The sequence below is a fragment of the Bufo bufo genome, chromosome 5 (genome assembly GCF_905171765.1).
Source record: "Bufo bufo chromosome 5, aBufBuf1.1, whole genome shotgun sequence".
Lineage (NCBI taxonomy): Eukaryota > Metazoa > Chordata > Amphibia > Anura > Bufonidae > Bufo > Bufo bufo.
In genome coordinates, this window is record NC_053393.1 from 382,776,182 (window position 1) to 382,920,360 (window position 144,179).

At 43.3% G+C, this 144,179-nt stretch overlaps 1 protein-coding gene across 1 annotated transcript; it reads left to right on the top strand.

The window, feature by feature from the left end:
- Nucleotides 1-19,927: 19,927 nt before the first annotated feature.
- HIVEP1 (HIVEP zinc finger 1) lies at nt 19,928-80,677 on the top strand. The gene is made up of 8 exons (XM_040433979.1): nt 19,928-19,937; nt 22,186-22,239; nt 37,155-42,844; nt 43,985-44,109; nt 44,509-44,684; nt 54,703-54,804; nt 70,993-71,468; nt 79,227-80,677. Exons 1-8 carry the CDS (start codon nt 19,928-19,930, stop codon nt 80,358-80,360), a joined length of 7,767 nt encoding a protein of 2,588 aa, XP_040289913.1. The 3' UTR covers nt 80,361-80,677.
- Nucleotides 80,678-144,179: the final 63,502 nt, after the last annotated feature.

Here is a 144,179-nt window from a genome sequence, read left to right on the forward strand (position 1 = left end):
AAACATTTATTCTACTTTTGATGCTGGATCAGGCAGCAGAATCTGACCACTTACGGTCAGCATAATAAGGGTTTTCCCACAAATGGCACAATTGCTGGGGACCCTATATACTAGACACTAGAAGGCCTGTTTCACACTGCCGACACATCCTTCTTGCAGGCTCTTCCGGGAATGGTCAGGACAAAAGCTGTGGCCAGATCACCGCCAGACGCTGTTATAGTTAATGGGGCCAGATTCGGCAGCCTCTTTCCGGCTGGATCGGTAAATGCTAATGGGTGTCTTGAGATCCCCCCCACATTCCTTCTGCCTGCACCTCTGCAGTGAGGAGGAATGTCAATGGAGTGTCTGCTGTACTTGTCTCCCTCTCAGTCCCATAGGTTTTCAGAGGAGAGTCTTTGCGCGTGCTCGACCACTGCTGCACTCAAATTCCTTCTCACTGTGGTGATGTATGTGAAAAACAGAAGGTTCAGGGACCACCTTCTAGTGATCAGTGGGGTCCCCTCGTTCCCGACCGCTTTTGGGTCCCAGCACCAAGATGTGTCGTCCTTGATGACATCACATGAGTTAGTGCTGGTCACTGATATTTTGTCCATATTGCAGCAGTATTGCATTGTAATCACTCCACCATGTATCGTTTTTCTTCTTTATATATGTTGTTTTACTTCTACAGTTTTTTTTTTTTTTTTTCATTATTTTTTATAGAGGTGTTTGCCTTTTTTTTCTTTCTTTTCTAGAGTTTTTCTGTCCACATATTTTTTGTCTGCTTTCTATTGATTGACCCTGATACCAACATGATCTTGAGATCGTCTATAAATAGTATTAGCAATAACTGGAAAGAAAAGGATATTCCAAGACGGCAGACATTTAAAGGAAATCATATTTACCTCCCAGCGAGACCTGTAGTCTTATTACAGTGTAAGCTGTGACAACTACTGAAGTGCTTTAAATTGCACATTTGATTGAAAGGTCGGGGTGTATTGACGCCACTTAATGTGAAGTCTCCAAATACAGGGATAAACATAATTAATATCCCAGTATTCATATTATTATTGGAGTAGATTTATATTCGACATTGGCGTATATAAAAGTCATAGTGGGAAGACCCCCATTCTTTAGCAAGCTGAAAAATGTGTCATGCTCTTATCTTTGCGCAGAATCGGCGCAGCAAATCCTATTCAGTTGGTGGGAATCAGAAAAAAAAAGTCATTAGCATCAAAATCTGCATCAAAAACATTTAAAAAAAAATCTGCCTCCAAAATCGGCTTAGAAAAACAAGGGAGCAGTCACATGACCGTATTTTTCGGTCCGCAGATTGCATGCCGACCCATTTTATTTCTACGGGGCGGCAAATAATGCAGCCAGCATACGAGTGTCATCCATGTGCGGTCCACAATTTTTTGAACATGTTCTATTCTCGTCTGTTTGGTGGACGAGAATAGACATTTGTTTCAACTGAGCCTGTAAAAAGAGCAGGATGCACGCAGACCGCATCCGTTTTTTCGGATCTGCGATTTGTGGACCACAAAACTGATACGGCCGTATGAATGCTCCCTAAGTCTGAGGCAGATTCAGCTCCTGATTTTTATTTTTTATTTTTTTTAAAATATCAAAATCAACTACAAAAAGCTGTGTGAACATACCTGTATATTTCCTGCCCAGAGCTTTCCCTGGTGACTAGCTGTTTCCATAACTCCCCATAGGCTATAATAGAGAGCGCCACACGACTGATTCTCCTCCTCTACTTGTGGTCGGGTTCTGATCATAGCGATGACTTTGAAAAGAAATAACCTTTGTAGGACTTGCCAAATAGCAACTGTAGTAATGAAAAGCCAGCTACAGTGATTTACTTCCAGTTTTATAGCAAGTGTTATGAATTAATGTAGAATAATAAAGGCAAGAAATAGATTTCAGATCTGAACCAGGCCTAGAATGTTCTCAGGAGAATTGGTGTAATTGTGGCATGTAAATAAGTCCACCCCAGAAGCCACAATTTGAGAATGAAAACCTCCATACAATAGAGCCTGAGAAGTCAGATCAGTAAATTTCTAGTTGAATCGGCTGAAACAAGCAGTGTATAATGCGATGGGAAAAATGATACGTGACACTTGTTGAAGTGAGACAACCCCTTTAAGTTCCTGCTCATTCTGGGCTTTGAAGTCAAGGAGGCGGTCCTATCAGTGTCACTGTATACACCAGGGATCAGCAACCTGCGGCACTCCAGATGTTGTGAAACTACAATTCCCAGCATGCTTCATTCATTTCTATGAGAGTTCTTAGAAGAGCAGAGCAAGTATGCATGCTGGGAGTTGTAGTTTCACAACAGCTGGAGTGCCGGAGGTTGCCTACCCCCGGTATACACAGTCATAGAGGGAAGGCTGTCAATTACTGACAGGACCGCCTCCTTGAGCGCCCATATACATGAATAAAGGACAGGTTTTACGGAATCTTTTTCCTGTAAATGTATATATATCAGTCCACTCAGCTCCTCGTGCTCTATATACACCGGCTTCAGCTCAGAAGTTAAGTTTAACATGACAGATTCCCTTTAAGATATGACAAAGTTGCACTTAAAGGGAACCTGTCACCGGGATTTTGTGCAGAGCTGAGGACATGGGTTGCTAGATGGCCACTAGCCCATCCGCAATATCCAGTCCCCATAGCTCTGTGTGCTTTTATTGTGTAAAAAAAAAACGATTTGATACATATGCAAATTAACCTGAGATGAGTCAGAGCTTGAAAAATATGACTCTTCTCTGGTCACACAAGTAAGATTTGACTCTTATGTTAATTTGCATAAAAGGCAGGAAGTACAAAAACGCATAATACTTATTGAATTTGTCTGCAAATGAAATTAAAAGTGTAAGGCCCCTTTCACACGAGCGAGTATTCCGCGCGGATGTGATGCGGGAGGTGAACGCATTGCACCCGCACTGAATACTGACCCATTCATTTCTATGGGGCTGTGCACACGAGCGGTGATTTTCACGCATCACTTGTGCGTTGCGTGAAAATCGCAGCATGCTCCTCTTTGCGTTTTTCACGCAACGCAGGCCCCATAGAAGTGAATGGGGTTGCGTGAAAATCGCAAGCATCCGCAAGCAAGTGCGGATGCGGTGCGATTTTCACGCACGGTTGCTAGGAGACGATCGGGATGGAGCCCCGATCATTATTATTTTCCCTTATAACATGGTTATAAGGGAAAATAATAGCATTCTGAATACAGAATGCATAGTAAAACAGCGCTGGAGGGGTTAAATTTTTTTTTTTTTTAACTCACCTTAATCCACTTGATTGCGGAGCCCGGCATCTCCTTGTGTCTCCTTTGTTGAATAGGACCTGTGGTGAGCATTAAATACAGTTACAGGACCTTTGATGATGTCACTCCGGTCATCACATGATCCATCACCATGGTAAAAGATCATGTGACGTACCATGTGATGACCGGAGTGACGTCATCAAAGGTCCTTTACCCAGGTCCTAAAGAAAGAATACAGAAGCAGATGCCGGCTGCGCTATCAAGTGGACTAAGGTGAGTTAAACATTTTTTTTTTTTTTTTTTAACCCCTCCAGCGATGTTTTACTTTGCATTCTGTATTCAGAATGCTATTATTTTCCCTTATAACCATGTTATAAGGGAAAATAATACAATCTACAGAACATTGATCCCAAGCCCGAACTTCTGTGAAGAAGTTCGGGTTTGGGTACCAAACATGCGCGATTTTTCTCACGCGCGTGCAAAACGCATTACAATGTTTTGCACTCGCGCGGAAAAATCGCGGGTGTTCCCGCAGCGCACCCGCACATTTTCCCGCAACGCCCGTGTGAAAGAGGCCTAAGGGTACTTTCACACTTGCGTTTTTCTTTTCCAGCATAGAGTTCCGTCACAGGGGCTCTATACCGGAAAAGAACTTATCAGGTATATCCCCATGCATTCTGAATGGAGAGCAATCCGTTCAGGATGCATCAGGATATCTTCAGTTCAGTTGTTTTGACTGATCAGGCAAAAGAGAAAACCGTAGCATGCTGCGGTTTTATCTCCGGCGGAAAAAACTGAAGACTTGCCTGAATTTTTTCCCATAGGAATGTATTAGTGTTGGATCCGGCATTCAAAATGCCGGATCCGTCCTTCCGGCCTGCGCAGACCGGTAAAAATGTGAAAAAAGATACAAGACTGATCCGTCTGTCCGCATGACAAGCGGAGAGACGGATCCGTCCTTGCAATGCATTTGTGAGACGGATCCGGATCCGTCTCACAAATGCTTTCTGGCGGATCACGCGGCCGCAAGTGTGAAAGTAGCCTAATTTATATGTTTAGGGTAACACAATGAACATTTATAAACACTCAGTGAGGGTAGCATAGTAGACCTGACCGGTTCCCTTTAAATTGTGGCAGGGTGGATTTGATTTAAATCAAACTGATTTAAATCACTAGTCAGTAAGGCTTGATTTAAATCATAGTTTTCTACATAAGGGCTCTTTCACACCTGCGTTCTTTTCTTCCGGCATAGAGTTCCGCCGTCGGGGCTCTATGCCGGAAGAATCCTGATCAGGATTATCCTAATGCATTCTGAATGGAGTGAAATCCGTTCAGGATGCATCAGGATGTCTTCAGTTCCGGAACGTTTTTTGGCCGGAGAAAATACTGCAGCATGCTGCGCTTTTTGCTCCGTCCAAAAATCCTGAAGACTTGCCGCAAGGCCGGATCCGGAATTAATGCCCATTGAAAGGCATTAATCCGGATCCGGCCTTAAGCTAAACGTCGTTTCAGCGCATTGCCGGATCCGACGTTTACCTTTTTCTGAATGGTTACCATGGCTGCCGGGACGCTAAAGTCCTGGCAGCCATGGTAAAGTGTAGTGGGGAGCGGGGGAGCAGCATACTTACCGTCCGTGCGGCTCCAGGGGCGCTCCAGAGTGACGTTTAGGGCGCCCCAAGCGCATGGATCACGTGATCGAATGGCACGTCATACATGCGTATGGGGAGCTCTGACGTCATTCTGGAGCGCCCCGGGAGCCGCGCGGACTGTAAGTATACCGCTCCCCAGCTCCCCGCTCCTACTATGGCAACCAGGACTTTAATAGCGTCCTGACTGCCATAGTAACACTGAAAGCATTTTGAAGACTGATCCGTCTTCAAATGCTTTCAGTACACTTGCGTTTTTCCGGATCCGGCGTGTAATTCCGGCAAGTGGAGTACACGCCGGATCCGGACAACGCAAGTGTGAAAGAGGCCTAAGACAAATTCTTGCTGGTATAACTTATAATATGCAAGTAGATGAAGATTTTTAGAATAACAACTTTTAATATTTGTTTGATTAGGTTGATTCTGCATTCATAGGTTTGTAGAAGTTAGGATTAGGCCTCATGCACACGACCGTTGTTTTATTCCGTGTCCGTTGTGCCGTTTTTCGTGATTTTCTGCGGACCCATTGATTTTCAATGGGTCCGTTGAAAACTCTGCTAATGCACCGTTTGCCATCCGCGTCCGTGATCCATGGTTCCAGTCCGTCGAAAAAATATAACCTGTCCTATTATTTTCGTGGAAAACGGTTCGCGGACCCATTCAAGTCAATGGGACCGCTAAAAAACGCGGAGGCACACAAGATTGTTGTCCGCTTCTTTTTTTCCCCTATAATTTGCATGGCAAACCGGTCTTAGGCCCCTTTCACACGGGCGAGATTTCTGCGCGGGTGCAATGCGTGAGGTGAACGCATTGCACCCGCACTGAATCCGGACCCATTCATTTCTATGGGGCTGTGCACATGAGTGGTGATTTTCACGCATCACTTGTGCGTTGCATGAAAATCGCAGCATGCTCCTCTTTGTGCGTTTTTGCACGTAACGCTGGCCCCATAGAAATGAATGGGGTTGCGTGAAAATCGCAAGCATCCGCAAACAAGTGCGAATGCGGTGGGATTTTCACGCACAGTTGCTAAGTGACGATCGGGATGGGGACCCGATCATTATTTTCCCTTATAACATGGTTATAAGGGAAAATAATAGCATTCTGAATACAGAATGCATAGTAAAATAGGGCTGGAGGGGTTAAAAAATAAATAAATATATTTTAACTCCCCTTAATCCACTTGTTCGCGCAGCCGGCATCTCTTCTGTCTTCTTTCTTCAGGACCTGGGTAAAGGACCTGTGGTGATGTCACTACGCTCATCACATGATCCATCACCATGGTGATGGATCATGTGAATGACCATGTGATGAGCGTAGTGACGTCATCAAAGGTCCTTTTCCTCACAGATGAAGACAGAAGAGATGCCGGCTGCGCGAACAAGTGGATTAAGGGGAGTTAAAAAAAAATTATAATTTTTTTTTAACCCCTCTAGCCCTATTTTACTATGCATTCTGTATTCAGAATGCTATTATTTTCCCTTATAACCATGTTATAAGGGAAAATAATACAATCTACACAACCTTGAACCCAAACCTGAACTTCTGTGAAGAAGTTCGGGTCTGGGTGCCACAGTTGGTTTTTTATCACGCGCGTGCAAAACACATTGCGCCCGCGCGATAAAAACTGAACAACGGAACGCAATCGCAGTCAAAACTGACTGCAATTGCGTACCTACTCGCTCGGGTTTGCCGCAATGCATCGGGACGCATCCGGACCTAAACCGGACACGCTCGTGTGAAAGAGGCCTTAGACTTTTTTTTACATTCCTTTATGTCTGGTGGTCCTCCGAAAATAAAGGAAGACACACAGAAACAAAAACGGATCACGGAACAACGGAACCCCGTTTTGCGGAACGAAACACAACAACGGTCGTGTGCCTGAGGCCTTAAGGTCTTTTTCTCAACTCTGTTCATGTTATAACATTTTTGCTGTGAAGAAGAGGCATGTGATCTCTGCTGAGTCAAATTCAGTTTTGAGAACTGCAAAGGTAAACCAAGCATCTGTGATAATATCTTGTAGGCAGAGAAACTGCCCAATAATCTTACAAAAACCTCTGGAAGAGCATGACATTGTGAATGGATTAATGGAATTTATTTACCAAAAAAATTAAACATATGCAGCCTTATTCTACATAATTAAAAAGCTAATCTTTATTTTATGATGGAATAACCTTTGGATGGTAATATATTTTCCTCAAAAAGCATTTTATATTTAAAAAAAAATCCGATTTAAATAAAAAAAATCCTTTTTTTAATTTTTTTAAGAAAACATTTATTTTTATCCACCCTGAATTGTGGTGCAAAGTAAGGCAGCTAATAGGTGGTATAAGGTTAGACCAGTGATGGCTAACCTCTGGCACTCGAGCTGTGGTGAAACTACGACTCCCAGCATGCTCCATTCATTTCTATGGAGTTCTGAGAACAGCCAGACAAGTGTGCATCGTGGGAGTGCCGGAGGCTAGCCATCCCATAAAGGTGCTTCAGATGGATCATCCGGCACATATTTTTCTGTCTAGACTCGGTTTACACTGCCAGAATCCTGGCCGGTGTACTTGTGTGTAGAGAAAAGGAGAGAGGACCCGTCTCCACACTATGCTGCCTGTACAAAGAACAGACCCACGTTAGCGGTAATCGACTCTTGTTCTCTGATCAGGATATTTCTGATCGGAATATTACAGTTATACGATTTATTTTCTTTTTGCAGTGTGGGAATAGTGAGAAGGTCCCCGTCCATATCCTTTTTGGATTTTACTATCTTGTTATCGCTGTTGCTATAATATATGGACTAATAAACTGGGAGATGTAGATTTAGGAGGATGACTCATTTGGATTTCCTAGAATCCGGCGCCCTCTCTCTCTGTCAGCTACAAGAGCTGCTCGGAGAAAGAAAAAAGCATTAAGTGGCTGTCTGGGCTTTGCCATAAGATTAGCATCAGCGTGACCGCTAGCGGTATATTCAGTACTAATCTGCAGCACACAGGGTGACCTCACATTAGCATTGCCGCACCGGCCTTTAACAGGTGTGGAGGCACAATACAGCACCGTCAGGCCGGACTTGCTACAGTTCTGCTCCTTTGTTTGGTGCCATGCTGTACGGGCCAGACATTTCCAGCAATGCCAGTTTACGGATTTGCCTTCTCAGATTGTCCAGCAGGGAAAAGTACATCCACCTGCGTGATGCTCACTCCTGCTCCCATGTATTTATGATCTGATTTTAATTCTGTAGACCACACTGTGCCGAACTGCTTCCCAGCACAGCTTTGGCTTTGGCCCACAGGGACATTGCCCAGAGTTACTTAACATGAGTGCACCTAGACTTTGGTACATCAAAGTTTAGAGAAATTATCTCTAGCCTGAAAGGGGGCGTGGCTTAACAAGAAAGGGGTGTGGTTTCACTAGAAGAGGTTCATGATCTAATATGCCAAATATTGCACCAAACCAAAATTGCTCTAAAATTCTAGTGCAAAATTCTGTTTCAAAGTAAGACAACCAGTAGTTAGTACAAAGTTAGATGAACCATCCAGCCATACATCCTGTGTGAGCCTCTGTGATCAGTCTGGTGCAGGTCTAGAGCGCCATCTAGAGAATTAGTAAATCTGCTCATTGTGGGTCAAATGATGACCATTAGTGCAGAATAACGCGCACTCAAAATTTCTTGCGCTTTTCTGAAGTTTACCTTGCACTTTCATATATTGGTAATGCAATGTCACGTAGCCAATTTGGTCAATAGACTACAAGCGAGAGGTTCTATCAGGCATCCATTTTTCTCCTTCACATAAAAAGGTTTTCGTGATTTCTCTTAATTTGTTTGATAAAATATATGTGAAAAACAGCAGACAGATGATGTTCATAGGCTGTCCATTTTTCTTCTTCTCCCTCCTAGACTTTAATTGTAGAGTCTGGTCCACAAAAAAACAGAACAGAATAGAAAATTGTTCTGTTCTTAGGTCGGCACAGGGCAGTGAGTTTCTCGAAGAACTGTCAACGGAACTGCCTGCCGGATCCGGACGTAAATTGATGCATCTGACAAATGCATTGCAATACCGGATCCGTATTTCTGGTTGTCATCCGGGAAAAACGAATCCAATATTTATTTATTTTTCTCATTTTTAAAGGTCTGCGCAGATCGGGAAACTGGATCCGGTTTCCCGAAACACTTAGTATCGGATCCGGCATTAATACATTTCAATAGAAATTAATGCCGGATCCGGCATTCCGGCAAGTGTTCAGGATTTTTGGCCGGAGAAAAAAACTGCAGCATGCTGCGGTATTTTCTCCGGCCAAAAAACGTAAGAGGGACTGAACTGATGCATATTGAATGGATTGCTCTCCATTTTGAATGCATTAGGATAAAACTGATCAGTTCTTTTCCGGTATTGAGCCCCTAGGACGGAACTTTATGCCGGAAAAGAAAAACGCTAGTGTGAAAGTACCCTAAAAGAAAAAGGATGTGTGAATAGCCACTAGGCCTGCACAATAGATCGCCAAAGCAATCGCAATAAATCGCCATATCGCAATCGCCAATTGGCCGACCCAAAAATGCTGCAATTGTATTACCATATTTTTCGCTTTATAAGACAAACTTTTTCCCCCAAAAAGCGATGGTTGACTTTATACATGGCTGACACAGATGTATCGCCGGCCGCTATGCTGCACAGCGCGGCCGGCGATACATCAGTTACTGTGCAGGGAGGGAGGAGGGGCTGGAGGCAAGTCGTTATTTTAATGAACAACTGTTCTTCTATTTATTCTGTTTATCTGTTCTGTGCAGTGCTATTAAGAAAATGGCAAGGTTTGTATTTTGTACTTTTGCAGTAATGCAAATATGTTATTTAATTTAGTAAAAGATGTTTTATTTTGAAAAACACTGTGCATTTCAGTTCTGGAGTTAAAGGGAGTCTGTCACCAGATTTGAGCATATTAGACTGATCAAATAGCGTTATATGTGCCACCCAGAACTTAAAAACGGTACCTTTGTTGTATCTAATGGAGTTTTCTTTCAGCCAAAAATGAACTTTTAAGAATCTGTAAATGCGCCCTCTCAAGTGCCCAGGGCGGCGTCTCAATCGTCTAAGCCCCAGGCAGCACCTCCTCAACGGCTCATAACCCCGCCCTCCGTGTGCCTCTGCCCGCCCGTTTACTCTCCTCCTCTCTCCTTTTCCACTGCGCTACGAATTTGACCGCGCAGCCGTCATAACTGCATTTCAGCATCATCAGTAATTTGTGTGTGCTTTTGCCTTGAAAATCCAAGCAAATAGACCTCTAGCACAATTCCCTTAAAATATCGTATCGCATATTGTTATCGCAATTTTTAGGGCCCTAATCGCAATCGCACAAAATTCCCATATCGTGCAGCCCTAATAGCCACTTTGACTCGTATGGGGCCGTGTCCCGTCTGTTATTAAAACTGACAGCAAGCAGACGTGAAAAATGCGTTAGTAAGAAGGCAACATCACAACAGGTACCACGGACACAAAACCTAGCAGTCTATGGGATTAGTTGTCTCAATCATTTCCCTCCGACATTGTTGTACTAGACTGGAGGAAGTCATGACCAGAGAGCCGGATACACTGTATGTGAAAGAGTCCTTATAGGGGAGCTGCGCCTTATCAAATAATGGAATTTGCTATTTATTATTCAATAAGTTTTTATTGTTTTTAGAAATATAAGTTGCATAACATGTCAGCGCTCTACATAGCCACATCGGCAGCACCGACAAGATGTCATACAGTAACATAGGGAAGATGAAACCAGCAAGAAGAACCAAATAATAACAAAGTTATCGAGGGATTGAATTGCCAGTGTAGATTTTTCCCAGGAGTTCCACAATACTGCAAATTTAGAGGAGGAATTCCTGGCTTTAGGGATGATTTTTTTCGTATATATAGGTAGTATTTAGTTTGAGAAGGACCTCCGATAGACAGGGGATTTTTGGAGACTTCCAATTTTGAGTGATTGCCAGTTTGGCTGATAAAAATAAATGTGCTATGACTAGGCGGAGGTTACGGGGTATAGTATCTATATCAATGAAAAGTAGAGCTATCTCCGGCCCAGGAGTCAATGTACAGTACAGACCAAAAATTTGGACACACCTTCTCATTCAAAGAGTTTTCTTTATTTTCAGGACTATGAAGGCATCAAAACTATGAATTAACACATGTGGAATGATATACATAACAAACAAGTGTGAAACAACTGAAAATATGTCATATTCTAGGTTCTTCAAAGTAGCCACCTTTTGCTTTGATTACTGCTTTGCACACTCTTGACATTCTCTTGATGAGCTTCAAGAGGTAGTCCCCTGAAATGGTCTTCCAACAGTCTTGAAGGAGTTCCCAGAGATGCTTAGCACTTGTTGGCCCTTTTGCCTTCACTCTGCGGTCCAGCTCACCCCAAACCATCTCGATTGGGTTCAGGTCCAGTGACTGTGGAGGCCAGGTCATCTGGCGCAGCACCCCATCACTCTCCTTCATGGTCAAATAGCCCTTACTTTCAAAGTTTTCCCAATTTTTCGGCTGACTGACTGACCTCCATTTCTTAAAGTAATGATGGCCACTAGTTTTTCTTTACTTAGCTGCTTTTTTCTTGCCATAATACAAATTCTAACAGTCTATTCAGTAGGACTATCAGCTGTGTATCCACCTGACTTCTCCTCAACGCAACTGATGGTCCCAACCCCATTTATAAGGCAAGAAATCCCACTTATTAAACCTGACAGGGCACACCTGTGAAGTGAAGACCATTTCAGGGGACTACCTCTTGAAGCTCCTCAAGAGAATGCCAAGAGTGTGCAAAGCAGTAATCAAAGCAAAAGGTGGCTACTTTGAAGAACCTAGAATATGACATATTTTCAGTTGTTTCACACTTGTTTGTTATGTATATAATTCCACATGTGTTAATTCATAATTTTGATGCCTTCAGTGTGAATCTACAATTTTCATAGTCATGAAAATAAAGAAAACTCTTTGAATGAGAAGGTGTGTCCAAACTTTTGGTCTGTACTGTATATCCTAGTAGGTCGGATGCTAAGGAAAATACCTCATTCCAAATACCTTGCAGTGAAGGACAAGACCAGAGGAAGTGGCACAGTGTGCCCTTCTGGCCGTAGCCCCTCCAACACAGGTGTGGGGCTCCTGGGAAAATATAACTTGAGCGTTCTGGCGTGTAATACCATCTCAATACAGTTCTCATCAATGATTCGTAATGAAGAGCACATTTCAGGTTCCTAGATATGAAGGTTAGGGGATTTATCCATTGTTCCTCTGAAAATGTTTTTTCCCATGAGCTTATTGGTGTGCCGTTTTAGTGAACGACTCTTTATCCCTCAAAGCCAAATATAGTGGGTGGAGATGCGTGGAAATTGGAGGGGGGAGCGCCCATACCTTTAAATATCTCCGGATTAGCCAGAATTTGAAGAGGGGAGTTTGTGTGTAGGAAGTGTCTGATGCGGAGATACTTATAAAACTCAGTGTAGGGTATTTGATAACTATTAGGCAGGTGTTCAAAGGAGTGTAGACGATCTGCCTCATAAAAAAACAACGTAGGGAATTTGCTATTTAAAGCTGTGGCTGTTGCATTTTTTTTCTATACGGATTTGAACTCTGCGTCAAGAAGGGACATATCACTTTTTGACACAAACACCTCAGATTCACCACACAGATTATTGAATGGGGCTAATCTGCATGCCGACCCTTGACTGTTAAAATTGCAAATCCACAACAGAAACGGATATTTCCACTCAACAGAATTAGAGTTCACACTTCAGTTATTTGGTCAGTAATTCTCATCAGTTCCTGTGAGCCAAAACCAGGTGCGGGTCAAAAACACAGAACACATACAACTCTTTCATTATACCTTATTTCGGAGTCTGCTTCACTACTGGTTTTGGCTCACAATCACTGATGGAAATCATTGACGTGTGAACTCACACAACCGTAGGAATGGGTCCGCATCTATGACCGTAATCCATAGATTAGAGGCAACACTAATACACTACAATAAACACATCAGGAATATATATTCAACTCTGCATTGTATTGGGTGCTGCGAACAGCATACCTGCAAGGTTAAAATATATCCAAACTGACATAATGTCAGGGATGATGTTGCAGATAGCTGGAACTTCTAAATAAACATCCGACTGGCTTGATCCCAAACTAAGGAGCATATGGGTGAGCCCTATAAAACCCTAAGAGCTCTCCCTGACTGCTATGCCCATGCAAGGGTCTGAATGGTAGACTATTGCATGCCCACGTACCTAAGACTGTGTGACACCTGAAGACCCTATAATAGTGAGGGGACACGACCACCAGCTCCCTGCACTTAATACGGACGGAGTCAGGGTCACCTAGAATCAAGCCAGCAAGGAAACACAAATAAAGAAAAAGACTTATCTTAGCAAGCAGCAGCCTCCAGCAGTGAACACCTCATCCAGGAAGTAGTATAAACCGCAAAGTGAGGCAGTATGAGAGGGAATATAAAGGGAGACAATTAGTCTAAATAGGTGACACCTGGGAGAAGGAAAGGAGATGACAAAGTGAAACCAAAACAAAGAACGTCATGCAAGAGGTAGAAAAGAACGTCTGCCAGACCTTCTCACAGAACTGGCGGTGACACATAATAATGGAAAAGACATAACAGATACAGACCGATCGTCCAGGGGGTTCGACCACCCTGACGTACGTTTAGCCCAGCTTCCTCCTGGGGGCTACACGCCCCCAGGTATTGCGCTGAGCCCTATTCGTTACTGCGAGCTCACAAAGCTGATCAGCGAAGGTGTCTGATCCTCACTGATCAAATACTGATTACCTATACAGAGAATAGATCACCAGTTAAAAGATCTCAAAAAGCCAGTAAGGTACATAGTTTAAGAAGGGCAATATCGTCCTTGTATTACTATTAACAATTTGTGTACTATGGGAGTTTACATGTAGTATTATGTGGGAGTACGTTTTAGGAAACGTGACTGCTCGACCAATAACTGGCCACACTGGTGGCCTACCTCGAGAGGGACCAAAGAGACCGGTGTGGGCTGGGAAGTGTCTGAATGGGAATTGGTGAGGTATCTCTTATTTTGTTTTTGGTTTATGTATAAGAAGTATGTGTGTTATTCGCTGGAATTAAACTGTGTGAAGATCAATAATAACTGCAAATATTATTCTAAAATGTGTGTGTGTGTGTATATACAGTTGCAAGAAAAAGTATGTGAACCCTTTGGAATGATATGGATTTCTGCACAAATTGGTCATAAAATGTGATCTGATCTTCATCTAAGTCACAACAATAGACAATCACAGTCTGCTTAAACTAATAACACACAAATAATTAAATATTACCATGTTTTTATTGAACACACCATGTAAACATTCACGGTGCAGGTGGAAAAAGTATGTGAACCCCTAGACTAATGACATCTCCAAGAGCTAATTAGAGTGAGGTGTCAGCCAACCGGAGTCCAATCAATAAGATGAGATTGGAGGTGTTGGTTACAGCTGCCCTGCCTTATAAAAAACACACACCAGTTCTGGGTTTGCTTTTCACAAGAAGCATTGCCTGATGTGAATGATGCCTCGCACAAAAGAGCTCTCAGAAGACCTACGATTAAGAATTGTTGACTTGCATAAAGCTGTAAAGGGTTATAAAGGTATCTCCAAAAGCCTTGCTGTTCATCAGTCCACGGTAAGACAAATTGTCTATAAATGGAGAAAGTTCAGCACTGCTGCTACTCTCCCTAGGAGTGGCCGTCCTGTAAAGATGACTGCAAGAGCACAGCGCAGACTGCTCAATGAGGTGAAGAAGAATCCTAGAGTGTCAGCTAAAGACTTAAAAAAGTCTCTGGCATATGCTAATATCCCTGTTAGCGAATCTACGATACGTAAAACACTAAACAAGAATGGATTTCATGAGAGGATACCATAGAGGAAGCCACTGCTGTCCAAAAAAAATATTGCTGCACGTTTACAGTTTGCACAAGAGCACCTGGATGTTCCACAGCAGTAGTGGCAAAATATTCTGTGGACAGATGAATCCAAAGTTGAGTTGTTTGGAAGAAACACACAACACTATGTGTGGAGAAAAAGAGGCACAGCACACCAACATCAAAACCTCATCCCAACTGTGAAGTATGGTGGTGCGGGCATCATGGTTTGGGGCTGCTTTGCTGCGTCAGGACCTGGACGGATTGCTATCATCGAAGGAAAAATGAATTTCCAATTTATCAAGACATTTTGCAGGAGAACTTAAGGCCATCTGTCCACCAGCTGAAGATCAACAGAAGATGGGTGTTGCAACAGGACAATGACCCAAAGCATAGAAGTAAATCAACAACAGAATGGCTTAAACAGAAGAAAATACGCCTTCTGGAGTGGCCCAGTCAGAGTCCTGACCTCAACCCGATTGAGATGCTGTGGCATGACCTTAATAAAGCGATTCACACCAGACATCTCAAGAATATTGCTGAACTGAAACAGTTCTGTAAAGAGGAATGGTCAAGAATTACTCCTGACCGTTGTGCACGTCTGATCTGCAACTACAGGAAACGTTTGGTTGAAGTTATTGCTGCCAAAGGAGGTTCAACCAGTTATTAAATCCAAGGGTTCACATACTTTTTCCACCTGCACTGTGAATGTTTACATGGTGTGTTCAATAAAAACATGGTAACATTCAATTCTTTGTGTGTTATTAGTTTAAGCAGACTGTGATTGTCTATTGTTGTGACTTAGATGAAGATCAGATCACATTTTATGACCAATTTGTGCAGAAATCCATATAATTCCAAAGGGTTCACATACTTTTTCTTGCAACTGTATATATATATATATATACATTCTGACACCTTTAAAAAAAATGACTATCTTTGAAATTACCAGGCATGGCTAGGACTGGTGGCTACATGGCCATTCTTTGAGTAGTTTCAACCTAAATAACCAGTATCGTCTTCCCTTTAATTCAGTTTCTCTCAGCATTCATCTAGACAGAACAGACACGTTGCGCACATATTGCTCTTTACGCAGCCTTATTAAATCTTCCTGTATATATGACTTATCTCCCTGTGCAGTGAATCATTGTGTACCAGGTGAAGAGCCTGGAGATGTGAGCGAGCTGTGTAGGAGTAAAAGATCTAATGAAAAAATGGGGAATGCCGGATCTAATATTTTTTTCCAGTAAACTCAAATATGCTGCTTGGTTTCTATGCAAATTTCCGATGATTGTCCCAGAGCTGTATATTTGGTTCCACCCAATCTTCTTTAGATGAAACTACTCTCTGCAGTTGGAATCGTGTCATAGTGTAACCCTATTTACATAGGCACCACATTTAGGGTGCATTCACACCACTGTTAGTGTTTTGCGGTCTTTAAAACATGGATACCAGCCGTGTGCACGCTGGTGCAGAACCATTGACTTCAGCGGGTCCATGGTACGCATGTTGCAGTGTAGGACATGTCCTATCTTTTGTGCCGCAGCCACACGGATGTGGAAGCACACAGAATCGTATTACAGTGCCAGCAAAGTCGATGAGATTTAGCAAAATTGCATCCACATGCTGCAGGTGAAAATGAGCAGCATTTAGGCTAGGGCTACACAACGACATGTGTCGTTCGACTACGGCTGCGGCAAGTGATTCTTTTAGTAATCGAGTATCCTATCGATTATTTTTTACGATTAATCGAGTATGGGTACTTTCACACTTGCGGCACAGGATTCCGGCAGGCAGTTCCGTCTCCGGAACTGCCTGCCGGATCCTTCAAAACGTATGGAAACTGATGGCATTTGTCAGACGGATCAGGATCCTGATCCGTATGACAAATGCATTGAAGTGCCGGATCCGTCTCTCCGGTGTCATCTGGAAAACGGATCCGGCATTTATTTATTTTTCACTTTTTTTGCGGTCTGAGCATGTGCAGACCGCAATGCTGAATCCGTTTTGCCGGAACACTTAATGCATGTCAATGGGAAAAAATGCCGGATCCTGCATTCCGGCAAGTGTTCCGGAATTTTGGACGGAGATAAAACCGTTTATTATCTCTGAAGACTGAAGACATCCTGATGCATCCTGAACGGATTGCTCTCCATTCAGAATGCATTAGGATAAAACTGATCAGTTCTTTTCCGGTATTAAGCCCCTAGGACGGAACTCAATGCCGGAAAAGAATAACGCTAGTGTGAAAGTGCCCTAATCTAATAAGAAAAACCTTCATAAAATAACATATTGCTTTTATTTCTTAGTGGTATAGCAAATATTTGTTCAGGGCTCTCACAAGCGGTCCAAAATAGATCAGTTTTGCTCTAATGTATTCTGAATGGAAAAGGATCCGCTCAGAATGCATCAGTTTGCATCAGCGCTTTGGTGTCCGTCTGACGAAACTGAGCCAAACGGATCCGTCCTGGCACACAATGTAAGTCCATGGGGACGGATCCGTTTTCCCTGACACAATCTGGCACAATAGAAAACGGATCCGTCCTCTATTGACTTTCAATGGTGTTCAAGACGGATCTGTCTTGGCTCTGTTAAAGATAATACAAACGGATCCGTTCAGAACGGATGCAGACAGTTGCATTATCTGAACTGATCCGTCCACGACGGATCCACACAAAACGTGAGTGTGAAAGTAGCCTTAGACTGCAGGCAAGTATGAATCCCGTGTGGACATACCCTCGCACTGTTTCCCTGCCCAGCAGCACTGCCACATATTGCAGCCTGCCCCGTTCACTTGAATGGAGATGTGCTGCATTTCCCTGCATGGCGGGTGGCTGGGGCACCACTATGCAGGGAAACACTGTGACGGGTGCAGCATGAATCAGTGTTGCAGCCCCTTAAGCTCTTCTGATCACAAGAATGGGGGGGGGTCTATACCCCCAAAATGAATATAGCGCTGGTCAAGCATGCACACTGCAGCTCCATTCATCTTTATGGGACTGTCCTATATAACCGGGCGCGGTACTCAGCTATCTCTGACAGTTCCATAGAAAATGAATGCCGCAACGGTGTTCATGCTTGACCAGCCCTCTATTCATTCCAGGGTATAGGGGTCCCCATTCTTATGATCAGTGGGGTCCCCAGCACTCAGACCCACACTGATCTCATAGTAATGTCCTGTGGATAGAGAATAACGTTTTACCAGAATACCCCATTAAAGGGATCCTTCTCTCAGATCAGCCTCTGTCCATATGAAGACATGGGTGTCACAGAGAGGGAGAGCTCTGATACCCATATCAGAGACACGGCTGGGGTATTATGTCAGACCACCATATGGAGCCCATACAGTAAGTGATAGAGGATGGGGAGGCAGCAGAGGACGCTGGGACAGAAGTACATGTGGTGCCTAGCAAACAGCGGCCATGCTGAGTGCCGGTCCCGCAGGATGAAACCGTCACTCACCTCTCCACCCGGCTCCCGTCTCTGGTTCCAGGAGAAATAAACTGGACCGGAAACCAGAAAAAGCGTTACTGGTTGCTATAGGAACTGCCGGAAGTGTATGAGCTGGGCTCCATGGCGACTCGTAAGGGTCAGGTGACACGCTGGCTCTGCCCACGGTCTGCTGTTCAGTCAGGTTTGGCAGGATGGCGGCGGCCATTTTGGTTTACCTCAGCGGCCTCTGAAGTAGTTATAGGACCCGCTGTTCATTGCGGTGCCTTGTGGGGAGGCCACAGAGTGGTGAGTGAGAGGCTTCTCTTCACTCAAGCTCTGTGGTCATGTGATTTAAATGAATCAGGATTTTTTTTGCCTCGATTAAATCAATGAATTGTTTCAGCCCTACGTTCGGCAATAAGTCGCGTGACACATAGGGCACAACTACACTGCAACTTGTGACAATTTTTATAATAATAGTCTATGGTGTCGCACTGCGACATGCAACATGCTGCGACTGCGATGCTATAGTCGCCGAAAAATCCATCATGGATGAATTTTTTACTACTGTCGTGTCGCAGTCGCAGCATGTCTCATTGCGACACCATAAACTATCATTATAAAAATTTGTCACGTGACACATGTCGTTGTGTAGCCCTAGCCTTAGATGTATTTACTTTTTGCAAAGTACAGGGTGAAACCTATATCCAAAACGTATCTGCATTTAAACGCCTTGGATAGGTTGTGGACGCTGGTGCATGTTTACATTGCTATCTGTGGGCACCACAGGGCAATTATATGCCGGCTAACGTAAGCTGGAGGTGATTTAGCAGTTTCTTATGACTTAAACACTAGTGTATGGCATAGGGCTGCAGTAAACGATTATTTGAGAAATCAAGTATTCTACCAATTATTTTTACGATTTATCGAGTACTCTAATAAGAGAAATGAATTAATAGACAGTTTTCCTTTATAAAAACTTATCAGACCCCCTGCCATCAGTCCCCAACACCCTTCATTCCCCCCTGTGCAATCAGCCCAAGTGCATCAGCTCCACTATCCCCCAGTGCCATCAGCTTCCCCCCGTACCATCAGCTCCACTCCCCTGGTGCCATCAGCCCCTCCATGCCATCCATTGCCATGTCCCCCACTCCCCCAGTGCCTCCATGCCATCAATTGCCATGTGATGTCCCCCACTGCCATCAGATCAGCCCCTCCATGCCATGTCCCCCACTACCTCAGTGCCATATGCCCCTCCATGCCATCCATTGCCATGTCCTCCTCTCACAGTGCCTCCATGTAATCCATTGCCATGTCCCCCACCCCTAGTGCCTCCATGCCATCCAGTGCCATCTTCCCCCTCCCCCAGTGCCTCCATGCCATCCACCATGTCCCAGACTCCCCCAGTGCCATCAGATCAGCACCTTCATGCCATGTCCCCCAGCGCCATTAGCTCCTCCATGCCATTTCGATCCATGTCCCCCAGCGCCATCAGCCCCTTCAAATCACAGATGCCCCCCAACCCCTTCCCCCCGCCAGATTCGGGCCCCTGCTAACTTATACTTACCTTTCCTGGCAGTGCGCTGACATGGAGTCGGCAGGAGACGGACTGCATCTTCTTCCCACTTCCCGACATGCACTGGGTGGGACCTGACTTCAGCCAGCGGGCTGACGATGCGTGCACGTAAGGCCCTGGCAGCGCGGTGCGGACGGGAGGCCACGGAGCGGTGAGTGAGAGAGTTTTCTTCACTCACGCCCTGTGGTCACATGATTTAAACGAATGCTCAATGCAGGGAAACTGCATCAAGGATTTTTTTGCATCGATTACATCTATTACATTGATGAATCGTTGCAGCCCTAGTATGGCATAGGTCATCAATATCAGATCGGCACCTCAGCCGATCAGCTGTATGAGGAGACGGCGCGAGCAGTGTGCAGATGCCGTTTTCCTTCTCTCTTCCTGTTCACCACTGCAGTCTATGGCAAAGCAGCAGTGAACAGGTAGAGAGACTGGAGACAGCACATGCACACTGCGCACGCCGTCTCCTCATACAGCTGAACGGTGGGGGTGCCAGACGCTGGACCCCCGCCGATCTGATATTGGTGACCTATCCTGAGGAACGGCCAACAATATGAAAAGCCCATACAACCCCTTTAGTATAAAGGAAGAATGCATCATAATCCTGTCACTTGAAGGGAATGTCCGGCTCCTGAATCCATATTGGCTATGAACGAGGATGGCTATTTACCGCCACTCTGCTCCAGCTCTGAGACCCCTCCATGCTGTGGTCACGTGCTCTGCTGCAACCATTTACTGGCTTCAGCAGTGACTTGTCCCCCAACCAGCTGGTGCCCACAGAACCTGTATATATTCGCTCTAGGGAGAATGTCTGTAAGGTATCTAAGAATACAGAATTGATCTGTTGCACAGTATACTTACACCCCAGTCCTGAGATTCAGAGCACTGACTCCTAGCAGCATTTACGTCTTATACGGCACCTATCTTTTCCTATCCATAAGTATTTAGAACATTCATTATGACCGCGAGTAAACTTCGCAGCAACCAGTAGGCTGGCAGCCACCGAAGGACATTTTGCTTTTGCCAAATCTGAAAGTTTTTGTTTTGCTCAGTGCTGATGCCAGATGGGTTTGTGCAAGGTGCGATTGCTTTTTGGCAGTTTTATAGTTTTGTATATATGCAGAATCTCTCTCAGTCCTGACATGAACCCAGCAATGTTCGGAGGTTTATCAGACAACTTTTCTTTCTGTAGTTAGCTGAATGAAATGAAAGAAGCCACTTTTTCTGACACGGTAGCGATGTGAGTTTTATATAGAAGATGCTTTAGTGATTGCACGGAAAGACAGAAGAGGGGGAGGCCAGCTTCATCAGCTACACACTGGCGATACAAGGACCATAAATTGATATGACTGCCACCTACTGGACACTAAGAGACACATTAGTCATCCTCCTTATGCAGGTTATTTTAGGCTTGGTTTTCATGGTTAACCTTTTGCTAGAAATAAATTACTACAATAGGTAAAAAAAAAAACTTTGTAGGTACGGTAATAGTTTGTTGATTGAACCACACAGTTGAAAGTAATTGTGGTGTGTGTATGTATGTATGTATGTATATATGTGTATATATATATGTGTGTGTGTGTGTGTGTGTGTGTATATGTATGTGTGTATATATGTGTATATATATGTGTGTGTGTGTATATATATATATATATATATATATATATATATATATATATATATATAAAAACTTTTTTGTAGCATATGTTAATGTTTGTCTATTTATTATACACTAATGTGGTCATTTATCAAACTGGTTTAAAGTAGAACTGGCTTAGTTGCCCATAGCAACCAATCAGATTCCAAAGGAGCTGTGCAAAATGAAAGGTGGAATCGGATTCGTTGCTATGAGCAACTAAGCCAGTTCTACTTTACACCAGTTTGATAAATGACCCCATAAAAGTTAATTTTTTTGTAACATTCTCTGTAGCCAGCAGGACCTGTGGAGAGTAACCTACTTACCTACTCCCGGGGCTGTCTGCACTGAACTTCTGTCAACATGCACATAGACTGGGTCATGCATGCTGCTGCTGCCGGTGATGCATCTCATCACGTGCTGCTTGGGTACACGTCACTGCTGAGGCCATTCATTGGCTGCCGTGGCACACGTGACGTCGCGGAAATGCAGTGCAGAAAGTCCGGGAGCCAAAACCACCTCTCAGGGAGCAGGTAAAGGTAAATGTGTCTCTCCAGAGATCCGTCTGGCTGAGGGGGTTTTAACTAACAAAAAAATTAATCCTGGAAACCCCTTTAATGATCTCCATGAAAGATAAAATCATATGTTTTCATGTTTGACTGTATATTGTACTTTTGAATATACTGTAACATAAGATTTTTTTGGGATTTATTTTAGAAAAAATAGAAGAAGCACAAAAAAAGCTGCACAGTCCTGAGGAACCCCAAAAAGGTAATACATCTCTTCTTTCTATTTCTACTTTGTTTCTTGAAGGGGTTGTGCAGGGGTTTTATATTGATGACCTTTCTTAGGATAGGTCCTCATTATCTGATCTGCAGGGGTCCGACACTCTGCACCCCCACCAATAAGATTTTTGAAGAGGAGGCGGAGCTCCATGCGAGCGCTGCTTCCTCTTCATTACACTGCCCATCTCTGGAGCGCAGTGTATACAAGTACCTGCTCCGTTCACTTGAATAGAGTGAGTACTTGTAATTACACTACGCCACCACTGCAAAGGAGACGACGCACAGTGTAATGAAGAGGAAGCCGTGCTCGCATGGAGTCTCGCCTTCTCTTCAAACAGCTGATCGGAGGGGGTGTTGGACCTGTCAGATATTGATGAGCTATCCTGAGAATATATTTCCAATGTTTAGGTCAGTGGGACTGGGGAATCTGAAAACTAACAGAATTGGTTCAAAATAGATAAAATAATCATTACTTACCTAACCGATGCCCCACAGCTGCTATTCCGACATTGTGCTCCACTTCGTGGCTCTGGGGTTGACACACAAAAATGGCTTGGACTGCCAACTGAGCCAGTCAATGGCCCCAAGGATTGTCCACTTCAGCAAGTGATTTTTGCCATTGCCTGTGTGTTGAGCCTAGGTCGAGGAGGTAGAGAGCAGCGGGAACTGGGGAGGGATCGGTGTGACTATTGATTATTTTTAACTCTTTCCTACCTTTTTTAATATGCCCCTGGAAAACCTCAATAAATGGTTGCAGTATGTTGGCCAGAGAGGGAGCCCCTCTTACTACTAGGCTTCCATTCTGGATAATAGAATAGGTTTCGGTGCAGAGTACCTCCCTCTATGATGTTTGTGTCTTTAAATTGTGGACAGGGATTTCCACTTGGGACAATACATTTTTCCCTTTAAAGGGAGCCTGTCACTGGAATTTTGTATAGAGCTGAGGACATGGGTTGCTAGATGGCCGCTAGCCCATCCGCAATACCCAGTCTCCATAAGTCTGTGTGCTTTTATTGTGTAAAAAAAAAAAAAATTTGATACATATGAAAATTACCCTGAGATGAGTCCTGTATGTGAGATGAGTAAGGGACAGGACTCATCTCGGGTTAATTTGCATATGTATCAAATCGTTGTTTTTTTTTTACACAATAAAAGCACACAGAGCTATGGGGACTAGGTATTGCGGATGTGCTAGTGGCCATCTAGCAACCCATGTCCTCAGCTCTGCACAAAATGCCGGTGACAGGTTGCCTTTAATGATTTATTTATAATCACAAATAGGTGACGTTTACTATGTTAATTAGACAATAATGCCACTCCTATAATACCTTGATCATTACTTAATCTTTTGTCGGTAGGGTTAGCAGTGTAGATGAAATATAACTTTCTGGATAATGCGCAGCCTTGTAATATTGTGCATGATAGAAAGTATAATGTCTAAAGCATCCGTGATAATCCTGTGTATTACCGCAGCGCTCCACTTCCTTTTGAGGAGTGCTGCTGCCTCAGGTCTGCACCTACTCTACTGCCTCACTTGTCAACTTCATACTCTGGCTCCCTTTACATTAATTCTGAAATGTAAATCAGTATATTTGACATATGCAAATAGCCCATTCTGTTTGTAGTGCAGGGAACACCATTTGCATGATGGCTTCTTTAGTCTGTGTTTTGCTTACAGGGTATATAACGCAATAAACAAGTCAAATAACCATAATTTATAAAGTACCCACAATACCTGGATGCCCACCTAACAAGTCATTGACCTAATGCTTGCCAAATTGCACCATGATGTAAATGTTAGAGGTTGTTCTCTGCTGGGGACCTTTTCTACAGACCCACTAGTGTGGCCGGACCACCCGTGGTAAACATCCTTGGGCTACTTTCACTCTTTCACCGTTACCTGATTTCCCCCCCCGCTGTCCTCTGCAGGTCCTGGGTCTCGCCACATCAACATCCCGTTTAACTGCTGCAGCCGATGACTGGTCACAGCAGTGACGTGTCACCCATGTGTCATGTCATGTGATGCATGGGTGACACATCACTGCTGCAGCAGTGTTAAAGGGGATATTAATTATTGATATTTATATCAATAATTCTAGTGATGACTCCGCCTATTTATGCCTAAATCAAATATATATACACCTAGCTAGGTTAACTAGCTAACTACCTCTGTTACCTATACACTGTGACTCCACTGAACTACACTACGTGCGACTTACTACTATACTACGGCAGCGACTACTAAAAACACTATACTCTGTATATGAATAATAAAGTATTTATTATACAATACAATAATACAATTATACGCTATATCTATATATATTTATAGATCAATGGTTATAAATATATATACATATAGACGCACACACCACAGTACAGCAATATAAGTAAACACACTATAACAACACACTAATACGGTTCTAACTACACTAACACAGTCCCAAGTCCTCCCCAGGATCTAACTACAATTACAATACTACACTTACATTCGCACAAATATCAGTAACCCACCCGCCTGGCTACTCACTGTCCCTACGGGGTAACAAGGGGTTAAACACACAATTGTGGCACTGCAGGGGTTAATACATGCAGGCCAAGGAACACTGGGTATGGTGCAGCAGTGAAGGGGTTACTGCTGCAGGGTTCACAGGGAGGGATAAGGGCAGTGAAGGGGTTACTGCTGAGTTCAGCAGCCAGGGTTAGGGGATGGTATGTGGTGGCAATGAACCCAGGGACAGGGCAGCTGGCAGTGAAGGGGTTAATGGTCAGATACCAGGGGTACAGGGCAATACAAAGGATCAGGGGAAGGAGGCAGGGATACTTAGTCAATCCATGTCTCGGTCAGCGATGAGCACTGTCTGCTACAATTGTGTGTCACGTAACCCAGTGTCAAACCGAATGTTGATGCTGGGAACCTGCAGAACCAATGGGGCATCACTGGAGCCAGAATCCAGTGTGGGGAAATCATGTAAGTATGATTACCACAGCGGGTTCCGCCATAGTCTGTAGAAAAGGTGAACACCCCCTTTAATACTTCATCAATGCCTCCTATGAAGCACATCTTTTTTTTTTACAAAATGCTTTGCCATCTTCCCTCTTAAGTAAATAAAATATTTTATTTTTTTAGTGCTATTATCTTTTCAATCTGCAGGCAATATGTTGTAGAACAGAAGGAGCTGAGCAGATTGATGTATAGTTTTGTGGGAAAAGATTCAGTGTTAGGCTTCTGTGTTTCTTTCCGTACATCTGTCATAGGGCCACAAACAAATTGAGCAAGCCAAAGACATATGTGTGTCATGATGGACACCAATGGCATCCAACAGACTCTATTGACTATAGTGAGGACAACCTCAGTCCAACAGCAAACTTGAAAATGACCACTAAGAGCTCATTCAGATGAGCGGTGTGCACGTCTTGGTGCTGTCTAAATATATAGAACAGACAGCACACAGATTATGCACTGAGCCATTATAGTCAATGGACCAACTCGCATGTACAGAGAAAGTCACAGCATACACCATTTAGGTACATTTATGTGCAAGGCTTGCCCATTCAAGTGAATGGGTGCCTGAGAAAAACTAACCGCATACAAACAACACCCACGTTTTACACCGTTCATCTGAAAGAACCCTTACATTTCCACACTACTGCACTAGTTGGATCTATGAAGCAAAACTCCTAAAATCAACAAATTAAAATCAACATTTAGCTTCTATCCACAGTACAGTTCATACATGTCTGATCACTTGGGGTCCAACTGCTGGAACCAGCACCAGTCACAAGAATGGGGGTCCTCTGCCCCCCTTTCCCTTCGGAGTTCCTGTCACGCATGCCGCTTTTCTGTTTAAAGTGTACGAGACTAAGTAGCATACCTGATTTTTCAAAAAACTGGGAATAGGTCTTTTTTGGACTTTCCTAATGTCTCTTTTAGCCATATTATTCCCAGTTTCAGCTGCACAGCTAGATGCATTTCTCTCACAAGCAGGGGGTGTCTCCCTTCTGTAGAGTCTGCGAGCCCTGTACTGCTGTGAGGTCCTTTCCCTTACTTTTCCACTATGATCATACTTAAGCCTCATTCACACATCAGTATTTTGCGGACGTGTGCTCTACGTGTTCTCCACGGACAGTACACGTCCCCATTCATTTTAATGTGTGTAGTCAGACATCAGTGTTTTACACTGTCCATGGGTCCGTGTTTTTAGCACGGATGCATGCTCTATTTTGTCCGTGTTCACGGATCCATCGCGTCCATTATAGTCTATGGGTCCGTGTTGCGTCAGTGTTTCACGGATCATTAATCGGTTGCTTTGAAAATTATTTTTCAGTGTCAGTGAAACACGGATTTAATATGGACAGCAAAAAATTGGAGACACGGACCCAACACGGATCCTTCACGGACAGCTTCACGGATGCATCACTGACCACCTCGTCACGGATTTGAGCACTAACACGGACGTGTGAATGAGGCTTTACACACACACACACACACACACACGATGCTCCTATAATCTTCAAAAGTAGTTAATCAGGCTCAGAAGCACAGCTAGCTGACGCACCTTCATTTCCTGTGAGCCGTCCTCTGTCTCTTACTAGGGATGGATCTTGGCTTACAACAGGCAGTGAACTACAAATTAAGTGAAAGTGAGACCCCTAGTGGCCATGACTTTACAGCTTTTTTCAGGTGGATACAGGCAGATTTTTTAAATGGAATGATTTAGAAATTTGCTAGTTGCACCCTTCTCTCTGAGAGTACAGTGAAACTTTAAACTGGGCCTGCCCCTCCATTCTAATGGAATAACAGGACCCCCATTCTTTTGATCATTACAGCGCTCAACATTTGCCACCCCCTATTGATCTGAACCATCCTGTGGATCGGAGATAATGGAAGCTGTCACATGCAGTCCTAGTGGCAGGAAGCCGATTATAGAGCAGGAGGAGCCGAGCAGACCTAGTTTCTTGGGAAGAGATTCAATACAGCGTGTAAAGTGTGAAATTGTGTCCCTGACTCTGTTCTCAACTTGTCTGATGAAATGTCTCAAGCAGTTTTCAAATGAACAGTTTCTTTTTTGTTGTTGAAAGCCATTCAACATGTTAAGTGTTATCAGGTCTTCAGTTTTTATACGATGCAGTACGCCGTGGCATACAGTCTCCAGTTGCCCTATGTTTTTAGAGATGAAGTGTATACTGCTTCCTTTACATACAGAGCCGTGTGGGGACGCTTTTGTTCTAGTATTTGTCCATGTTACCTTGAATTTGCTGCATTTTTTTATACTTCGGTTGCTTGGTCTCTTTGTACTCCGTGCATAGCTTCATTTAAAAAGATACTAGTGAGCGAGAGCAGGATAGCAAGAGATGGGAGCGCTGGGAAGGAGGAAGGTAGGTGTTCTAATAGTGCGTGGGCTTGAGTAGGCTAGAACTGGCTGCAGAGAACGACTACTGTAAGAGCATAGGACTAGGATGTGTGAAGACATCTGAGCAGAACAGGTACTTTTTCTCTATTACATATCATATACAAAAGCCTTTACACATGTATGTATAATGTGTTCATAACAAATAGAAATGATGCGTATGGAACTGTGCACATAATGAGGAGACACATTTATTTACGTCCTTTTTATCTATTTTCCATGGAAATTTTCATCTTCCATTTTCCGTTTTTTGCTTGTATAGTTGTGCAGTGCAGAACTTCTGTGTTATACTGTATCATACTGCGTGTGTAGCATTATACAATTCTGAGTGTAGTTATATATATATTTGTGTTAGGTGCTTACGGTAGTACAGAGAAGAGCCCTGGGAAGCAGGGAAAGAAATGCAGTCGGTTGTGGTGTGCCGAAACCGAGGACGAGGTAGGCCTAATAAAGAAGAGGGCCCACCCAAGGAAAAGACATAAAAGAAATGAGTTTGTAAATGAGTGGAGTGGTGGGAGGGACAAAGCTCAGACCTCAGACGGTGCAGGAGCCAGGTAAGGGGGGTGCCCTAAATAGGCTGGAGGCGGACCTCAGCCCCTCCCACAAATCCAGGCAAATGCCTTAATACTTGTGTTAGGTGCTTACGGTAGTACAGAGAAGAGCCCTGGGAAGCAGGGAAAGAAATGCAGTCGGTTGTGGTGTGCCGAAACCGAGGACGAGGTAGGCCTAAGAAAGAAGAGGGCAAAAATGGAAATAAACCAGTTTATTTGTAACCAATAAAACATGTAAACAGCTCAACCCGACATGCTTTGGAAAGCCACCCTTAACTCTTGCGCTGGATTGGGAATGTATCGTGCGTAAGCGGACGACTTCCAGCGTCCCAATTTCTTGATAACATGGGCAGGGATGTTGGCACTGGAGGCCGTGGATGCAGCTCCGATGCGAAAGGAGTGCCCCGAGTAGTTGGCCGCGTCCAGGCCCAGTTGGGTGAGAAATGATCTGACATGGATCATGAAGGTGGTCGTGGTGAGCACCGATCCATGAAGTTGAAGTAGCGGTTGAGAGGGTAGGAACCTGTGAAGCTGACTGTATGTGTCCAGCACCCTCACCGGACACCATTTGTTGTGCGTGGGGTAATATGAGATGTTGACAGGTGAACGCTGACTACTCTTGGAGTGAGGTAAGGTCAGGACGTAGTGATCCAGGTGTTTAGATAAGTGGGAGACAAGAAGACAAGATGAGGTTTGGGATGCGGAGGTGGTAGTGAATTCCCCGGGCCTCAGGAACCCGTAGAAGGCCAAGTAAATAGCAGCTTTGATGACCGCGTTGGTATTCGTATCAAAAGGCGTGGCGTCCAGCAGGTCGGATAATGCCTTGAAAACATGACTGTTGATGGGCAGCCTTTGGGCTGGACGTGCGGGTTCCGTCTTCTGAATGCCTCTGAGTATTGTTTTGATTTGGTGGGAGGCCATGAAGCTGGTGTAGTTAGGGTGCAAGATTAGCATATGATGTTGAATGCCAGTAAGATACAGTTTGATGGTGTTGTATGACATTTTTAGTTTGAGGTGGCAAAAGGAAGCAAATCCCAAAACAGACGTCATGATGAAAGGGTGCGTGATGTTGTGTTCTACCAGGAATCTGTTGAACAGCGTGAATGCTCTGTTGTATGCTCTATGTGTATTGACTGATAGTGAAAAGTGGGACAAAGACTGGCTATGCCGCATGATGGCCTCTAGTCCAGAATGAGTTGCTGAAATGACGGGGTGCTGGAGGCAGTGGGTGATGCTGATGGGAGATCCTGATGAAAAGCCTGAAATTTGAAGCGAGATAAATTGTCAGCAGCTGAATTGCACACCCCTGGGACATGGAAACAATGCAGGAAAAAATTGTTGCAGGCGGCCAGCCAAGTAAGTCTTCGCATGAACCTCATGATTGTGAGGGATTTGGAACGACCTTTATTTATAATCTGGCAGGTTGCTTGGTTGTCCGAGTAGCAGCGGACCGCCAGATTTGCCCATAAATGACCCCACGCCACGGCAGCCGCTACGATGGGATAGATCTCAAAAAGCGCTGAGGTAGTGGAGAATCCTTCCAGACCCTGGACCTCAGGAGGCCAGCTGCCCCACAGCCAATCGTCCCCAAATATGGCCGCAAAGCCTGTGGTAGATGCCGCATCTGACCAGATAGAGGGGGAAGAGTCCGACAGCTGAGGGAGAAACAAGCTCCTACCATTCCAGGTGGACAGAAATCTCCTCCACATACCCAGATCCGCCGCAGCGTGGGCATCCAGGGACAATCTGTGCGAGTCGTGTAGGAACAAGGGGAAGAGGTGCAGAAGCCGTGAAATAAACGAGCGACCCTGGGGTATGATGCGCATGGCAAAGTTCAGGGAGCCCAGCAGGGACTGTAGTTCTCTGCGGTTGCAGGTGCCGAGTTGAAGATAGCCGTCTATGTGGGTGAGGATGTCCTGGATCTTCCCGGACGGCAAACTGGCTTGCATCGAAGCTGAATCCAACTGGATACCCAGGAAGGTGATGATCGTGTCCGGCCCCTCTGTCTTCTTGGTGGAGAGGGGGACCCCCAGTTCCTTGAACAGCTTGATGGTGGCTCTGAGGCTGGAAGGAGGGGAAGTGTTTTCTTCCACCAATAGGAAGTCATCAAGGTAATGTAAAACCAGCGGGCACCTTGCTATATTCAATAGCAACCAGCATAATGCTTCCGCAAACACGTCGAAGATGGCCGGGCTGCTTTTGGACCCGAAGGTCAATCGGGAGAAAAAATAATAATCCCCAGACCACTTGATGCCATGCAGGTGCCACAGTGTAGGGTGAATCGGAAGTAATTTGAAGGCGTTGGCGATGTCGGTTTTGCTGAGCCATGCCCCCACCCCTGCTTGACTGATGGCCGTGATGGCGTGATCTATGGTGGTATACTGCAGAGAGAATTCCTCCGAGGGAATGAGGGAGTTGAGACTGGGGTTGCCCGTCCCGTGAGGTGCCGATAGGTCAATGATGAGCCTCTGTTTCTGGGAAGATTTCCCAGTGACGACGCCAATGGGGTTGGTGCGCCATGTGGCGAATGGGGGAGTTTTGAAAGGACCTAGCACAAAACCCTCTGTTACCTCTTGGGCTATGAGGGCGTCAATGGCGGTGGGGTTGTGTAGAGCGGATAAAAGATTGGGACATTCCAGGGTGCCTGTTGGCATATACAGGATGCCCGTGTGAAATCCTTCTGTCAATCCTGAAACGAGGAAATCTGACAGATGCCTGGAGGGGTGTTGCGACATGAGCGCGGTAAAAACTGGCATGTTGATGGTCGTTAGATACGGTTTGGTAAACATTTTATTTGGACACATGGACTTGGCATGTGCCCGGAAACATTTGGTGCATATGTGTAACAATTTACATCCGTTATAATTACAGGACCCCTCATTGAAATTATTGCAAATCATCGATTTGCCTAGAAATTTGATCGGCCGACCCAGTTTGTCCCGGGCCAGTCTCTCCGGGACCCCGGAGGGACCAGCTGCCTGGGAGGGGCCCTGTCTGACCGACGTGTTCGGGCAGAAATTGGTGGTGTGGGCCGTGGAGGAGCAGTGCGCACAGGCTGGGGTCCTAAGGCCTGCGAAGTGGCGACAAAAAATGACCGTGTCGATCCTCGCCCAGTTGGAGCGGACTCCGTACTGGGAGAAAGCCCCTGCCACCTTTGCCGAAAAAGACCTGTGATAGTCATAAAACGCTGACCCTCCGTATTTGTTGCCCAAATCCACCAGTTTGTGTAAGTAGAGGTCGAATTCCTCCCTTCTGTTGGGGTAGACCGCACAGATGACCTCTCTGTAGATTCCGAAGGCCAGCACGAATTCGGGAATGGTCAATTTCCTGTTGAGCCGGGCATCCCTGGACTTGACCACAACTGACACCTCGTCATAGGCGTACGTCGTGTTTTCGACCACGTCCTGGGAGGCAATCAGAAGGGAGGCCAGGTTTATATCCTTACCTTCCAGGATATCCCGTTTCAAGTGCTCAGGAATCATATGCGCCGGGTTGACTTCCCGGTCCTCCACGTTAGTGGATGGTGTGACCACCGGCAAACCGACCGGTGCCGGTGATGCCGCCGGTGGCGGACCCGCCAAGGAGAGGGTCGTGGTGACCGTTTCCAGCCTCTCCAGCCTGGCGTTGATTGTTGACATGGATGTCATCAGAGAGGCCAGCATGGCATGGATGTCCCCGGTGCCGGACTGGCTGGGTCCTTGCCCCGCATCGCTAGTATCGGTTGAAGCGCGTAACAGCCGGAACAGCTCCGCTTTCCTAGCCGTGGCGGGGAAGGGAACATGCCGTTTCCTCAACTCCGCCGTGATGCGAGGAATTGTCCAGGACCGGATGGACGCTGGACTGGCTAGATCGTCTCCCGAAGTGGCAGTGACAGATCTAGCAGGGGTGCCAGGTAGGGAGAAGTTTCCCAACCCATCCAGTGACATACTATAATAAAAAAAAGTTGATTAATTTGAGGCCATGCAGGATCGTGCTGGCTAGCTAGGCCAAATGGCGAAAAAATTACACTTGCATGGTGACAGATGAGGCCCTGCTAATTGCCAAGCGGCTTTGAGAGGCTCTACCTATGATTTGGCGCGAGGGGGTAATGAGGCCACTCGTGGTAGTGGCAGGAGCGTTGGCCTCTCGGTGACTGTAAGACAGGACTAGGGGAAGGGAGTGACAGGTGAGGCCCTCTCTATGCAACATGCGAGGCGGCTTACTAACGAGGTGGCGCGTTGGGCAGGTGCCTCCGTACGTTTGAGGCGGGGTGTCGGCCTCGCGGGACCACTAACTGTCGGCGAAGCCAAGAAAGGGGGGGGGGTTACCTAGTGGGATGATCGTGCCCCTAAAGCCAGCACGCTGACCCTAACGGGACCATCCGAAATGTAAGGAAGATTTTGGTAAATGAGCAGGTGAACGTACCTGGTACCAAGAAAAATTCTCCGGATACACGGTAGTGTAAAACAGTATAGGTTGACCGCCTAAAAAATAAGGGGGAGGGTAAACATGACATAGCGTGATGAAAAGCGTAAATGCATGTGGTACATATGTATGACCGGGAGGATCATGGCGGTTACACATGAAATGATAGCTTGCGCCTGATGTGAACGAGACCAGTGCGTGCCGTGGCCATGGGCTGGCGGAAAGTGTGCGCCTGCAAAATATTTTTCTCTTTTTTTTTTTTTTTTTTTGGAACATTCTGGACCGTGCCCCCGCAATTCCCACATGTTTATTGAATATGAAGCAAAATATATATTATTATTTTTTTTTTTTTTTTTGAACATGGTTGTGAAAAAGGTGACGACCCCGTTGGAGACAGTCACTTGTAGCTGAATGCGGATGGGAAGTCTATGCCCCTCCGGCGATCAGCATGGTGAGATCATGTACGATTTTGGCCAAGAGGGGCCTGCTCATGATTCCCTGTTTGTTTATTTCATGGGTGTGATGTGTTTCCCTGTCTTTATTGGGGCTCCTGGGGAATGTGTAACAAGGGGGGCATGCTGTGGCCTCCCCTGCCGCCCGGCGGCGGCCCCCCCGGACACAGATGCCGCGCGCACGGCCGCCGGGACACCGCGCATGCGCCGACATGCCGTCGCGCATGCGCAGAACCCCGGCCGCGCACGCGCAGAACAGGCCCCAGGACGCGGGCGGCCGCGCGGCAGGGGGAGCGGCAACCAGGCAGCAGGTGGTGAGGGGACGTTACGGCCATGGTGAGCCCAGTGCAGGTAATGAATGGAAGAGGGGGGGGGGGGGGGAGATTGTGTGGTTGTACTGCTGCTGGCCCCCACGACTGCGCACATGAATGACCGGGGGGGGGTGTGACTGAGGAGTGACATGTGGGGGCTGGGAAGAATCAGTGCTGCCCGACGGCGGCCCCCCGAACACAAGCGCCGCGCGCACGGCCGCCGGGACACCGCGCATGCGCCGACGGAATAGCCGCGCATGCGCAGAACCCCGGCCGCGCACGCGCAGACCACGCACCAAGGATGCGGCCGGCAGGGGGAGCGGTACCAGCCAGGAGGTGGTGAGGGGATGTTTCGGCCGCGGTGAGCCCAGTGCATGGTAAATAAATGGGAGGAGAGGGGGGGGGGGGTGGGGGTGTGCGGTATCACCGCCTCTGGCCCCCGCGACTGCGCCCGTGATTGACCGGGGGGGGGGGGTGACATGGAGCCAGGGAAATCCATGTATTTGAACATATGTGTCCGGAGTCGTCGGGACACTGCGCATGCGCCGACGAAATCGCCGCGCATGCGCAGAACCCCGGCCGCGCATGCGCAGACCAGGCCCCAGGACGCGGTCGGGCGCCATCGGCCGCGCGGCAGGCGGAGCGGCAACAGGCAGGAGGCGACGGGGAGGGGACGATCGCTAGAGAAAGTGAAGTGAATGGGGGGGGGGGGTGCACCGCAGCTGCCCTTGTGATGTACATGATGAATGTTCGTTTGGGGTGAACCAGACCGGGTAGTGGGCTGAGATTAGCAGGTTGCTGGCCGGCGTAACGGTCCTGTGGGGAGATGACAGAGGGCCTGAGAAATGAGCTGCTGGTGACTGGGCAGCCGTGACATGAATGCAGCGTGTGAAAGAACATCAGAAAAAAGAGGGGGTTTTAAACCAGGAACCATTGCCGCATGCTGCCAGAGTGTGACCAGAATGATGGTGCAAATCGTGGATGAGAACGTATGAACAGGTGTGACAGAAATGAATGATGGTGACTTGTATGAACCATGACATTAGTGCGCCTTGATGAAATGAGATAAACCGGTACTGGGGCAACCGTGAGGCCCTGCTGACCCGTACGAAATAACTCACAGTTTGACGGGCAAACGCGACCCACAGTGAACCGAGTGAAGCTGGGAAAAGAACAGCAATGCTCCAAAACCAGAACCAGACGGCGACGAAAAAAGGCTCTCAGAAAATCAGCGGCTCGTAGGTAAATTCCTCAGAACTCCAACAAGCGACTTCCTCTCACAAAGCTCAGACCTCAGACGGTGCAGGAGCCAGGTAAGGGGGGTGCCCTAAATAGGCTGGAGGCGGACCTCAGCCCCTCCCACAAATCCAGGCAAATGCCTTAATACATATATATATATATATATATATATATATATATATATATATATATATTTTTTTTTAATGTTTATATAATAAATATATACTGCATTCAGTACAATGTGCTGCAGTGTTCTAGTAAATATAAGGTCAGTAATATAGTAATATTGTGATCAGTGCCATGGTCCCATGTTTATATTCTCACTTCTCTTTTGAAGACATTTTTGGGGAAAGTGGTCCCCAACATTTACTTTTTTTGTTATTATGAAATCCAGAAACCCACAATGTACAATATCCATGTAGTGAAAGCCATAGGGAAGGGAGGTAGACGGCTGTTGTGTCCCCAGTCAAGCAATACATTCAAATGCTATTGATTTAGTCGTTGATATTTACAAGAATTAATACTTCTGCTTCTCGTTTTACTAAAAATCAAAAGAATTTGGACTGTACAAATGCTGTCCGTCCCAGCCTATACAGTCTTGGCTAGTACATGTTGTAATGCAGAAATGGTTATATACCACAGTTAGCTGGATGGTTTGTGGCTTTTATCAGCTGCACTCTTTTATATATTATATATATTTTATAATTTATATATATAAATTATATATATATATATATATATATATATATATATATATATATATATAGATAGATAGATAGATAGATAGATAGATAGATATATAATTTTTTTTCCCTTTCTCTGTAGTGTCCTGTTTAAAAAAAAAAATTGTTGTCTCCATGAACATGACATTATACAAATACACACACGCGCATTATACACACAGCTCTGCAGCACGCGCATTATACACACAGCTCTGCAGCACGCGCATTATACACACAGCTCTGCAGCACGCGCATTATACACACAGCTCTGCAGCACGCGCATTATACACACAGCTCTGCAGCACGCGCATTATGCACACAGCTCTGCAGCACGCGCATTATACACACACAGCTCTGCAGCACGCGCATTATACACACACAGCTCTGCAGCACGCGCATTATACACACACAGCTCTGCAGCACGCGCATTATACACACACAGCTCTGCAGCACGCGCATTATACACACACAGCTCTGCAGCACGCCCATTATACACACACAGCTCTGCAGCACGCGCATTATACACACACAGCTCTGCAGCGTGCGCATTGTACACACACAGCTCTGCAGCACGCGCATTATACACACACAGCTCTGCAGCATGCGCATTATACACACAGTTCTGCAGTACTCACATTATACACACACACACAGCTCTGCTGCATACATAGACAGCCTTGATACACACGCACACAGCTCTGGAGTATGCATATTATACACACACAGCAGTCCAGTACCTACATTATAGACACACAGCTTTGCTGCATCCATACACCACTCTGCTACATACACATATAGCTCTGCCGTACACATAATATACACAGACACAGCTCTACTGTACACTTATTATACACATACAGCCTGCTGCATACATACACACACACACGTACGTTTAATAGGAAGACTCCATTCTAGTTTCACATTTCTTCTCCTCCTGGTTCTGGCCTATTCTACTGATGACATCATCAAAGGTCCTGCAGTGCTCTTACTTGGAGTTTTCATCTCCTTTTAGTGCAGCTGATAGTTCTCCTCCTCTCCTGCATATGCTGATCACACAGATTGATGTCGAGCAGGGAGAGAGAGGTGTGAAGATGCATGCCCCTATCATTGATCTTGAAAAGTGTTGTATGAGAGCTCTACTGGATCATTAAGGAAACGGGGCGGTCTGGCACTGCTGGACCACCCTGACTGTGCACTATAAGACATAGGCACTTTTTAGCAAGATTGTCTCTTACTAAAAAAAAAAGTGTGTCTTACAGTCCAAATAATGCAGTACTACTTTAGTAGTGTTCCCTTGCTGCCACTGTTCACCCTGCTGCATTTCTGTGTACACTCCGGTGCCCATCATGGCCCACTGTATTTACACCATCATGCAGGAGTTTGACAAGCTGTGGCGGCAGATGTGAGCTTCACTGTGAAGTATCCTCTGCATTGAGCTGCTTCACAGCCCTGCCATTTTGAGTGACAGTTGTATCATCCAACCAGGAGACCACTACAGCTGTCAATCAGAGCAAAGGGGAAGGGATGTGAATCAGCACTTCAGTGAACCTCCACCTTCATGAGCACAGCTTAGCACAATAAAAGTTCATACTCACAGTACTCCTGATAGTAAATCTTTGCAGAAAGTACTATATATTCACTCTGCTCTCTGTGCCCCTATCCTACCTTTGCACGGTCAGACTCCCTTTAATTATGCCTGGAATTGTGTAGTGGCTTTGTGCTTTTTATATTTGGTATTCACTTTCTTACTTTTAACAACTATTGCTGGCGACCTCTTCTAACAAACCATTTTTTTTTCTCTCACATTGCAGAAATAATTGCTGTTGGTTCCCGAAGTTGTTTTGATACTGTTAAAGGTGTCAAAAGGAAAAAAATAGTCACAGAAAATCATTTGAAGAAAATACCGAAATCTCCACTAAGGAATATTTCTAAGGAGAAGCAGAAGCATGATATAGAAGTTTGCACATCACAAAGTGCTGCTCCATCAGGATCTAGTCATTCAAAAGGCAAAGAACCCATTCTGCACAATCAAAACACCAAGGAAGGCAAAGGGACAAGTGCTGGGCTTAACAATCGGCCTGTAAAGTCTGGCATTTCAATGCAGGCTAGAAAACTCTCTATTCCGCCAGACTTATGTAACGGAAGAAGTGAAAACTTTAACTTTGGTAGCAAAATGACTTTAATAAAGGAAAGCTCTACTGCCAGTTCAATACCAGTAAATATGAAAAGTGCAAATATCACCTCTGAGAATATGAATAAGCAGTACTTGAGTGAAAATTCCGCTTTTGATGTCTTATTAAAGGCCATGGAGCCTGATCTCAACTCGTTGAATCAGTCCCGGGCTCCTTGTGGTACCCAGACTGAAAAACAAGGTCATAAGAGTGAAGCACCTTTAGTAACGCATTCATCTTCCACTCCATCTTCTTCTGAAAGGGAGACAAGTGCTAGATATTTCCATCATCATCGAACTGCTGAACTTGATCAGTCTTGTACATCAGCCAAGAGCTCCCCACACACCCAGGTTCATTCAGGTGGTGAGGAAGAATTTCAAAAGCAGCAACCTCCTACCTGTCACAACTACTCTAGTGTGGTAGACGTTACCAAGCGTCAGGTTTACCATATAGCTGTAACTTCTTCAGTAGTAAATACTTCTCCAGTAACTCAGGTTCTTTCATTGCCAGGAAGTTCTTCTATAGCTAATTCTTCAAATATTTCGTTAAATAACACATATAGTGTAACTCAAGTAGCTTCACGTATCACAGGGGAGCAAATGTGCAATATTGTTTTGAAGGATCAAAAACCTAAAAAACAAGGTAAATATATATGTGAATATTGTAACAGAGCTTGTGCAAAACCCAGTGTCCTCCTTAAACACATTCGTTCGCATACTGGAGAACGCCCATACCCTTGTGTGACATGTGGATTTTCATTCAAGACGAAAAGCAATCTGTACAAGCACAAAAAGTCTCATGCACATGCCATTAAGCTTGGGCTAGGCGTGCGTACAGAAACAGGAGGTATGCTCCTTTCACAAGATTCTGAAAAAGCACTTTTTATTAGTTCAGATGTAGATGATAGTGGCGAAAGTGATGAAGAGTATACATCAGAAGAAAGGCAAGAAGATCAAAATCTTCCTGGTGTAGAGTTCCCAGAAAGTGTAAAAATGTCATCAGAGTGTCAAAAAGAAGGACGGTCTTCCTCAAATAGCCCTGTAGCAATGTTACAAGACAATATTTTGCAAGAGAAGCAAACTGAAGTAAAACCAGCAGAATTACCAAAAGTTGTTGTTTATCCTGTTAGTGTTTCTCCGTTAAGAGCCGACAGTCCTAAAGTTTTAGAGTGTACTACCGAACAGTTCATAGCACAAATGCCAGACCTAAAAATACAAAATAAGACTCCAAATGTTTTGCAAATGTGCTCATTAAGTGAAGTAGAGCAATCATCTCATAAAATGTGCAAACTAATTCAAGACGAAAGTAAGCAGCCAACTAGCATAAATGCTCATGCACAGCTGCAGAGACAGCAAGCCACAGATTGCTCCCAAGATCAACAGAGCAAATGTCTTTTGAGCCCAAGAAGCTTGGGGAGCACTGACTCTGGTTATTTCTCCCGGTCAGGGTCAGAGAGTGCAGATCAAGCAATGATCTCTCCTTCCCCTTTTATAAAACGTCTGCCCTCATCTGAGAAAGATTTTTCAAAAAATGTAAGCACCATGACACACACACATGTCACAGGAGCAGTATTGGTACAACCATGTATTGAGAATCCACCTGTTGTCACTGGAATAATGAGGCCACCAATGGGAACAAAAACTCTTGAAGAGCGTATTTCAAAATTAATATCGGACAATGAGGCTGTAGTTGATGACAAACAGTTAGACAGTGTAAAGCCAAGGAGAACATCTTTGTCCAGAAGAGGCAGCATAGATTCACCAAAGTCTTATATATTTAAAGATTCCTTCCAGTTTGATCTAAAACCTGCAGGAAGACGCACTAGCTCAAGTTCAGATATACCAAAGTCCCCATTCACTCCAACTGAAAAATCAAAGCAAGTTTTTTTTCTTTCTGTTCCATCACAATATCCTTCTATTGACTGTTTGCCAATTACAAGAAGCAATTCTATGCCCACAACTGGGTACTCAGCTATTCCTCCAGTAATACCAGCCTCTCATCCTCTTAGAGGTAGTCAGTCATTTGATGACAAAATAGGTTCTCTTTGCGATGATGTGTTTGTTTCAGGACCTTCTACACCTCAACATACAGTCCACCCTCGTACACTTGTTAGACAGGCTGCTGTGGAAGACTCGGCCACTGAACACTGTGGCTTGGGACCTGCGCGGTCTGTTGATGAAAGTTATCCTACAAGCAAATCTATACAGGATGTTATGCTACCTAGAAGTAAGTCTTTTGTTCAAGGCACCAGTCTAGACAAAATAAAAAAATCCCATCAGGGTCGGGGTACGATGTTTGAATGCGAGACATGCAGAAACAGATATAGAAAATTAGAAAATTTTGAAAATCATAAGAAGTTTTACTGCTCTGAATTACATGGACCAAAGAGCAAAACAGCTGCCCGAGAAACGGATCATAGCGTATCATCAAACTATTCCCAGTCTCAAATGTTTCATTATAGAGTTGCTAATAATACAGGTACTTTGGAGCAGCCACTCCTTATCCGTAAACGTAGAAAGATGAAAAGTGTGGGGGATGATGACGATCCCCAGCCAAGTGAATGTCGTTCTGTCCCTGAAAATATGGAAGCCCCAAGCTTACCCAGTGTCAAAGCCTCATCCACAATTACCATATTGGGCTCACAGTCCTGTTCTATATCAATGCTAAATCAACAAATACAGTTAGTATCACGATGCACAGAACCCAAAACTGATGTCCAGGTGTCTGCCATGGAAAAAAAAACAAATTTAGTTCTAAAGGAAAATGTTGAACTGAAATGTCAAGGAACTGGTATTTCCGTAATTCAACACACAAATTCATTGAGCAGGCCGAGTTCATTTGAGAAATCAGAGTCTGTTGAGCGTGTTTCACCTGGGCCGTTAAGTGAAATTAAAAAAAGTAATGTAAAAAGCCCCGTAAATGCAGTTGGCATCATTCAAGAAGAGAGAAATACTGTTACTTCTCAGATCAGTACTAGTGGATCACTTGACGTAAGTAAGCCTGACGACACCAATGATCATCATGCTGTGCTTGCAGAAAGAACTGGCGCCTCTCAATCACGTCTTGTTCGTCAGCATAACATTCAGGTTCCAGAGATCTTGGTTACAGAAGAACCAGATAAAGATCCAGAAACTCAAGCTAATGATCCAGAACTCCAAGAAAAATTTACATGGCCACAACGGAGTGGGAGTCTTTCCAGTTTGCCGACAGAAAAGCTCCCTCCAAAAAAGAAACGAATTCGGCTTGCTGATCTAGATAACTCATCTGCTGAATCAAGTTTTGAGTCAACTATTTCAAGAAGTTTAAGTCGTGAGAGCAGCTTATCTCGCACTTCGAGTTTTTCAGCTTCATTTGAAAAAGATGAATCTTCAAAATCAGAAAGTTTCTCAAAAACAGAGAGCATAAATAAATCATCAGAATTTCTTACAATTCCAACTGGCTTAAATGCATTTGGTACTCCAAGGGAAATGAGAAGAGCCGCCTCAGAGCAAATAAACTGTACACAATCATCTATGGAAGTCACGGACTATAGAAGTAAATCCTTTGACTGTGGAAGTATGTCCCGTTCACGGTCTATGTCTCCAATAAACATTATGACTTCCAGATCTTCTCTCGTATGTAGCGCAAGTAGTGGGCACGTTCCTCTGTTAGAAAGGAGGAGGGGACCACTTATAAAACAGATATCTTTAAATATCTCAGAAAGAAGTGTTTCTCCAGGTAAATCCAATGTTACCCTGTCAGAAAATCCTGCATTAACACAACAAAATGTACATAATATAAACCGAACTTTAACAGAAGTAAGTGTATGCTTTAAAGAAAACAGTAGACATACACACGTAATTGACCAACACTTAGCTGATAAGTCAAAGCTTGCCAAAGTTCAACTTTCTGACAGCAGGTGCTCTGTAAGTTCATTGAAAACAGATTTTCCAACTGGTATGCAAAATACAACTAAAGGAGACAATAAAGAGAAGAATGTGCTACCGCATAAGAAATATGAATGTAAGCCAAATTTTACTCCAAAATATCAACTAGAATGTCCAAAACCTCAGGAGAGCCAATTCTGTTCCATCAAGCCGGTTACCATAATTTTGCCAAATAGTCCTTCTAGAGAGAGTGGCATTGCGTCTCAGAATTTAAAGGCTGCTGTTACAGATGGTTTGTCCAATATTTGTCCCACTGTTCAAAAACAAAATAAATTGTATTGTAATTATCAGTCTAGTCAGTCAGTAGTTGTGCCAGTCCATAACTATAGCAGTTCTTTATATTATGGGTTTTCTGCGGTTACATCTGTTCCTGAGATTTTAGTCACTCAAGATCAAGGAAATCCCATTGTTTGCAAAGTGAGTTCAACTCCTGTAGCAGAGGCAGTAGACCTAATGTACATGCCAAAGTATCCAGAAGAGCACAGCAGGGCATTGGCTGGATCTGTTAGAAATTTTGAAAATTGTCTTCCACAATCTGTGCCACAAAAAGTGCCACTAGCTGGTCTTGTTCCCCAGCAAGAGACCTCAGCTTCAAGTAAGCGAATGCTCTCACCTGCAAACAGTCTGGACATTGCAATGGAAAAACAGCAAAAACGTGTAAAAGATGAAAGTGGGGCTGCATGCAATACGAATAGCCAACCGGTGCATTTGTTGAGTATGAAGGCAGCTGAACCTGTCAAGCCAAGAAAACCAACGCTTGTTAGACAATTCTGCACTACAGATCCTGGTGAAAGCTTAGACAGCGATATTTCCCAAATGAGATCTAGTCCTGAGAATCATTCTCCTGGCGGACAGCTGACCAAATTCTATTCATCGCCAAAATCGGTCTCTGATGGGAAAGAGATAGAAGAGCATGAGCAAGTTAAATCTATAGAAGCAGTTCCAACTGTACGAATGTCACCAGAGCCTTCTCCTCTCAGTACACAGACAAGTTCTTTAAAGTCTTCATATAGTAGTCAAGAGCGGAGATCACCTGTTACTTCTAAAGCAATTCATATTCAAGGCCAGGTAAAACTCACTGCTGCAATTTCTGTTGTCAATGCTGGTGATATGCACCGTCTGTCCTTTCCAAGTCTCAAAACATCAACAAGTTTTACTTGGTGTTACCTTTTGAAGCGAAAGCCAATACACCTTTCTCAAACTGACCAAAAGACTTCTGCCTATGCTTCCTGGACTATTAGTTCCAATAACCCCAATCCACTTGGTTTACCCACCAAGGTGGCACTTTCTCTGCTTAATTCAAAGCAAAAGGGTGAAAAGTTCATCTTCACCTTGGTGAAAAACTCCCATCAAAAACACGACATCTTGGTATATTCAAGCAAATGGAAAAGCAATTCAAAAAAGGTAACTGTCCCCCTGTGACAATATATGTATATATTGTCTGACTTAGTTCATTTATATGCACCATTGTAATAAACCATAAATATCTGTGTTCTGGGTACATCTCTTTATTATTAATTTTTATTTATTTTTCCCCGATTTTCATTTGGCTTGTTAAATATATCCTTTGCATGAGACCAGGACCACTTCGTATGTGCAGGGGTTACATTATATATTTTTTCAATGTCGCCATTGCTCCAAGCTCCCTTCTTCTTTGCTTTTGGTCCCCAATTCACCGTAAGTGTGATGTGATGTGCTGTGTACAGAAATGGGCACTTGGGCAATAGAGTTGAAGGAGTGACTTGTGTGTAGACAGCACTTCACATTTTCATTCTAGCGGACCATGGAGGAGAAGGGAGCTTGGTGCTGGAACTGGAGAGGCAGTTGGAAAGGGTCTATCACTCCAATTTTCGCTATTAAACAGGCTGACATTATAGATGTTAAAATGTCACCTGAATTTAACTCTGTCGTGTAAATCTCGCGCCTGCGCCATCCCGTTTAGTATTCAGCGCAGGCGGCCAGCTTTCTCACTGCGCCGAATACTGAACAGGACGGCACAGGCGCGAGATTTACAAGGCAGACTGGGCCAGCAGTAGAACCAACGCTGGCCTGGCCCTGTCAATCAAGACAGAAGGGCGTGGAAATGAGGTGGGCGAACGGAGCCTCTAGGAGCAGGTGCAACACCCCCCCTGCTCCTAGAGGCTCATTTGCATATAATAAAAGTTAAAATTACAGAAAACGGGGGCATACTTAAATAAAAGAAATGCAGAGGTAAATTCAGGTGACATTTTCACATCTATAATGTCAACCTGTTTAATAGCGAAAATTGGGGTGACAGAAACCCTTTAACTGCTCTACTCTGCTGCACATATGGAAAGCGGTTCCCATTCTCTGAGAACCCCATTAAGAATTGGATATGTTGATTTATTATATTGCTGTTTGCAGAGCGCATTGGCTCTATATCCGTAAATAAGTTTCGTATCTACAGTATGTTTTGCAGAGATCTTTGTATTTTCCTGTTCCCTTCAATGACCATATCTAACTAAGTTACAATTTGTAATAGTATGTTGCCTCCATAATCATTATTCTAAATTTCTTTTATAGTCCCCTCACCACAAGCCTTGCAATCTGCTGGATGGTCAAAAAAGTGTCGATACGAGTACAGACCAAGATAAAGAACCTTTCCAAAATCGAAGTGAGCCAAGAAGAGTGAAGATTTTTGATGGCGGGCAAGTCTTTATTTTTGTGCATGCTGTACATGTGTGTAGTCTCAGATATTGGTTTCTGAGCATAGATTTCATTTCTTTGCTCCGGTTAAGGATGGAGTTCTTAAAAAAAACAAACACCTCAAATGTTTCCTGATTTGTCCGATTTCCTTCACTCACATAGAGTTTTAATGGAGTGGCCACAAGCCCGCTCAACTGCTGTTTCATTCAAACTCTTCCTTGCCGCAGTTATGTGGCCAGAGGAACGGGGGACTGGGTCCCTGCTCTAGCAGTCAGTTTGTGGATAAGTAATGATTGTGTTCTGTTGTAATACCCTTTTAAGTATAATCTATGTAAGATTTTACTCTCCTCTTGTTGTTAATCTTTCACCTTTATGTTAATGGAGATATCATGTCACACTAGGTACAAGTCAAATGAAGAATATGTTTACGTGCGTGGCAGAGGGAGAGGAAAGTATATTTGTGAAGAGTGCGGGATAAGGTGCAAAAAGCCTAGCATGTTGAAGAAGCATATTCGTACGCACACAGATGTCCGGCCATACCACTGCAACTACTGTAACTTCTCCTTCAAGACAAAAGGTGTGCTAATTCACATTTTATTTGCTTCACTTTCTGTGGTAGCAGATTTGTTTTCTGTATCTATTTTTAAAGGAGTTCTCGAAGACCAGGAACCCCTTTTCATGTGGGCAGTGAGCAGGGATTAAAAAATAAAAAATCACCTGTCACCTGTTCGGTTCCTCTGCTTCCAGACCCTGGTGACCTCAGCAGTGGCAGCGGTCACGTGCCGTACCTGCATACATCACCACTGAAGCCATTGATTGGCTGGTAGTGGTCAAAGGTGTACAGGCGATATGCCAGACTTCTGGTCCCTGCACCCTGCCTGGCCATATCAAAAGGGAACCCCTTTAAATAAAAGATAATATGCTATAACTAATATTACAGACCTAAAGGCCAGGTTGTCTCTTTATTATTTATTTGACCTCTTTCTCCTGGCTGGCAGTATCTCCTATAACAGCTGCCAGTTACTCCTAGGGCTCTCACACCATCACATCAGAATTATCTTATTACTTCTAATAATGATGGTAGTTCACAGAAAAGTGGCAAACCACTGATGGTGACAGAAGTAAACCAAGGAAATATGGGGCACCTTTAGTAATCCTATTCTGGAGATGGCATAACCTGGGACAGGCTGTCTAGACACGCACCAAATTTATAACAGGGGCTTGGGTTGAATGATAAAACTGGTACATGGCCAGACAATTTTTTTGTCTTAACTTTTATGCCATCTATTTACTTTGAGACAGAATTTTATGCCCGAATTGTGGCTAAAAATGTTGCTTATTAGGTCATACGCGGTTTCCTGTAAGGAATGTCCCTCTTGTCGGGCTAGATGCAGATAATTTCTTTAAACTTAGATGCGCTCAGATTAGTAAATATAGATCTCTGAGTTTTATCTATTCGATACAGTAATATTACCGATAACAGTGAACAATGGGGAGCGTGACAGAAAAATGACTTTCTTTATATGCCGTGATTCCAAACTGAGCACAAAGCAAGTAAAAATATGTGAGAGCCATGTATCCTGGCATAGCCTTTTTTTTTTTTTGTCTTACAATCACAACTTTAACCCCTTAAAGGGAATCTGTCACTAGCGACCTGCCTATCAAACTGTTTGCATAGACACATAACTGTGGTTCACCTGATTAAAAACACTGTTTTTCTTTTGCGTGGCTGTTTTCTGGAATGGAGATGACACCGCACATGCGAAGTATGCTCTCCTTCTCTTCTGGGTCCCCGTTCTGGAGATAGGTGATGATTCCACCTCTGGGACCTACTCCTGTATGGCTTTTGTGGCATATCCGAGTGATATGCCATAAATCCTGAGATGAGACAGCCTCTTTAACTTAGTTTTAACCTTTTATTTTAGTCCCACTTTGTTATTTTAGAGGAATGACCTGCTTACCATGTTGTAATAGTACGTCATTTGGTGGGACAGGGTTAAAATTTATTTTATTTGTTTATATGGCACCAACATACTCCGCAGTGCTTTACAGACAGTAGCATAACGCTGTCCCCAATGGGGCTCCCAATCTAAGGTCCCTATCAGTATGTCTTTGGAGTGTGGAAGGAAACCAGAGTAACCAGAGGAAACCCACACAAGCACAGGGAGAACGTACAAACTCCATGCATGTCCTTGTGTTAGATTCACACCTAGGGCCACAGCTCTGCAAGGCACCAGTGCTAACCACTGAGCCACCATGCTGCCCTATCCCTAAAACCTAGTTAATTTTTTAAAAAAATCTGATTCATATTTCCAGTTTTAAGAGTGACCTCTTCTCATGCTATACTAAAATATTCATATCAAATAGACATTTTGATGCTCACCATAAACAGAGCAGGTTTTGGGATCCAATTGGAAAATACATTCCAAATGATATCGTCAAATTATTTGCCATCTCACCAGAAAGTCTGAGTGTTTATGCATTTCCTTCATAGTTTTCCTTACTAAAAGAAATCTGCTTCAAGTGCTGCATGTCTGAATCCAGAGTTAGGCCTCTCGCCCAGTTAAGCCAGTACTCTCTGTTCTGCGCTGATGAGGGGCAATCTCCCCGAAACAGCTGTCTGCAGATGAGGTGCTGGCTTATTTAATATCAGTCATGTCTCAAGGCCTATTTAAAGGTTTGAACATTTATTGTTAACACTTATTGGATAGCTTTCCTACATCTGGTGGCATTAGAGGCAGAGCTTGTTAAAGGGTTTGTCCGAGTTATTTTTTTATTCTTTCTATGTTTCTAACTAGGCAAATGTAACAGCTTTCCAATTAACCACTTCAGCCCCCCTAGCTTAAACACCCTTAATGACCAGGCCACTTTTTACATTTCTGCACTACACTACTTTCACCGTTTATTGCTCGGTCATGCAACTTGCCACCGAAATGAATTTTACCTCCTTTTCTTCTCACTAATAGAGCTTTCATTTGGTGGTATTTCATTGCTGCTGACATTTTTACATTTTTTTTGTTATTAATCGAAATTTAACGATTTTTCAATTTCAGTTGTAAAATTTTGCTAAAAAAACGACATCCATATATTAAATTTTTCTCTAAATGTTTGGGTAAAAAAAAATGGTTTGGGTAAAAGTTATAGCGTTTACAAACTATGGTACAAAAATGTGAATTTCCGCTTTTTGAAGCAGCTCTGACTTTCTGAGCACCTGTCATGTTTCAGGTTCTACAATGGCCAGACAGTACAAACACCCCACAAATGACCCCATTTCGGAAAGTAGACACCCTAAGGTATTCACTGATGGGCATAGTGAGTTCATAGAAGTTTTTATTTTTTGTCACAAGTTAGCGGAAAATGATGATATTTTTTTTTTTCTTACAAGGTCTCATATTCCACTAACTTGTGACAAAAAATAAAAACTTCCATGAACTCACTATGCCCATCACGAAATACCTTGGGGTGTCTTCTTTCCAAAATGGGGTCACTTGTGGGGTAGTTATACTGCCCTGGCATTTTAGGGGCCCAAATGCGTGCGAAGTAGTTTGAAATCAAAATCTGTAAAAAATGGCCGGTGAAATCCTAAAGGTGCTCTTTGGAATGTGGGCCCCTTTGCCCACCTAGGCTGCAAAAAAGTGTCACCCATGTGGTATTGCCGTACTCAGGAGAAGTTGGGCAATGTGTTTTGGGGTGTCATTTTACATATACCCATGCTGGGTGAGATAAATATCTCGGCAAAAGACAACTTTTCCCATTTTTTTTTTTATACAAAGTTGGCATTTGACCGAGATATTTCTCTCACCCAGCATGGGTATATGTAAAATGACATCCCAAAACACATTTCCCAACTTCTCCTGAGTACGGCGATACCAGATGTGTGACACTTTTTTGCAGCCTAGATGCGCAAAGGGGCCCACATTTCTTTTTAGGAGGGCATTTTTAGACATTTGGATCCCAGACTTCTTCTCACGCTTTAGGGCCCCTAAAATGCCCTATGTGACCCCATTTTGGAAAGAAGACACCCCAAGGTATTCAATGAGGGGCATGGCGAGTTCATAGAAATTTTTTTTTTTTGCCACAAGTTAGCGGAAATTTTTTATTTTTTTTTTCTCACAAAGTCTCCCTTTCCGCTAACTTGGGACAAAAATTTCAATCTTTCATGGACTCAATATGCCCCTCAGTGAATACCTTGGGGTGTCTACTTTCCGAAATGGGGTCACATGTGGTGTATTTATACTGCCCTGGCATTTTAGGGGCCCTAAAGCGTGAGAAGAAGTCTGGAATATAAATGTCTAAAAAATTTTACGCATTTGGATTCCGTGAGGGGTATGGTGAGTTCATGTGAGATTTTATTTTTTGACACAAGTTAGTGGAATATGAGACTTTGTAAAAAAAAAACTTGGGCCCAAAAAATGTCTGAATGGAGCCTTACAGGGGGGTGATCAATGACAGGGGGGTGATCAGGGAGTCTATATGGGGTGATCACCCCCCTGTAAGGCTCCATTCAGATGTCCGTATGTGTTTTGCGGATCCGATCCATGTATCCGTGGATCCGTAAAAAACATACGGACGTCTGAATGGAGCCTTACAGGGGGGTGATCAATGACAGGGGGGTGATCAGGGCTTAATAAGGGGTTAATAAGTGACAGGGGGGGTGTAGTGTAGTGGTGTTTGGTGCTACTTATTACTAAGCTGCCTGTGTCCTCTGGTGGTCGATCCAAGCAAAAGGGACCACCAGAGGACCAGGTAGCAGGTATATTAGACGCTGTAATCAAAACAGCGTCTAATATACCTGTTAGGGGTTAAAAAAATCGCATCTCCAGCCTGCCAGCGAACGATCGCCGCTGGCAGGCTGGAGATCCACTTGCTTACCTTCCGATCCTGTTAACGCGCGCGCCTGTGTGCGCGCGTTCACAGGAAATCTCGCGTCTCGCGAGAGGACGCGTATATGCGTCCAGGAGGAATGAATCGACCGCCTCCAGGACGCGTCCCTGCGTTCGGCGGTCCAGAGGCGGTTAAAGGAAACCTGTCACCAGGATTTTGTGCATAGAGCTGGGGACATGGGCTGCTAGATGGCCACTAGCACATCTGCAATACCCAGTCCCCATAGCTCTCTGCGCTTTTATTGTGTTAAAAAACTGTTTTGATCCATATGCAAATGACCTGATATGAGTCCTGTATCCGGAGATGAGTCAAGCGGAAAGGAGCCCAGCACCGCCCCGCGTCCTCCGAATCTCCTCCTTGCTGGCTGACGTCACAGAGCTGGAGCGCCGAAATCTTGCGATGCGCGAGCTAGCGCATGCGTAGTTCGTTCCCTGTGCTGATGCCAGTACAGGGAATGAACATGATGCCGACACTGTGCATGCGCTAGCTCGCGCATCGCGAGATTTCGGCGCTCCAGCTCTGTGACGTCAGCCAGCAAGGAGGAGATTCGGAGGACGCGGGGCGGTGCTGGGCTCCTTTCCGCTGGACTCATCTCCGGATACAGGACTCATATCAGGTCATTTGCATATGGATCAAAACAGTTTTTTAACACAATAAAAGCACACAGAGCTATGGGGACTGGGTATTGCAGATGTGCTAGCGGCCATCTAGCAGCCCATGTCCCCAGCTCTATGCACAAAATCCCGGTGACAGGTTCCCTTTAACTCACTTTATCTCCAGTGGGTGGTTTCTCCGATTTCACTGAGGGTCACATGACCTGTGATGTCAGCTTCTCTCCCTGCTCTGATAATGTTCGTGCACAAGGCTGAGAGATCTGTACACAAGAGGTCACGGTGCTGCCCACACCACCCTGCACTGCCAGCTGCTGCTTTTTGCTCTCTCCCAGGATTCTTAACCCCTTCAGCTGCACAGACTCGGGGCTGAAGTGTCTGTGTAGCTGCAGTGAGGAGACAAATGCTGGGCACAGGAGCTGAAAGAGAAGTTCTGCAGAGCATTGCAGGTAGGGGGAGATCCTGTGTGTAGCAGTGTCATTATACAGCTGGGACTTGTAGTTGTACACATACAACATGCTGCTGAGTCTCCCAGCAGGCAGAGATTTAGTTTTTATTGCAAGTAAACAAAGGGCCAGAAGAGAATCAGGGAAAAGAGGAAATGGATATTTTTTTGCCTAAAACTTGCTTGGCTTAGTTATATATCGCTGACCATCAGATTTACAGTGCTATACCTTTTTTTAACTCAGACAACCCCTTTAAGAGCTCATTTGCATCCCTTTCTTTCCTCAATCCAGCCTTACACAACACTTGTTTCCTGAAATATAACATTTAACATGCCTCCAAATAGAGAACCCATTAGTAAATTCCTCTGAATACAATAAAGATTTTATAGAAGCAGATTTTACATTAACATTTATTTATGGGCTTGCTTTATTCAGAGGGACATTTTAATTGTGGAAAAACAACGGGCCTTTCCGCAAAGTGTAGTGCTAACCTTAGACGCACACAATATGCTAGAATTCTGCACTGTGGTATTGGGGGTTTTACTTTCGTAAAACCAAAGGGGTCACAAAACCATGAAGACCTCCCTCAGGTAGGTTTCTTCTCCATCTACCACATATGAAGGGTTCTCTAGCCATCCATAAAAGCCACATTTGTATACAGGTGGTGACACTACTCCATAGTCTAATTGGGATGAGTTTAACATTTTTTAAGTGTGGCATGGTGAATGGTGACTGCATTAATCTCCATCTCTGTATACACATGACTGTTAGGCCCTGTTCAGATCACCTTAAGCCCTGCATTCCGCATAAACGTGAGGAAGAGCTCTCAGCATATATGCTACACATATCCAAATGGCTCCGTTCATCCAACGGTGTGTAAAAGTGTGTATATCTTTTTCTTTTTTTTTTTAACCTTTAGGAAGTGTAGTCAAGAAGCATCTGACAAAAATCGTGTAACATGCAGTATTTGATTATTTTTTTATTTTTTTTGCTTGGCAGTCTGCCTAGGCTTTTAGAGTGGAATACGTCAGAGCCACCTGTTAAAGGTGTATGTTGGACAAAACCGCTGACATGTATGTTTGACATAAGGTTTTTATGTGAAATGAACAGGGTCTTAATGTGCCTGTTGTCACATGTTGGTGTTGACTATTTAAAGAACTGCTGGTTCTTTATCGACCAGAGGAGCTCTAAATGCCAAATATGTCAATATAGCTGAGCTGGGTCCTCTGTAAATGGACTTTTAATGGCACAAAAGACAAAATTACCGTATTTTTCGCTTTATAAAACGCACCTAGGTTTTTGAGCAGATGGCGCCGGTCGCATAGCGCGTCTGCTCCGGACTTAACATTCAACAAGCGGCTCACAGCTACTACTCCTGCACCATATCGCAGCTAATAGAAGCCTTATCAAGTGCTCCAGCCATGGGGAAGGTCAGAAGGCGTCCTGCCCCGGCTAAACTGACCGAATTCTTCGGTAAAGCGACGCCAGTAGAGACTGGTCAGAGAGGGACACCACCTCCAGCTTGCACGCTGGCCTCTCCGGCGGGAACGCCATTGTCATCTGCGTTTAACTCTGCTGACAAGCGCGGGCATGAGCGGGAAGTCCTCGAACCTACTCAGCTAACAGCGGACATCATGCGCTCCATGCTGGAGAATTTACGTTCCTCTATGAAGGAGGACATGCTGGGGCTTCTAAAAGGTCTTAGAAAAGTTATACAGAGCATTGGCGATCGCACGCCTCACCTGGAGGCTAAAATGGCCGAGTTCGCCACTTCCCACAATACTCTGATAGATGCTCTTGAGGCTATGGAGGACGATATTGCTAAATTAACAGCTAAACTTCAAGACTTGGAGGACAGACACAGACGGAATAACGTCAGAATCCGTGGGATCCCAGAGTCTGTAGAAGCAAATGAGCTGGAGCACCTCCTGCAACAACTTATTAAAGCAGTATTGCCTGAGACTACAGAAAGGGACTTGATAATAGATCGCATCCATAGAGTTCCTAAGCCTAAAGGTCTCGATTCATCTCTTCCACGTGATGTTATTGCCAGGATCCACTTCTATACCATCAAAGAAGCGTTCCTGAGAGCCCTAAGGCAGAACCCGACCCCAACGGAGGATTTTTAAAGGTATAGCGGTCTACACAGACCTCTCTGCAGCTACCCTTTCAAAAAGAAGGGAATTTGCCCCGATTACTGCTGCACTAAGGCAACATCAAATAAAGTATCGCTGGGGTTTCCCGGTAAAACTGCTGGTCACATACAATGGCGGCTTGCAGATCTTCAACTCATCACAAGGGGTGACTCGGCGCTTGATCGACTGGGGCCTCATAAGTGAAGATCCTCATAGGGAAAAGGAGTCCGCCCCGCGTCCAGACAAGATTCCTTCAGATTGGGACGTTGCCTGATACGTGAGTTTTCCCCGACGGGGTAGTCTATTGACTGACTGCAATCATTAATGTTAGTCCGTAGTAAGGAGCTAAAGTTCTTCGCCCCGATTGGACTTGTTCTTTTGGTCCCTTGACAATTACTTAACTGGTCGGGCTCGTTACGCCTTGATGACCATACTACATTTAACTTTATTTTTCCTTTTTCACGTGTTTAGTTTTACTTTTTTGTTGGTACCGATGCATATCATATATGTAATATGTGCTATATATGTACTAGCTCTTGAGTGCTTCCCTATTGAAATGTGGAGATACGTGTTACAGGGAGCTTTTTCGCATAAGAAATGGGGTTGAAAATGTTATCTCTTAATGTGCGCGGCCTAAACTCTCCATTCAGGCGTACACAACTTTGGTCAGAAGCCGCTAAAGCTAAATGTGATGTGCTCTTAATACAAGAAACACACCTGCTGGAAAAAGACGCATTTAGATACAAACACAAGAATTTCCCTGTGTTATTCCATTCACACACAAGGAAAAAGAGGAAAGCAGGGGTACTTGTTGGTGTAAAGTCTACAATTACATTTTCCCTTAAGAAATGCATAACTGACTCAGCGGGGAGATACATCATTTTATTGTGTACTTTAGATAGTAAGCCATTTACTTTGGTATCTGCGTACGCCCCCAATGTCGGGCAGGTGGCCTTCTGCAGGAGGCTGTTCAACAAGTTGGAGAAATTAGCGGTGGGCGAGGTAGTAATGGGTGGAGACTTTAACATCCCGATTAATTCAGCACTGGATTATAAGTCTGCACAAGGGTGCCGCCGCGCAGAGCTGCAAACGACACTATATGAGTCCGCCTTTCATGACGTTTGGCGATATCAGCATAGTAATGAGCGTGACTATACGTTCATATCTACTGCACACTTATCACAGTCTCATATTGATTATATTCTAGTTTAATTCTGAAGCAATCGCTCTCCTTTGATAAACTAGCCTAATCGTCTGAAACAGTACTCACTATGAATGCAGCGGTCCGCCCGGCGCGTGACGTCAGTCAGTCAGTCAGTCACGCTCCTCCCACTTCATTAATGAAGCAGGAGCGCGACTGACTGACTGACGTCACGCGCCGGCCGGACCGCTGCATTCATAGAGTGAGGACTGTTTCAGGCGATTAGGCTAGTTTATCAAAGGAGAGCGATTGCTTCAGCATTAAAGAAATAGACTTTACATACAAAGATTCTGCTGCACGCGGGGCCTGGTGTAATACAGTGACTGCATCGGGCACCGCCTCGAGTTGCCAGCCTCCAACCCCTCCTCCCACCCCGCATATCTGTAACTGATGTATCGCCGGCCACGCTGTGCAGCACACCGGCCCACGATACATCGGTGTCAGCCATGTAAAAATGACACCATCGCTTTATAAGACGCACTGCCATTTCCCCCCCACTTTTGGGGGAAAAGTGCGTCTTATGAAGTGAAAAATACGGCATATATCAGTTGTGTTCACCAAACCACACAAGAGTTTCACAGGCCTTTTTACAACAAAATTAGCACAGTCTCTGAACCTCGAAAGGCCCCATTAAAACAGATCCACCATAGCTATCATGGCTGCAATATAAATTGACAATACCGTTTGTAGAATAAAAATATATATATAAAAATTTTCTTTTAGTAACAATCAGTAGTGCTTAAAAGAAGTTGTCTCACTTCATAAAATGGCCTTTATCACGTAGAGAAAGTTAATACAAGGCACTTACTAATGCATTGTGATTGTCTTTATTACTTCCTTTGCTGGCTTGATTTTCTTTTTCATCACACTGGGGTTATGGCTGCCCTGTAATCCAGCAGCGGTGGCCGTCCTTGCACACTACAGGAAAAAAACTCCTGCCTCTCTGGTGGCTGGGACTGTGGGAGCATGCATGCGCATCAGCTCCAGTCCCGGCCACCCTGTGTCTGTGCTGCAGCCGTGGACGTAACCCCTGGAAATTAACCGTATATAATGTGATGGATAAATGAATCCAGCCAGCAAAGGAGGCAATATGCATAATCGCAATACATTAGTAAGTGCCTTGTATTAACTTCCTCTACATGATAAATATCGTTTGCTGAAGTGAGACAACCCCTTTAAATAAAAGCCTTTTTACTCAAATAAATATATGGTTAAAGTGCATAGCCCAATGTGTGCAGCAGGCCAGCTGACCATTACTGTGGATCTTTCATTGCATTATGTATTACCTGCAGTCATTAATATACATGCTCTGTTCTAGGCAATTTGACAAAGCACATGAAATCCAAAGCTCACAGCAAGAAGTGCATGGACATGGGAATAGCAGTCGGTCCAGTAGATGATCAGGATACGGATGATTCTGGTGAGAAATTGCCCACTTGTTATGTTAAATATACTACATTATTGGATGGGAAGAGTAGACTGCTCCTATATATAATTCAGAAACAAGTTAACATTTTTACTTTCCATAATGAATACAGTTCTGGAAATCTCATTAGTTTATCTTGTAGATGGTAATGGTGGTCAGGCAGACTAATCATCTGTTACTAAATCCACAGTGGAATCACTCCACAAATCAACTGCATCACTTTCAGTCAGAAATAAATCTGTAATAATTCTTCCTCTAAAGCTCTCTGCTGTTCTTTTGTGAATGATCTGACTTGGGAGCATATATTTCGGAACTCCCATAAAAGTGAATGGAGAGAGCTAGGAGGTACAGTAGGTCATGGCCACCTCTGTATTCACAGCAACTGCCCAATAGGGGCTGGGGAAACACTGTTCTGGAGATGGCTGCAGGCACAAGAGGTGAGACCTGCACCTATTGGACACTTGCGGCACATCATGTGGATATGCCACAAATGACCAAGATAGAAATACTCCTTCTGTCCTCGTGCAGGCGACCATATCTGTTTTGTGATCCGCAAATCACAAATCCCGGGCCGTGTGCATGCCACCATTTTATTTTATTAATTTTTTTCAAGCTTCTGTAGAAATGTCCTATCCTTGTCAAAACGGGCAAGAATAGGACATGTTCTATCGTTTTTGAGAGGCTGCAGAACGGACATACGGATGTGGACAACGCATGGTGTCTTTTGTGGACCCATTGAAATGAATGTGTCCGCATCCGATGTGCAAAAAACACAGATCGGATGAGTACTGAGAATACGGTCGCGTGCATGAGGCCATAGTGTGGTGACCGTGAAGGCTAAATGTGCAGAATTCTCCCAACGCATTTTCTTAGGTCCTAAAACTGGAAAGGGGGATCGTTTTATGATGTATTATATGAATCTGTGGGGGATGGCTTTTGCCAGCATTCTCTTAATTTCAAAATTTGTATTCTATTCAGATTAAATTGGTTCTATAGAAGTAAATATTTTAGTGACGGAGATAATGAAATACATTTTGGGTTTGAACATTTCCTATAATATCATTTACAGTTATGTAGTATATTAGGTTTCCGATACTATTTTAATGTAATGTTTGACTTTTTAGGGCCTTTCCTCCCCTAGGTGCAGCTTTGGATAAGCTTTTACGAGGGATATACAGACATTTCTTGCAATATTTTGGAGCAAACTGTACATGTGGGGATAGCACACTGCAAAGCAGAAATGCCGGGGGTGTAAATTGATATTGCTCTACCAACAATTTGCATCCCCAAGGAAATGATGGCTGCCAGTTTTCACTACTTGAGTGAGAATTTTTACAGTAGCAATATCTTGAAAGAGGAGGGAAAACTGCCGCAGGAATGCATGACATGTTTAGAAACGGTGTTTTTGTTGCGGATTTTGGAGGTTTTCTGTTTGTTTTAACAACCTCATTAAAGTCTTTTGAGTAAACCGCTACATATAAAGTGTGGAATGATTGACATTCTGTGGATTTTAAAATCCTCATGGCAGGTCAATTTCCTCATGTCAAAAATGTGCAAAGTGTACATGAGATTTGGTGGTACGGTAATACGCTGCAGTTTTTCTGCATGAAAATCCACATTGAAAAACTGCACATAATGCACATCTTGTGCAGTTACCTTTAAAGTCGAAACCTGGTCCATATGTCTTATGCAGTCGTGCAATATTTGAGATCAGTATGAAGTTAGAGCCACAGTGGCCTAAAGAGCTAAAAACCACAAAAAATATGTTCTATTTTATCAGCTTTTTTTGTGCTATAGAACAAGTCAGAATTAAAAGGTTCATTTTTAGAAGAAGCTATGCGGTGGTTTGTTCTCTACTACAGATGCCCGCAAGCCGCTCAATGTTGACTTTCAAAGACATAAGGCACTTATGGGCCAGGTCTTACAGCCGTCCTGGTGCCTCTTGTATCCACTCAACATAATTTCTAATTATTTTCTGTTTATATACTATAGAAAAGAGTTACTTACTGTCCAAGACTTTAACACAGAGGTTATATAAGACTAGGCTGACTGTCTAACAGAAGTTAATACCGTATTTTTGAGACTACAAGACTAATAAGTGCCTGCGTCTTATAGTCTGCAGCTTAGTAGAAGTTCCCATTAGAGAACATAACGCACGCCATGTTCTCATCAGCGGCCGCATGTGGCAGTGGTGCCAGGGGAGAGAGAAGCAGCAGAGAAAGATACGGGGCAGCGGTGGTGAAAGCTGAGGGAGAGTGCGGGAGGACAGAGCTGTCCCGTGTGTGCAGCGCCTCTCCTCTCTTGCTTGCTTGCTGGAAAGACTGAGTGGGCAGTTATCACACGGTGAAAGGCAAAGCTTGTATAATAATGTGCACAGCATGTCATTTCTGGGGAAGCCTGTACCTCCTGTGAGCACATACTGTACATACATGGCCGGCTGCCCGTGTGACCAGACCCATCTTACTGGCTGCTATTTATGTGCCCAGCATAGGAGGAGGTAGACTGTCCTCAGTGGATATCCTCATCATACTGACTCCCCAGAGCAGCAGCCTCATCCTCTTCCTGTCCTGGGATCACTGGTATCATAAACTGGCCCTGGTCCTCTAAGGAGACGTTCCTGCTCTCACGAGCCTATATCAGCAGGGGCAGATTGACTTTCTCAAGGCATGGCATAGCAAGTAGGTACATTTGTAGTGCAGAATATAATGTATACCTTTGTATATGGAGTGCCATGTATAGTGTATACTTTATCTGTGTATAAGTAGTGCAATATATAGTTATACCTGAGTATATTTAGTGCCATGTATAGTGTATATCTGTTTATATGTAGTGCTATATATAGTATATCTCCTGCGTATATGAAGTGCAACCACTAGGCAAGCTTTTATAAGAAGAAAATACTTTATACTAATTTTCTGTAGTCTAAGCCTGGGGTGCATCTTATGATCCGGTGCATCTTATAGTGCAGAAAATACGGTGTGTATCTATATAGATATAATATTTCTTCTATAGAGGCAATATGGTTTCATTTTTTAAGAAGACTCTTCATACTATGAAGAACGGGATGGCAGCACGATTGTGTAGCTGGAAACCGGTGCTCCGGACGTAAGCTGTTTATTGTCTTTGACTTTGTCATGGTTGGGGCATTAGTAAATAGCTGCCTGCTTTTACCTTTTGTGTGTGGAATCATCCCCATGGCTATCTGCCACACATCCTCTGATGCTTGTGTCACCACCGTGCAGGGTCACAATGTCAGGAATGTTAATATGTCAATGAGACTGTCAGTCCAGGTGAACCATTTAGCATGACAAAATGCAACTGTGACTATCCTGTTTCAGGGTCTCTGATAATTGAGAAAGCTGATGACCAATTTGTAACCGAGACGGGTCATTCTATAAAGTCCAGTACTGATTGAGATGTGTAAAAAGTGAATTGGATTCTTTTAAGTTGTAATTTTGCCACTCTTTATCGAACATGTATAATGTTATATTTTCGATAGGTGTGCAGAAATAAGATTTTCTCTATGATTCAGAAACAGAATTCAATCCTGTGATCACCAAAAACTGTATGTGCTTTGTGGTCCGCAAACCGCGGATCTGCAAAACATAGATACCGGCCGTGTGCATGCCACCATTTTATTTCCGCTTTTATAGAAATGTCCTGTTCTTGTCCGCAAAATGGACAACTATAAGACATGTTCTATTTATTTTTATTTTTTTTGCGGACGCATAGAGCACACGGTGTGCTGTCCACATTATTTGCTGCCCCATTGAAATGAATGGGTCCGTTCCGCATAATAGATACGGTCATGCGCATGAGGCCTAATTCTTCATTCACTTTCTACAAGTTTATTCAATAGACTCTCTGAAAGGAGCTGGGAGTGTAGATGACTATGAGATAGTTATTCCTTCTGGTCTTCTCTCTTTCGTACTTACCGTGCACATGGCCAACCATCTCATGGACATGGAGGTTCCTTGACTGGCCCCCCAGAGTGGAATTGGCTTGGAACTGTAATCGCACTACGGAAAGCAGCCCCTGATCCTGTTTAATGTCCTTTGATTTGAGCTTTGCATAAAAGAATCTCCGCTCACAGGTTCCTTACCATAGCTGTGTACAGTATATCAGGTACCCCAATAAAGTGAGGGCGAGTTTGGATGGAGCAGTGGTCTGACCGGGACAGCCAAGTACAATGCTCTTTTACAGCCTTTACTGTTAAACGTAATACCTGCTCTCATTAGGACAAAAACCTTATTTGTGTTTTTGGTTAGAATGAATCTACTACCTTTTCTGCTGCCCAGCTGCTTCCTATAGTCTGTTACCTTACTGTCCCAGCAGGTGGCAGCCTTTTCCACAAAGAGCAGCCTGCTCCGGATCTCTTCTGACACTGCACCTTTACTACTTGTTTATTCTGACAAATGAACCAATATGCTATTCCGCACGTGAGCATTCGCTTGAGTTCCTCCTTGTTGACGGAAATTTTACAGAAAACATTTTGAAATGTTAAACAAATGGAATTTGCGAGCCTTAATTGCTGAATATCCGTAAACCGTGCGAAGGATTGGAGCTGGACTTGCTTAATTGCAAGAATTGACAAGCCTAATAATATGATATGGTTTTAAGCTTTGGAATGATCAGGTACATGCAAGTTCCGGGATTTAGTGCCTGACAAAGTTGTAAAATGCATCTTAACATGTTTGGATTTTAGCTAAAACCCTGGACAGGAATAGTGAAGCTTGATAAAACCTGTCATTTCTGCTGTCAGGTCGGATTGAACTCATATCCTGAATTTTGATCAAATGTGGTTGTGTGTTTTTTGAACCATGCAAGATCAAAAACGTGCTCGTGCTTCAAAGCCTTTTCATGCACTGCTGCGGGGCACCTTTCAAGCAAATATTGGCAGGAATGTGCTTCGCATTCAGCTCACTAGTAGTTTTAGCAGAACGTGTGAAAAAAGCTAAGCATACATATATTTTTTATTGTATACTGCAGCTTTGTGGAATGAATTGATTTCGTTGAGTTGTAGGAGTGTAATGCTAGGCGATGCAGGGATCCATCCACTTTGCTGGCGATCTGTATGTAAATCAACAGTTTAGACATGTACAATGGTGATAAATGGTTTACAGAGGTGTTCCCAACTTCTGATAGACATGGGTCATACCTCTGGGAAATGAACCTATGTTCAGAATGGGGGTACCCGACCTACATGGTGAGGCAGCTGCCACACCCAGGATAAGAATGTATAGACAGGTAGCCGTGCATGTGTATGGTTCTCTCCAATAACTTCTATGGGAGTTTCACAAACGACCGAGCAGCCGCGATGGGACCCAGTTCCGTAACTCTCCCACTTGTCCACCTCTTCATGTATCCTCTGGCCAGATGCAGCTGCCTTTCCAGGTGAGTAATGGCATATGTAGTGAATGGAAAGAAAGCAGCTAATCTCCAAGGGAACAAAAGGATCGAGCAGTTGAATCCCAACATGCACGTCTCTTCTGACATCAGCCATTGGGGAAGAGTTGGGTGGAGGCCATACACATTAGATCTTCGGCCAAAGCCCTCTCCAAATTGAGGGGTTCGGCTGACATAGATGTAATGTGTTTGGCCTGCTTAAGATATTTTTATGAAGCTGCGGTCACGTGTTTGCTTGTATGTAATAATACAAGCTTCTCTGCTTTTCTGAAAGAGTGTCTTAAACTATGATGGTAGATGACGACATGTGCATACTTGCCAATTCTAGAGTAATTCTAGAAAGCTTGGTGGATTATTTATAGCCAGGGAAAAAAAGCAATTATTTCTCACATTTCACTTCCACCCATTATGGTCTGTGGAAGAATCTAGACTAAGCTGCTGTATAGCTCCATGAGCATTTTTAAGTGCAAATCCCAGGATTTTTGCCCAAATAGTGGCACGTATAACATTCTAAGAAATGGCTCGTATATCCTTGTAATTACTTCATAGCTCATCCGTTCTGAGAAAGTTGATCTTTGCATCTTGTTTATGCTCTTTGTATTTGTTGGCAATGACACATTAAGTGCGGCAGCTAGGCTCCCTGCTGTTTAAATAAAGCACCTGGGTCCACTAATCTTTTGTGTAGGCTGAGATGACAGAAATGAATTTTTTTTTAACTACTCCCACGTTGATTCCAGAGGAAGATGAAAAATCACCTCTAAGAATAACTTGCGTCTACAGCTGCACTGACAGACTGTCACACCAGATATTTAGCTGCATTTTGTGTTTGACAAGATATGAATTTATAAAGATATAAATGGGAAGGTTACGTTTGGAGACTGGATCCATGTATCTTTTAAAACATACCATTCTACAAAAAAAACAGCAGGAACATATTTTTCATATTTGTGTCACACAACATGCTTGACCAGCAGAGGACTTTGTTTCCTGGTGGAGCTCCAGATATATCAAGGTGGCCATACACATTAGATAGCTGTTGGCCTACCTCTCGCTTGTCGGACAGCTGTTTCTCCGGTCCTCCTCACACACTGCCTAGCAAAAGTATTCACAGTGTTTTTCATGTTTTTTGCATTCAACCTAGAATTAAAATGAATTTTTAGGGGTTTGAGCTATTTAATTTACATCACATGCCTACCACTTTAAGGCCCCATTCACAAGTCCGCAATTCTGTTCCGCATTTTGCGGAACGGAATTGCGGACCCATTCATTTCTATGGGGCCGCACAATGTGCGGCCCGAATCCGGAACTGCAAACCGGCACTTCCGGGTCCGCATTTCCGTTCTCGAAAGAAAATAGAACACGTCCTATTCTTGCCCGCAATTGCAGACAAGAATAGGCATATTCTATTAGTGCCGGCGATGTGCGGTGTTTTGCCACATTGCCGATGTCCGTGTTTTGCCGATCCGTGGATCCACAAAACACTTACGGACGTGTGAATGGACCCTAAAGGTGTGATTTAGTTTTTACTGTGACACAAACAATAATTTAAGGCAAAAAAAAAAGAGAACTTTAATTTGCAGAGCTGTTCACCTCCTGAAGGTCAGTACTTTGTGGAGCCACCTTTTGTGCTATTACGGATGCTAGTCTCTTGGAGTATCTGTTAGTTTAGCACTAGACACTGGGATTTTTGCACATTCTTCTAGGCAAAACTGCTCCAACTCCTTTAGGTTAGATGGGTTGTGTTGGTGTAGAGCAGTCCTCAAGTCGTGCCACAGATTCTCAATTGGATTGAGGTGTAGGCTTTGAATTGGCCATTCTGAGACATGTAAATGTTTCCCCGTAAGCCATTCCAGTAAAGCTTTAGCCTTATATTTAGGGTCATTGTCCTGCTGGAAGGTGAATCTCCATCTCAGTCTAAAATGGAATGGAAATGACGTTCTTGAGGTGATGGGAAGTGTTGGGTGCTTTTTTCCATTTTGCTGTTTGCAGTATGGGAATATAATTTTATACTATGGACTTTTTCGCACATCGCGACACATCGTGTATTTTTTTTTTTTTTAGTTTTTATTTTGGGAAAAAGAAGGTGATTTGAATTTTTTTTAAACTTTTTTTTTTTTTTTACACTTTTTTTTTATAGTTCCCATAGGGAACTATAACATGCAATCATTAAATTGCTATTATCATAGACTCCTAAGCACTTGCATTAGAATCTATGATGATTTTACTAGTTTCCGTTACAGGCAAGGGCTCCATAGGACATACAGTCCTGATCAAAAGTTAAGGACCACTTGAAAAATGGCAAAAAATCATATTTAGCATGGCTGGATCTTAAGAAGGTTCCAAGTAGAGCTTCAACATGCAACAAGAAGAAATGGGAGTGAGACAAAACATTTTTTGAGCATTCAATTTAATGAAAACAACGAATAAACTGAAACAGGCTGTTTTTCAGCTGATCAAAAGTTTAGGACCACACCTCCCAAAAAACAAAACAGAAATTCAACTTCTAAACATGAACTCAGTAATGAGTAGCTCCTCCGTTATTGTTTATCACTTCAAAAATGTGTTTCGGCATGCTTGCTGCAAGCATTTCCATGAGGTGAGTGGGAATATTTCTCCAAGTGGTGAAGACGGCCGCACGAAGGCCATCTACTGTCAGGAACTGTTCCCTTGCCATCCATCCCCAAAGGTTCTCAATTGGATTTAGATCAGGGGAACACGCAGGATGAGCCAAAAGAGTGATGTTATTCTCCTGGAAGAAGTCCCTTGTCCTGCGAGCATTGTGTTCTGTAGCGTTGTCCTGTTGAAAAACCCAGTCGTTACCACACAGATGAGGGCCCTCAGTCACGAGGAATGCTCTCTGCAACATCTGGACATAGCCAGTGGCCGTTTGACGCCCCTGCACTTCCTGAAGCTCCATTGTTCCACTGAAGGAAAAAGCACCCCAGACCATTATGGCGCCCCCTCCACTGTGGCGCGTAGAAAACATCTCAGGTGGGATCTGCTTGTCATGCCAGTAACGTTGGAAACCGTCAGGACCATCAAGGTTAATTTTTTTCTTATTATCAGAGAATAAAACTTTGAATGTCCCATGTTTGGTGCTCTCTTGCAAAGTCCAAACAAGCAGTTCTGTGGCATTCAAGGAGACGAGGTCTTTGAGGACGTTTTTTGTTTTTGAAGCCCTTCAGTCTCAGATGCCGTCTGATGGTTATGGGGCTGCAGTCAGCACCAGTAAGGGCCTTAATTTGGGTCGGGGATCGTCCAGTGTCTTGATGGACAGCCAATTGGATCCTCCGGCTCAGTGCTGATGAAATTTTTTGGGGTCTTCCACTTGACTTTTTTTGTTCCATAACCCTCAGGATCATTTAAGAAATTCCAAATGACTGTCTTACTGCGTCCCACCTCAGCAGCGATGGCGCGCTGTGAGAGACCCTGCTTATGCAGTTCAACAACCCGACCACGTTCAAAAAGGGAGCGTTTTTTTGCATTTGCCATCACAACGTGTGACTACCTGACAGAAAATGACTATGAATCCACCACATCTTTGCACAGATTTTGCCTTTTAAAGGTATGTGGTCCTAAAATTTGGATCAGCTGAAAAACAGCCTGTTTCAGTTTAATCGTTGTTTTCAATTAATTGAATGCTCAAAAAATGTTTGTCTCACTCTCATTTCTTCTTGTTGCATGTTGAAGCTCTACTTGGAACCTTGTTAAGATCCAACAATGTCAAATAAGATTTTTTGCCATTTTTCAAGTGGTCTTAAACTTTTGATCAGGACTGTACTATGCAGCAGCCTCGTGTCATTCACCAAGACAGGGGCTGCTGCGCACACGCTCCGGCTCCTCCAGTCGCCACACGGGGGAGCCGGAGCACCACAGAAAGCAAGCGCTTTCGGTTTTCAGCGCGCTCAGATGCCGTGGTCAGGATTGACCACGGCATCTGAGGGGTTAAATGTCCGCTATCGGCATTACTGCCAGTTGCGGACATGAGCCGTGGGTGTCTGCTATAAGAAGCAGGTGGCCACCCGCGGCTATGGCGCCTGCAGCGCTCAGGAGCGGGCACCATCTTTATAGACCCGGCCAACGCCATACATGTACGGCGCTGGTCGTTAAGGGGTTAATAATGTATTTGCACCGAGCGCCACCTAGTGATGCCTGCATGAAATTGCAGTGTTTTCTTGTTGGGAAGAGCTACTTTTGGACCCCCTTCCCCAGTCCACATGGCAGTTGCATGGTCTACCTCCATTGAAGGTGTGCTAATAGGGGGCATCTTTTAGACCTAAGTCAATTCTTCTTCTCTAGATTCTGCCGCTTTAGAAGTCCCTTAAAAGAAAAATCAGTACTGAATTGACCATGATTTCATTGTGATGTATACATTTTTTCAGCTGTATCTATCTATATCTCCACCTTCTGTAGACTGACTAAAAAAACAGGGTGTTGTAATACGTTTTCTTGACAGCAGTAGTTGTGTGTATGCAGTCTTGACGCACACAATTGCAGGTGCACAGGACAACAGTTCCACATAGGTCAGCTATTCTTGCACTTTGTCTTCTACGCAATGTTCAGGTCCTAAACTCCTTTCCTGCTTTGCTGTAATGGAAAACTTTAATGTGCACAAGCCTGTGAAAGCCAGAAAAGGTACCTTTATATTTTGCCGAGGTTCTGACCCTGGCATCTGACCCTGGTATCCGAGGTGGCCCAAAGGCTTTTGCATTTAAAGGTGCATTCACACCATGTTTTATTTTTATTTTTTTTATTTCCAGCAGATCCATTCAAAAACGCATGCAAACTGTCAATGTCAATTTTTGTGACTGATTTTAATGTATCCGTTGTGTCCATTTGCATGTTTTTTTTTAGTTTTTTTTTATTGATCCATTGTTCACATTTTTACCTGGAAACGAAATATAATTGAAAAAAAACAGTGGATTGTATGATTGGCTGAATTTGTGGCCTTTTTTTGGACAAAGGATGTGTCCGTGGGAGGCATAAAAAAAAATTGATCTATTAAGTGGATGGAAAAACGGATACCATTTTATTGCCGTTTTTTTTTATGGATCCTCCTTTTAGTTTCAATTGTTTTTATTTCCCATCCCGTAAACTAGACAAAACGTAAACCCTTTTGGCATGCGTTTTTTTCATTAGAATCCTGTGCATCGGTTAAATGCATACATTTTTCAGATGTTTTCAAGTAAAAACAGGTATGTTTAATGGGAAACGGAAACGGGGTGTGAAAGAGGCCTTAGCCGGGTTCACATCACGTTTTTGCCCTACGTTTAATGTATATTTTGAGAGGGGGGATGCAAAAGCGCAGCACACTACGCTTTGCCATCCTGCAGATCCAGTAAAAAACAGTATACTTTAATGTATCCGTTTTTTTTTTCCAGTGGAAATCTATGATGGATGCCAATTTATGCCATTTGTCTGAGGCATCCGTTTAACGTATACGTTAGGCTACTTTCACACTTGCGCTTTCCCTTTCCGCTATTGATATCCATTATAGGATCTCAATAGCGGGGGGAAAACGCTTCCGTTTTAATCCCATTCATTGTCAATGGGGACAAAACGGAACTAAACGAAACGGAGTGCACCAGAATGCATTCTGTTTAGTTTGGTTGCGTCCCCATCGCAGACAGCAGCGTTTTTTCTGTCCGCGTTGTGGTGCGGAGCAAGACAGATCCGTCCTGACACACAATGTAAGTCAATGGGGACGGATCCGTTTTCTCTGACACAATAGAAAACGGATCTGTCCCCCATTGACTTTCAATGGAGTTCATGACGGATCCGTCTTGGCTATGTTACAGATAATACAACCGTTCATAACGGATGCAGACGGTTGTATTATCATGACGGAAGCGTTTTTGCTGGTATTTCAACATTGTCTTGAAACCACTTTCTTCTGATGTAGTGGAGAATTGTGCTTTACCTTGGTTAGTAGTCGCGTTATTGTGCCTAATATTTCCATTACTGCTGCTTACCCATTGTGATCCCTACTGCAAAGTCTACAGTCTTGTAGTTTATACAAACTGTCTAGCTCCTGGGCTTCCAAATGCAAATTTTTAAAGCAGTAGTTTTTTTTTGTGTTGTTTTAGCCTTTATATGCTAGCATGAAGGAAAACATGGGAGCAGAGCAAATCCACTGCAATATTGTCTGTCTGCCATTGTCACTGGCAAGAGGTATTTCACCTCTGAATTTGCTGTGAGTTCAAGGAGATTAAGCCGTAATTAGTACTATTGGGCTTGTAGGGGTCACAGGTCATGGCTCTGTTTGCTGAAGAGGGGTGTTAGGTCACTGAAGCTGAATCAGTTAAAAGCAAAGAAATGATAGAGGTTAGTTTGCACAGGGGCAAAATGGCAACCCAGACAACACAAAAGATTAACACTTTTCCTTACTAAAGAAGTGAAAACAAACACAAAAGATTTTAAGATAGTGAAGATGGGAAGGGAAGGATTCCTTCTGTACGGCACTTGTATCTGTTGTTTTATTCTGCAGCCTTTTAACATCTATTACTCTGTGGATGCTTGGTATTTATTTAGATGGGGAGGTAGTTCTCTAGATACATGGAACAACAAGTTTCAGCATACCACCAAACTTTACAAGACCCATCATTTTGAAGAAGTTTTAGGGTGGTGTCGCACACAACTTTTTGTGCCAGTTTTTGATGCAGTTTTTTTTTTTAGCCAAAGCCAGAAGTGGGTTTGACGGGAATGAAAAATAAAATGGAAGAACTTGTACATCTCCTTCCTGCTGGATCCACTTCTGGCTTTTGTATAAGGGAAGAATTATATATTAGAGCAAAAGTGCTGTGCTGCAGGGCTCTTGATACCTAAAGCTGGGCGTACACATTCAATAGCTGTTGGCCGAACGTGTATGGGTATTCTATGGGGAGAGCAGAGAAAGCCACTGCCAGACACCTCTGGTGGTGGCTTATCTCCTGGGAATACAAAAGGATTGGGCAGAAATACACTAACGTGTATGGGGGCCTTTAGGCTGGCCATGCACAATAGATAGCTGTTGGTCAAACGCTCATTCAGCTAAATGCTGTCTCTCAGTTTGGCCGAGCATGCATGTGTCCTTAATGGGGACAGGAGAGAGCCACTGCCGGATACCTCTGGCAATTGCTTCTTTCCTGAGAACACACAAATCTGCCATCAGGGGAAGTTAGGAGGCCTCATACACTATAGATTGCCGTCCAAACCTGCTGAAATCATCGGGTTCGGCCACCGTTTGTCCAATGTATATGTCTGTCACATGTTGATGTTAGAAGGCCCTATTAAACGGGTAGATTATTATTAAGATGATCGCTAGCGAGCGTTCATATGTAATCCAATGAATGAGCAAAAGCTTGTTCATCGGGATCTTTGAACATGTTAAAAAAAAATCCTGGTTTGCCTGCAGCAGATCACGCTGTGTAATGGGCGCTCTGCTGCCGGCCGACAATGAGACGGTATAGGGACGAGCAATGCATTAGCGATTGCTGATCCCTATACTGATGGCTGCGGTGTCCTCCTCTAATGAGCAGCAGATTGACGGGAGAGAACGCTTCCCTCCCGACAATCATCTGCTCTGTCTGCCCGTGTCATAGGGCCCAAATTGACTGCATTGCCACATAGCAGAGTACATCAGCATGCTTGTCTATCTAATGCTTATACAGGCAATAACCTGCTGTGTTTCTAATGAACATGGACAATGGATGAGGCCGAATCTCTTTATTGTTTGTATGGGAACAAGAACTCAGTCCGTACTTGCCGGGTCATTAAATGATCAGCCCTTCTGATGTGACAGGCTTGAAGTCATTTGTTTGTCATTAGTTCTCCTAGCTGAACGTGTTACCTGGTGCAACATGAGAAATAGGTCTGCACGCAGCAAAGTGATAAGTGATAGAAAGAGGCAGAGTGACTTTTTCTGTTTAGCTTTTCATGCTTGATTCGCTGAAGGAAGCAAGCCCTTTCCCTGTGGGGTTGATACCTTGGATGACAAGCAGTATGTACAATTTGAAAGCCGACTTGAAAGGGATGTGCACCGAGCAACTGTCTGCTGCCAGTCACCCAGAACCAAAGGCCTATTTAGTTTTACTCAGTGCTGTGGATCAAAGGGGGAATTATTGTGTAAGATTAGTTTTGTCCACAAACATAGGCAGCTGTGCGGCTTCAGGGGAGAAGAGGCAATTGCGGGGGTCAGGATTTGTGTCAGGCTATTTGTTCAGTGTCATTCCATAGACCTAGCTTGACCAGGTAGCAGCTCATTTCAAATGAGTTATGAATCTTGAAGATGGGATCTGAAATTTCCCATGGCTATATTCCCCTGTCAAATCCCAAGGCTTGTTGGAAAGTTGGATCTTGACTCTTAGGGAGCCACTTCCAATGGGTGGCGCTGGTGAGATAATTCTCTTCTTCTTCTCTTCTTTTTGCACACCTATAATAGTAAAATTGTACTTCCACTACTGTTCAAAAGAGAGAGCGATTGCTCTGTGAAGGACAGCCGTATCAGGAACATTTTGCCCGTGTCCCTGTAAAATACCCTGGCGTTTTGATACATTTCCTCCTCCATTAGTGAAGGGGAAATCTAGGATCAGGATATTGGTGCTTAATCTGAGTTTAGCAATGTCTTTGGGAGCACATGCAGAAAACTCTAGTATCCCGAGCTCTGGGCCCCCATTATCCCCCAACTGAATCCAGCACTAATCCAGGAGGAGACCCATTAGTAGGACAGGGCATTACAGGGACACCTGATAGGGTCACCCTGCTTAGGTAAGATCTAATAAGCTTCCTATTTCTATCCTGGATTTATTGGAGCTAAGGGATTTGGGGAAAAAAGTCTGAACAAACCTATCAAGTATATATTGGTATTTTACAAGAAGGTTCATCAAAAGACTAGTTTTTGCTTCCTGTCCAGTGTTAAGGGTCTACAAAAAGCAAAAATAACTAAAGAAGTCTCAGAATTTACTAAAACTAATTGAAACAAAAACATACAGAAGTCACTATAATGACTAAAAATGTAGCCAAACATTGCACTTGGACCCTGTGTGAATAAACCTAAAAGGTAATATTTATTAGCTTCGGAATAAAAACCAGACATCATCAAGGTAGAAAAAAATATAAAAAGTCATTATACATAAATTGTACAGATTTAGGCTACTTTCACACTAGCATTTTTGCTGGATCCGGCAGGGTTTAGCAAAAACGCTTCCGTTACTGATAATACAACCATCTGCATCCGTTATGAACGGATCCGGTTGTTATATCTTTAACATACCCAAGACGGGTCCGTCATGAACACCATTGAAAGTCAATGGGGGATGGATCAGTTTTCTGTTGTCAGATTGTGTCAGAGAAAACGAATCCGTCCCCATTGACTTGCATTGTGGTAATGACGCATCCGTCTTGCTCTGCATTCCATTAGGGAAAGCAAACTGCAGCATGCTGCGGTTTGCTCTCCGGTATGAGAACGGAACGGTATGCATTTTGGAGCATTCCGTTCTGTTCAGTTAAGTTTTGTCCCCATTGACAATGAATGGGGACAAAACGGAAGCGTTTTTTTTCCGGTATTGGGACACTATGATGGATCTCGATAGCGGAAAATATTAACGCATGTGTGAAAGTAGTAGTATTACAAGCAGAAACGATGCAGATTTTCTGCTGCAGAAACGATGCAGCTATTCGATCACATGTGTAGCTTCTCTAGAGTTCTCCTATATTGTAGTTTTATAAAAAATCCCAAGTCCTTTTCCGTTTCATATCCTTGCAAGTAAATAAAAATGCATCTCGATATCTTGAAATTTACTTCATATATCTTTTTGCCATTTGTAGTCTCTGTAATTTATTAGCAGTTATTACACGATCTTCTACTGAAATTGCAGTTTTATTTTTCATTTTTATGTTACTAATTCTGATATTTAAAAAATATGTGATGTACTCTGTTAGAAAAGTCCTCAATAACAACACTCGCTGACCATCTTTTAGCGGAACTGGGAGATACGTTGGCAACAAATAGGGCCGAATGTTTTACTAAATTGACAATATGACGAATTGGCAGCAATCTGTTCATCTCTATTATGCTTACACATAATGGGCCATTTTTGTTTGTGTAACGTGATTTAGCTGATGGCAAAGTGCAGTGAAATAAAGTACATTCCAGCGAGCATTGCTTCCGTTACTGTGCAATAGATCTCCTTACGTTGACTCTTAATCTAGAGTTGCAATGAGGGCGCACTTACCACTGTTGATCTGGGTTGTCAAGTATCAGTTTACTTCACCACAAACTTCAACTGTTGCTGTCCTGTTAAGCTGTATGTAAGAAAATAATTTTATTTGCAATTGATCATTCTTTCTATCACTTATAAACCTAGAGTATAAAAGATAATTACCGGTAGGTACTTTTGAAACGTTGAAGGGGTTTTCAGAGAAACAACCTTTATCACCTTTTCACAGGATAAGTGATAAATGCAAGCTTGCTAGAGGTACCAGTCAGAAGAAAGGGGTACCGTAGTGCCCTGTGTGAATGAAGCGGTAGTGCGCATTTGTGCTCTATTGACTTCTGTGAGATTTGAGGAATTAGCAGAATGCTGTAATCATAACGCATGCTCACCATCGCTACATTCACATAGGGGACTAGTGATCACAGGTGTCAGGAATTCCCCACCCACCGATCATATTTATCAACTGTCATGTATACGGCTGATAAATGTTGTTTATGGGAGAATCCCTTTAATAAAGTATTGTGAGCTGTATACATTATGAACTATATGTGCCTCTGACCTTCTTTCTTATACCCTTGTGCAGGTGAGAGGCAAAGGTATACCGGAGAACGGACAGGATTTGATGGTGATGATTCAGATGGGGCAGAAGATGATGACAATGATAATGAGGATGAGGATGAAGACAGTCAAGCAGAGTCAGTCCTTTCTGCCACTCCATCTGTTACAGCAAGTCCACAGCATTATCCTTTCCGAAACAGCCAGCAAGAAGCATCTAGCGCTGATGAAGATGGTCGCGTTTCAAATACTTTGTCTCAAGCTAATTCGATGGATATTCTTCCAAAAGCTTTGATCACAAGGATGACAGCATTGACTACATCAACCTCATGCAAGCCAGCAGGTCACAAGGAGAAAGGAGATGAAGTCCTGCAGAATGCTGTGCCTCCTCAAAGTGAAACATCATCTTCCAAATCCCTTTGTCATCAGATGTCCATTGATTATCCAGATACAGATGTTGGACTTGATGGCGCAGTAAGGTCAAAAAGCCTTAATGGATCACATGTAAGTTGCATAATTGACAGACTAAAACCAGTACCGTTCACATACAGTAGTATATGAAGATTGTGTGTATACATGAGGGATTAAAGGATGTATAGTTAAGTATCTGAGCTTACAACCAATCAGCTAGAGGAAGCATATGAGCTTAAAGAGGACCTTTCACTAGAATAAAACATCTAAACTAACTATACAGACATGTAGAGCGGTGCCCAGGGATCTCCCTGCACTTACTATTATCCCTGGGCGCCGCTCCGTTCTCCCGGTATAGCCTCCGGTATCTTCATAGTTAGGCTCCACCCAGGAGAACCTGCCGGCGTCTCATTCTCCCATGCTGTAGCGCTGGCCAATCGCAGTGCTCAGCTCATAGCCTGAGAGAAAAAAAAACCTTTTCATGTCAGAACTTTCCTCACCCCTGTTCTCGACACCCTGACAGGTTATTCACATGCAGAACTTCCTGTTTTTCATTAGCTTCCTGCTGAGTTTGCTAATCATAATGTTTTGCTCTAAAACGTTTCACAGGACTTGCTGTGGCTAACATGGAAAGGAGAGATGACTACTACAGAGGGAACAATGTGTCAGGTGGAGCCAACGTTGAGAAACATTACACAGCGTATCCTACTGGGTTTGGTTAGCAAACTCAGCAGAAAGCTGATGGAAACAGGAAGTTCTGCATGTAGACATCCTGCCATGTTGCAGTGATGCCAAGAACAGTGCCATCTTTTCATCAAATGATGGTGTCACATAGAGCAGCTGAAATTACCTGACAGGTTCACTTTAAGCTCAATAGCATTTAGGGCATGTTTTCAGTGCTTATATATTCACAAAGATGAATTTCCAAGCATGCTTGAATAAAAAAGCTGCTTATAAAGTATCACAAAAATACATTTTCCCCGTGGTAAGATTTCAGCTCATTCAGTGAGATTACATACTGCAAGATTTCAATAATATCCAATGATGAAAGGGCCTTTTCTGTGAAGGGCTTATTATCGAGTGTTTTGATTTCAATGTGGTCTCCATTGAAATGTTAATGTACTCATGGTGAGAAAATAGACCTTTCCAAGATTATTAATAACTCACTGTCGAGATATTCTCAGCATATTACTGGTGAATGAGTATTTGTGATCCATTCTCGCTGAGAATGTTTACCCTTGTGTCAGCGCTTTAACTAAAGTATGAGATTAGCCATCCAAAAATGCATACATGAGAGGTAAGTACTGGTCATATCAACCATGCTATTTCCAGATTTTAGTGGACTCCATCTATTCTACCAGTATGAGAGGGGTGAAGACGTTTGCTGACCATATAAAAGCAGTCCATAGGCCACAGAACTCACGTGTCTTCTTCTAAGAGTTTATAGCAGAGGGGGGCATTATTTCTTATAATACATAACTTGTCTTTTCTACTATTGATTTTTATTAGATTCCCTCATCTTTAAAACACATTGCAGCTGCTCAAGAACCTCTTAATAAAAAAAAAAGAGTGAATCTGCTACTACATGACAATCTGTTTGACATAGGAGAAAACGCTAACTGGAAATGAGATCTGGACAAGTGGCAGCTACGTAGCGCCACTTATCTCTGCATAATTGTTAGGTTCTGACATCCGAATACTGTTTTTTACAGACCTATAAATAAAAATTTCCATTGCAGTGTATTTTGATTTCCTGCATCCATGCCTCAAAGGGGTTGGCCCATCTCATATATTGGTGGCATATCTCAAGGATATGCCACCAATCTCTGATAGGTGCGGGTCTCGCCTCTGGGACCCGCACCTATTTCTATACCAGAGCACTCCATTCCTTTCAATGGGCGTGCCGAAAATAGACGTGCAGTGCGCTCGTCTGCTTTCGGAAGTCCCATTCTGCTTCATTCACTTCTATGGGGCTGACAGAAATAGCCGAGCCAGTGCACGCCCGTAGAAATGAATGAAGGGCGGATGCGCGTGCTTGATCCACTCTCCTCCACTGCTCCATTATAGAGATAAGTGCGTGTCCCGAGGACCGATATGCCACCAATGTTTGAGATGGGCCAACCCCTTTAATGCAGCTTTGGTCAAAACTTAGGTCTAGGAACCAGCTCCAAAACACAGAGGTCAGCTACAACATGCTGAGGGTCTGGACCCCAGTGCAACCCAGTTATATAAGTCAGCAGTCTGACTGTGATTGCGCCAAAAAAAAGGTTTTGCCACGGCAGCCTTACTGCGGATTTCACCCTATACATATACTGAAGGGGCGATGTCCATGGTGAGAATCCACGTCCTATCCGCAAAAGAATGTTCATGTAACGGATTTGAAAATCGTTTTTCTGCACGGAAAATTTCAGCTATGTGTATGGGATTTTCAAAACCCCTCCCGCATGTGTTCTACAGTCCACATGGAAAATCAACCACATCTGAATTAACCTTTTAGACCCCATCCCTCCTTGTAGTCACACTAAGACCTTCCCCAGGGGTTGGTAAATCCCCATACATAACATGCTCTTTTATGCTCAGTCTGGCTTAAAGGGATTATCCAACCCTATAAATTTGATCATCGTATAAAATAACAAGTGGAGTAATAATCGCTTTACAAATTCCCTGACATTCCTGATGCAACGGTTCCCTACCAAGTCTGTATTTAGTGAACTCCAGCAATGCCATGACGTGTCAACATGTGACCGTTCACTCTGAATGGGCCCTGGTTAAGACCCTCGGGATATATACCAAAAAGAACTATGCCGGTCAATGACCGGAAAATCCCTGTAGGGGTCCTTTCTATAATTTAAAACGATAACTTTATTAATGCCATTAAAACACCAACCTATACTAACTGAAATTAAACTATCAGGCTTGATACGGGGAATTGGCGATGCTCTATTAACGATAACGGAGCCTTGTCAAAGCACGCTCCTAGGGTATTCCTTGCATGAGTGGGCAATGTTACTGTGTGGCTTGATGCCAAAAACGTGACCTCAATAGGCCGATCAGTGTTTCTGATGGCCGTGTATTATACTAATATTATATTTCTGGACGACCCTGTGTGTGTTCGATAGAAAGGAGCTTGTGCTTCCTACTGCTACAAGTCTTCCAATATGCACGTGTTAGTGTGAAAATAGGGGTGACCCTAATAGGTCACGCTCCCCAATATTCAATTCACTGTCACCTATCACACACACATCGACCTGCCCACTACAAGGCCACTTTATAAACACGGTCCCTCTTACACACTGAGAACATACACACTCATGCGTACCCAATGTACTGTGTGTGGCTTCTATGTAGCTAATACCCTATACCCCTGACAAAGCCGCAACAGCGGCGAAACATGTCGGGTGGGGGAGTGTTAGTAGTGCGATTTTAGGCAGGCAGGGGAAAGCAAGCAATATATATTTTTCACATGTTTGTAAAAAAAAAAAAAGAAAAAGTTTATGGGTTTTAAAGGGGCATTCCAGCTTTTTTTTTTTATATTGATGACCTATCCACCGAATAGGTCATCAATTTCGGATCTAGTCCCCGGCAACTCAACCAATCAACTGCTTCTGCCAGCCACTCGTGCCAGAAAATATACATTGGACAGAGCTGGAAGCAGAAGGCTCCAGGCACTGTTTTGTTTCCGGTAAGGGCGTCAACAATCTGAAATTGATGACCGACCTGGAGGAGATGTCATCTGTATCTATAGAGTGAAAACCCCTTTAAGGACACTGTACCATTCAGAGTATATGCAGCATTGTGATAGATGGGAAAGAGGAAACCCCTTTATTTGTAGATTCTGTAAATAATGTTACAATTGTCACATTTCACAATCCTGCAAAAATAGCCCAGAGGAACTAGCCACAGTAGATGTTTTGCAAGTTCATGGTTTATTTTTTATTTTAGTATGAAAGTGACCAGTGTGCCCATCAGCTAAATATCCCCTTACTACCAGCTACATAAAATGGATCCCGTAAAGGGCATCTGTCGGCAGATTTGTACCTAACTAGCTGACCTGTTGCATGTGTGCTTGGCAGCTGAAGGCCTCTGTGTTGGTCCCATGTTCTTATGTGCCTGCATTACTGAGAAAAGTCATGTTCTAATATATGCAAATGAGCCTCTAGGAGCAACGGGGGCGTTGCCGTTACACCTAGGGACTCTGCTCTCTGCAACCGCCGCATCCTCTGCACTTCATTTGACAGGGCCTGGTGTGATGATGGTTTCACTGCCTGGCCTTGTCAATCAAAGTGCAGTCTAGAAGTAATCACAGCACCCCCGTTGCTCCTGAAGGCTCATTTGCATATAGTAAAACCTTTTTTTTTTCTCAGCAATGCGGGCATATATGAACATAAGACCAACACAGATGCCTTCAGCTGCCAAGCGCACATGCCACAGGTCAGTCAGTTTCATAGGTTCAAATCTGCTGTCTGATGGCCTTTAAGCTTTATGGCATTCCTGTGACTGGATCTGATGATCTCGCTTGAAGGGATCCATTATCTAAAGTATACATGAGTGGTACTGCAGCTATAGAGTCCAGATCTCTGTTTTTAATTTTCCTACTGCCCCCCGCTCCCCCACTGTCAGCGCTCAAGGCTGAGTTGAAATACACTGTCAGGTCTGGACTCCATATTTACCTTTTAAAGGGAACCTGTCACCTCCAAAAACCATCCCAAGCTGCCAGTAGTACCTGAGTAGCCAGCAGTGTGTTTCTGACTATGGTTTTCTTCCTGAAGGCAGATGCGGCAAAAGCTCTGAAAACGTTTTTATCCCCTGCCCACACGGTTTTCTAGTCAGGCTTGTAGTCAAGGGGGCAGCGGCTTCCTTGCTTCAAGTCACGGTAACCGCGCCCACTTCCCTGCCCCTTCGCTGTGACTGACAGCCGGCTGTTCGGCAAAGCCAGCCGAACTCTCGCGCATAAGCGCTGTCAGTCACAGCGAAGGGGCGGCTTGAGATGGTTATTGGAAGTGACAGGTTCCCTTTAATGGAGTGAGTTTGAGACAATTTGTGAGATCAATCTGGCTTTAAAGGGGTTTTCCGATAATAATGACTTTTTTATGTAATGCCTGCAGCCTGTCTCCTGGAAAGGAAAATTCATACTTACCTGCTTCCCGCTGCTACGGTAATCTGCGCCGCCTCTGCTGTGTCATGTTCTAATCTCCGGAGTGGTTACATCTGGCACTGCATGGACATGGTCACCTGTTCTACTGCAGGCAAAAACTCTTCAGCGGGATTATACTGCTTGTGGCCATATCACTGCTGAAGCCAGTTTTTGGCTGCAGCATAACATGTGACCGTGTCCATGCAGCGCCAGATGTAAGCATTCCAGGGATTGGAACATGGACGCAGCAGAGGACCTTAGTGGTGAGGAGCAGGTAAATGTGAATTTTCTTTTTCAGGAGACAAGCTGCAGACATTTAAAAAAAAATTACTTCTTATTTAATCTGAACACCCCTTTTAAAGCAGCTTGACAAGCAAACCACATCCGCTTTTCCTCCCACTGGGGTAGCACTTGGTACATCTAGGTACAGGTAATGCAACACCAGGACACTACCTGATTCAACCTTCCAGAGTCAGACATTTTGCTTCTGCTTTCTTCTTACATACAGCAGCATTTCTCTGCAGCTTCAGGAATGGGTATTCCCACATCCGTACTTACAGTCTTGTGTGAGGAACATACTGACACATATATTAGGTTAAGAATGTGCAAGCATTTCTAGTAATATTGCATAACATTGAGGAACTTGTAGTAACTTGGATATTGCGTTGTTTTCTGGGGAATCCTTGACTACACGTTCACGTCTGTGTATGGGGTTCCGGTATTCTGTATTGGTAGAAGAGTAGAATACGGGAATTGCTGTATCTGGTATATCCAGACACTGCAGGTGCCGGCCAGATACCTATTCACTATAATGGGATCCGTCAGGTTTCCTTCATGCACGCCGGCTTTCTGCCGGAATAAGGGTACTTTCACACTAGCGTTTTTCTTTTCCGGTATTGAGTTCCGTCCTAGGGGCTCAATACCGGAAAATAACTGAATGGAGAGCATTCCGTTCAGGATGCATCAGTTCAGTCCCTCTTACGTTTTTTGGCCGCAGTTTTCTCTCCGGCCAAAAATACTGAACACTTGCCGGAATGCCGGCCCCAGCATTGATTTATATTGAAGTGTATTAGTGCCGGATCCGGCATTAAGTGTTCCGTCAAAACGGATCTGGCTTTCCTTTAAAAATGCAAAAAATAATAATTTATGCCGGATCCGTTTTTCCAGATGACACCGGAGAGACTGATCCGTATCCGTCTGACAAATGCCATCCGTTTTGTGACGGAACTGCCTGCCGGAATCCTCTGCTGCAAGTGTGAAAGTACCCTAATGCTGCTACTATATGCCTCCCTGACTCTTGTGCGGCTGGAGGTCTTTGTTATGTACATCGGTGTGTTACCGTAGGTTTGGCAAGGCAGTCCCTTTGCTATAGAATATCCTTTGGAAATGTTGATCTGCAGTCCCTTCCACGTGCTCCATCCACCACTGTATTTTTCTGTGATGCTAGCTGCAGCAAGTTTGGATCTCTTTTCTTTTACTGATCTGTTCCAAACCCGGTACACCCACACGCCTTCACAAATCAACACGTACACCACACCTACAGTAGCTCCTTGCCAAGCCTTACCCTTACTTTGCCAGTGTACAGTTTGTTCTCAAAATAAAGATTCCACGAAGTTGCCTGTTGCATGCCATGCCTGCTATTTTCTCTTAGATTTATGTATGCTTTACAAAGAGCAGGCTCCACAACGTGGACCCCTCAAGTGGTCACAGCAGAAGTAGTACAATTCTTATTTGTGTGGTTTATATTCACAGGAATATGACATGTAAAGCTGGAGAATAAATCCAAAATGTCTGTTTTTTTCTTCCTATTACCTTGCTGATACAGCTTACAACGTTCTCTCAAACCTGTTTTCAGCTTATTTCTATTCACTTATTTGCATTGAATTTATCAAATGGTGCATGTTGTTTATAACATTTTGCGCCTAATATTTTTGCCTAGAAGGGCTACTCCAGTATTTGGACTGAAACTACTTAACATAGCTATTCGCTTTGCAGAACTATGGCAAGTAACTAGCACAAAAAGTCACTAAAAAGCCTATTTTGCGACATTTTGAAGCTAGATTTCTAGAGTACAGTGCAAGATAAATTCCCCACCCACCCCTCCACCTAGTGAATATTGGTTCCATATAATTTTTTAATTAGTGGTTCCGTCCTATGTTCATTGCACACAACAATTAACTCACTTGCTAAGAAATGATAAACAACGAAAAAAAATATTTTAACTATCAGATGCATTTTTTTGAATAGAAGTATTTTTTTTAAATGCTTTATGTGACGAGTGCACTTTATGTAAAATACCTGACCCACCGCTGGAGTCAGGTCCGAACTTCCAAGTAAGAAGAATCCCCTCCTCACCCTGTGCCTTCCCATAACCCCGGGCCGGCATGCGGTGTCAGAGCCATGAGATTTTGACTGAACACAGCACTGATGACTACCCCTGGTAGCAGTACAGTGTCAGAGCCACACAAGATGCTGGGGATTATGGGAAGTTACCAAGGGACATGCCAGAATTGGAACCCAACTTCTGTGAAGTACACATGCCACCATTTAAAAAAAAAAAAAAATGTCCTTGACTTTTTTAATTACTTATATTTAAAAAACCTCATTCTTTTAATACCTTTTATTACCTCTTATTATCATTATGATGAAACTGTGTATTTTTTTCACAAGATACATTTTATCAATAGATTTTCCTCTTTACTATTTTCTTGTTACAGGACTCCGTAACTGTCAACACACCATCTTCCCCAGTTGACCAGAGCACACAGACCATGGATTCGTCTGTAACAGACTCGGACAGTTCCCAATCAAAACCAGCTGACACGGCACAACGGCCTGCTCAGATATCTACAGCCCCAACACATCTATTCAGTCATTTGCCTCTGCATTCACAGCAACCTGTAAGGTCACCTTACAGCATGATTCCAGTAGGAGGAATTCAGCTTGTCCCAGCCGGATTAACAGCATACTCCACATTTGTACCCTTCCCCACTGGGCAAGTGCAGCTGACTATACCGGCTGTTGGGGTGATTCACCGGACTGCAAATGCTCACAGTGACAAGCCTGCAGAAGTACCCAACACACCAAGTCCTATAGGAGTAGCTGAAGTAAATAGTGTTGTACCTTGTATTCCAATTGGTCAAGTGAATGTGCCCGGTCTGAGTGCATCAGGCTTACAACCCATTCAGCCACTCAGCATGGAAACCTTAAACATATTAGGTCTTTCAAACCCAGGCATTACTCCTCAAATTCATCCCTCAGGACTAACTCTAAATGCGGTTGGATTGCAGGTTTTAACAACAAGCCCTGGATCCCAGAGCAATCCTAGTCCTCAAGCTCACATTCCAGGCTTACAAATTTTGAACATTGCATTGCCTACTTTAATTCCATCTATTAGCCCACTATCTGTTGATTCCCAAGGACATCCTGATAGATCTCCATCATGTAGCACAGCACCTTGTCAGGGTCTAGCCAACATTCCTGGGGCAGATGCCAAAAATATGAGGCAATCTGAGTCTCAACAAGTTTCGTCAAGGATGCAGGAATCCCCAAAAGCAACAGGTGAGGCTCCAGGCATTGAGGAAAGAGCTACAACTTGTGGTACGAGTACTGAAAGAGACAGTCAACTGAAGCAGAGTCCGAACATCAGCACCAGTCAGAGTAAAACATCTGCCAGACCAGATCTCTCTCTGAAGGTTCATTCTCAACCTCCATATAGATCGTCTGTAGGTCACGCTCTTCCACCCCTTCGACATCAGAGAAGAACTGAGCTAATTTCAAGACAGAGTACAGTGCAGTTCAGCGATTCAAGCAGCGATGATGATGAAGGCAGACTGGTTATAGCAACCTAAAGACAAATTATTTTCCTCTAAGTTCCAGTACAGTATTTTTTTACTTTTTTTTGTGGGAAGGGAAGGGTATATAATGAGAGACTTTGAGGTTTATTTCCAAACCTTGGTATCTTTAAAGCACATTTTTCTTACACATTATTTGTGCAATCATGAACTCTTGACCAATAAGTGTCGTTTTTTGTTAATTCTTTTGTCTGCTCCTGCCATTTTTGTACATGTTGTATAGACAATTGTGCCTTTCGGAATTTTATGTGTAGAAATTTGTACATATCGGTGAATAAAATATAAATATCTATAAATATTATATATGTACATAACCAAGGTAGTTGCTTGTGTTTAGTACGTACATCCATATCTCATGTTGAGTAAAATAATTAAATTATAGAGTTATATATGTATATGTTGCACTGTTAAATGTAATTTTTTTATGGATGTGGGGCAGCTTTGTGTACAGATCTTGTATGTACAACTCCATATTTATTGTGTCCATATTAGTCTTGGAAAATGGTTCTGTCCATCTTTGTGTGCAAGACGGTAGCTTTACACTTAAAAACAGAAATCCTGTGTTAACAAATGTTCAAGTAAATCTTTTATTACTGACTTTACTTTTGGTTCTACTTGTGTTGTGTAGAAAAATAATCTATTGAATGTATAGAGCACATGATCCAGAAGCGTATACTGTGAAACTAGATGCAATTCTGCTTTCTTCAATGGAAGTTTATGTCCAAAAAAGACATAATGGTTTCCTCAATTATTTCACAACTTTTAGTTATGTGCCTACCTTTTTAAGGGTATATCTGTTTCTGAGCACCATATTTCAGTTTACATATAATCTGCATTAAAACTTAAAGGGAATGTATCACCTATATTTTTTTACTAATTAAAACCAGATAGTGAAACACATTATTTTCCTTTTAATCTGTTTTATTTTCTGATTTGTAGATTTTACAGCAGCTACATGGACCATAGGCACAATAAACAGCAGTTGACTTCTATGGAAGAGATTTCTAGGCATGCTCTGTTACCTGTGAAGACTTCATTAGGCAGGGACGGGGAGTAGATAAGCTGTGTTCATCCACCATTCACAATAGGTGATCATTTGTGCTCTCTGCAGAGGTGTTATCTTACATTGCAATTCTGCCTATGATCACTAGAGAACAGGAATTTTCAGTCTGTTATTAGGCTTAGTGGTCAGTGTTAAAACTATAGATTGCAAAGGTTTATTTTAATCCGATAGTAACATGGAAAAGTGACATCACCAAAAATTCTTTAAAAGTGTTTAACGTAAAAACTTGATGCAAGCAGTAGGTCATTTTCTGATGACACATTCCCTTTAAGTAACTTTGTAAATACATTGCATTACTTATCTTGTGCTAATCCTGTTTTACAGTCTAATTCCAGAGCGGCATTTAGAATTCTGCTGGTTTTCATTGGAAATTATCGTTGTTAGATTAAAAACTATGGCTGCTTTCTTCCAGAAACAGTGCTATGTCTGCCTGTGGGTTGTTTCTGATATTGGAACTCGGCTCAATTAAAGTGAATGAGGCTGAGCTGTGATGCTGCATTAGTCCACTGGACAGGTGTGATGCTGTTATTGGAAATAAGGCAGCCATGTTTTTCTAATTTTGGACAACCCCTTTAACAGAGCTCCCATCTTGCAGTGGATTACTTAGCTTCCATACATCAAATTGCTGCACAGAGTCTGTGAAAAAGTGTTGTCTAATTAACTTAATTGGAAGTCAGTTCCTTTAGGTCCCATGCACACAACAGTATCTGTTTCACGGTCTGCAAATTGCAGATCTGCAAAATACGGATGTGGTCTGTGCGCCGTCTGCATTTTTTGTGTGGACTTTATAGAGGGTATTGCTGTGGCAGTCTCTGATCCTTCCTAAGGCTCGAGGCTGCCATAGTGAACAAACTCAGTGTGGGGAAGCCTCCCAGGCCCCAGGATCACATCACTCCTGGGGAAGCACCTCTCAGATACCGTGGTCACAGTTGAGAACAGCACCTGAGGGGTTAAATGTCTGATTAGCATTATCTCCAATCACAGACTTTAGCCTCGGGTTTATGCTGATTAAAACCTGATGGTTATGGTGAGCAGGTATGTGTATGGCGAATGTCCGGAAGGGGTTAAAGCTGCGCTGAAATACATTGTCATGTCTGCCCTCTCCATTAGCACAGAAGTTCAGACTGTGTATTTCAGCACTGCTTGGAGTACTGACAACAGGGAGTAGAGTTGCACCAGGTATCGAAGTATCGATACTTTTAGACCCAGATCGATACTATATCGGGTTTTACTATTTAACGATAGTATCAGTTAGAGAACATGGCATGCGCCGCTATCAGCGCGCGCCATGTCCTCAGCAGCACAGTGGAGGAGGGAGTCCCTCCCCCACTGTGCCGATGCTGCCACCAATGAGAACATAGTACTGAGGAGGAGGGGAGTGGTTGTGGCCACTGCGCCACCAATGAATATAATTAACCCATTAATTCAAGTGTAGGCTGCGGTTGCCAGAGGCGGTATCACATACCCGGCCTCAATAACAGGGCATGCGATCCCACAAACCGCGGCAATTGACTCCTCAGGTGCCACACCTGAGCGGTTAATTGACGGGGATCGCAGTGCCCTGTCATAGAGGCTGGGTAAATGATACCACCACCGGCACCCGCAGCCTACACTTGAATTGCGTCATTCATTGGTGACGCAGTGCCCCCCAACCCAGTATTATTTTTATTGGTGGCGCAGTGGCCACAGGGTCCCCCCCCTCTTCATTGGTGGCAGCGGCAGCTTCTGATCGGAGATCCAGCAGTGAAATCGCAGGGCTCTGAACGGTTACCATGGCAGCCAGCACGCCACTGAAGCCTTGGCTGCCATGGTAAGCTCCGTGCTGCTGTGTGCACCGGGCAGCAGGGACATTGTAAAGTCCTATTCACTGTAATGGATCTCTATTAGGGTGAATAGGACAAGGGTTCTAGCCCCATAAGGGGGCCAATAGTTAGTAATTAACCACCTCAGCCCCTATAGCTTAAACACCCTTAATGACCAGGCCACTTTTTACACTTCTGACCTACAGTACTTTCACCGTTTATTGCTCGGTCATGCAACTTACCACCCAAATGAATTTTACCTCCTTTTCTTCTCACTAATAGAGCTTTCATTTGGTGGTATTTTATTGCTGCTGACATTTTTACTTTTTTTGTTATTAATCGAAATGTAACGATTTTTTTGCAAAAAAAATGACATTTTTCACTTTCAGTTGTAAAATTTTGCAAAAAAAAAACGACATCCATATATAAATTTTTCTCTAAATTTATTGTTCTACATGTCTTTGATAAAAAAAAAAATGTTTGGGTAATAAAAAAATGGTTTGGGTAAAAGTTATAGCGTTTACAAACTATGGTACAAAAATGTGAATTTCCGCTTTTTGAAGCAGCTCTGACTTTCTGAGCACCTGTCATGTTTCCTGAGGTTCTACAATGCCCAGACAGTACAAACACCCCACAAATGACCCCATTTCGGAAAGTAGACACCCTAAGGTATTCGCTGATGGGCATAGTAAGTTCATAGAACTTTTTATTTTTTGTCACAAGTTAGTGGAAAATTATGATTTTTATTTATTTTTTTCTTACAAAGTCTCATATTCCACTAACTTGTGACAAAAAATAAAAACTTCTATGAACTCGGTATGCCCATCAGCGAATACCTTGGGGTGTCTTCTTTCCAAAATGGGGTCACTTGTGGGGTAGTTATACTGCCCTGGCATTCTAGGGGCCCAAATGTGTGGTAAGTAGTTTGAAATCAAAATCTGTAAAAAATGGCCGGTGAAATCCGAAAGGTGCTCTTTGGAATGTGGGCCCCTTTGCCCACCTAGGCTGCAAAAAAGTGTCACACATGTGGTATCTCCGTACTCAGGAGAAGTTGGGCAATGTGTTTTGGGGTGTCATTTTACATATACCCATGCTGGGTGAGAGAAATATCTTGGCAAAAGACAACTTTTCCCATTTTTTTTTATACAAGTTGGCATTTGACCAAGATATTTATCTCACCCAGCATGGGTATGTGTAAAATGACACCCCAAAACACATTGCCCAACTTCTCCTGAGTACAGCGATACCACATGTGTGACACTTTTTTGCAGCCTAGGTGGGCAAAGGGGCCCACATTCCAAAGAGCACCTTTCGGATTTCACCGGCCATTTTTTTACACATTTTGATTTCAAACTACTTACCACACATTTGGGCCCCTAGAATGCCAGGGCAGTATAACTACCCCACAAGTGACCCCATTTTGGAAAGAAGACACCCCAAGGTATTCGCTGATGGGCATAGTGAGTTCATAGAAGTTTTTATTTTTTGTCACAAGTTAGTGGAATATGAGACTTTGTAAGAAAAAAAAAAAAATCATCATTTTCCGCTAACTTGTGACAAAAAATATAAAATTCTAGGAACTCTCCATGCCCCTCACGGAATACCTTGGGGTGTCTTCTTTCCAAAATGGGGTCACTTGTGGGGTAGTTATACTGCCCTGGCATTTTCCAGGGGCCCTAATGTGTGGTAAGTAGGTAAATTACCTGTGAAATCCTAAAGGTGCTCTTTGGAATGTGGGCCCCTTTGCCCACCTAGGCTGCAAAAAAGTGTCACACATGTGGTATCGCCGTATTCAGGAGAAGTTGGGCAATGTGTTTTGGGGTGTCTTTTTACATATACTCATGCTGGGTGAGAGAAATATCTCGGCAAAAGACAACTTTTCCAATTTTTTATACAAAGTTGGCATTTGACCAAGATATTTATCTCACCCAGCATGGGTATATGTAAAATGACACCCCAAAAACATTGCCCAACTTCTCCTGAGTACGGCGATACCAGATTTGTGACACTTTTTTGCAGCCTAGATGCGCAAAGGGGCCCACATTCCTTTTATGAGGGCATTTTTAGACATTTAAATCCCAGACTTCTTCTCACGCTTTAGGGCCCCTAAAATGCCAGGGCAGTATAAATACCCCACATGTGACCCCATTTTGGAAAGAAGACACCCCAAGGTATTCAATGAGGGGCATGGCGAGTTCATAGAATTATTTTTTTTTTTTGGCACAAGTTAGCGGAAATTGATTATTTTTTTTTTTTTCTCACAAAGTCTCCCTTTCCGCTAACTTGGGACAAAAATTTCAATCTTTCATGGACTCAATATGCCCCTCACGACACCTGGGGGTGTCTTCTTTCTGAAATGGGGTCACATGTGGGGTATTTATACTGCCCTGGCATTCTAGGGGCCCTAAAGCGTGAGAAGAAGTCTGAAATATAAATGTCTAAAAATTTTACGCATTTGGATTCCGTGAGGGGTATGGGGAGTTCATGTGAGATTTTATTTTTTGACACAAGTTAGTGGAATATGAGACTTTGTACGAAAAAATATATATATTTCCGCTAACTTGGGCCAAAAAAATGTCTGAATGGAGCCTTACAGGGGGGTGATCAATGACAGGGGGGTGATCAGGGAGTCTATATGGGGTGATCACCCCCGTCATTGATCAAACCCCTGTAAGGCTCCATTCAGACGTCCGCATGATTTTTACGGATCCGATCCATGTATCAGTGGATCTGTAAAAATCATGCGGACGTCTGAATGGAGCCTTACAGGGGGGTGATCAATGACAGGGGGGTGATCAGGGAGTCTATATGGGGTGATCAGTGGTTCATAAGGGGTTAATAAGTGACAGGGGGGGTGTAGTGTAGTGGTGCTTGGTGCTACTTTACTGAGCTACCTGTGTCCTCTGGTGGTCGATCCAAACAAAAGGGACCACCAGAGGACCAGGTAGCAGGTATATTAGACGCTGTTATCAAAACAGCGTCTAATATACCTGTTAGGGGTTAAAAAAATCGCATCTCCAGCCTGCCAGCGAACGATCGCCGCTGGCAGGCTGGGGATCCACTCTCTTACCTTCTGATCCTGTGAACGCGCGCGCCTATGTGCGCGCGTTCACAGGAAATCTCGCGTCTCGCGAGATGACGCATATATGCGTGACTCTGCGCCAGGCTGCCGCCACCGGAACGCGATCCTGCGATAGGAGGTTAAAAAGTAAAAAAAAGTTTCAAAAAACATCAAAATACAAAGTTTGAATTGCCCCCTTTCCCAATTTTACATACAAAGTATATAAACAATAAAAAAATAAACATATTACATATCGCCATGCCCAAAAAAGTGCGAACTATTAAAAAATATCTCCTATGCAGTGAATGCCCTAACAGAAAAAAAATAAACACGTGATTCACCATTTTTTAGTCACCTTGTCCCCCCAAAAAATAGGATAGGACTGTTCTATCATGGGCCAGACGTTTCATAAAATGTGGAATGCACGCGGCTTTTCTGGTGTCGTGACAACCCTAACGGGGAGTAATAGGAAAATAGATGGCAAACTGGACTCCTTTATGTTGGCACTACTCATGTATTACTGCTGATGGTAGTACAGAATCGAGGTGAGAGATTCCCTTTAATACAGAAGTCAAAGAAATTAAATAGATAATGCTTTCACATTTTTCAAAGTGAGATAACTGAATACTTAGTATGGATGATTGGATGAGCTTCTTACAGATGTCCTTCTGAATTTTCCTGTTCAGCTGCATAATCTAAATAGAGAGCAATATGTTTAAATGTAAAGGATCAATTCAAGACCACATGGAAATACAGGGTGATTCAAAAGAACGGTGTAAAATTATAGCCATAGTGTCCATAACTGGGAACATAACACAAATGTATTAACAGGGAATTTTTTTTTTTTTATGTACACTACAAATGTTCAATGTGAGCTCCATTGGTGACACGGCAGATGTCTAGGCAGTAGTACAGTTCTGTCCAGATGCGTGCTAGCATATCCTCAGATACGGACTCCACGTTTTCAGTGATGCGTTGTTTCAGATCCTGTGCTTGGGGGGCAGATACACGGAGTTCCTGATGTAGCCCCACAGAAAGAAGTCACACAGTGTGATATCTTGGCGATTGTGGACACACATCCATTCAATACCTTGAACTCAAAAATAACAGGTTTTTTCATTTATGAATATTGGTGCAAAGATACTGATAAAACATTTCTTACAGCAGCATGAGGAATAAGACAAAGGTTTAAAAGTAATATAAGGAAGTATTACTTTACTGAGAGAGTAGTGGATGCATGGAATAGCCTTCCTGCAGAAGTGGTAGCTGCAAATACAGTGAAGGGGTTTAAGCATGCATGGGATAGGCATAAGGCCATCCTTCATATAAGATAGGGCCGGGGGCTATCCATAGTATTCAGTATATTGGGCAGACTAGATGGGCCAAATGGTTCTTATCTGCCGACACATTCTAAGACCGGTGTTTAGTGGTTAGTACTTTCAGTTAATTAGACGTGCAACCCACATACTGAAGATGACAAGAAGTGCAAGTGATTAAATTACATAGCAGGTGTTACAATTTTATAAATATTTTAGTATTGTACTTCTTATGTATCCAGCTGTACTGAAATTGCTTACAAACCTGCATCGCTCTGCAACTACTACAGATTTGATGTCCACATTTAAAATTCCCATGATACAGCAACCACGTGGACACACCTCTCTCTTCGATTCTACACAATGGCTTAGTGATAAAATTTGTCCCAGAGTACGTGTTTTTCAGGATACTAATCTGCACCCATGTCTTAAAACTTCAGCTAAGCCTGTATTCTGAAGCAATATAGGAAGATCTGTACATACAAATTTTGGTGCACTGTAAACTATATGCCGTGGAGGCCGATGTTTGGCTGATGCCTCTGACTTTGTGATGTCAAAAGGGAACGACATGGTTTATCTCTAGCTATCTTCTGGGCTCTCTTTAAAGCCCAAAAGTGATATTTTCTCTCACAAAGTCTGGATGTCATGTTATGGATTTCAGATTGAAAAGACACCTCGTCTGAGCAGTTGCGTCTAGCCCTAATAATCTCCCTGACCAGAACATTATGTATAACTCAGGAATGACAGAACTGACAACCACACCGCCTGACCAGATAAAGTTCAGATCGTCGATGTAGCGGCCATACCAGGCGATCGAAGAGAGGATTATCTGATTAGTACAAAATTCTCTTCCACCAGGCCATTCAAATATTGGCCACGGAAGAAGAGAACCTGGAAACCTATTGAAGCACCGACCACCTGCAAATAATGTTGATTGAACATGAAATAGTTATGTTGTAATAAATACCACACTGCCGAGCCAATGATACTTTGAAATGCAAGAGGAAGTATTTCAATGCCTCCAGAGGTAAGTTATACAGAATGGAAATGTTCCTCCCATGTAAAATGTTGACACGCATTCAATATATACTTACTATCATGAATATATCCCAGTATTTGGGGAATGAGAGGCTATTAAACCGCTCACATAGATTTTCGTTGAGTGAGCCGATGCCTTACACTATAGGTCAAAGAGGTGGTGTAAAATTTGGTTTGTGTATTTTTGGTAAAGAGTGAAATATAGCGGTCACAATAATATCCACGAAAATGTAATCAGATTGTTTTTCAAACCCTTTTCAACTAATTCACAGAACTCATGTTTATATATAGATGTTTAGTGTAGTGTAGATATCCTCATCACGGAGCGTTTTCATCTAACTGCTTTAACTCCTCAAGGCCCGTCTCTCAGCATGTGATAAATTCAGGGGCAGACTAGCCGTAGATCCTACAGGAAATTGATGCCCAGGGTGCCACCCAAGCCCTACTCACGGCCGCCAGCCAGGTACTGTCCCGGCTGTATGTGAGCAACAAGAGCATACACAGTAAAAAGAGCTACTGACCGGACCCAAACTAGGGAGGATAAAGGGTGATCCCTGTCAGACCCTCAAAGCTCTCCCTATGCTGCTAAAGCACATGCCCGGATCCAAATGGTGGAACGAGGCATGCCCGCGTACCTAAGACTGATGACCACTGTAACCCCTACAATAGTGGAAGGGGCACGGCCACCGGTGCCCTGCTCAGTATATGGAGGGAACCGTGGTCGCCTCAGATCCAGTCAGAAAATAAACAGATACACTACAATGTCTGCACACTTAGGTGAAGGAGCTGCAGCAGCAGAGAAGACGGATCCAAAGACAGCTGGCAATATCCGGAGTACTTGCTGCAGCAGAACACCGGTCCAGTGAAATGATAGATTACAAGTGAAGATACTCAAGCAAGAGCTACAACTCAAATGAGAAATATAATCCACACCCTACAAAGGAGGAGGGGTGATTTAAAGGCAGGGAAATCAAACGCAGGAGGAACAGCTGGGAGGAAGGAAACAGAAAGTAAAAACCTCATCACAGGGGCGGAGAAACAGAGCAGTGAGAACTCCTCCAAGCTCTAGTAGTGACATCATCACAGGGGTGGAGAAACAGAGCTGTGAGAACGTCTCAAAGCTCTGGTAGTGACAGGTACATAACGATCAGATGCTCTTAGCATTAATTAATGCTGGGAGCATCAGGTACTTATGTACCTTGCTGGCAACAGCAGGTGCCCTCTTGAATTCAACTGTATCACCATCCTCACAGTTGAATATTGCAGTGGGGGCGGCAGTATTTGGTTCTGCTGGAGCATATTTTTGGAGCATATATATGGTAATGCTGGATCTGTCTACATATGTTGGCCCCACCTGCTTGTGTTGCCCTCCTTCTATGAATTTGGACCCACCTATGAAATAGGGCCACTTTTTTTTTTTTTTCAGGGCCACTTTAAATCCCCGGGGCCACTTTAAATTATTGAAAAACGATTGATTATGCAGATTATCATGAAGAGAGACAAGAACACCCTCTATGAACTCCTGAAAGTGGTTAAGGGAGGAAGACCAAGTTTGTGCTAGATAAAATCTAGAATTATGTGTAGTGAACCCAGAATGCACTAGCAAATGCTGCAGAGCAGATATTGATGCTGGCTCAACAAACAAGGTACAGTCTCTCTAGTTCAGCGATCAGCAACCTTCGACACTCCAGCTGGTGTGAAACTACAGCTCCCAACATTCACACTTACTTTGCTGTTCTTGTAACTTCTATAGAAATGAAAAGAGGATTCTGGGAGCTGTAGTTTCAGAACAGCTGGAGTGCCGTAGGTTTCTGATTCCTGCCCTAGTGGAATAAGATGGAATCAATGATGAGTTTTGAAAATCAGACAATCCCATTTCTGTCATTCAAAAAATCCTCAGCAGCATCACCCTCACTAGAATTAACAAAATCTTCATGGAGGGTGATGTTGCTGGCGAAACCATAGACATGTAATATTGTTTGATAGAAAGTGAAGTAAACGGACAGCTCAAAACTAAGGGGCACATTTATTAAGACTGGCGTTTCAGACGCCGGTCTTAATAAGGCCCTACGCTGACGGTGGATCCGCCGAAGTTATGAAGAGGTACAGGCCTCTTCATAACTTCAGCGGATCTACCGCCACTTCTACTGTATATGTAAGACAGCTTCCTAGCTGGTTCCATACATGGTTCTATGCATCTCAAAAATATCACCAGCAGATGAGCTGTACTAATTATTATTTTTTTCTTCAATACTAGTCAGCCTAACTGACTTTCTAGGACTATCCTCTTCACTGACTCTTCCGAAGTCTTTGGCCGGCCTGGACTTTTCCAATGACATAAACAGCCGGTGGTTTCAAATTGCTTCACCTAACGTGAAATGCAGTTTTTATGCACATATACCAAATTTTGCCAATTCCAACAAGCAAAAAAGCTTTTTCTTGCTACAATGTCACCATCTTAAACCTGCCCCTTTGTGAACAGGTTTAACTCCTTCACGTACATTTACGTTATAATGTGTAAGGGGCTTTATAGAGAGCCGGCCCCATATATGGCGGCAATGACTGGGATTGGCGATGACTCTGAACCCTGTTATTTAACTCTTCAGATGATGCTGTCAGTAGCAATCGTGGCATATGTGGAGTTAGGCGGAGGGAGGAGCCTCCCTTTGCCTTCTGATCTGAGCCTACACAGTGAAATCACAGGGGCTCTGATCGGTTTACCATGACTGCCTGGGGCCTGCTGAAGGTTCCCAGGCCTGTCACGGTAAATTGATTGTAAAGCCATGCACAAGGTACGGCTCAGCAGGAAGAGCATCAGAATCCTATAGACCATACTAGTTCTCTATTATGGTCTATGGGACAAGGGATCAGAAGATCGCAGGTTCTAGACCCCTAAGGAGGCTAAAATTGATGTAAAAAAATTAAAATCACCCCCTTCCCAATTTTACATATAAAAATAAATAAGCAATAAAAAAAATAACAGGCATCCCCGCACACAAAAAAATATGTCTGAACTGTTAAAATATAGAAATCTTTTTCCTCCAATGTATACATCTTAACGGGGAAAAAAATTTAAAAGAACGTGATTTGCCATTTTTTTTGTCACTCCCCCCCCCCCCCCCCCCCAAAAATTGAAAAACACTGATGAAAAAGTCATACATGCAATAAAAACTACAGTTAGTTATGCAAAAAACAAGAACTCATACGGCTCTATGGATGGAAATTTAAAAAAAGTTATACCTGACAGAAAGTAGTAAAATAAAATAAAAGGTTTACACATCTGGTAATGCCATTATTATATTGACCCGCAAAATAATGTCATTTCATTTTTCACACATTGAACGCTGTAATATCCAAACCCCTCGTGCAATCTGAGGGGTTAAATGATCGGGGTCGTTTAGGCCAGGTGCCTGCTGTATTATACACCAGGCAACTTCCATTTATGGAGCGAGCTCAGCATGTGAGCTCAATTTATAAATCCCCTGCATGCTAATGCCATACATGTACAGCATTATCAAGATTAATTTGTCACATATTTTAGAATGAATGTTAGTTTAGGAAAGGTGAGGAAAAGAGCTGATAAGTGGAGGAAGTGGAATATTCTTTGATAAGATTATAATACAATTTATGCAACTTTTGTTGTCAACACGCTTCTCCAAAGTTAAAAACAACTTTTATTCCATCAGATTAAAAGCATCAAAAATGCAGGACATGAATACATACTGGAAAATACGCTAACACGTTTCAGACCAACCACATGTTCCTACTCATTTCACAGTCTTTCCCATAACACTCACAAATTGAAAACACCCTCACATCCTGTTCTGCAAGTGTTAATCCCAGTAATTAGGAAAACTAACTCTGTATAGGCCAAATGTCCTAGTAATGGCTGAATTGGAATACCAGATACAGTTCATGGACAAGAGTGGCCCTGTTTCTGGAAAAAGATTATTTTGAATCTCATACGGACCATTTCATGAGCGACATTAAATGTTACTAGATGTTTATAACTTATTGCCAGCAAGATTCCCTTTTTTGTCCAGCACCATTGGTTAAAATATATGGCAAAAAGTACTGTTAAAGAGACAGTCCACTTTAGGCAGTCTCTCTTTGTGAGGTACCCTACTAAGATATTCAGTGATCAGCTGTTATCTGCAGAAGAAACTACAGTTTTTCTAAAGTACCACCATAGTTGAAATGAAGCATTACACAGTTTGCCTTGAAATCAATGGGTTGTCTATATAATGCATGGATATGCTGGGTTCTCCAGAAGGCGAGATGCTCTATTTCGTCACTATTCACAGTTTCCAATAGATAAGGGTCCAGAATAAGGGACACCTTTCGTTCTTCGGAATTGTTTTGTGAAAGACTTAGTGTTGCCCACAGCAAAGAGGAACTTTCACACCTCCTGACATGCATGTTTTAATAGCTTAATGCATTCCCCATGTAATAACAATTCTGGAGCATCTATTCTTATGGCTCTATGTTGTGCCATTTCTGTATTAATTATCCTAGAAGTTATGAACAAATTGCTAGCAGACTGCAGTAAGGGTACAGAGGGGAGGTAACCAGTTGGGGGTGTGTACCTGCACAGACTCACTCTATCCAATCAGTACTGCCATTTTCAGACTGTGCAGCTACACACACCCAACTTCTTACCTCCCCTCTGTACCCTTACTGCAGACTGCAAGTAATGAATTCATAACTTCTAGTAGAAATATAAAGGAATGGCACAACATAGAGCCATGAGAATAAATGCTCCAGAATTGATATTACATGGGGGGGATGCATGAGCTATTAGCTATTCAAACATGTCAGGAGTGGTGAAAGGTCCTCTAAGTTCTTTACGTGACACTTTGAGACCTTTAGAGGGGCAAGGATCCATTGATTGTGGCAGGAATACATAAATGTATTGTTAATTATTTGAGGTGTGTAAGTCTACCTTAAGGAGTACACCTACAGCCCAGCAGAAATACATGTCAGAGGTTAAATATAAAGTGTCCATGTGTGGATCTGGAATCTCTTTTGTGAAATGCCTTTCATTTTGAGGCTTTGGACTAATGCCTGGCTGTTGGATTTAGCTAACACAACCTTTTGTCACTGCATGGCTTGCCAACTATTAATTCACAAAAGGGGAAGATTGTGTCTAGAAAAATAGAAATTGTTTTCATAACCTTGTTTTGTTTTTGTTCGTTTTTTTAAAAAGCACCTTGTACCCATTGTCAGTGAAATTATCATTAACTAGAATGATTGCTGGGCAAAATAAAGAAATATTCAAAATACTTCATATTTTTCACATATGGTATTAACTTGTTCTTAGCTTTTCTGAATATGAACAATGTTATTGCTTTTATGCACATTTCTAGTGACTTCATATTTATACTCAGTGTCAAGTTGACGTTTCTTTCTAACAGGTAGAAGATCTGTCATAATATACACGTGCACAAAGAAAATGTCAAATTCGCTGCAAACAACAAAGGAACAGAACAAACTTGTGTGTGCCTAAATGAACATTATATTACCAATTCATTTTTCATATGTGTAGTTCATCACTTGGCTCTCAATTTGTTGGAGACATACCATGTCCAAAGTAAATAATACCACTCTATTTTAGACTAAACAATCTGGAGACCTGGATGTCTATAATTTTATTAGCCATGATCAGGCAGTAAGAATTTCCTTTTTATGTATCATCTGAAATCCCTCCGTGGTTCTGCCTCCCCCTTTGGACTCATTATTGTGGGTTTCCCCCTCTCAACGTTGACAAATTGATAGTCATTTTGTCATATAGGACAAATTAGGATTAATAGCTACATCTTACAAATCTGTTGCTGTGCTGTCGACAACAGTGTGATTAAGGTTGGAAACTGAGTTGTAACAATGTTAGCCACAGATTATAAGGCTTCTTATTAAAATAACCACACGACTATGTGTGCCACAGCACAGTGATCAAAGGGGATATGAAGATAATATCCCTGCTGACCTCTCATAGCAGTTAGTTAAAAACTCATAAGGTCACTAACGTTTTTAACTTTGTTTATTTTATTTTATTTTTTTGGGTGGTACATTTTAAACAAATACACATTAAATGTTACGTTTTAGATAAAAAATAAAAAAAAGGGCCTAAAAAAGTAACAAGATAGCCTTAGACTATTGTATTTGACAATTTGAAATGATCCTGGGTCGCATTTAGGGTCTTCGTTTTGAATTTCATGTTGTCATCTGAAGCCATTTATTTCAGAATTTATTCGCTCTGTCTTTTTACAATAGAAAATACTGTGTCACAGCCTGATTGAAAATATTTCTCAGAAAATTTCAACAGTTGCCAATGCTTGGAAAGCCATTCATGCCATCCTAATCGTTGTCCAGTCCATCAATAGAAACCTAGGCCACTGATCATCGTAGTAGATGGAGCTGTTTATTGCACTGCTGATCCTTTTCACTTCAGTGGGCACTCTGCTGGACGGTTCTATTTGGGAACAGCTTATAAGCAGGGGGGCAGGGTGTCAGACCCCCGTCAGTCTGATAATAATGGCCTATCCTGAGGATAGGATAGCAATATAAAAATCCTGGATAAACCCTTTAAGTAACTGATGATAGTTGCCTTGACTATTTGCCTAGAGACAGGTCTAAAATATTCTCAGATCTACCTCATTTAAACTCACTCGTACAATTATGATTTGGACAAGGAAGAAAATTAGCTTGGCAAAGGTCAACCTTACACACGGTCTGTGGCGAAACCGACCTCGCCACTGGGTTTTGGAGAGGACTGGCTGCTGGCCTCTTGCCCCAGGATTATGGGCCATATACTAACTTTTAAACCCCTGAACCGATTCAAGTGAATTTTGGATAGGTTTGTCCCCACGTTATACTGTTTGAATTAATGTAAGTTATATGTATGGCCAATGTAAACTCACAAAGTTGTAACAATTTATAATAAGTGTAACTTGTCAGCTTGGGAGGAATATGCGGGTGTGTTTCTATTGTGCCATTGTCCCATTGTGTGTTTAAAGGGTGATGTCTGTCCTGTTGTCTGAACATGTGTATTGGAGATTTCTCTTTGTCTTGAGAGATAATTGGATTACGCCTCGGGTGTCGCCAGGGCAGAGAGGAGGAAACCATGATGCATTGTGGGGATGTGTTGTGTCTGTGTGTCCTAAGTGCAGTTTATCTGTCCTATGTCACAGTCTTCATTCTGGTCCCTTAGGGGCGTGTACACCAGATGGGCTGTACTTACATTGTATGTGTTGTAAATTACTGATTGGTTGTATTTCAAACCCCTGTGGGCAGTACTATGTTTTTGGTTTGTGAATAAAAGAGGCTGTACGTGAAGTACAGGCAGTTCCTGTTTCACCTTCAACATAGAGCCTCGTCTCATGTGTGTGGGGATTGCTATACGTGTATACTCCCCTGGCTATAACTACTAGCTCTTTTAAGGGCTGTTCCTGATCTCTGGTTTTAGGAGAGGTCCACCCACTGGAGCCTTGTCGTAGGTCCAGGGTGTGTAGGAGATGGTGAGACCTCAACCAAGCTTCGGCAGTTCGTGGGGTCTGCAGTGCGTACGGTGTCAAGTGGAGTGCTTGGAGTCCTCGGAAAGCACTAGGAGCATTCATTCAACGGAGGTACCCGGTCAGTGTGCCAGGTGATCCGTTACATTGGTGGCAAGCAGTGGGATGGCGTCCTAGTGTGAGGAGAAGCAGCTCGGAGACACCGTTCGTGGATTTACTAAATTGAGGGTAACGCTAGTATCCGTACAGCGCCCCTGGCTACAGCAGGATGGAATCGGCTAGTCTTCAAACAGCGTTCCACTACGAGGAGGAGGATGACCCGGACTGGAGGGATGCAGTCCGGAAAGGCGTCTGGTATGATGCCCTGGAAAATGCCCAGCGGCGGCGGGGCGAGTGTCTCCCCAGTGAGGAACAGCAGTTGCGGATGCGAGTGGCCCTGCGAATGCCCCTTCTGGGAGAGAAGCCCCTGAATGAGTGGGTGACAGAACTGGAGAGCCTGGTATGGAAGGAGCTTTGGCTAGATGACGCCTACCAGGCACTCTGGTGGTATGTGATTCGGCACTCCCCCTGGATGGCTGAGCACGACAGACCCGAGGGTGAGAATTCTGATGGCCCTGGCCTGTTGTTTGAGGCCTTCGCAGAACCGGAGTTCGGAGATGCTGGAGGGTCCCGGTTCTGGAATATCTATGACTACAGGGAGGCTATGCATGATTGGGCTACAGCGAGAGAGGTGAGACAAGACCTGGCATCTCTAGTGACAAAGGAGTGGGAGCTGGAGCAGGACTACCAATACTTCTTCAGCTCAATTCGGTCCCAATATACACTGCCAGAGAGCTGGGTGGCAGTCCCAGACCTACAACCCTACAGCTGGGAAGACCCGACTGAAGTATCCCCTGCTTCAGTACCAGCTACAGAGGTAGAAGTCCTCATAAACTGGTCCTGTGAGGAACCACAACAGGCAGGGGGAGACGGGACCGAGGTCTCTCCACCGGGATGCTGGGCAGCTGGCCCAGACCCTCAACAGCAGCCGGAGTTGCCAGGTGTGGACGCAGGTGGTCCTTACTCGCAAATGTTGAGGGACCTCACAGACTGGTCCTGGGAGGACCCACAGATGGCAGGTGGAGATGGGACCGAGGTCTCTCTACCAGTCCTACAGAGATGCTGGACGGTCGGTCCAGATCTCCAGCCATCTCCGCAGGGATACCAGGAGGAGGAGGGGGACAGCACCCCTAACTCTGATGGTGCAGATGGGACCGCGGTATCTGCACCAGGCCTACCGGGATGCTGGACGGCCGGTTCAGATCCCCCACCAACCCTGCAGGAATGCCAGGAGGAGGAGGTAAGCGATTCCTCCTCTCCACAGCCGATCTGCAACAAGGTCCTGGGGATAGGATTCCCTGACCACATCCCAGCGGAAGAGCTGGCATCTGGGCAGAGTGCAGTCGGCCTCTGCCCTCCCCTATCCTCTTCTCCAGAGGCTGACTTTCCACAGGCTACCCCAGTGGAAGCGCTGGCATCTGGGCAGAGCGCAGTCGGCCTCTGCCCTCCCCTATCCTCTTCTCCAGAGCCGGACTTCCCACAGGCTACCCCAGCGGAAGAGCTGGCATCTGGGCAGCGCGCAGTCGGCCTCTGCCCACCAAGTACCTACAGTTCCAAGCTGGAGAACCACAAGGAAGCGAGGAGTAGCAGATGCCCACTCAACAGCTGGGGACATACAGAACAGAGCCAGGCCCCAAGATTCAACAGGTCCAGTATTGGGTTGTGGTTGGACTGCCAGACTAACTCAGGTACTGACCGTGAGGTCAGGTATCTGGTTAGTCTTCCCTGGGAGGGGGAGATGTGTGGCGAAACCGACCTCGCCACTGGGTTTTGGAGAGGACTGGCTGCTGGCCTCTTGCCCCAGGATTATGGGCCATATACTAACTTTTAAACCCCTGAACCGATTCAAGTGAATTTTGGATAGGTTTGTCCCCACGTTATACTGTTTAAATTAATGTAAGTTATATGTATGGCCAATGTAAACTCACAAAGTTGTAACAATTTATAATAAGTGTAACTTGTCAGCTTGGGAGGAATATGCGGGTGTGTTTCTATTGTGCCATTGTCCCATTGTGTGTTTAAAGGGTGATGTCTGTCCTGTTGTCTGAACATGTGTATTGGAGATTTCTCTTTGTCTTGAGAGATAATTGGATTACGCCTCGGGTGTCGCCAGGGCAGAGAGGAGGAAACCATGATGCATTGTGGGGATGTGTTGTGTCTGTGTGTCCTAAGTGCTGTTTATCTGTCCTATGTCACAGTCTTCATTCTGGTCCCCTAGGGGCGTGTACACCAGATGGGCTGTACTTACATTGTATGTGTTGTAAATTACTGATTGGTTGTATTTCACACCCCTGTGGGCAGTACTATGTTTTTGGTTTGTGAATAAAAGAGGCTGTACGTGAAGTACAGGCAGTTCCTGTTTCACCTTCAACATAGAGCCTCGTCTCATGTGTGTGGGGATTGCTATACGTGTATACTCCCCTGGCTATAACTACTAGCTCTTTTAAGGGCTGTTCCTGATCTCTGGTTTTAGGAGAGGTCCACCCACTGGAGCCTGGAGCCTTGTCGTAGGTCCAGGGTGTGTAGGAGACGGTGAGACCTCAACCAAGCTTCGGCAGTTCGTGGGGTCTGCAGTGCGTACGGTGTCAAGTGGAGTGCTTGGAGTCCTCGGAAAGCACTAGGAGCATTCATTCAACGGAGGTACCCGGTCGGTGTGCCAGGTGATCCGTTACACGGTCAATTGTGCCAGGGCTCACTCTACCTGTCAATCATGTTCCAGTGAATGCACTAATGTCATGTCAATAGTCAGTCCGAAAGCTTCTATACACCACATATAGACAATGATTTACATATTCATAGTAATGACTGCACCTATCAGTAGTAGTTTAGTGCAGTTATTTTTGTTTTTAATATTGGATTGGATTTCAATATACTTCTGCCAAATGTTATCTTGTTTTCTTTTTTTTTAAAAACACACAGTTGTAGACTTCCGTTAGTAAAACATATACCAAATGAGTGTCTTTCTGGCATACTATACTGTACATGCGAATCTCCCAGAATGTAGTTGAAACAATAAAAATTAACTTTGATTTCATATCCCGTAAAACAACTATTATATAGCGTCCCACTCACGTAAATGCCTTTCTTTCTATTTTTTTTTTATTTTTAGAATTTTAGAATTTTTTTAGAATCAAAGCTAGCAAATGGACAATATATTCTGTATCTACCCTAATATAGTGATTAGTGTCACTGTAACCACCATATTAGGGTATATTAGGGTATCCAAAGAGCATATCATCCATGTGCTATTTAATTATCTTATCCTAACAACCAGAAAATAGTAGAATAAAAGGCATTTATGTATGCGGGATAATATATTATAGTTGTTTTATAGGATATGAAATAGAAGTAAGATTTAATATTTCCACTATGTTCTGGGAGACAGTTAGTTGAATGCCATTGAGGGACTGCTATCTAACATGTTTGTACCCCCTCTATCTATGTGATACATATGAGAATTGTACATCATTATACTTTTTGCTCAAATTTTGCTGAACACATAATTGAGTACACTTTTTAATACAACTTTAATAATAAGTTATAGTTACTATATAATTAGAGATGGGTTGTTGACCTAGAGATTAAATCTGGCCATATACACAGTGATGGCAAATCTATGGCACAGGCGGCACTCAGAGCCCTCTCTGTGGGCACCCGTACCCTGGAAAAAGTCTATGGTGTACCAATATGCCTTAGGCTACTTTCACACCAGCGCTTCTTGCGGATCCGTCATGGACCTGCAAAAACGTTTCCATTACAATAATACAACCACATGAATCCGTCATGAACGGATCCAGTTGTATCATGTCTTCTATAGCCATGACGGATCCGTCTTGAACACCATTGAAAGTCAATGGGGGATGGATCCTTTTTCTATTGTGTCAGAGAAAACGGAACCGTCCCGATTGACTTACATTGTGTGTCAGGATGGATCTGTCTTGCTCCGCACCACATTGTGGACAGAAAAACGCTGCAGGCAGCGTTTTGGTGTCCACCTCCAGAGCGGAATGGTGACTGAACGGAGGCAAACTGATGCATTCTGAGCGGATCCTTTTCCTTTCAGAATGAATTAGGGCAAAATTGATCAGTTTGGGACCGCTTGTGAGAGCCCATGACGGATCTCAGAAACAGAAAGCCAAAGAGCTATTTGACAGTAGCCTTACCCTTTTCCTGCCATTTATCAGTGCAGGGCGCACTATGAACAGCACAGGCAGTGCATTGAATGTAGACGGCCTATTATAGCTACATGATAATGTACATGGAAGAGATACTATTGGACTGTAGTATTCAGGTTAAATGGCTCCTTGCGATGAATAAGTGGTTTTTGGGTTGCAGTTTGGACAATCTATCTCTAAAAGGTTCACCATCACTGCGCTAGGACTTTTGAAAGATCTATTTAGACCATTTTTTTTGCTACCAATACCAGTTTTTTGTGACACAAGTAAATGCCTAGAGAATGCCTAAATTTCTGTCTAAAGGTTGATCTGCATTGAATGTTTCAGTTTTTGCTGGTGCTGTCATTGGTGCCAATGGACAGATCTTTATCTCATCAATGGAAGCCCAGACTCGGCCAGATTCTGGCAGAAATCATTCAGCAAATGTTATCACTTTAACTTTTAGCTTTGTTGTCCAACATGACAAACTTTACAGATTTCAAAAATTGAGTATAACCCTGAGTATATTCTCATCTTGTAAAAGTGTTTCAACGTGACCCATTTTAATAGAATTAGCTAAGCTAACATTTTATAATGTTCAGTTTGAATTTACAGCATAATAAGAACAACAATAACAATAGAAAGATAATAAGTGAAATGTAAAAATGCAGTTTTAAGATCTCGAAAAAAAGCTAATGAAACCCATAGCTTTCTATCATGGGAGGTCTAAAATACCTCTTGTTTGTAAAAAGCAGAAAAGCAGTACATTCCTGGGACTCAGTCATGTAAGGAAAAGCCAGCCCAGGATCAGTTAATTAGCTAGGCTTGCTTAGTTTTCCTTGGTAATAGCAGGTTTGTTTTGCCCAGCAAGGTCAAATGTTAAGACCTGTTTAATTCAGTGGCAGAGCTGGTGATAAAACAAACTTTACTCTCCTTTTTTAAGTCCTTTAGATGTATAATAGTGGAATTTAGCTTAGTTTAATTGAATCTTCAAAGGGAATTGTGTTTAGTGTGCTTTAAACCGTAAGAAAAACAGTAAATTATAGTAAGTTCTTGCATCATCATAGCTAGATATACAGTATTTCATGTAAATAGTTCTCATTGTTTAATTACCTGATGAAGATTACCGTTGATAAACTTGAGCATGTTTTATTATCTGTCCCTTTGGTGTATCCAGAGGTTACATTTCTTATTAAATGTGTTTGAATATAGGAATGTCTTAAAGGGGTTGTTAACCTTTGGCGTGATTTTTTTCAGCCCCACCCCCCATCCCTGCCGCTGGGTTCCAGCTCCATCTCTACACCTTGGGCCTCCCAAATCTTGTTTGATGTGGTTTACGTGACCTCCACAACAGGAGCAATGGCGCTTGAACCCAGTGATGGGATCAGGTAAATATGCTCATCATCATTGGTCCGGCCATGTTGGGTGGGGGAGTCTGAAAAAAAGCACGCCATGGTTGAACAACCCCTTTAAGGTACCCATACAGGTTACTCTAAATTTGATGAAAATAGACCATTTTAATCAAAACACTGGTTCGTGGGGTGAAATTTAACAAAAAACAATCTTTGTAGCTGACTGATGACAGACCATCGTCATCTGAAAAGAAGTCGGCCATGTGTGAAATTTTCATCCTACAGTAGGATGAAAGATCTTTAGGTTAAAAGTGGTTCTCGGATGAAAGATCTTTCTGTGAAAGAACATTCCCAGAATGATTTTTTGTCCATCACCCAGTTTCACTAAACACATATGGGCAGTTTAACCACCTCCGGACCGCTGTACGCACAGACGCGTCCTGGAGGTGGTTGTTTTATTCCACCTGGACGCGCCGGCGCGTCCTCTCGCAAGACGCGAGATTTCGTGCATTGCCGGCCCGCGCATGCGCATCGCGGGCCGGCAAAAGTTAAAGAAGTATTTCGTCACCAGCCTGCCAGCCACGATCATTGGCTGGCAGGCTGGCGATTTTCAAAAAATCAAATCAGAAGCCAGATAACAGATCATATTAGTAAATATGATCTGTTATATGGCTTCTCTGCTCCTCTGCTGGTCCTTTTCGTCGGTTGGATCCAGCAGAGGAGCAGACATCACTGTGAGTACACATCACACACTACCCTTAGCCCCTGATCACCTTCCATCACCCCCATCATCCAAATTAACCCCTTGATCGCCCCCTGTCAATCACTTAGTGAAAGACAAAAAGTGATCAGTGTAAACTGACACTTTTTTTTTTCACTAGTATTGGCTGTTAGGTTTAGGATTAGTTTAGGCCCCTTGGTTAGGTAGTTAGCGATCGGTTAGCGCCCAGCCCACCGCACCGCAGTCACTGATTCGCTGATTAGCGTATCGCTAATCAGCATTTGTACTTTTATAGTATCTGTAAGTGATCAAAACTGATCACGGTCAGATCTATAATAGTATTAGTGTCACCTTAGCTCGCCCTCCACCCAAAACGCAGTGTTTGCCCGATCAGGCCTGATCGGTCGCCCACACGTGCGTTCACCCACGCCCGCCCCACCGCAGTGACAAAAAATAATTTTTTTTTGATCACTGCACATTCACTTTACACGCTCTGCGGCGATAAAAAAATCAGTTTTGATATTTTTTATCAACTGCAGCGGCCTCCGGTACTTCGCTAGCCTCCTCTTTGTAAGACAGGCTTGCTTTTTTTCTTGGGTAGTCTCAGGGAATACCCCTAAATTTAGTAGTCCAAAATGTCAAACAGGGGGTATTCTTCTGAAGAGGCCTACAGGATTCTGACCCAGTCGGATGAGGAGTGGGAACCCTCATCTGACGAATCTAGCGGGTCAGAATATGAACCTGTAGAAAGCAGTGGCTCTCTGACCCAAAGTTCGGACGAGGAGGTTGAGGTCCCTGGCAGCACCAGGCGTACCCGGCCCCGTGTCACTAGACCACAGGTTACGCAGGATCCGCTTCAAGAGCAGCAGAGTGGGGCTGTCGCTGCCGGATCACGTGGTGAGGCATACACCAGCAGCGCAGCCCTCCCTGGACCTAGTACCAGCACTGCCGTACAACATGGTGAAGTAGCGAGCACCAGAAGGGCAGTTGAAGCTGGTACGGTGGCACGTGCAGTAGTTACCCCGTCGCAGCCACCGCACAGACAGGCCCGTAGAGCCCCTAGAATCCCTGAGGTGCTGGCAAACCCTGATTGGCAGTCACCAACTTCAGCCGCACCATTAGTTCCCCCTTTCACCGCCCAGTCTGGAGTTCGGGTTGAGACGGGTCAGATCAGTACGGCCCTGGGATTTTTTGAGCTGTTCTTGACTGCGGAGCTCTTGGACTTAGTCGTGGCAGAGACAAACCGGTATGCCACACAATTTATAACCGCAAACCCGGGAAGCTATTATGCCCAGCCTTTCCGGTGGAAACCAGTCCAAGTTTCCGAACTTAAAAATTTTCTGGGCCTTCTCCTCAACATGGGTCTAACCAAAAAGCATGAATTGCGGTCATATTGGTCCACGAACCCGATTCATCACATGCCCATGTTCTCTGCTGCTATGTCCAGGGCACGTTTTGAGACCATCCTGCGTTTCCTGCACTTTAGCGACAACACCACCTCCCGTGCCAGAGGCCACCCAGCTTTTGACCGGCTCCACAAAATTCGGCCCCTCATAGACCATTTCAACCAGAAATTTGCAGATTTGTATACCCCTGAGCAAAACATCTGCGTAGACGAGTCCCTAATACATTTTACCGGGCGCCTTGGCTTCAAACAATACATCCCAAGCAAGCGTGCCCGGTATGGGGTCAAATTGTATAAGCTCTGTGAAAGGGCCACAGGCTATACCCACAAATTTCGGATCTATGAGGGAAAAGATCAGACCCTGGAGCCGGTCGGTTGCCCTGACTACCTGGGGAGCAGTGGGAAGACAGTCTGGGACTTGGTGTCACCCTTATTCGGCAAGGGGTACCATCTTTACGTGGACAATTTTTACACAAGTGTGGCCCTCTTTAGGCATTTGTTTCTAGAACGGATTTGCGCCTGTGGCACCGCGCGAACTAGTCGCGTGGGCTTCCCCCAACGGCTTGTAACCACCCGTCTTGCAAGGGGGGAGAGGGCTGCCTTGTGTAACGAAGAACTGCTCGCGGTGAAATGGAGAGACAAGCGTGACGTTTACATGCTCTCCTCCATTCACGCAGACACGACAATCCAAATTGAAAGGGCAACCCGTGTCATTGAAAAGCCCCTCTCAGTCCACGACTATAATGCGCTCATGGGAGGGGTGGACTTCAATGACCAGATGTTGGCTCCCTATTTAGTTTCCCGCAGAACCAGACGCTGGTATAAGAAGGCGTCTGTATATTTAATTCAATTGGCGCTGTATAATAGTTTTGTTCTCTACAGTAAGGCTGGGAGAACAGGATCCTTCCTCAAATTCCAGGAAGAGATCATCGAGAACCTCCTTTATCCAGGAGGTTCCGTGGCCCCATCCACCAGTGTAGTTAGCCGTCTACACGAGCGACATTTCCCCAGTGTCGTTGCTGGTACCTCAACCCAACCGCCACCCCGAAAAAAATGTCGTGTCTGTAGCAGGAGTGGAATAAGGCGTGACACCCGCTATTTCTGTCCTGACTGTCCTGACCACCCTGCCCTATGCTTAGGAGAGTGTTTCCGGAAGTACCACACACAGGTACACCTAGCATAGGGATCACATCTCACCAGGACAGGCACACAGGGCTATTAGGGCCCATTCACTCACAGCTGCTGCAAACGTCTCCTTTCACCTGGGATAAAGTGCATAACGTACTTCGCCACATCTTTGGGCGATTTGCGCTTTGCACATTGTCCCATGGGGAAGGAGAGGTTTGTTCTATAAAGGTAAAAAAAAACACCAGTAAGCAAAAAGGTTAATGTTCAGTTCAAAAAGTTAAAGTTTAGATGTTCTGTTCCAAAGTTAATAAAATTATTGTGTTGCGGCCTGGTTTTTTCTTTTTTTTTTTTTTTTACCTTCCAGGTGGACCAACCGATCGACTAGCTGCAGCACTGATGTGCATTCTGACAGAAGCATTGCGCTGCTGTCAGATTTCACGCAAGTCGGTGTATGCGGCGCTGCAAGACGAGATTTCTCCTCTGCAGTAAAAGATACGTTTGCCGAGGCATATGAGCTGAGGAGGTGGCGATGTTCATATACTTTGGCAAACACTTTGTATATATAAAAAAAAAAATCCCGGCAATGATTTATTCATCCACATCAATTGATGTGAATGGAGAAATCTGGTTTGCCAGGGCATACGAGCTAAGTGGGTATGGATGTTGGGCGGAGCTCCTATGTCCTGGCAGACGCCTTTCCCCTCCTTTTTCTTTTTTTGGCAGAGATTTTTTCATCCACATTGATCGATGCGAATGAAGAAATCTGTGCTGTTCATTTTTTTTCTTTCAGCCCAGAGGCTGAACGGAAAAAAAAAATCTCATTACCTGTATGCTCAATATAAGGAGAATAGCAGAAACTCCTAATGCTGGCCATACATGTAATGACTGCGGAGACCCTCAAATGCCAGGGCAGTACAAACACCCCACAAATAACACCATTTTGGAAAGAAGACACCCCAAGGTATTCGCTGAGGGGCATATTGACTCCATGAAAGATTGAAATTTTTGTCCCAAGTTAGCGGAAAGGGAGACTTTGTGAGAACAAAATCAAAAAAATCAATTTCCGCTAACTTGTGCCCAAAAATTTTTTTTCTATGAACTCGCCATGCCCCTCATTGAATACCTTGGCGTGTCTTCTTTCCAAAATGGGGTCACATGTGGGGTATTTATACTGCCCTGGCATTTTAGGGGCCCCAAAGCGTGAGAAGTCTGGTATCCAAATGTCTAAAAATGCCCTCCTAAAAGGAATTTGGGCACCTTTGCCCACCTAGGCTGCAAAAAAGTGTCACACATGTGGTATCTCCGTATTCAGGAGAAGTTGGGGAATGTGTTTTGGGGTGTCATTTTACATATACCCATGCTGGGTGAGATAAATATCTTGGTCAAATGCCAACTTTGTATAAAAAAATGGGAAAAGTTGTCTTTTGCCAAGATATTTCTCTCACCCAGCATGGGTATATGTAAAATGACACCACAAAACACATTCCCCAACTTCTCCTGAATACGGTGATACCACATGTGTGACACTTTTTTGCAGCCTAGGTGGGCAAAGGGGCCCACATTCCAAAGAGCACCTTTCGGATTTCACAGGTCATTTACCTACTTACCACACATTAGGGCCCCTGGAAAATGCCAGGGCAGTATAACTACCCCACAAGTGACCCCATTTTGGAAAGAAGACACCCCAAGGTATTCCGTGAGGGGCATGGCAAGTTCCTAGAATTTTTTATTTTTTGTCACAAGTTAGTGGAAAATGATGATTTTTTTTTTTTTTTTTTTTTTCATACAAAGTCTCATATTCCACTAACTTGTGACAAAAAATAAAAACTTCCATGAACTCACTATGCCCATCAGCGAATACCTTGGGATCTCTTCTTTCCAAAATGGGGTCACTTGTGGGGTAGTTATACTGCCCTGGCATTCTAGGGGCCCAAATGTGTGGTAAGGAGTTTGAAATCAAATTCTGTAAAAAATGACCAGTGAAATCCGAAAGGTGCTCTTTGGAATATGGGCCCCTTTGCCCACCTAGGCTGCAAAAAAGTGTCACACATCTGGTATCTCTGTATTCAGGAGAAGTTGAGGAATGTGTTTTGGGGTGTCTTTTTACATATACCCATGCTGGGTGAGAGAAATATCTTGGCAAAAGACAACTTTTCCCATTTTTTTTATACAAAGTTGGCATTTGACCAAGATATTTATCTCACCCAGCATGGGTATATGTAAAAACACACCCCAAAACACATTCCTCAACTTCTCCTGAATACAGAGATACCAGATGTGTGACACTTTTTTGCAGCCTAGGTGGGCAAAGGGGCCCATATTCCAAAGAGCACCTTTCGGATTTCACTGGTCATTTTTTACAGAATTTGATTTCAAACTCCTTACCACACATTTGGGCCCCTAGAATGCCAGGGCAGTATAACTACCCCACAAGTGACCCCATTTTGGAAAGAAGAGACCCCAAGGTATTCGCTGATGGGCATAGTGAGTTCATGGAAGTTTTTATTTTTTGTCACAAGTTAGTGGAATATGAGACTTTGTATGAAAAAAAAATTAAAAAAAATCATCATTTTCCACTAACTTGTGACAAAAAATAAAAAATTCTAGGAACTCGGCATGCCCCTCACGGAATACCTTGGGGTGTCTTCTTTCCAAAATGGGGTCACTTGTGGGGTAGTTATACTGCCCTGGCATTCTAGGGGCCCGAATGTGTGGTAAGGAGTTTGAAATCAAATTCTGTAAAAAATGACCAGTGAAATCCGAAAGGTGCTCTTTGGAATATGGGCCCCTTTGCCCACCTAGGCTGCAAAAAAGTGTCACACATCTGGTATCTCCGTACTCAGGAGAAGTTGGGGAATGTGTTTTGGGGTGTCATTTTACATATACCCATGCTGGGTGAGAGAAATATCTTGGCAAAAGACAACTTTTCCCATATTTTTATACAAAGTTGGCATTTGACCAAGATATTTATCTCACCCAGCATGGGTATATGTAAAAAGACACCCCAAAACACATTCCTCAACTTCTCCTGAATACAGAGATACCAGATGTGTGACACTTATTTGCAGCCTAGGTGGGCAAAGGGGCCCATATTCCAAAGAGCACCTTTCGGATTTCACTGGTCATTTTTTACAGAATTTGATTTCAAACTCCTTACCACACATTTGGGCCCCTAGAATGCCAGGGCAGTATAACTACCCCACAAGTGACCCCATTTTGGAAAGAAGACACCCCAAGGTATTCCGTGAGGGGCATGCCGAGTTCCTAGAATTTTTTATTTTTTGTCACAAGTTAGTGGAAAATGATGATTTTTTTTTTTTTTTTTTCATACAAAGTCTCATATTCCACTAACTTGTGACAAAAAATAAAAACTTCCATGAACTCACTATGCCCATCAGCGAATACCTTGGGGTCTCTTCTTTCCAAAATGGGGTCACTTGTGGGGTAGTTATACTGCCCTGGCATTCTAGGGGCCCAAATGTGTGGTAAGGAGTTTGAAATCAAATTCTGTAAAAAATGACCAGTGAAATCCGAAAGGTGCTCTTTGGAATATGGGCCGCTTTGCCCACCTAGGCTGCAAAAAAGTGTCACACATCTGGTATCTCTGTATTCAGGAGAAGTTGAGGAATGTGTTTTGGGGTGTGTTTTTACATATACCCATGCTGGGTGAGATAAATATCTTGGTCAAATGCCAACTTTGTATAAAAAAAATGGGAAAAGTTGTCTTTTGCCAAGATATTTCTCTCACCCAGCATGGGTATATGTAAAAAGACACCCCAAAACACATTCCTCAACTTCTCCTGAATACAGAGATACCAGATGTGTGACACTTTTTTGCAGCCTAGGTGGGCAAAGCGGCCCATATTCCAAAGAGCACCTTTCGGATTTCACTGGTCATTTTTTACAGAATTTGATTTAAAACTCCTTACCACACATTTGGGCCCCTAGAATGCCAGGGCAGTATAACTACCCCACAAGTGACCACATTTTGGAAAGAAGACACCCCAAGGTATTTCGTGATGGGCATACCGAGTTCATAGAAGTTTTTATTTTTTGTCACAAGTTAGTGGAATATGAGACTTTGTAAGAAAAAAAAAAAAAATCATAATTTTCCGCTAACTTGTGACAAAAAATAAAAAGTTCTATGAACTTACTATGCCCATCAGCGAATACCTTAGGGTGTGTACTTTCCGAAATGGGGTCATTTGTGGGGTGTTTGTACTGTCTGGGCATTGTAGAACCTCAGGAAACATGACAGGTGCTCAGAAAGTCAGAGCTGCTTCAAAAAGCGGAAATTCACATTTTTGTACCATAGTTTGTAAACGCTATAACTTTTACCCAAATTATTTTTTTTTTACCCAAACATTTTTTTTTTATCAAAGACATGTAGAACAATAAATTTAGAGCAAAATTTATATATGGATGTCGTTTTTTTTGCAAAATTTTACAACTGAAAGTGAAAAATGTCATTTTTTTGCAAAAAAATCGTTAAATTTCGATTAATAACAAAAAAAAGTAAAAATGTCAGCAGCAATGAAATACCACCAAATGAAAGCTCTATTAGTGAGAAAAAAATGAGGTAAAATTCATTTGGGTGGTAAGTTGCATGACCGAGCAATAAACGGTGAAATAGTGTAGGTCAGAAGTGTAAAAAGTGGCCTGGTCTTTCAGGGTGTTTAAGCACTGGGGGCTGAGGTGGTTAAACAACTGTAACGGCTAATGTAGACTAAAATGTGTATGGCCGTATCTGTGAAACGAACGTTCGCCAGATTGTTCATCTACTGTTCATCTATTAACTTGCTTCTGTCTAATATGTGTGGCCACCTTTAGAGACCTATGGATGGCAGTAAAACCTGCAGACAGGAACATAGCTGGAGGCAAGTGTTGGTAAGGCATGTGTCCCAGGTGGGTGCCCTGAGGGAGAATCAATAAGCCACACTAAGGTATTTAGATGCAGGAATGAGGCAGCACACTGAATTAAAGCCTAACCAGGATTAGAAAAATGAACACGATGATCTACATCGAATTTGCCATGAAAGAAAAAAGTTATAATTTCCATGATGATGAAGAATGACATTTAGATATGGAAGAATATAGGGCATTGTGGTCCTGAAGTTCTAATGCAATGATATACAGATGTAGCCAAGCACAGTGTTATCTTGACAAAAGCCTTTGAAATTCATTGAAAAGTTAGATCTACTTTTCTTGCCATTCTTTACTCAACGCTCTAACCATTAAATTTAGCTCTGCTGCAACTGTATGGGACTATGTACACCTTAGGCTAGTTTCACACTAGCGGCACGGACCTCCGGCGGGTGAACAGCCTGTCAGATCCGTCCTGCCGCTAGTGAACGCATGCCCCTGGACTACCGCTCTGGCCCCGTAGACTATAATGGGGGCGGGGAGGAGTCCCGGCGGCACAACAGCAGCTCGTGCAGAGAGGCCGCCGGAATAACAGTACGACATGTCGTACTTTTATTCCGAAGGCCTCTTGGCATGCGCTACCGTTGTGCCGCCGGAACTCCGCCCCGCCCCCATTATAGTCAATGGGACCAGAGCGGTAGTTCGGGGGCACGCGTTCACTAGCGGCAGGACAGATCCGACAGGCTATTCACCCCTCTGGAGGTCCGTGCCGCTAGTGTGAAAGTACCCTTATTAGAAATAAATGAGCAGGTCCATGACTATGTAACTGTGTACATTTATGCAGGTCACGTAACTTCTAATATTCCTTATATTATATACTGTAGTAGAGATTATCTTCATCATTGTAAAACACACCTAATATTTAAGCTGCTGTAGAACCTATAAAAACAACATGCAAGATTCCTTGCCATTGTAGAAGCTCTGTGGCTACTTATGTTCTAGAGCAACAAGGGTATAGTTCTGTATTATATATAGTGGAACTGCTGAAGAACCCCTTTTTTAAGAAAAAATAAAGATGGAGGACTACATGTTATGCAGTGGTTGGCACTGGACAAGGGAGTTTCTTCAAAAGCAATCTGGGTTGGACTGCTACTGGAGGAATAGATGTGCAGGGCCTATGTAGTGGTGCTCACCTTATCAGGTTCTGACATCGGAATGTGAGGTTTATACCGATATTATTTACAGACATGTCAATGAAAAATTCCCATTGATGTGTGTTATGGAGTAATATTGGTGACTGATTGCTCATCTATAGGGAAATCTATATTGGGAGTTTGGTGCTACAAAAGCTACTTCCTCAGAAGCTCTGTATGATCCAAAGTGCTCCATTCATAATGGCTTAACCCTGAATAGCAAGTAAAAAGCTACTGAGATCTTATTTTAAAAATGCAGGTGTAAAGCTGGGTGTTGAAAAACCCATTTATATCTCATCAGTGGTGAGTTGACATCTGAAACCAGAAGTGGTGACTCTGTCACAAAGAAAGAGAGAGTGCAGACAGATAAGAAAAGTGCTTCAGGGGTCCGGTCACAAAAAAGTAGACAGAAGAAGAAGCTGAATTGTTTGCAGACGCTGAATGTGTTATAAGACAAGCAAAAGGATATCCAGGTTAGTGCTTTCTATGGCAAATGCCAGGATCTAACCAAGCGCTTTTACAGAATGAGAGGGCCTCAAGGTTTTACTCTTGTCAATATGTTGTCACGTATTTTCTACTGCAATTAATAAAAATGTTCAACTATATACTAGTTAAAACCAAAAACGAGGAAGATTTTCAGATATACTGTAGTTTTCTCAGAGAAAGCAACTCAAACATTTGTAATTATTTGGGCAATGCATCATAGTTAATTCAGACAGGCTATAGCTCTCTCTTGCTGTCAGTTGAAAACCCTTACTCCCAGCAATCACAATGCTGGGGCTGAGGTTTGTAGAGTTGTCTATGTTGTCTGGTGTTCTTATACAATGGCCATCATTGTGATGTCATGGGATGCTATAATGTCATGTGCTCATTTGCATATGCAGCAGCCAATCTTCTGTCTTTTAAACTGTGGCAAACCCATATAATTACTACCCAGCTACTACAGGTGAAACTCCAAAAATTTGAATATCGTGCAAAAGTCCATTTATTTCAGTAATGCATATTAAAAGAAATTGCATTAATGCAGTTTAAAATTAGAATTTTGTGAAAAGGTTTAATATTCTAGGCTCAAAGTGTCACACTCTAGTCAGCTAATTAATCCATACCCCCTGAGCAAAGGGTACCTCAAAATTGTGACTTTGGGGTTTCATAAACTATACTATAAGCCATAATAATCCAAATTATAACAAATAAAGGCTTGAAATATCTCACTTTGCATGTAATGAGTCTATCTCATATGTTCGTTTCACCTTTTAAAGGGAACCTGTCACTGGGATTTTGTGTATAGAGCTGAGGACATGGATTGCTAGATGGCCGCTAGCCCATCCGCAATATCCAGTCCCCATAGCTCTGTGTGCTTTTATTGTGTAAAAAAAACAACGATTTGATACATATGCAAATTAACCTGAGATGAGTCCTGTCCCTGAGATAAGTCAGGGACAGGACTCATCTCAGGTTAATTTGCATATGTATCAAATCGTTTTTTTTTTTACACAATAAAAGCACACAGAGCTATGGGGACTGGGTATTGCGGATTGGCTAGCGGTACTATTTTAGGGTACATATGTTTTTTGGTTGCTCTATATTACACTTTTTGTGAGGCAAGGTAACAAGAATTATTTTTTATTTTATTTATTTACAACATTCATCTGACTGGTTAGATAATGTTGTATTTTTATAAACCAGGTTGTCACGGACGCAGCGATACCTAATATGTATATATATTTTTTATTTATGTAAGTTTTACACAATGATTTCATTTTTGAAACAAAAAAAATCATGTTTTTGTTTCCATAGTCTGAGAGCCATAGTTTTTTCAGTTTTTGGGCGATTATCTTGGGTAGGGTATGATTTTTGCGGGATGAGATGACGGTTTGATTGGCACTATTTTGTGGAGCGTATGACTTTTTGTTCGCTTGCTATTACACTTTTTGTGATGTAAGGTGACAAAAAATGTTTTTTTTTACACCGTTTTTATTTTAACTTTTTTACAGTATTCACCAGAGGGGTTAGGTCATGTGATATTCTTATAGAGCAAGTTATTACGGACGCGGCGATACCTAATATGCATACTTTTTTTAAATTTATGTAAGTTTTACACAATGATTTCATTTTTTAAACAAAAAAATCATGTTTTAGTGTTTCCATAGTCTGAGAGCCATAGTTTTTTGGGCGATTATCTTGGGTAGGGTATGATTTTTCTGGGATGAGATGATGGTTTGATTGGCACTATTTTGGGGTGCATATGACTTTTTGATCGCTTGCTATTACACTTTTTGTGATGTAAAGTGACAAAAAATGGTTTATTTAGCACAGTTTTTATTTTTTATTTTTTACGGTGTTCATCTGAGGGGTTAGGTCATGTGATATTTTTATAGAGTCGGTCAATACGGACGCGGCGATACCTAATATGTATACTTTTTTTTATTTATGTAAGTTTTACACGATAACACAGCTTTTTTAAAACAAAAAAGCTGTGCTAGCAGCCATCTAGCAACCCATGTCCTCAGCTCTATACACAAAATCCCGGTGACAGGTCCCCCTTAAGTTGCATTACTGAAATAAATGAACTTTGCACGATATTCAAATTTTTTACCTGTACATGGGTGTATGTAATAAAGTGTCTATGCCCCACAGTGCACCTCATATCTATCTGTATAAAAACAGAAAATCAGAGCTGCACTGCTATGTTCAAGTAAGAATGGTATGCCAGTAGCTGCAGATGTGATTAAACTTCCAAATGAGTACGAGAAAAATTCCACGGTACTCACAAAAAAGTTCAGTAGTAGTGTTCTTTCATCACCAATACAATGTTTCAGTCCTCTTACTGGGACCTTTACTGTACTGCTTGCGATTATATCTATCTATCTACGGTATCTATCTATCCCTAGTAATAAATCCCCCCAGTGTGTCCTGTGAGTGAAGAGGAAGCTGAAGAACGTCCATACATAACTACTGTAGCCTCTGACCACGAAGGTTCCCCTCCTTCAAAGGAATCAGCAGCCACAATAGTGTCTGGTGTTCTTATACAAGGGACATCATTATGATGTCATGGAATGCTATGATGTCATGTGCTATCAGCTGCTAGATGGGTGTCTTTAATAAAGTGGCTGTGAAGCGCATCTCATATCTGTCTATCATTTATCTGTCTGTCTGTATCTCATATTGCTGTCATTAAATTTTCTCTCTTATATGTCATAAAAGGAATCCGTAGCAATTCCTTAACTCCTTAAAGGATTTCTACCACCTCATTTGGACCTAATTAGCTGTCAGACACTAGCGATCTGCTAGTGTCTGCTCTACCTAACCATGCTATTCTAAGACCTTTGTGTGCAGCCGTTGCACTAAAAAAACAACTTTTATTGCTATGCAAATGAGCCTCTAGGTGCTATGAGATGGAGGCTGGCAATCTAGAGATGGGCGGGCTTGACGGACGAGCGGGGCAGAATACAGGATGAGTAGACGGAGCCTCTAGGTGCTGAAAAGATGCCCCCATAGCACCTAAAGGCTCATTTGCATAGCAATAAAATTGTTTTTTTAGTGTAACGGCTGCACACAAAGGTCTTAGAATAGCATGGTTAGGTAGAGCAGACACTAGCAGATCGCTAGTGTCTGACAGCTAATTAGGTCCAAATGAGGTGGTAGAAACCCTTTAAGGACCGGGCTAATTTTCACCTTCAGGACCAGGCCATTTTTTGCAAATCTGACCAGTGTCACTTTATGTGGTGATAACTTTAAAACGCTTTGACTTATCCAGGCCATTCTGAGATTGTTTTTTCGTCACATATTGTACTTCATGACACTGGTAAAATGGAGTAAAAAAAAATCATTTTTATTTATAAAAAAATACCAAATTTACAAAAATGTGGGAAAAAATTGCAAATTTCCAAGTTTCAATTTCTCTACTTCTATAATACATAGTAATACATACAAAAATAGTTATTACTTTACATTCCCCATATGTCTACTTAATGTTTGGATCATTTTGGGAATGACATTTTATTTTTTGGGGATGTTACAAGGCTTAGAAGTTAAGAAGCAAATCTTGAAATTTGTCAGAAATTTTCAAAAACCCACTTTTCAAGGACCAGTTCAGATCTGAAGTCACTTTGTGATGCTCACATGATAGAAATCACCCAAAAATAACCCTAATTCTAGAAACTACACCCCTCAAGGTATTCAAAACAGATTTTACAAACTTTGTTAACCCTTTAGGTGTTCCACAAGAATTAATGGAAAATAACGATACAATTTAAAAATTTCACTTTTTTGGCAGATTTTCCTATTTAATAATTTTTTTCCAATTACAAAGCAAGGGTTAACAGCCAAACCGAACTCAATATTTATGGCTCTGATTCTGTAGTTTACAGAAACACCTCATATGTGGTCGTAAACCGCTGTACGGGCACACGGCAGGGCGCAGAAGGAAAGGAATGCCATACAGTTTTTGGAAGGCAGATCTTGCTGGACTGGTTTTTTGACACCATGTCCCATTTGAAGCCCCCCTGATGCACCCCTAGAGTAGTGTTGAGCGGGCGGTGCCATATTCGATTTTGCGATATTTCTTGAATATTCGCTTGAATATTCGTCTTATATTCGTCGAAATCGAATATTCGTCATTATTGTATTTATCGCGATTAATATGCGATTTAATCATTCGCATATTGCGTTTTTTAAGCTTAGAATTAGAAGTTATAAATTATAACTTCTAATTGCCTTATAACTTAATAATAAGGCAATTTTCCTATTCTTTAATCTTGGAGATCTATATATATGGCCGGCCGGCGGTGCAGCACTGCGCACTCGCAGTTAGTACTTTACGCGGTGGCCCCTCCTCCACCCATCCAGGGCTGCTACCAGTGCCTCGCTCCAGACCCGTGACCCTCGCGCCAGGTCTCGCGGGATCACGCTGGTTGACGGGATGACGCGTGCCCGCAGCCGACGCACGCCAGAAGACGGGATTATGAACAAGACGGCGGGAGCAGAGCAGGTTCAGAGTAGGTAAGTTTTTTTTTTTGTTTTTTTTTATGTGCCGGCTCATAACACAGGGAGCATCTGTCAGTGAGGCAAATCCTTCATAGGGGCCCGACCCCGGGGGCAAATTTAATGAAATATTTGGCAAAATGACAAAAATATAATATATACACAGGGGGTAAAAAATGGATTACATACACAGGGGACAAATGGAATAGGTATATACAGAAGGGGCAAAATGGATAAATATATATATATATATATATATATATATATATATACAGGGCCCCTGTATATATATCCATGTTGCCCCCTTTGTATATATTCCATTTGTCCCCTGTGTATATATTCCATTTTTTGCCTCCACTGTATATATATTCCATTTTACCCCCTGTCCTAGGGGGACACATATCTGACCATAACTACAGTGAGGGGGCACATATCTGGACATAACTATTGTAAGGGGGACACATATCTGGACATGACTACTACTGTGAGGGGGACACATATCTGGGCATAACTACTGTGAGGGGGACACATATCTGGGCATTACTACTGTGAGGGGGATACATCTGGCCATAACTACTGTAAAGGGGGCATATATCTGGCCATAACTACTGTGAGGGGCCACAAGGACATAACTATTTTGAAGGGACCACAAGGTGGGCTTGATTACTGTGAGGGGCCACAAGGTGGGCATTAGTACTGTGTAGTAGCACTTAGGGGAAATGTATGCTATACATTGGCATGGCTCAGTGTTACAGGCCAGCACAGCGCCCCCTGCTGGTGATTTGACAGGGGCAGTCACCATCCCTTCCTTATGTGATTATTCTTTTTTTCTCTATCACCACAGGGACATTGTTCTGGATCCAGCAGACATCACGCCGACGCCAGCGACACCCTGGATGAGGTAGGACCAGATTTTATTAGTTAGGACTGGGTGAGTGTAGTCATGCATTGGGCTCAGGGCTCTTTCACATGAGCGGATCCTGTGCGGGTAATCTGCTGCGTGAAAGAGAGCCAAGCCACGTACTAGACAGCGGAGAAACAGAGCATTAACATGATTGATAATGCTCTTTCCCTCTCTGTGATCTATTTGGTACAAAATCACAGTGACAACTTTATCTCACTGTGATTTTGTAGTAAAAAGGTCACAGAGAGGCACGGAGCATTATTAATCCCAATCCAGGGGGCCCAAGTAAATTCTTGCGACGGGTTGGGGGGGGGGGGCGACAGGGAGGGGGCCTCATGGATCAGTTTCGCATCGGGCCCCATGGATTTTGTGTACGCCACTGATCGCGATAATACGTCATTTATATAATCGTGTGCGTGCGTCTGGACGTGTGTGCCTGTCTTTGGATCGGAAAGAGAGTGGAGAGAGACAGATTCTAGAGAAATTTTGGAAATAACTTCTGAAATGGCCAAAAGCAATTTCAAACCAAAAGAGCTGGAATTTTTGATCACTATAAGTAATTCTACATAACAAGTATGTCATACAGTGATGTAATTTCTAATTATTTATCTTTTATATTAGCCATAATAGCCAACGAGGATGCAGGCCTTGACTGAAATCCTAACTGCCATACACTGTCACATGTCCTACTGCAGGGTGACATAAACTGATCACAGGTTTTAGCAGACTGCACAACTACACTGCTAAAGGGGTGTCCACTGTTCAAGTCACTGTTAAAGGGGAGGCCGTTGTTAAAGTCACTGTTAAAGGGGCGGCCACTGTCAAAGTCACTGTTAGGCTCCATTCACACGTCCGCAAATGGGTCCACATCCGTTCCGCAATTTTGCGGAACGGGTGCGGACCCATTAATTTTCTATGGGGACGGAATGGATGCGGACAGCACACAGTGTGCTGTCCGCATTTGCGGAGCGCGGCCCCCATCTTTGGGTCCGCAGCTCCGCAAAAGATAGAACATGTCCTTTTCTTGTCCGCAGCTTGCGGACAAGAATAGGCATTTCTATAGGGGTGCCGGGCGGGTGTGTTGCGGAACCGCAATTTGCGGGTCTGCAACACACCACGGACATGTGAATGGAGCCTTAAAGGGGCGGCCACTGTTCAAGTCACTCTTAAAGGGGAGGCCGTGGTTCTGCTCAGTCTTAGTCAAGGAGATCTGCAGCAGAAGGGACAGATAGTGTAGGGACAGGAATTGTTAGGTTTTTTTAGGCAGGGTTTACTGGTGAAAGGTGTTATAGACCCAAAAGTCCTTTTAAGGACTATTGTTTTATCTGGCTGCCATATATATTATTAGAGCAACCTGCGCTAAATTGCGTGCAATTGTTTGGCTGCTGCTGACAGTGACACAACCTCTGCTACATCTGTTGTGTTACATTTGCACTGTAAAATTCAGAGCAATTGTTTGGCTGCTGGTGACAGGGACATTACCTGTGCTACATCTCCAGTATAACGTTAGCACATCCGAAATATCAGTGACATTTAGTGTAATTTTTTGGCCGCTGGTGACAGCAACATTACCTGCTCTACATCTCCTGCATAACGTTAGCGCATCCTAAATATCAGAGACATTTAGTCAAATTTTTGCACTGCTGGTGGCTGCGACATTACCTGTGCTACATCTTCTGCATAACGTTTGCCCATTCTAAATATCAGTGACATTCACTCTAATTTATTTGCGCATACACTTACAAAACCTACGCTACTGTAAGTGTGATATATTTGCAAGCATATATACCATTTAATATGCTGAAGGCGAGCAGTAAGGAACGGGGAAGTGGCTGTGATGCTGAGGGTGCATGCAGAGGCCGTGGCCCTGTACGCGGTGAAACTGCCTGCTGCCAGAGCACAAGAAACACACTCATCCACGATAGCTAGCTTCATGTCCCAGCTTGCAGGGCGGCACAGGACACCACTCTCGGTCACACCAGTGCGACCAGGTGGTCGGTTGGATTGCAGCAGATAAAGCTTCCAGTCGGTTAAGCACCACCCTGTCTTCCACAAAGTCCAGTCTCCAAGAGTCTGGACAACAGAATCCTCACCCTGATCCTCCTTCCTCCCATCATGGAGAGTCTAGGCAAACAAGTGATCCCACACTCGGATGGTCTGAGGAGCTCTTTTCAATGCCATTCCGTGATTTTGGCCTCTCGCCAAGCCCTCTTGAAGAGGGACATGAAGAGATCTTGTGTACTGATTCCCAAACTCTTGAGCATCCAGAGTCACAAGAAGATGACAGTGGTGTTTTATGAGGTGGATGATGATAAAACAGTTGCCAATAAGTAAAATGCAATTAGTGTCTCTAGAGGTTGAGGATGAGACACAGTTGTCAATAAGTGAGGTTCTTGTTAGGTCAACAAGTAATGAGGATGACCAGAGTGAGGAAGAGGAGGTGGTGGACGATGAAATCACTGACCCAACCTGGGAAGATGGCAAGCCGAGCGAGGACAGCAGTACAGAGGGGTTGGTATCCGCAGCACTGCAACAGGTTGGAAGAGGCAGTGGGGTGGCAAAAGTGAGAAGGCAGACCACACCAAACAGACCCACAACTGTTCCCCGGAGCACCCCCTTGCGGCAACCTCCCTTGCCAAGGGGTAGGCGTTCTGCAGTATGGCACTTTTTTGAGGAAAGTGCGGACAATAAAAGAATTGTCATTTGCAACCTGTGCCGTACCAAAATGAGCAGGGGTTTGAACACTAGCAACCTCACCACCACCAGCATGATCCGCCACATGGCATCAAAGCACCCTAATAGGTGGGCCGAACGCCTCTGTCCACAATCTGTGTGCTGGCCAATCCCCTGTCCAAGATGCAGGCCCAGATGCCTCCTGCCCTGTACCTGGTCCTTCGCAAGCACCATCAGCTAGCACATCCACTTCTGTGTGCCAGCGCAGCCTACATATGTCCATACCCCAGGCCTTTGAACGAAAGCGCAAATACGCAGCCACCCACCCACAGGCAATAGCACTAAATGCACACCTTTCCAAATTAGTGGCCCTGGAAATGTTGGCATTTAGGCTTGTGGACACTGAGGCTTTCCGCAGTCTGATGGCGGTGGGCGTCCCTCGTTACTCAGTCTCCAGTGTGCCGTCCCCGCCTTATACCAGCATGTGTCCCGTCACATCACCCGTGCCCTGACCAACGCAGTTATTGGAAAGGTCCACTTAACGACTGACACATGGACAAGTGCTTTTGACCAGGGAGGCTACATTTCCCTGACGGCACACTGGGTGAACGTTGTGGAGGCCAGGAGCGAGTCGTACCCTGGGATGGCACAGGTGCTACCGACGCCAAGGATTGCGGGCCCTACTTCCATCAGGATTTCCGCCGCCACCTACATTAGTGACTGCAACCCCCCATTCTCCTCCACTTCCACCTCTGAATTCTCATCTTGCAGCACCAGTCAGCCATCAGTCAGTAGCTGGAAGCAGTGTAGCACTGCATTGGGGAAGCGGCAACAGGCCGTGCTGAAACTAATTTGCTTAGGTGACAAACAGCACACCGCCACAGGGTATGAGGGATCAGACTGAGCTGTGGCTCTCGCCACTCAACCTACAACCAGGCATGGCTGTGTTTGATAATGGCCGTAACTTGGTGGCGGCTTTAGAGCTCACACACATACCATGCCTAGCCCATGTGTACAACTTAGTGGTTCAGCGGTTTCTAAAAACCTACCCCAATTTGCCTGAGCTACTGGTGAAGGTGTGCCGCGTGTGTGCCCATTTCCAAAAGTCATCTACAGCTGCCGCCGGTCTGGAAATGCTGCAGCAGTGCTTACAATTGCCAGCTCACCAACTGTTGTGCGACGTGAGCACGCGCTGGAACTCGACGTTCCACATGTTGGCCAGGCTTTGTGAGCAGCAGAGGGCAGTAGTGGAATACCAGCTGCAACATGGTTGTCGCCTTTCCAGTCAGGGCATGGATGTCTGAGGTTTTTCGCAACTTTGAGGAATCAACACAGATGGTGAGCGGTGATGCTGCTATTATCAGAGTAACCATCCCACTTCTGTGTCTACTGAAACGCTCGCTGCTCACAATGAAGGCGGACGCTTTTAATGTGGAAGAGGCGGAAATGGGGGAAGGCAGTACACGGGGTGATAGCCAGACCACCCTCCATTCGTCTTCTCAGCTCGAATTGGATGATGAGGAGCTACAGAGGGTAGTACCCATAGCAGGTTTATTCCATCTGTTTAGCGTGGATGGGCCAAAAAGGATCTGGAGATTGAGAGTCATCCTCCTGATGAGGACAGCAAAGTCTTGTCTGTTGGGACTCATGGCTGACTATGTTATGCTGCCTTTCCCGTGACCCTCGCGTTATATGCATTTTGGCCAACACTAATTACTGGTTGCTTACCCTTCTCGACCCCCGCTACAAAGAAAACTTCTCAGCTCTCTTTCCTGTGGTGGAGAGGACTAGCAAAATGGTGTAATACCAGAAGGTCCTTGTGAAAAAATAGCTCCAAAAATTTCCAGCTGACAACGCTGACAGCAGAGTATGTAGTTCCTTGGGCAACCGAGGAGGGGAGACAAGGGGAACACACAGCAGTTACAACAGAGGCAGGGCAACACTCTCCAAGGCCTGGGACAGTTTCATGACACCCTGCCAGTACCCTCACCCAGATGCGAAGCCTACCGTCACAAGGGGTGAAAAGTTTTGGAAGATGGTGAAGGAGTACGTAGCAGACCGTGTCAACGTCCTCAATGATCCCTCTGTGCCTTACAACTATTGGGTGTCCAAGCTGGACACGTGGCACGTACTGGCACTCTACGCCTTGGAGGTGCTGGCCTGCCCTGCTGCCAACGTTTTGTCACAGCGGGTATTTAGTGCTGCTGGGGGCATAATAACTGATAAGCGCATCTGCCTGTCAACTGAAAATGCTGACAGGTTGACTCTTATCAAAATGAACAAGGCCTGAATTGCCCCTGACTTCTCTACTCCACCAGAGGAAAGCAGCTGAACATAGGCACTTTAAATGTGGCTTTTATGGTGTATTGAATACACTGTATTCCCATGCACCCTTCCACCGCAAAAAAGGGTATATGGTTCAATCTTCCTTTTCTCGTCCTCCTCCATCATATCAACATGCTTACTAGGCTGCCCTCGCTCCTAATGTTTTAGAGGGTCAGCTCAGCAGCAGAACCTCACACCTAATGTTTTAGATGGTCAGATCAGCAGCAGGCCCTTGCCCCTAATGTTTTAGAGGGTCACCAGCAGGCCCTTGCCCCTAATGTTTTAGAGGGTCACCAGCAGGCCCTTGCTCCTAATGTTTTTGAGGGTCATCAGCAGGCCATAAATCATAATTTTTCAAGGGTGTGTATGATGCCCTTCTTTATGTGATATACAGGTTGTATCGGAGTGCCTCTTCCTTGTAATTTTTGGCAGCACTTGCACTTTATATACAAGTAAATATACAGGAAAGAATTTTTCCTCTAAAATTGATCTATCAATCTATCTTCGGTTTGGTGGGTATTATTGTCAGTCTGTAAAAGTAGCGTACTACTCAGACAACATCGTTCCCAGCAGCGACCTGGAGTCCAAGATGCATCCAGACATCCTCCCCATGCTGTTCCCGAGCCATTTCAGTGGTGTTTCCATCAATTTCTGACCTTTTCCTATGAACCAGACACCCTCCCCTCTTCAGAGCAGGGAGTGCCTGGTTTAATGCTTGGGTTCTCCCATTGACTTCCATTGTGCTCGGGTGCTCTTTAGTGTTCTACTCGAGCACCCCAGCACTTTGGTGCTCGATCAACACTAATCAAGAACATACCGGAGCCCGCGCACCCCCGTCAAGGTCTCTAAATATGGCACGGGACCTAACGCTAACCTACCTATGCCGTATGGACAATTTATGATAATTGTATAAAGTCCGACACACAGTCAGCAGCTCCCGGTTACCTCCAGCGTGAAATCACACATGCAATAGGAGGAGGGAGGAGGCTGTGAGTCCCACCTATAACTGGCTTATGTGATGCAGGCTGCCCAGATGCACCTGAATGTTACCCATAGATCAAAATTAAGGCACACTCAAACCTGAGGTTGCCCCACCTCCAGGAATACATTTACAGACAAAATCACAGAATAAAGTGGTCTAAAAGGCAAAAGATGCTCAAAACCCCAAATGTGAAGTGCATTTCTACCCGGGGCAGCAAATCCTGCCCATGTGATCCGTTGCTAACAGCAATCCCCAGCAAAAATGCATACAATGGAGAATGCCGGCAGCGGACCACATGTACCACAAAAACATCCTACACAGGTCCTAAAAGCAGAAAATGCTCAAAACCCCATATGCGGGTAGAAATGCGCTACAGCACTAGGGTTTTGAGCATCTTTTGCCTTTTAGACCACTTTATTCTGTGATTTTGTCTGTAAATGTATGCCTGGAGGTGGGGCAACCTCAGGTTTGAATGTGCCTTAATTTTGATCTATGGGTAACATTCAGGGGCAGCCTGCATAACATGAGCCAGTTATAGGTGGGACTCGCAGCCTCCTCCCTCCTCTCATTGTATGTGTGATTTTACGCTGCAGGTAACTGTTAGCTGCTGGCTGTGTGTCGGAATTTATGCACCTATCATAAATTGTCCATACGGCATAGGTAGGTTAGCATTAGGTCCCGTGCAATGTTGAGAGACCTTGACGGGTGCGCAGGCTCCGGTATGTTCTTGATATAAGAATATATTGGCGAAAGTCTCATTTTAATATCAGTGTGATGGTTAGCCATATATTGTTAATTGCATCTACAATTTGAAGTGCACCATTTTCAGTTATTTTCTGTGTCAAATGCCCCCACAGGGGGCTTTCTTCCCGGGTAACTGGATGCCCCAGTTACAGTAGAAAAACTACAAAAGACATTGTCATTACAGCAGTGTCATTTTTCCCAGTGGTCTTTTTATAACCTCTTGGGGGACAGATTATGTGCCAAAAATAAATTAAAAAGAAAAGTAAAAAATCTAATAAAATAGAATGAAAAATAAATAAATTTTAAAAATACCCACGCCAACCGAAACCATCATCATTATCGCCAAAGCTAAATAGGGAACTAATTTTAATAATTTATTTTGGTGTCAGTTTGTGCAAATAAAGAATAAGGCGCTGAAAGAATTAAGACTGTTAAAGCACCAAGCACATTTTTGCATTTAGTGCCAGTTTGAACAAAATGACATACCATACAAGTACATGTCCTACATTTGTAGAAGCCTTAACATTGTAACCAAGTAAACTTTCTCTTAGGAATCCCAAATGAACTGAGGAGAGCATATTCCCAAGTGTGGGTGGTCTCCTATATACCCCTTGACCACCTCCCTGCAGAATATGCCTTATATTTTGATCTTCTAAAAGTATATATTACTATATTTTAACACTATTGGGGTCATTTATTAAGACTGGCACTGGCCTCTACATAACTTAGGTGCATCCCCCACCTGCCTAAATCTACACCAGCTCCTTTGCTGGATTAGATTTAGGCATACAAAATTTGGCCGCAAAATTGGCATATATCTATTCATAAATGACCCCCTATATTCTTATTCATTGTGAATTGGTTACTATATTGCTAATCTAAAACTGGTTTCACTGATTGTTTCAATGACTTGATCAAATGTATTTTTAAAGTCAAAGAATACTATATCCACAGCCACCCCTCTGTCCAGGCTTCTACTCACCCCCTCATAAAAACAAATTAGGTTAGTCTGACTTCTGTCCTTGGTAAAATGACTTCTGTCCTTGGTAAAAACCATATTAATACCGAATATTATTTATGGTCACATGCTCCTGTATATAGTCCCGTATTAGCTCTTCAAACATTTCCCTGCAATGGAAGTTAAGCTTACTGGTGTTTTATTACTTGGGGAAGACCTAGGACCTTTTTTGAAAATGGGTACTACATTTGCCTAGTGCTGGCCATTTGGCAGTGTACTATTCACTAGAGGATCTCTAAACATTATAAACAGGGGCACAACAAATTAATTGGGGGTAATCCATCTGGACATGGAACCTTTTTCACATTTACTTTAACTTTGCTTGGACCATATCTACATTCAGCCACTTTAGTATATTATTTATTGTATTAACAGCACATGTCCTTTCTTTGCTTTTGTATATATAGCTAAAAGAAAAAACATTTAGTGCCTCTACCTTTTCCTGAACCCCAGTGACCATGACTCCCAGCTACCGCTATTTAGGAGACCTACCTGCCCTGACCTTATTTTTTTAACATTTACATATATAAATCATTTTTGTTCTCTTTAGTGACCTATTTTTTTATTTTTGCAGATTTTATTTTTTACCGATTTTAATAAGCGCTTTGTTATTTTCAAAGTCTTCAGCTTACTCCGATATTTATTTTTAAATGCCTTTTTTGTAGTTTATTGCTCTTTTAACTGTAGCTGTAAGCCATATGGGGTTTACTTTTAGTTGTTTATACTTATTAACTGCAGGAATAAGGGCAGCACTATAATTACCCAAAATATAGCTTTCACCCATTTATCATCTGCTCCCTGTTTCCAGTTTATGTCCTAAAATGCAACCCTCAACTTGGGGAAATTAGCATTTTTTGCCATCCCAGCCAGAGTTTGTTTTTTATAGTTTAGGGGGAATATAATTATATTGTGATCACTATTACCAAGCGTTTAATGAACAGTGACATTCCCAACAAACTCTGCATTGTCCATTCGCCCTCTCGCCCTACTATTCTGTCATTCAGTTAGTTATTGTATTTGGAATAATGTATGCCTGAAATTAATTGCGCTTGAAAAATTATTACAATAATAATAATATTGTACCCGATTGTGATTGCAAAACATGTAATATTCACTAATTAGAACATATATTTGTAATTGCTAGATAGAGTTTTGTGTTCATGGTTAATATACTAAAATGTATACATTACACTAAAAGCATAAAGTTACAGACCTACAAAGGCCGTAAAGGTAACAGCAGAGATTGCATCTCTCTTGCTTACCTGAAACGATAAGAATAGCGCACCATATGCCATAAAATAATAAGGTTAAGCAAAAAGAAAAGTATTTCTGAAATTTGCATTTCGCAGTGTAAAAATAAATATGTAAAGAATTATTTGTTGAGTTAACATTACATGATGAATGCCAGCTTCTCACATACGTCAGCAATTTCTAAAGCACAATAGATAAAATGGCATGAATTCTGTTTCTGACATTACGCAAATATTTACTTAATATTGTTAGTTGTAGACTCACGACAAGCATATTTCACAGAAATTTCTCAACAACCATTTTAGTAAAGTAAGAATTCAATATGGCTTCACAAGGCTTAACTTTCACCATACTCACTTTCAGGTCAGCTAAACCAACATCTACCAGAGGCACCTGCACATTTCTGTGACCTATCTACAAACATTGCAATGAAGTGAAATCCCAGCTCATTTCAGGGATATCTGAACTGACTGCCAATTGCCTAGCAACATGATTTCTGTATTTTATCTGCCCCCTATTTACCTACAAATGATTTTCTGGAAGAAAAAAACTTTCAGTAGCAAAATATTACTCCCCATACTCCTGTACCTCGCTATAGATGATAGATGCCAAGAGATACACTGAATAGGGTTATCAAAGAATGTGCACATCCCTAGCCATAAACTTGCTACTCTCCCTATTGGAACAATCATGGTTACTTGGAGAGAAGTGTGTATGTTTATGGTGGAGTCAGCAGAAATAGCTGTCAGCCAAAATGTATCTTTCAGTTATCTCATGTGTATGTTTGTGTAAGTATAGGTTCCTAGATGCTATTCATTGGATACCTTAAGCAGAGGCTCAACTTGAAGCTCCTGGATCCCAAATAAAAAAAATACAAGATCTGTGAAAGGACCTCGACATGCTTTGTTATGGGAGAGGGCAGGGAATGACTGCAACTCTGCACATGCTGTTGTTCCAAACCTGCCCTTAAAAATCAGTGGGCAATAGTTGTAAAGTGATGGTTCATCTACAGTGAGGTAATGTGACAACATTGGATAACATTATTGGCCTACAGACATTGGAAACCTCAGTCAGGTGATGTTACAAATTCCCTAAATGCATCTTTTTCAATGCCATTACATTTGGGAATCACCATTTATGCAACTTGTTAATATTTTATACAAAGTACCCTGATCCGGGGTAAAATTGTCTGACAGTTTTTAAATTTCTAATGGGAGCAGACATGCTTATAAAAGAAAGAAAAAACCTTAAAGCCTCCCTACAGTTCCAAAACAAAACAAAGAAACACAATAATTAGGGAATGAAAACTAATCTGGTGATCACCTTTTCATCTTTTCAGCTATTGTTCTGCCCATTCTCTGGCTCCACTTCTGTCATCTAAGATGACCCACCACTTCTGAGACTACTGTAGTTGATGGATACAGTTGGTAGTCCAAGACACTTCCTGCTTATCCAACCCTGCTCTTGGATTGCCCAGACTGCACACATGACCAGTCCAGGCAAATCCAAGGACAGCAGGAAGTGTCTTGCATACTATGCATTAGTGTGAGAAGTGGTGTGGCCATCTTGGGATGGCAGAAGAGGAGCCTGGGAACTGGAGAATCTGCAACTGAAAAAGATTAAATGGAGGGCCCCAGGTAAGTGTTTCTTTAGTCAATATGATTTTTTTTGTACTGGAGGGTCGCTTTGACTGACTTGCTAAAGATCCATCTGTTCCAACACTGTGGGTCCTGTCCTCTTTGGACTGAAACTGATGACATCACATCCACCTTTCATGAATGGCAAGTGAACAATGAACATAATGTCATCAGTTCTGCTTTAACGAGGACTGGTAGCCCACTGGGGACCTTTAGCAGGTGAGTTAGGCTTTTTTTTAAATTTCTTTCTTAAGCCTGTATGCTTCCATAACAATTTTAAAAACTTCAGGACAGCTCCTTTAATTTTGACTTTTAAACATATTAAATAGCGCTGTCTGCTTAGGGCACAGTAGTGGACATACAGTTGAAACCAGAAGTTTACATACACTATATAAAAAGACACATAAGCATGTGTTTCCTCAATATCTGACATGAAATCAGAATAAACCTTTCCTGTTTTTGGTCAATTAGGATTACCGTAATTATTATTATTTGCCAAATGCCTGAGCAATGAGAGAGGATGTTTTAAGGCATTTTTTATTACTTTCTGCAATGTCAAAAGTTTACAAACACTAAGATTACTATGCCTTTAAACAATTCTGGACTGCCCATATGATGATGTCATGTTTTTGGAAGCTTCTGTTAGGTTTGTTGGCAACATCTAAGGCTACTTTCACACTAGCGTTCGGGTGTCCGCTCGTGAGCTCCGTTTGAAGGGGCTCACGAGCGGCCCCGAACGCATCCGTCTGGCCCTAATGCATTCTCAGAGGAGGCAGATCCACTGAGAATGCATCCACCTGCCAGCGCTCAGCCTCCGCTCCGCTCAGTGAGCGGACACCTGAACGCTGCTTGCAGCGTTCGGGTGTCCGCCTGGCCGCGCGGAGGCGAGCGGATCCGTCCAGACTTATAATGGAAGTCAATGGGGACGGATCCGCTTGAAGATGACACTATATGGCTCAATCTTCAAGCGGATCCGTTCCCCATTGACTTTCAATGTAAAGTCTGAACGGATCCGCTCAGGCTACTTTCTGACTTAGAAAATTTTTCTAAGTTATAATGCAGACGGATCCGTTCTGAACGGATGCAAACGTCTGCATTATCGGAGCAGATCCGTCTGATGAAACATCAGACGGATCCGCTCCGAACGCTAGTGTGAAAGTAGCCTAAGGCCTCTTTCACACTTGCGTTGTCCGGATCCGTCGTGTACTCCATTTGCCGGAAGTGCCCGCCGGATCCGTAACACCGCAAGTGAACTGAAAGTATTTGAAGACGGACCCGTCTTCAAAATGCGTTCAGTGTTACTATGGCAGCCAGGACGCTATTAAAGTCCTGGTTGCCGTAGTAGTAGTAGGGAGCGGGGGAGCAGTATACTTACAGTCCGTGCGGCTCCTGGGGCGCTCCAGAATGACGTCAGAGCTCCCCATGCGTATGGATGACGTGATCCATGCGATCACGTCACCCATGCGCGTGGGGCGCCCTGACGTCACTCTGAAGCGCCCCGGGAGCCGCACGGACGGTAAGTATACTGCTCCCCCGCAGCCATGGTAACCATTCAGAAAAAGCTAAACGTCGGATCCGGTAATGCGCCGAAACGACGTTTAGCTTAAGGCCGGATCCAGATTAATGCCTTTCAATGGGCATTAATTCCGGATCCGGCCTTGCGGCAAGTGTTCAAGATTTTTGGCCGGAGCAAAAAGCGCAGCATGCTGCGGTATTTTCTCCGGCCAAAAAACGTTCCGGAACTGAAGACATCCTGACTTCCGGAACTGAAGATATCCTGATGCATCCTGAACGGATTTCTCTCCATTCAGAATGCATGGGGATAATCCTGATCAGGATTCTTCCGGCATAGAGCCCCGACGACGGAACTCTATGCCGGAACAAAACAACGCAAGTGTGAAAGAGCCCTAAGTTAATTAGAGACACACCTGTGGATGTATTTAAATGCACACATGAAACACACTGCTTCTTTGTGTAGCATCATGGGAAAGTGTAAAGAAATCAGCCAAGATATCAGGAAGAGAATTGTGGACTTGCACAAGTCTGGCTCAACCTCGTTCATCTGTACAAACAATTATGCGCAAGTACAAAGAAGATGGGAATGTCCAGCCATTATACCGCTCAGGAAGGAGACGGGTTCTGTGTCCCAGACATGAACATGCTTTGGTCCGACATGTGCATATCAACCCAAGAACAAAAGCAAAAGACCTTGTGAAGATGAAGGCAGAAGCTGGTAAAATTGTGTCAATATCCAAAGTGAAACGAGTACTGTATCAACATGGGCTGAAAGGCCACTCTGCCAGGAAGAAGCCATTACTCCAAAAGTAACATAAAAAAGCCAAATGCACACAGGAACAAAGACCTACATTTTTGGAGACATTTCCTGTGGTCTGACGAAACTAAAATTGAACATTTTGGCCATAATGACCATCGTTACGTTTGGAGGAAAAAGGGAGAAGCTTGGAAGCCTAAGAACAGCATCCCAACTGTGAAACACGGGGGTGGCAGCATAATCTTGTGGGGTTGTTTTGCTGCAGGAGGGACTGGTGCACTTCACAAAATAGATGGCATTATGAGGAAAGAAGATTATGTGGAAATATTGAAGCAACATCTCAAGACATCAGCCAGAAAGTTAAAGCTTGGGCTGAAATGGGTCTTCCAAATGGACAATGACCCAAAGCATACTGCCAACTGGTTCCAAAGTGGCTTAAGGATAACAAAGTCAATGTTTTGGTCATCACAAAGCCCTGATCTCAATCCTATTGAAAATTTATGGGCAAAGCTGAAAAGGCAGGTGCGAGCAAGACGACCAACAAACATGGCTCAGTTACACCAGTTTTGTCAGGAGGAATGGGCCCAAATTCTGACCAACTATTGTGAGAAGCTTGTGGAAGGATATCCAACACGTTTGACCCAAGTCATACAGTTTAAGGGCAATGGTACCAAATATTAATGAAATGTATGTAAACTTTTGACTTTGCAGAAAGTAATAAAAATGCCTCAAAACATTCTCTCTCTCTCTCTTAGCATTCTGGAATTTGGCACATAATAATAATTATGGTAATCCTAATTGACCAAAAACAGGAAAGGTTTATTCTGATTTCATGTCGGATATTGAGAAAAACACACATATGTGTCTTTTTATATAGTGTATGTAAACTTCTGGTTTCAACTGTATGTTCTATTACCGGTCAACTTATTCTTTCCAGAACACAGCCAATTTCCACAGAGACTTTTTTTTATACAAAAAGACTGTTTTCCAAACACCTGCAAGGCTTCCTGTTTCAATAAGTATCTGTACTGAAACTTATGCTTAGAATACACTGATAGTTGTCATGAAACACCAGTTCCCTGGGATAACCATAAATTACTCACATTGCTTCTCTGCACGCTGCTACAATGAGTAAATTGTAGATGACTTCAGCACATCTCAGAACATTGAAGTATTTTATTCCACATGTTCCAGCCGAGTTGCAGACATATAAAAACAACTGGCTACATGACCAATATTTTCCCAGAACTGGGCCTAGACCAGAGTTCCTGACTTGGCCAGAAATACTTTTGACACTTTTACAAGTGACTTTTGCGTCAATAACTGAAAATAATGTATTAAGCCTCCTTTTATCAAGACATTTGACTTTTTATATTCTGCCACCTCCAATAATTGATTGAAGATTATGTTTCATATTCTAGAATAATGTAAATTATGGTATAATAGTGGTCCAGCTCAGCGCTAGCTTTAAATTCACGTTGGCAGGAAAAGTCCAATAAAAGAAGTTATGAGAGATTAAATATTGGAATGTTCAATCCAACAGGAAAATATGATCCTTGCTGTACAAAACAAGAACGTGGAATGTGTCAAGAACTTCATGATGAGAATGTAGTTTGCATTAGCTACAGTATATAAAAAATGAATTATCAACCCTTTAATACAGAATAAGTTCATTGCTCTGCAATCCATTATTACAGATTCCTTACTACTACTACATTGTAAAGTAAAATTCATGGTAAGCCACCACTTTCCAGGAATGCCAATTGCAGCAGGAGGATTCTGCAAAAGCTTGTATGTATATGGTGACAGCAGCTCTAAAGGAAAGTTATGTAGAGTGAGGCTATGGAGCTTTGGATCTTTTCTGTCTGGTCAGTTGTCATTTGGACATCTATTAATCCATAGGGATGAGCGAACCCGTGGAGGTTTGCTAGGTTCGGCCGAACTTCAGGTCAAAGTTCGGGTTCGGGACCCGAACTTGACCCCGAACCCGAACCCCATTGAAGTCAATGGGGACCCAAACTTCACTTTATTATTTCCCGTTATAGCATGGTTATATCGGAAAATAATAGCATTCTTAAGACAGAATGCAAAACAATATGGCCATTTAAGGGTTAAAAAGAACACCTCACCTCATCCAATTGATCGCGCTGCAACAGATTCTTCTATCTCCACTGAACAGGACCTGCCACCTACCTGTGATGATGTCACCACGTGGGAGAGCGTGGTGTCGTCAACGCACACATTGCAGGTCCTGTTCAGTGAAGATAGAAGAAGCTGCTGCAGCACAATCAAGTGGATGAGGTGAGTTGTTGTTTTAACCCTTAAATGGCTATATTGTTTTGCATTCTGTCTTAAGAATGCTATTATTTTCCGATATAACCATGTTAAAACGGAAAATAATAAAATCCCCCAAACCCGGACTTCAGGTAAAAAGTCTGGCTTCGGGTCCTGGTACTCGAACTCGCAAAGTTTGGAACGAACCCGAACTATGTCAATTTATCAGAATGATGGTGCATATTTCTCCTCAGGATAGGCCATCACTAGCTGATCGGCAGGGTTCCAACACCCTGCACCCCCGCATATTGGCTGTTTTGTGTAGATTCATTCTGGAAGTCAGCGCCAGAAGTGGGTGCAGCATTGCAGGTACTTGCGCTGTCCACTACAATATTGACAGTGCTGTGCAGTCCTAGTGCCTACTTCAGGTGATGGAGCGACACAAAACAGCTGATCAGCAATTAGCTGGTGATCACCTATCCTGTATATAGGCCATCACTTAAAAAAGGCTGGACAACCCCTTTAAGAGGTAAACATGAATCAGCTATGTTGTGGGTTTTGCTGAGGGGTTTCACAGCCATTCCTGATTCGAAGACATCCATGGGGACAGTGATCAGCTGTAGCATCAAAACCACTGTCAGGTGAAGTGAATAACATTGATTATCTTGTTACAATGGCACATGTCAAGTGGTGACACAAAGTTGGGGAGATTTATCGCATCGGTGTAAAGTAGAACCGTCTTAGTTGCCCATAGCAACCAATAAGATTCCACCTTTCATTTTCCAAAGAAGCTGTGAAAAATGAAAGGTGGAATCTGATTGGTTGCTACGGGCAACTAAGCCAGTTCTACTTTACACCAGTCTGATAAATCTCCCCCAGTAAGACTTACATATTTTGCACAGGGCACTCTAGTTAGCACAGATACTAAGGGCTAAAACAGGTTTTTACCAGAGCCCACCACAATGCAGGACGGACTTGACTGCTGTTAAGCCCCAGGTTATGTCCACAAAATATTCAGTGCCTGATGGATTATCAGAGGGGTACATCGAAGATAGAGGAACGTATGAGTAATCAGGATCAATGATCAGCTAGCTGGGTTGTACCCAGAGAAGAACAACAAATACAGTTAGACAAAATAGTGGCTAATTCAATAAAGTGTCTAGGAGCCAAGAAGACATGGTCAGGAGAAAAGTCAAGGTCAAAATCACAGGATATCCATTGAGTAAACCAGCACAACACATAAACCAGGCACAGCAACCAGGTCAACTGTTGCATGGACTAGCCAAACCCTCTGCCAGCATCACTGAGAAGACCATAATGGCGGTGATCAGCAGAAGAAGAGTACAGCAATATGACATGCTGCAGTAAGTGGTGAGTACAGAACTAGATAAGAGCTTATCCAAAACTGCAAGTCTTGTGGGGTGTTCCTAGAATTAATTGGTTAGTTCATACCAAAAGTAGTCCAAGAAAAGACAACCAATGAGCCAGTCATAGATGCTCAAGGCTCATTGATGCAAAGGGGAGTCAAGACTAGCCCATCTGTTCTAATACAACAGAAGAGCTAATGCAGCACACAATACTGAATAACTTAATGTTAACTATGGTAGAAAGATAGGGCACAGTGCATCCCCCCCCCCCCCTGCCATATCTATGGTCAGTAGCACCACCTTTCTGTCCCTAAACAGAGTATTCAGACAGTGCAGTGACACTGTGGCTTATTGCCAAAATTAACACAAGTTTGTGGTTCAAAATCATGGAGAAAACACATGACATTAAAGTTAAAAAGGGGAAAGCAGTCGGCACTCCTCTGGCAGAGTCGTGGTGCACGCGTCCAGGGTATGAAAAGCCCACCTACAATATGGAACAGAAGACCGGCACTTCACAGGTGGAATCTTCAAACTTTTATTTCAGCATAGGAGGAAATAGCACAAATGCGACACGTGTTTCGGCTCAGGTGTGAGCCTTTGTCAAGCATAATGAACTATTGCATGAAACACATTTAAATAGGCCGCCTACATGGGCGTCGAACGTGATGAAGTCACATCACCATGGGAACGGAGATACAAATCATAAGGTGCAACAATTCTCTACATTGTTGCAACAAGGTACTATGCTGTATGTGATACAATTACATCTTTAAGAGTATTACAGAAAAGAGAAATCAATAGTAGACATGGGATACAATAAATCTAGAAATTACAATAAACATATTCAATGTAATGATAATAATAATCATCTATTTGAGAACTAAATAACCCACTGGCTGTCTCAAAATATCAACATATTAAATCTTGCTGCTCTTTTTTCTTTTTTCAGATGCTTCATTATTTTCATTTTCTCTGTGACTGAATGAATAAAGAATATATATAGTACATTAAAAATGTAATTACAGTAGAATTTCCTATTGGATCTTACAGGAATGCACTCAAATCATATTCTCGATTTAAACCTTTCGGTTCAATGGTCTGCAGGGTGTAAATCCAAAAACTTTCACGTTTTTTCAGTAATAGCAACCTGTTGCCACCTCTGCGCGGTGGCAGTACCTGCTCAATTATTTGAAACCTTAATTGTGAGACATTGTGAGCACACCTGTCAAAATGAAGGGAACAGGCAATAGCAAATTTTTCTTACGTATGGTGGATTTGTGATTACTGAACCTGTCCTTCATTCTGACAGATGTCTCACCAATGTACAATAAGCCACAAGGGCTTATTGTCAAATGTCAAATGCCAACTTTGTATAAAAAAATGGGAAAAGTTGTCTTTTGCCAAGATATTTCTCTCACCCAGCATGGGTATATGTAAAATGACACCCCAAAACACATTCCCCAACTTCTCCTGAGTACGGAGATACCAGATGTGTGACACTTTTTTGCAGCCTAGGTGGGCAAAGGGGCCCATATTCCAAAGAGCACCTTTTGGATTTCACAGGTCATTTTTTACAGAATTTGATTTCAAACTCCTTACCACACATTTGGGCCCCTAGAATGCCAGGGCAGTATAACTACCCCACAAGTGACCCCATTTTGGAAAGAAGAGACCCCAAGGTATTCGCTGATGGGCATAGTGAGTTCATGGAAGTTTTTATTTTTTGTCACAAGTTAGTGGAATATGAGACTTTGTATGAAAAAAAAAAAAAAAAAAAATCAGCATTTTCCACTAACTTGTGACAAAAAATAAAAAATTCTAGGAACTCGCCATGCCCCTCACGGAATACCTTGGGGTGTCTTCTTTCCAAAATGGGGTCACTTGTGGGGTAGTTATACTGCCCTGGCATTTTCCAGGGGCCCTAATGTGTGGTAAGTAGGTAAATGACCTGTGAAATCCTAAAGGTGCTCTTTGGAATATGGGCCCCTTTGCCCACCTAGGCTGCAAAAAAGTGTCACACATGTGGTATCGCCGTATTCAGGAGAAGTTGGGGAATGTGTTTTGGGGTGTCATTTTACATATACCCTTGCTGGGTGAGAGAAATATCTTGACAAAAGACAACTTTTCCCATTTTTTTATACAAAGTTGGCATTTGACCAAGATATTTATCTCACCCAGCATGGGTATATGTAAAATGACACCCCAAAACACATACCCCAACTTCTCCTGAGTACGGCGATACCAGATGTGTGACACTTTTTTGCAGCCTAGATGCGCAAAGGTGCCCAAATTCCTTTTAGGAGGGCATTTTTAGACATTTGGATACTAGACTTCTTCTCACGCTTTGGGGCCCCTAGAATGCCAGGGCAGTATAAATACCCCACATGTGACCCCATTTTGGAAAGAAGACACCCCAAGGTATTCAATGAGGGGCATGGCGAGTTCATAGAAATTTTTTTTTTTTGGCACAAGTTAGCGGAAATTGATATTTTTAATTTTTTTCTCACAAAGTCTCCCGTTCCGCTAACTTGGGACAAAAATTTCAATCTTTCATGGACTCAATATGCCCCTCACGGAATACCTGGGGGTGTCTTCTTTCCGAAATGGGGTCACATGTGGGGTATTTATACTGCCCTGGCATTCTAGGGGCCCTAAAGCGTGAGAAGTCGTCTGGAATATAAATGTCTAAAAAATTTTACGCATTTGGATTCCGTGAGGGGTATGGTGAGTTCATGTGAGATTTTATTTTTTGACACAAGTTAGTGGAATATGAGACTTAGTAAGAAAAAAAAAATAATAATTCCACTAACTTGGGCCAAAAAAATGTCTGGAGCCTTACAGAGGGGTGATCAATGACAGGGGGGGTGATCAATGACAGGGGGGGTGATCAATGACAGGGGGGGTGATCAATGACAGGGGGGTGATCAGAGAGTCTATATGGGGTGATCACCACAGTCATTGATCACGCCCGTGTAAGGCTTCATTCAGACGTCCGGATGCGTTTTGCGGATCCGATCCATCTATCAGTGCATCCGTAAAAATCATGCGGACGTCTGAATGGAGCTTTACAGGGGGGTAATCAATGACAGGGGGGTGATCAGGGAGTCTATATGGGGTGATCACCACAGTCATTGATCATGCCCCTGTAAGGCTTCATTCAGACGTCCGGATGCAGTTTGCGGATCCGATCCATCTATCAGTGGATCCGTAAAAATCATGCGGACGTCTGAATGGAGCTTTACAGGGGGGTAATCAATGACAGGGGGGGTAATCAATGACAGGGGGGTGATCAGGGAGTCTATATGGGGTGATCACCACAGTCATTGATCACGCCCCTGTAAGGCTTCATTCAGACGTCCGGATGCGTTTTGCGGATCCGATCCATCTATCAGTGCATCCGTAAAAATCATGCAGACATCTGAATGGAGCTTTACAGGGGGGTGATCAGGGAGTCTATATGGGGTGATGACCACAGTCATTGATCACGCCCCTGTAAGGCTTCATTCAGACGTCCGTATGCATTTTGCGGATCCGATCCATCTATCAGTGGATCCGTAAAAATCATGCGGACGTCTGAATGGAGCTTTACAGGGGGGTAATCAATGACAGGGGGGGGGTAATCAATGACAGGGGGGTGATCAGGGAGTCTATATGGGGTGATCACCACAGTCATTGATCACGCCTCTGTAAGGCTTCATTCAGACGTCCGGATGCGTTTTGCGGATCCGATCCATCTATCAGTGCATCCGTAAAAATCATGCAGACATCTGAATGGAGCTTTACAGGGGGGTAATCAATGACAGGGGGGTGATCAGGGAGTCTATATGGGGTGATAACCACAGTCATTGATCATGCCCCTGTAAGGCTTCATTCAGACGTCCGGATGCGTTTTGCGGATCCGATCCATCTATCAGTGCATCCGTAAAAATCATGCGGACATCTGAATGGAGCTTTACAGGGGGGTGATCAGGGAGTCTATATGGGGTGATCACCACAGTCATTGATCACGCCCCTGTAAGGCTTCATTCAGACGTCCGGATGCGTTTTGCGGATCCGATCCATCTATCAGTGGATCCGTAAAAATCATGCGGACGTCTGAATGGAGCTTTACAGGGGGTTGATCAATGACAGGGGGGTAATCAATGACAGGGGGGTGATCAGGGAGTCTATATGGGGTGATCACCACAGTCATTGATCACGCCCCTGTAAGGCTTCATTCAGACGTCCGGATGCGTTTTGCGGATCCGATCCATCTATCAGTGGATCCGTAAAAATCATGCGGACGTCTGAATGGAGCTTTACAGGGGGGCGATCAATGACAGGGGGGTGATCAATTACAGGGGGGAAATCAATGACAGGGGGGTGATCAGGGAGTCTATATGGGGTGATCAGGGGCTAATAAGGGGTTAATAAGTGACGGGGGGGGGGGGGGGGTGTAGTGTAGTGGTGCTTGGTGCTACTTTACTGAGCTGCCTGTGTCCTCTGGTGGTCGATCCAAACAAAGGGGACCACCAGAGGACCAGGTAGCAGGTATATTAGACGCTGTTATCAAAACAGCGTCTAATATACCTGTTAGGGGTTAAAAAAAACACATCTCCAGCCTGCCAGCGAACGATCGCCGCTGGCAGGCTGGAGATCAACTCTCTTACCTTCCGTTCCTGTGAGCGCGCGCGCCTGTGTGCGCGCGTTCACAGGAAATCTCGCGTCTCGCGAGATGACGCGTATATGCGTCCAGGCGGAATGAATCAACCACCTCCAGGACGCGTCTGTGCGTACAGCGGTCCGGAGGTGGTTAATTACCGCAGAACAGTGAACACACTGTAGACAAGGGAAAGTGCCTCTTTTTGGTGTGGAAAGAAAAAGTTGACGGGGCATGCTAGTAGTACCACCTATGTCCGCTTTTACAATAGTGTCTCTAATGTTCCTGGTTCTCTTATAGCAGATCATAGGGATATCGTGGAATTCGGCAACATCTGGATAAGCTGAGCGCATAATCCCCCAGTGTTTATTAACCACATGACGAAACTTATTTATCCAGGGGTGATATTTGACAATAAACGGTAACCGCTTATTTTCAACATGGGGCTTAAATGTCTCAATCTTACATTTCTCTATCTCTGAATCTAAGAGGGGTTTAGGATATCCCCTTAGCAAGAATTTTTCTGCCATTTCATTGAATCTGACCTCCCTCACTAATGGATCTGACACAATCCTCTTGATACGCTTAAACTGTGAGGAGGGTAAAGACCTTTTCACCACCGGTGAATGGTTGCTGGAGTAGTACAACAAACTGTTCTTATCCGTTTTTTTGATGTATAAATCAGTCTGTACACAACCATCATGACCCTTTATCACCAAAGTATCTAAAAAATTAATTTTGTCATGGTCATGCTGCACTGTAAAGCACAACTCGGGCCATATATTGTTAATGTACTGGGTAAATTTTTCCAAGGACTCAATGCCGCCCCGCCATACGCAAAAAATGTCGTCTATAAAACGACGCCAGGAAATACACGATTGTTTATATAATGGATTTACGTATATGAATTTCTCCTCAAGCCACGACATATAGCTATTTGCGTACGGCGGTGCGGCATGCGAGCCCATCGCGGTACCCCGTTTCTGCTGAAAGAATGTGTCCTGGAACAGAAAATAATTTTCCTGTAAAGTCAGTGCCAATAATTGTAGAAAAAATTGTTTTTCTTGACTAGAATATTCTGACTGTTCCAGGATCCATTCTACGGCAGTAAGACCTTTTGTGTGCTCAATAGATGTGTAAAGACTGCACACATCAAATGTTACCAATAAATCTCCTACCTCAAGACGTAAATTTTTAATGTCTAACAAAAATTGATTAGTGTCAAGTACAAAAGATGGCATTTGATGTGTGCAGTCTTTACACATCTATTGAGCACACAAAAGGTCTTACTGCCGTAGAATGGATCCTGGAACAGTCAGAATATTCTAGTCAAGAAAAACAATTTTTTCTACAATTATTGGCACTGACTTTACAGGAAAATTATTTTCTGTTCCAGGACACATTCTTTCAGCAGAAACGGGGTACCGCGATGGGCTCGCATGCCAAAATTAATTTTTTAGATACTTTGGTGATAAAGGGTCATGATGGTTGTGTACAGACTGATTTATACATCAAAAAAACGGATAAGAACAGTTTGTTGTACTACTCCAGCAACCATTCACCGGTGGTGAAAAGGTCTTTACCCTCCTCACAGTTTAAGCGTATCAAGAGGATTGTGTCAGATCCATTAGTGAGGGAGGTCAGATTCAATGAAATGGCAGAAAAATTCTTGCTAAGGGGATATCCTAAACCCCTCTTAGATTCAGAGATAGAGAAATGTAAGATTGAGACATTTAAGCCCCATGTTGAAAATAAGCGGTTACCGTTTATTGTCAAATATCACCCCTGGATAAATAAGTTTCGTCATGTGGTTAATAAACACTGGGGGATTATGCGCTCAGCTTATCCAGATGTTGCCGAATTCCACGATATCCCTATGATCTGCTATAAGAGAACCAGGAACATTAGAGACACTATTGTAAAAGCGGACATAGGTGGTACTACTAGCATGCCCCGTCAACTTTTTCTTTCCACACCAAAAAGAGGCACTTTCCCTTGTCTACAGTGTGTTCACTGTTCTGCGGTAATTAAGGGCGAATCCTTTTTTCATCCGCACACTGGTAAGAAATTTCCAGTAAAAGGTTTCTTCACTTGCGATAGCAATTTTGTTGTATATCTGCTAAAATGCCCTTGTGGCTTATTGTACATTGGTGAGACATCTGTCAGAATGAAGGACAGGTTCAGTAATCACAAATCCACCATACGTAAGAAAAATTTGCTATTGCCTGTTCCCCTTCATTTTGACAGGTGTGCTCACAATGTCTCACAATTAAGGTTTCAAATAATTGAGCAGGTACTGCCACCGCGCAGAGGTGGCAACAGGTTGCTATTACTGAAAAAACGTGAAAGTTTTTGGATTCACACCCTGCAGACCATTGAACCGAAAGGTTTAAATCGAGAATATGATTTGAGTGCATTCCTGTAAGATCCAATAGGAAATTCTACTGTAATTACATTTTTAATGTACTATATATATTCTTTATTCATTCAGTCACAGAGAAAATGAAAATAATGAAGCATCTGAAAAAAGAAAAAAGAGCAGCAAGATTTAATATGTTGATATTTTGAGACAGCCAGTGGGTTATTTAGTTCTCAAATAGATGATTATTATTATCATTACATTGAATATGTTTATTGTAATTTCTAGATTTATTGTATCCCATGTCTACTATTGATTTCTCTTTTCTGTAATACTCTTAAAGATGTAATTGTATCACATACAGCATAGTACCTTGTTGCAACAATGTAGAGAATTGTTGCACCTTATGATTTGTATTTCCGTTCCCATGGTGATGTGACTTCATCACGTTCGACGCCCATGTAGGCGGCCTATTTAAATGTGTTTCATGCAATAGTTCATTATGCTTGACAAAGGCTCACACCTGAGCCGAAACACGTGTCGCATCTGTGCTATTTCCTCCTATGCTGAAATAAAAGTTTGAAGATTCCACCTGTGAAGTGCCGGTCTTCTGTTCCATATTGACATTAAAGTTGATATTGATTGAGCTGGCGTCACCCACAGCTTCAAGTGAAACTTACTGTACATTCTGTAAGTTTCACCTGAATATTCTGGGGAATAATTTGTTGCCGAATTCCAACTTTAAATCCTGCCCAGTGGCATTACTGCAGAAGATCAATCCATCCTGCGGTAAATACAGATCTGCTCAAAATAACCTCATAACTTGCATACTGATCTACTGTAAGAAGCACTGCACTCTGGTGGCAACCAGCCTCAGAGAGCCACTAATTTCTGCAGTAATAACTATATTAGAAGTGTTTGTGCCCCAACTGCCCATCTACTACCGTATGGGAAGAAAGAAAGCCAGCTTTGGGTAATTTTCTGCTAGGAAATCTCTGACATTCTTGTGAAAGTTATTTTGAAAAATTCTACCTGCACATTGTTATCCTCCCACTACAACCCTTCATAGTAACGGTATAACATAATGACAGTTGCCTCTTTCAGCAAGTCGATGTGCCCTGCTACACTGTAAAAAAAAGTGATCAATAAAAAAAATTCAAGGTGTTGACTTAGGCTCCAAATTCCCCAGGACTCAATCCAATTGAGCATCATTGGGATGTGGTGCAAATTACAAAACCTAAAGGAGTTGTCCCACCATAAAACTTAAATATCTCATAGCTGGGACCCTCACCAATCACGAGAATGAAGTCCTGGGGTGAATGGAGCGTTGTCACACATGTAGAGATAGCTGAGTATAGCACCACATCTCTGGCAGTCCCATAAAGAATGAATGGAGCTTCAACACACTTTCTCAACCATCTCTCCATTCACTAAGGGATTCCTGTGCATAGGTGATAGGTCCTTATAGTGGGACAACTCCTTTAAAGGTTCTGCTACTGTCTTGGGCCCAGATACCACAAATGTATTGTGGAGTAGTGATGAGTGGCAAGGGCAATATTCAGATTCGCCAATATTTGGGAGAATATTCATCATATATTCGAGAATTCGTAATTATTTTCATGATTGCGAAAATCGGCAATGTGATATGCGCGTATTGCGCGTGCAATACAGGCTTGGGTCACTGTTGCTACATTTTTTAAGCTGCTGGAAGTTTCTTGAGACTGGAGAAAATGGTTGGCACGGCAGAACATTACAATAGCTTTATATGCAGATGGAGTGCTCCAATATATTTGCAATTGCGCAAATCGGCAATTAATGATGCTCATATTTTTGCGCAATACATGCAACTTCACATTTTAGCAAGTCTGACTACATATTACTGATTGGTGCACTAAGTATTGTTGTGATATTGTGACATCACAGCACCATGTCTGTAGCATGTATGTATGGACAGCAGAACCTCAGCTACACGATATCATGATCTAACCTACACTGACTATCTGTATTATATACAGTACAGACCAAAAGTTTGGACACACCTTCTCATTCAAAGAGTTTTCTTTATTTTCATGACTATGAAAATTGTAGATTCACATTGAAGGCATCAAAACTATGAATTAACACATGTGGAATTATATAAATAACAAACAAGTGTGAAACAACTGAAAATATGTCATATTCTAGGTTCTTCAAAGTAGCCACCTTTTGCTTTGATTACTGCTTTGCACACTCTTGGCATTCTCTTGATGAGCTTCAAGAGGTCGTCCCCTAAAATGGTTTTCACTTCACAGGTGTGCCCTGTCAGGTTTAATAAGTGGGATTTCTTGCCTTATAAATGGGGTTGGGACCATCAGTTGCGTTGAGGAGAAGTCAGGTGGATACACAGCTGATAGTCCTACTGAATAGACTGTTAGAATTTGTATTATGGCAAGAAAAAAGCAGCTAAGTAAAGAAAAACGAGTGGCCATCATTACTTTACGAAATGAAGGTCAGTCAGTCAGCCGAAAAATTGGGAAAACTTTGAAAGTAAGGGCTATTTGACCATGAAGGAGAGTGATGGGGTGCTGCGCCAGATGACCTGGCCTCCACAGTCACCGGACCTGAACCCAATCGAGATGGTTTGGGGTGAGCTGGACCGCAGAGTGAAGGCAAAAGGGCCAACAAGTGCTAAGCATCTCTGGGAACTCCTTCAAGACTGTTGGAAGACATTTCAGGGGACTACCTCTTGAAGCTCATCAAGATAATGCCAAGAGTGTGCAAAGCAGTAATCAAAGCAAAAGGGGGCTACTTTGAAGAACCTAGAATATGACATATTTTCAGTTGTTTCACACTTGTTTGTTATGTATATAATTCCACATGTGTTAATTCATAGTTTTGATGCCTTTATAGTCATGAAAATAAAGAAAACTCTTTGAATGAGAAGGTGTGTCCAAACTTTTGGTCTGTACTGTATATAAGCTAACTATCTAATGTAATTAAACAATAAAGCACAGAGCACAGCAATGACACTGCTGTCTCTCTCAGAACTGCAGAAAATGGCTGCTGGGGAGGTTCTTATATAGTAAGGGGTAGGCAACTTTCCTATTGGTTGCTAGGGATGTTGCTAAGCTCAGACAAAGACATTGCAGCCTTCTCATTGGTCCACAAGCAAGAAGGAAGGTTACTGATAAAATATTTGCGAATACGAATATACTGTATAGCACTATATTCTAAATCTTCGCAAATTCTAGAAGTGGCAATATTCGCGATTAAAATTCTCAATTCGAATATTCGAGCCCAACATTATTGTGGAGTCCACGCCTTGACGGATCTGAGCTGTTTTAGCGGCATGAAGGGACCTATACAATAGTAGTGTCAGGAATTCATCCTGCCAAACCAAGTATTGCTGTGCTGCGGTAGTTGCAGTACCAACCAGCCAAGCCCCTGTTGGTTGACTTGTCAGTGTGACTGGAAGCCAAGCCAATCAGGCTTCTGACTCTGTGTCTAATCCAGAAGCTAGGCAGGGTATTTTAGACTGCTGATTCTTGATTGGCTTGGCTATGATTTTGTTTGTATCATGGCTCTAAACTGTGCAACTTCCTATTCACTTTTGTGGTGAACCGACTACTAGCTTGTTTTTTTCATTTACCTGTGGCTGCTGTTCCTGCTTATATTGACTCTCCTGGTAACATACCTTGGCCTGACT

Excerpts from the sequence above, each read along its gene's own strand:
- HIVEP1 (XM_040433979.1), top strand. Across the intron at positions 44,110-44,508 it reads GTGAAGATTTTTGATGGCGG|GTACAAGTCAAATGAAGAAT; the intron begins GCAAGTCTTTAT and ends ATGTCACACTAG. Across the intron at positions 54,805-70,992 it reads TCAGGATACGGATGATTCTG|GTGAGAGGCAAAGGTATACC; the intron begins GTGAGAAATTGC and ends ACCCTTGTGCAG.